The sequence below is a fragment of the Oncorhynchus mykiss genome, chromosome 16, assembly GCF_057628025.1.
Source record: "Oncorhynchus mykiss isolate SJ-2025 chromosome 16, ASM5762802v1, whole genome shotgun sequence".
NCBI lineage: Eukaryota > Metazoa > Chordata > Actinopteri > Salmoniformes > Salmonidae > Oncorhynchus > Oncorhynchus mykiss.
In genome coordinates, this window is record NC_143037.1 from 41,789,399 (window position 1) to 41,913,924 (window position 124,526).

The following is a 124,526-nucleotide window of genomic DNA, read 5'->3' on the forward strand; positions in this document are numbered from 1 at the left end:
GTCTGGGCAGAGCAGAGTAAGGCAGTATAACTGGGCCTCCCGCTCCGAGCCTCCAACCCTACCTAGACTCCAATCCTGTTATCGTGGGGATTTGTTCTGCTGGCCCTATAATAGATTACTCCTCAAGGAAAAAGAATGTACTTGATTAGCTAGACAGCAATTTAATGGGATTGTCAGAGCAGGCAGCGATAAATCAGCTTTTGTGATTAAATGGGATCTCCAGTAAAAGATGTATGTCTGTCTCCAAATCAATAAATATTGAATGTTCTCCATTTGTTCCTATGTAGTGGAGGAGAGTGAGAAAAAACCCAGAGAGAAACAAAACCAACAGTTCCGACAAGGTAATGATCTCTGCCAGGCGCCGGTGGCGAGAAGAGGCTATTCTTGTTCTGGAGGGAGAGGGAGAGGGAGAGGGAGAGAGGGAGAGAGAGAGAGAGAGAGAGCATTTGTGTTTGCGATAAGGAGCGCAGCATTGAGGGAGAATTGGATTAGTAAAGCAAAGCCAAAGTTAGAATTTTGAAAAATTTAGTCCAGGACAATTTTTTATTTCTTTGAAGTGGAAAATCTCCCTTTCAGCTTAGATATTTTTTTCTTGGTACTGTGCAGTTGTAAATCAAACAAACATGGGTAAACACCAAAAGTTGTTTCAATTTCAATTTATTCTAGGAGAAATAGTGAATTGTGCAAGGGTGCCAATATATTGGACTGCATCTGTTATTGGTCTGATATAATTTCCTGGTACCTCTACTGCAGCTACAGCCATAGCTCTGATACTGTGAGTGAATGCATGTGGGTGTTTCTTAGACTGAGTTGAGCAGCAGAGAAATACACCATTAGATTGTTACGAGGTGTCTCTCTCACTGTGATTTAACACTAGTGGGAAGCAGCGTTTGCTTGGTCTATTAGAGGGAAATGAAACTGGACTGTGGACTGGAGGCTAGAGGCCAAATACTGCCGGCTAGCCTACAGCCCATGACCCCATGCAGTGATGGAGTGCTGCCTTGTTCAATTAACCAGCGCTGCTCTCTGATTGGCTCATACAGAGACTGAGAGATCAACGCCCAGGCAGTGGGCTGAACACACATTCTTACAATGTATTGGTTCTTCTCACTAAATAGATATAGACTTTTCGTTTTGCAGAGGTCATCCCAAGGTTATGGCAGAAAGAACAATGGACTATAATAATCAGATGCCATATCAATACATACTGTGGCTACATGCAGTAAACCATGTAAGTCAACAGAAATAGTACAGGTTAGTCTATTCAGTGTCACACACAATCTTTCAGAGCCTATTGAAACCATAGACTTTCAGTGAAAGTGGAATGACTGTATGTATCATTTGAAGGTCAGCAGGCTGTACACTGTGTAGGTGTGGTAAACATCTGCATGGATACAGTCTGCTCTGTGTCTCACTACTCTACAGATCAGAGAAAGAGAACGAGAGAGAAAGAGAGAGAGGGGAGAGAGAGCAGGGCTATAATGAAGACTGGTCGGAGGGGGGCTGAGGGGAGATGGGAGCAGCAGGCTCAGAGGTTCCAGGTCCCACTGGTCTCCTGCTCTACATTCCTGCTGCTTTGATACTGGGGGGTTCCCCCATGTCTGTCCATCATCATCCTAGCCACCCCACACGCGCGCATTAACGCACACATGCATACACACACAATCCCCCCCGTCCAACCCACCCACACACACACACACACACACACACACACACACACACACACACACACACACACACACACACACACACACACACACACACACACACACACACACACACACTACCCTCTGCCTTTCCTCCCCCAGCTCAGAGGAATTCAGTATCTCTGGACAGTGTTCCATTTCTCACAGGCCACATCCTTGATAGCTTAATGGCCCCTGGCTGAGGAGAACATGGAGCTGGGAGAGACAGGGTTGTAATCCCAAATGGCACCTTAATCAATGTATAGTGCACTACATAGGAAATAGGGTGTAATTTGGGATGCAGTTACAGAGGGAGTACCAGGTAGCCAAACATAAAAGTCCTCTTCTATATTCAACTCATTTAAAACCCAGGGAATATTGAGCTTAGCTATGGAGTTATTATCAGATGTTACAAAAAGGCCATGGTGGGTCTGTTGAAGGGGACAGTGGCTTTCATTCAACACTATCCATGAGTGCATAGCACATTCAGAGAGGGATTTAGAAGCAAATTAAAACAGATAAAACACTTCAAATACACAGATAGTCCCAAAATGTGGGCACTTTTTTATCTCAATGAAGTTTAAAGCCAAGGAATGTTGGATTATGGTGTTATTGTCAGAGAATGTTACACAAAGACCATTGTGTCGGTGTGTTGGAGCTTAGAGGCCAGAGGACACTGAGTTCTGATGGATAGAAGGTCTGTGCTGTTCGTCCTCTTCTGTTTACCTGGCAATACAACCCTTTCTCTCTGCGAGGTACAAGAGGTCACACCGAGTGGGTCTTTCAGATGCAATAGTTCTCTCTGTTAGGTACAAGAGCACGATATTGGCTACAGAGGAGCATAGCCTTTCATAGGCTGCAGTGATGCATCACAAGGCCAACAGACAGACAAGGGTCCAGTGCTTCGAACTTTAGAGAAAACAAAAACACTGAGCGTCATTGCAATGCATGCATGCTGCAAACAATGTGTCAATGCATGCTGTTACTCTGAAATGGAGACAAGAGCGGACCCAGAGCCAATTCAATCTCTCTCTTTCTATTCAGCCCTGTTCCATGTTGCCTGTACATAAAGGGGCTGGAGATGGAGAGATGAAGAGTGACGGAGAGGGATGGAGAGTACGAGGGATGGCGTTTGTGCCACTCATCCTACCATCTGTATCACAAGGGGACAAAGAACACAGCTACATTTAAGGCCACTCCGTATAAAAACAAACATAGACACACACACAAAGGTTCCTAGGTCCATTCAGCCATAATTTAGGCCACTGAGTTCAGGCAGCTCTGCTCTGCTCTTTGTCAGCGCTATTTGCAAGGCCTTTTATTTTGACATGAAGAGGACTGTGCCGTCTGCACCTCCAAGGTCTGTTCATTTTCTGTGGTGAAGGCAGAGCAATGATGGTCAGCCATGTTAACATTGATCTCTACCTCTTTACGGTAGGGAAGGCTTTTGTTCAGAGATGGAGACCAGTCTTAGAAAGATGTAGTTTTTCAGGACACAAAACAAATTTGTGAAAGAAATACAATAACATTTATCTGAGATGGAAGGAGTGGAAGACCACATAGTTGATAAATGGTTGGATAGAGGTTTGAAAAGGTTTGTACATTAATTAATTTGTTTGGTTACCATCTCCTCTCCACATACCATTACATCCACACACTTTTAGACAGTCCACTCCGCTCACCCGGCTGGCTACCTCTTGTCCTTGGTCTCACCTTTAGTCTATTGCAGTAATAAACGTGCACTGTGTACGCTCATAACTGCCAACAAGGGTCAAGGAAAGCAAAAGGCAAAGCACTATGACAAACATGGAATATATGTAAATAAATAAACTCATACTGAGTGTCTATGTAGACTACAGGGTGGAAGACCACAAAAAAAAACAGTGTCACCTACTCATAACACAGTGGTTTTTCAGGGTCTGTGCTCACAACAATAGTTCTACGTAACTTTAGATTTATTTATTTTTGTCAAGTAAGGGGATAAGAAAGTAATAAAATATGAAATTGTTTTTAGCAAGGCTGAGAGAGAGCAAGAGAGAGAGATAGAGAGAGAGAGATAGAGAGAGAGAGAGAGAGAGAGAGAGAAAGGCAGAGAGACCTGCACTACCCTGCGCTAGCTGACCTTCAGGGCGCTATAAGAGGACCATGAGAAGATTTTACAGCATGTTCTACTGCTGCTACTCTCTGTCATTTTTGTGTTCAGTGTGTGTGTGTGTGCGTGTGCGTGTGTGCGTGTGCGCAAGGTTGGGTGTGTAATGGCATGAGTCATGGCTATATGGCTGTGCTCAGCTGTGGGTCTCTTTATGGCACTCCTACCTATGATTGGGAACCAGAAGAACGTCACTGTGGACTATTGTTACCCCAGTGTAGGCTGACCTCGAACCAGCGTCATTGGTTCTGCTGAGTGCCGTGGACATGGGGGCCGGGAGAGGGAAGAGAGAGAGATAGAGAGAGAAAGAGGAGAGAGAAAGAGGAGAGAGAGGTGAGAGAAAGATAGAATACAGATTATTGTAGGAGTGGTGGGATCCTAGGTTAATTTCAGGTGTTGTGGAACAGTTTTTAATATATGTGTATATGTGCTCCTGTGTGTGTGTGTGTGTGTGTGTGTGTGTGTGTGTGTGTGTGTGTGTGTGTGTGTTTAATACAGATCCTGCAGCAGTGTGGTGGACAGAGGAGGGGTGTGTGTTATAGGGGATAATTGGTTTTGGGGTTGCCACAGATGGGTCCGGATGATCTGGTAATGAAGGCGAGGACAGAGGAAGGGACCATCAAGGACAAACCAGTTTTAATGCTCAGCTCTCCCTATCTATTCTTCACCACCACACCACCATGGCTCTATCAGTGTTGCTGGGATGGAGATTCAATGGTACTGTGTTGTGGTTGTTGCCAGCTTATTTGGTCCATATTTTCAGGTGCAGAGCTGTCTTGATCCACAGCTGGATTTTCTGCAGCATGTCCTACACTGAAACATATGCTGCAGTGTATTTAGGGCATCTGAGCTTGCTCCCATCACCACAAACATTCAGAGTGAGTGTTTACCCTATAAGAACTCACCACCAGGCGGGATGTCTGTCTGTGGAGTGAGCTGTCATAACAGCACGCCTGGAGGGCCACTGGATCCAGAGATGGCACCACAGGTTCAAAAGGGGTGTGGCATAATTCGTACATGTCTTTTCTGGGGCCTGGAGTTTTTCCTAATTTCATGACCTGGTCAGGTAAAACTTTGGGTCCTATTTGTAGGCTATGACAAAATAGTATTATTATACACTGAAGAAAAATATAAACGCAACATGCAACAACTTCAAGATTTTACTGAGTTAAAGTTCATGGAAATCAGTCAATTCAAATAAATGCATTAGGACATAATCTATGGATTTCACATGTTTTTTCTTTATTTTACTATTTTCTACATTGTATAATAATAGTGATGACATCTAAACTATGAAATAACACATGTGGAATCATGTAATAACCAAAAAAAAGTGTTAAACAAATCAAAATATATTTTATATTTGAGATTCTTCAAATAGCAACCCTTTGCCTTGATGACAGCTTTGCACACTCTTGGCATTCTTTCAACCAGCTTCATGAGGTCGTCGCCTGGAATGCATTTCAATTAACAGATTGCCTTGTTAAAAGATCATTTGTGGAATTTCTTTCCTTCTTAATGCGTTTGAGACAATCAGTTGTGTTCTGACAAGGTAGGGTTGGTATACAGAAGATAGTCCTATTTTGGTAAAAGACCAAGTCGATATTATGGCAAAAACAGCTCAAATAAGCAAAGAGAAGCGACAATCCATCATTACTTTAAAGGAAAATGTCAAGTGCTATGATGAAATTGGCTCTCATGAGGACCTCCACAGGAAAGGAAGACCCAGAGTTATCGCTTCTGCAGAGGATAAACTCATTAGAGTTAACTGCACTTCAGATTGCAGCCCAAATAAATTATTCAGCGTTCATGTAACAGACACATCAACATCAACTGTTTAGAGGAGATTGCATGAATCAGGCCTTCATTGTCTAATTGCTGCAAAGAAACTACTACTAAAGGACATCAATAATAAGAATAGACTTGCTTGGGCCAAGAAACACGAGCAATGGCCATTAGACTGGTGGAAATCTGTCTTTTGGTCTGATGAGTCCAAATGTGAGATTATTGGTTCCAACTGCCCTTTCTTTGTGAGACGCAGAGTAGGTGTACGGATTATCTCCGCATGTGTGGTTCCCACCGCAAAGCATGGAGGAGGTGTGATGATGTGGGTGGCTTTGCTGTTGACACTGTTGGTGAGGCACACCTAACCAGCATGGCTACAAGGGCATTCTGTAGCGATATGCCATCCCATCTGGTTTGCGCTTAGTGGGACCATCATTTGTTTTCAACAGGACAATGTAAGGGCTATTTGACCAAGAAGGAGAGTGATGGTGCTGCATCAGATGACCTGGCCTCCACAATCACACGACCTCAACTCAAATGAGATGGTTTGGGGTGAGATGGACCGCAGAGTGAAGGAAAATCAGCCAACAAGTTCTCAGCATATGTGGGAACTTCTTCAAGACTGTTAGAAAAACATTCCTCATAGAGCTGGTTGAGAGAATGCCAAGAGTGTGCAAAACTGTCATCAAGGCAAATGGTGGCTACTTTGAAGAATGTAAAATAAACAATATTTTGATTTGTTTAACACTTTTTTGGTTACTACATGATTCCATATGTGTTATTTCATAGTTTTGATGTCTTCACTATTATTCTACAAGGTAGAAAATAGTTGTTTTATTTAAATCCTTGAATTAGTAGGTGTGTCCAAATGTTGGACTGGTACTGTACATATGTTGGTCACTAATGCCTTAAAAAAAAGGTAGGGGTGTGGATCAGAAAACCAGTCAGTATCTGGTGTGACCACCATTTACCTCATGCTGATGCTCATGCTGAGTTGATCAGGCTGTTGTGGCCTGTGGAATGTTGTCAAACTCCTCTTCAATGGCTGTGCAAAGTTGCTGGATATTGGCAGGAACTGGAACATGCTGTCGTACACATCGATCCAAAGCATCCCAAACGTGCTCAATGGGTGGAATGTCTGGTGAGTATGCAGGCCATTGATGAACTGGGACCTTTTTTTTAATTTGTATTTTTTATTTAACTGGGCAAGTCAGTTAAGAACAAATTCTTATTTACAATGACGCTGGGCCAAATGTGCTCCGCCCTATGGGACTCCCAATCACGGCCGGTTGTGATACAGCCTGGAATCGGTAGTGAGATGCAGTGGCTTAGAGCGCTGCGCCACTAGGGAGCCCCCGCCACAATGGTGCACTCTGTTCACAATGTTAACATCAGCTGCCACCTGCCCAGTACAGTTGAAACCGGGATTAACCTTTGAAGAGCATGCTTCTCCAGCTTGCCAGTGGCCGGTGAACGTTTCCCCACTGAAGTTCACGACGACCAACTGCAGTCAGGTCAAAACCCTGGTGTGGACGACAAGCATGCAGACGAGCTTCCTTGAAGCAGTTTCTGACCGTTTGTGCAGAACCTCCTTGGTTGTGCAAACCCAGTTTCACCAGCTGTCCGGATGGCTGGTCTCAGACGATACCGCAGGTGAAGAAGCCAGTTGTGGAGATCCTGGGCTGGTGTGGTTGCATGTGGTCTACAGTTGTGAAGCCTGTTGGATGTGGTGCCAAATTCTCTAAAATTACATTGGAGGCAGCTTATGGTAGAGAAGTGAATATTAAATTGACTGGCAACAGCGACGGTGGACATTCCTGCAGTCAGCATACCAAATACACGCTCCCTCAAAATGTAAGTATTCTATGGCAACGTTTGTGTGACAAAACTGCACATTTTAGAGTGGCCTTTTTTTGCGCCCAGCACAATGTGCACCTGTGTAATGATCATGCTGTTTAATCAGCTTCTTGATATGCCACACCTGCCAGGTGGATTAATTATTTGGGCAAAGGAGATATGCTCACTTACAGGGATGTAAACAAACGTGTTCACAAAATTTGAGAGAAAGAAGCTTTTTGTGCGTATGGAACATTTATGGGATCTTTAATTTCAGCTCATGAAACCAACACTTTCCATGTTGCATTCATAGTTTTGTTCAGTATGGATAGATTCCCTTTTCATCTGTGCTATGACTATAGGGCCAGGTTTTTTATAGTCACGTCATGTGAATTCGAAACACTCCTGGCCTAAGGTGGATTAAACCCTTTCAAACTACAACAAACCTTGCTATTATTTATTCTGAATTTGATATAAAAAGACCCAAATACATCAACTTCAAAAGACCACATACTCTGTAATTTAGTGAACTACTATGCAAATAATGTTTACAATATTACTTTCACTCTATACACAATGTTGAGCAGTTTGAAACTTTGACTTTGAAAAATAAAAAAGGCAGACAGATTTCACTGTAGAAAATTATAAAAATGTTATGGCATAAAACCTATTATTTGTTCATCTGGTTACAGTGCTCTTCTGCTATTACTCATTCTGTAAGCTTTATGTAAGGCAGGGTTATATTTAACACTATACACAGTAGACTTTGTAACAATGTCTTTTATGTGTAAGTCATAAAACTACCAACCTTGTGCTTTTGCGCATTGTAGTCACTGATTGCCTGTAAAAGCATATATTCAAATACTTTCAACATTTTCATTGAAAATAATATCCCTTTTTCACACAGTAGATTGTATTATGCTGTATGCTGTTTAAAAGCTGCACTTGATATGGCACAAAATAAAAGTTTTCAAACATTATTCTAGTACATGTGGTACTATTCAGAGTTACGTCAGCTGTAGTGTCACAGTAACCTTGTGTTGTTGTCCTGGGCTTAGTCTGCCCACTAGAGGTTGGTTCCCTGGTGCTCACTGTAAGAACTGATTGCCCGTAAAATCCATATTTTCAAATCATTAAATCAACTACTTTCAACATTTAATTGAAAATAATATCCCTCTATTCATGAAGTAGATTTTATTGAATGTCACTCATTCTATTGCACTCTGTTTAACCAAACCTGTATTACCAATCAGTAAACTACATGACCAAAAGTACATAGACACCTGCTCGTCGAACATCTCATTCCAAAATCATTGGCATTAATATGGAGTCGGTCCCCCCTTTGGTACTATCATAACCGCCATCGATAACAGACAGTAATGTTGTTACAGGAATTAAATTCCACTATGTTTTAATACCCAATTAAAATTAAACACTCTGTCCATTCATAATACTTTGTAAGACTCTTATTTGTATAAAATGGACAGAGACCCGTCTTTAAAATCAACCAGCAGCATTTATTCTCGAGAGTACTGCCCATGATACATTTTTATCACAGGTTATAAACTGAAAATGACGTCAGCGTTTTCTAACAGTTCCGTCTCTTCTTGACACTGGTACAAAGGCTATATAGTTCTCAAGCCTTCCCACATCGTCTAGAGCCAAGGTCAGCCTGTGTAGATAAGCATTCTAGCCAGTCTGGCGATATAGTTCATTAATTTCCACCAAGGAACAGACAGTCATTGTTCTAATTCTTGATTATATTTACACACATTATATTCAGTACTAGGATTAAAAAGAAAATTCATACATATACAGTAACATAATAGTATTCTGACTAGTCAGTCCTGATTGAAATGTATACATAATTAGTCATCATTGATAAAAAAAATTCCCTTAACAACTGTGCAGCCGTCTTCATCGACCTTGCCAAGGCTTTTGATTCTGTCAATCACCATATTCTTATCGGCAGACTCAGTAGCCTCGGTTTTTCTAATGACTGCCTTGCCTGGTTCACCAACTACTTTGCAAACAGAGTTCAGTGTGTCAAATCGGAGGACATGTTGTCCGGTCCTCTGGCAGTCTCTATGGGGGTGCCACAGGGTTCAATTCTCGGGCCGACTCTTTTCTCTGTATATATCAATGATGTTGCTCTTTCTGCGGGCGATTCCCTGATCCACCTCTACGCAGACAACACCATTCTGTATACTTCTGGCCCTTCCTTGGACACTGTGCTATCTAACCTCCAAACGAGCTTCAATGCCATACAACACTCCTTCCGTGGCCTCCAACTGCTCTTAAACTAGTAAGTAAGCTAGTAAAACCAAATGCATGCTTTTCAACCGTTCGCTGCCTGCACCCGCACGCCCGACTAGCATCACCACCCTGGATGGTTCCGACCTTGAATATGTGGACATCTATAAGTACCTAGGTGTCTGGCTAGACTGTAAACTCTCCTTCCAGACTCATATCAAACATCTCCAATCCAAAATCAAATCTAGAATCGGCTTTCTATTTCGCATCAAAGCCTCCTTCACTCACGCCGCCAAACTTACCCTAGTAAAACTGACTATCCTACCGATCCTCGACTTCGGCGATGTCATCTACAAAATGGCTTCCAATACTCTACTCAGCAAACTGGATGCAGTTTATCACAGTGCCATCCGCTTTGTTACTAAAGCACCTTATACCACCCACCACTGCGACCTGTATGCTCTAGTCGGCTGGCCCTCGCTGCATATTCGTCGCCAGACCCACTGGCTCCAGGTCATCTACAAGTCCATGCTAGGTAAAGCTCCGCCTTATCTCAATTCACTGGGCACGATGGCAACACCCACCCGTAGCATGCGCCCCAGCAGGTGTATCTCACTGATTATCCCTAAAGCCAACACCTCATTTGGCCGCCTTTCCTTCCAGTTCTCTGCTGCCTGTGACTGGAACGAATTGCAAAAATCGTTTAAGTTGGAGACTTTTATCTCCCTCACCAACTTTAAACATCTGCTATCTGGGCAGCTAACCGATCGCTGCAGCTGTACATAGTCCATCGGTAAATAGCCCACCCATTTTACCTACCTCATCCCCATATTGTTTTTATTTATTTACTTTTCTGCTCTTTTGCACACCAGTATCTCTACCTGCACATGACCATCTGATCATTTATCACTCCAGTGTTAATCTGCTAAATTGTAATTATTCGCCTACCTCCTCATGCCTTTTGCACACAATGTATATAGACTCTTTTTTAAATGTAAATTCTACTGTGTTATTGACTTGTTTATTGTTTACTCCATGCGTAACTCTGTGTTGCTGTCTGTTCACATTGCTATGCTTTATCTTGGCCAGGTCGCAGTTGTAAATGATAACTTGTTCTCAACCTGCCTACCTGGTTAAATAAAAGTGAAATGAAATAAAAAATAAAAACTATAACATCCTCCACTCTTCTGGGAATGCTTTCTACTGCTGCCGGGACTTGCAATGATGTTGAGCGATTAGGCTCGCTGTCGGCGTTCCAATTCATCCCAAAGGGGTTAGATGGGGTTGAGGTCAGGGCTCTGCAGGCCAGCCAAGTTCTTCCACGACGATCTCGACAAACCATTTCTGTATGGACCTTGCTTTGTGCACGGGGGCATTGTTATGCTGAAACAGGAAAAGGGCCTTCCGCAAACTGTTGCCACAAAGTTGGAAGCACAGAATTGTCTAGAATGTCATTGTATCCTGTAGCATTAAGATTTCCCTTCACTGGAACTAAGGGGCCTAGCCTGAACCATAAAAACCACCCCCAGACCATTATTCCTCCTAAACCAAACATTACAGTTCGCACTACACATTGGGGCAGGTAACGTTCTCCTGGCATCCGCCAAACCCAGATTCAGCTGTCGGATTGCCAGATGGTGAAGCGTGAATACATTTCAACTGCTCCGGAGCCCAATGGCGGCGAACTTTACACCCATCCAGCCGACGCTTGGCATTGCGCATGGTGATCTTAGGCTTGTGTGTGGCTGCTCGGCCATGTAAACCCATTTCATGAAGCTCCCAATTAACAGTTATTGTGCTGACGTTGCTTCCAGAGGCAGTTTGGAACTCGGTAGTGAGTGTTGCAACATATGATTTTTACACACTACGCGCTTCAGCACTTGGCGGTCTCGTTCTGTGAGCTTGGTGGCCTTCCACTTTGCAGCTGAGCCATTGCCGCTCAAGCTGGGTCGAAATTTGACGAACTGACTTGATGGAAAGGTGGCATCCTATGACGGTGCCACGTTGAAAGTCACTGAGTTCTTCACTCTAGTGCACATGTTTGTCTATGGAGATTGCATGGCTGTGTGCTCGATTTTATACACCTGTCAGCAACGGGTGTGGCTGAAATAGTTGAATCCACTAATTTGAAGGGGTGACCACATCATTTTGTATATAGGAGTGGAACTCACCGAGCCTCCCAGACCTGCAGTCGAGAGGAGACTACCAGGGCACAGGCCGTATGTGAAGTGGCCTGGCGCCAGTGACAAGAAGTTGTGGGAAACAGTGAATACTGACCTTACCTTGACCCTCGAGAAACTTCGAGGCACAGTGGAGAAGAAGTTGGAGAGGATGGGGGACATTATCTATGAGTACGGGACAGAAAGATTTGGAGTGGAAGAGGCAAAAGGCGGGAGAAAGGTTCCAACCCCACCAGTTTCCAGGAGGCAACAAGAAATCAAGCGCCTCGTTCAAGAAAGGCGACAGCTTAAGAAACAGTGGAAGAAGGCCTCGGAAGTGGAAAAGGAGGGCATAGAGGCACTTCAGGCTGATATCAAAACCCGGTTGGCATCCCTCCGCAGAGCAGAGAACCTACGGAAACGCAGAAGGAAGAAAGAACAAACTAGAACTCGATTCTATAAAGATCCCTTCAAGTTCCTTAAAAGTCTCTTCACGAAGGAAAAAAGTGGAGCTCTAAAAACAACAAAGAAAGACCTAGAGGAGCACCTGAGAACAACAAACTTTGACTCAAAGCGACATGAACATCTGGCCATCCCATCAGATATCCCACCCATTGAACCCCCGGAACATCATATTGAGACCAGCCCTCCGACATGGAAAGAGGTGGAAAACACAGTTCGACGGGCAAGAACAGCATCAGCCCCGGGGCCAAATGGAGTCCCGTACAAAGTGTATAAGAACGCACCAGACGTCCTGAGGTTCCTCTGGAGGCTTATGAGAACAGCTTGGAAAAATAAAATAATACCCAAAGTGTGGCGTAGGGCAGGCGGGGGGTCCTGATCCCTAAGGAGAAGGATGCAGTGAACATCAGCCAATTCCGCCCAATCTCCTTACTGAAGTACCTGCAAAGGAATGCGTACGTCGATAGATCTGTACAGAAGGCAGGAATATCAGGGTTCTCTGGCTGCTTGGAACATTCCAGCATGATCTGGCACCAGATCCAAATGGCCAAGGTGGAAAAAAGGGACCTCCATGTAGTCTTTCTTGACCTCGCCAATGCATTTGGCTCTGTGCCCCATGAACTCCTGTGGTCTGCCTTCAGATTTTTCCACATACCGGACACCATCACAACCCTGGTGAAGTCGTACTTCCAGGATCTGCAGTTCTGCTTTACCACCTCAGAGTTCACCACCTCATGGCAGTGCCTGAATGTAGGTATAATGGCGGGATGTACCATTTCTCCATTGGCATTCATAATGGCAATGGAGGTTATCATCAGATCCTCAAAATGGGTTGCTGGTGGACAGCGGGTCGACTCTGGTTTCCGCCTCCCTCCACTCAGAGCCTACATGGACGACATTACAACATTGACCACCACTGTCCCATGCACCAGGAGACTGCTCAGAAAACTTGAGGAGAACATCAGCTGGGCCCGTATGAAGATTAAACCATCCAAGTCACGCAGCATCTCGATTGTGAAGGGAGTACTCTCTGACCTGAAATTCTTCATCGGAGATGACCAAATCCCAACAGTGTCTGAGCAGCCGGTAAAAAGCCTTGGAAGGTGGTATGATGCAAGCCTGAAGGACAAAGACCAGGTGCAACAGCTGCGCAAAGACATCAGTAGTAGCCTACAGTCCATCGACAACACCCAGCTACCTGGAAAGTTAAAGGCCTGGTGTCTGCAGTTTGGTCTCCTACCCCGGGTGTTGTGGCCCTTAGCAGTGTATGAGGTTCCAATCTCAACAGTGGAGAAGATGGAAAGAGGAGTCACAGGCTACTTAAAGAAGTGGCTCGGAGTTCCACGATGCCTTACCACCATAAGCCTCTATGGAGATGGTGTCCTCAAGCTGCCCCTCACCAGTCTAACAGAGGAATTCAAGTGTTCAAAAACCAGGCTCCAGATGACACTGAATGAATCTCGAGACCCAGTGGTGAGCAACAACGCGCCGACCTTGGCAACTGGGCGCAAATGGAGGCCAGGAAAAGCAGTCCAGGAGGCAACAGCAGCCCTCAGACATGCTGACATTGTGGGTCATGTTCAGCAAGGGAGAGGAGGCCTTGGGCTAACTAGCCGTGCTGCTTGGAGTAAGGACACTGCACCAGAGCGGCGGAAGATGGTAGTGCAGGAAGTACGCCATCAGGAGGAGGCTGCAAGGTGGGCCAAGGCAGTCTCTCTTTCCAAACAGGGACAGTGGACTCGATGGGACAGTGTGGAGAAGAGGAAGATAAGGATCTGTGGGCCATGGAAGCGAGGCGGTTGAGCTTCTCCATCAGAGCAACATATGACGTCCTTCCAACACCAGTTAATCTTCACCAATGGTATGGTGAAGATCCGGACTGTGCCCTCTGTTCCATGCCAGCCAACCTCAGGCACATTTTCACAGGGTGTAAAACAAGCCTCACTCAAGGACGCTACACTTGGCGTCACAACCAAGTCCTTAAAAACCTTGCGTCCGCCCTGGAGGACAAGCGAGCTGCCACCAACTCCCTACCACCCCCAGCAGCATCACACCCCTTACGGACAAACTTTGTCCGCGAAGGGGCTAAACCACCGAAGCGCGGCTCGACACCATTAGAGCGAGACCAGCTGCGCTTGGCCCGCGACTGGAAAATGCTAGCTGACATTGGCCGGCAACTTGTGTTTCCTCCGGAGATCGCGACCACCACCCTAAGACCTGACATGGTGCTCTGGTCCCGTTCACTCAAGAAGGTCTTCATCATTGAGCTCACAGTACCCTGGGAGGACTCAGTAGATGAGGCTTATGAGCGAAAGCATCTGCGCTATGCCGATCTAGCTGCCGAAGCACGGCATCATGGCTGGAACACAGAAGTCCGACCAGTGGAGGTGGGCTGCAGAGGTTTTGTGGCAACATCTACAACCAGACTGCTTAGAGACCTTGGAATTAAGGGCCAGAGCCAGCGTTCGGCAATCAAAGCTGTATCGGAGGCGGCAGAAGGCAGCAGTCAGTGGCTCTGGATGAAGAGGAAAGACCCCAGCTGGGCCCCGAAGTGAGAGGGCCAGGAGGTATGCGGTCAACAATGCTTGACTCAGGGAGGAGGATGCCCCTGCCATGCATAGTCCCATGGGATGTTGGCTATCATCAACAAGGCAACTCCTATGACTAATTGGGAATGGGACGCAAGCGTAGGATTGATCACCCTGTCGCTGGCCGCCTTTGGGGAGGGTGTATAGTGTGAAAGGCCGAAACACCCTAGGAACCAAAGGTACACTACTGATGATGCGCTCCCCAAATTTCACCAGGCTCACTGTTCATTAACTCTTGGAAGTGCTTGCACAAAGGATAGTAACATCTCATCCTGTGTTCTTGGAATCTTTACTCAGGTTTAACATGTTACAGGTCACGACATCCTAATCAGACACTCATAATGCACCTATGCACTTATATATCCTAGATAGGTGCCCCACTAGCGCCCTCTCTGGGTTGTCATTATGCCCATTATTTTATTAACAAAGACCATGAAACTGGTCCACGAAATTCTTGATATGTTTAGCAAGCTAAGACTCCATGTCATCAAATAAGACCTTGTATGCCTCTGCTATCATAGCTCTTTCGCACAGGTACATGTTCATTATCTTTTTTGTACATTTTTCCTCTTCAGTATCATTCAGTCTATTTTTTTTTTTAAATCTGTTGCTGCTCTTCGAATTGACTTCTTCCCTTCTGTCACTTCCTTTGACTGCTCTCTCAAGAACCTCAAGCGGAGCTAGACCCCTGATTGTTTTATGTTTGTACACATGGGGCATGATGTCTGCTATGTAACAATAAAAATGCACTATTTTGAGTCCATATGCATGACCCCTAGACTTTTTCCACATTTTGTTACGTTACAGTCTCATTCTAAAATGGATTAAATAAAACTATTTCCTCATCAATCTACACACAACTGAGTAATCGGGGAGAAGGGCCTTGGTGGTCACCCGATGGTCACTGACAGAGCTCCTCTGTGGAGATGGGAGAACATTCAAGAAGGACAACCATCTCTACAGCACTCCACCAATCATGCCTTCATGGTAGAGTGGCCAGACAAAGGCCACTCCTCAGTAAAAGGCACATGACAGCCCACTTGGAGTTTGCCATAAGGCACCTAAAGACTCTCAGACTATGAGAAACAAGATTCTCTGATTTGATGAAACCAAGATTGAACACTTTGGCCTGAATGCCAAGCGTCACGTCTGGAGGAAACCTGGCACCATCCCTACGGTGAAGCACGGTGGTGGCATCATCATGCTGTGGGGATGTTTTTCAGCAGCAGGGACTGGGAGACTAGTCAGGATCGAGGGAAAGATGAATGGAGCAAAGTACAGAGAGATGCTTGATTAAAATCTGCTCAGGTTGGGGGCGAAGTTTCACCTTACAACAGAACAACGACCCTAAGCACACAGCCAAGACATCGACAGAGTGGCTTCGGGGCAAGTCTCTAAATGTCCTTGAGTGTTCCAGCCAGAGCCCGGACTTGAACCCCATCGAACATCTCTGGAGAGACCTGAAAACAGCTGTGCAGCGATGCTCCACATCCCCATCAGACAGAGCTTGAGAGGTACTGCAGAGAAGAATGGGAGAAACTCCGAAAAATACAGGTGTGCCAAGGTGGTAGTGTCATACCCAAGAAGACTTAAGGCTGTAATCTCTGCCAAAGGTGCTTCAACAAAGTTCTGAGTAAAGGGTCTGAATAATTATGTAAATCAGTTTTTTTGTTATTATGGGGTATTGTGTTTAGATTGATTAATATACAGTGCCTTGCGAAAGTATTCGGCCCCCTTGAACTTTGCGACCTTTTGCCACATTTCAGGCTTCAAACATAAAGATATAAAACTGTATTTTTTTGTGAAGAATCAACAACAAGTGGGACACAATCATGAAGTGGAACGACATTTATTGGATATTTAAAACTTTTTTAACAAATCAAAAACTGAAAAATTGGGCGTCTCTCCACGAAGACAAGGCACACTTCTGTATCTCCACACACACACACACACGAGTGCACATGCACGCACACACACAGCTTGCCCAGTGGACTTGAACCAATGAAAATAGTCCCAAAAGTGCAGGTCCAAACAATTTGGTAATCTAGGCATGCTCAAGCCTCAATCTAACATTTTAAGTATTTGAAAGAAAACAAATAAAAATTTGAAGCCATGTCTAGCTCACTCACTCTCTCCTCCTCTCTATCTTGTAGTTCAAACCTGATTGGGGTGAAAGTTATGTGCAGCCATAAAATATCTAGTATTTACTAAGCAGGTAAGATAAGACAGTTTGAATGTACCATATCATTCTCACTATAATTATTATTATCGGTATCTTTTGAACTGTTCTAAGAATGATGAAAAGTGCCCATTGATGGAGATGGAATTTGAAGATCACATTTTTACCTGTGGTACTAAAAACGTACATGCTTTACCTTGCATGTCATAGCCAGCCAGCAGGTAGCAAAACTTCCCAAAATAGAAAAGAAGTGGTAGCACAACACCACAAATAAGAGTCCTGTACAAGGGGTGAACTTATCCATCAAGCTGCCTCGCTGCAGAAACAGGAGGTCGGCTCCTGCCCTTTGGGCACTGGCTTAGTTACTTACCCTACAGCAAATACAAAGATAACATTCACATTCTTATCTCAAGTATGAAAACAAGTTAAATATGAATAAGAGCATCTGCCAAATTACTAAAATGTCAAATGTAAAAATCTCTCTCTCCCTCTTCACCGCTTTCTCTCTCTCCACTTGGACACACACAGATGGGCCAGTGTTGTTACAGTATGCTGGGCCAGCCAACAGAATGTGTGTGTGTGTGCGTGTCCGTGTGTGTGCGTGTGTGTAAGGCAGTATCGTACACAGATGCCAGCTCTCCTCTGATCCACGTCCTATTAAAACAGCACCAATAGGACCAATCAACCGATCACTTTTTCAAACAGCCCTTTGTTCCCCTGAACCAACAACAGCTGGGAACTATTATCTGTCAGGACAGGACATAGGACACAGTGGCAGAAAGTATTGCCTCAGTTGCTAGTTAGTCCATTACATTGTATGGTGTCTGGCTAAAACCGTAGCGCTGTAAATGATATCTGTCCTACGGACGATGTACCCCTTCACTCCCTTGTTGTGTCGTTGCATCTGCCACAGTGCATCCTCAATAGGGTTGCAAAGGCAGGGAACATTATGGGAAATCACCAATAAACTACCATAATTCCGGTACCTTAAGGAATACATGGAATTTTATCAGATGACATCTGATAGCCTTTTTGGGTACTTCAGATGATGTGCCTTATCACATGTAAAATATATTTTAAAACTCTAATAGGATGATTTTCAAATATAAAATTGAATGACAAAGCTGCATCCTAACTACACTGAACAAAAAATATAAAACGAGTAACAATTTTACTGAGTTACAGTTCATCAGTCAATTGAAATAAATTCATTAAACTCTAATCTATGGATTTCACATGACTGGGACCACAGCTATGCATATGTTGGGCACAGATACCTTAAAAAAAAGGTAGGGGCGTGGATTAGAAAACCAGTCAGTATCTGGTGTGACCGCCGTTTGTCTCATGCAGCACGACACATCTCCTGCTTGAGCAGGCTGTTGATTGTGCCCAGGCTGTTGATTGTCCCACTTCTCTTCAATGGCTGTGTGAAGTTGCTGGATATTTGCGGGAACTGGAACATGCTGTTGTATACATCAATCCAGAGCATCCCAAACATGCTTAACGGGTGACATGTCTAGTGAGTATGTAGGCCATGAAAGAACTGAGAACTTTTACAGCATCCAGGAATTGTGTACAGATCCTTGCGACATGGGGCTTTGCATTATCATGCTGAAACATGAGGTGATGGCGGTGGATGAATTGCATGACAATGGGCCTCGGGATCTTGTCACGGTATCTTTGTGAATGCAAACGGCCATCGTTAAAATGCAATTGTGTTCGTTGTCCATAGTTTATGCCTGCCCATACTATAACCCCACCGACACCACGGGGCACTCTGTTCACAACGTTAACATCAGCAAACCGCTCACCCACATGACACCATGCACACTGTCTGCCATCGGCCCGGTACAGTTGAAACTACGATTCATCTGTGAAGAGTACACTTTTCCAGCGTGCCAGTGAGGTGCTGGAGTAGTTGCCCACTGAAGTCGGTTACGACGCCGAATTACAGTCTCGTTTAGACCCTGGTGAGGACGACGAGCAAGCAGATGAGCTTCCCTGAGACAGTTAGTGCAGAAATTCTTCAGTTGTGTAAACCCACAGTTTCATCAGCTGTCTGGGTGGCTGGTCTCAAACGATCATGCAGGTGAAGAAGATGGCTGTGGAGGTCCTGGGCTGGCGTGGTTACACGTGGTCTGCGGTTGTGAGGCCGGTTGGACTTTCTGCCAAATTCTCTAAAATGACTTTGGAGGCGGCTTAAGGTCTGGAAATGAACATTAAATGATCTGGTAACAGCTCTGGTGGATATTCCTGCAATCAGCATGCCAATTGCACACTCCCTCAAAATTTGAGACTTCCGTGGCATTGTGTTGTGTGACAAAACTGCACATTTGAGAGTGGCCTTTAATTGTCCTCAGCACAAGGTGCACCTGTGTAATGATCATGCTGTTTAATTAGCTTCCTGATATGCCACACCTGTCAGTTGGATAGATTATCTTGGCAAAGAAGAAATGCTCACTAACAGGGATGTACAACAAATTTGTGCGAAATACATTTTTGTGCATATTGAACATTTCTGGGATCTTTTATTTCACATGTTGCATTTATATATATATATATTTCAGTTTACAGTATAAACCATTAACTTAGTGAATACCATTGGTGTTTAATATGAGGGTTTCCGCATGAAATATCTTTTATATATTTAGACACACTTGTTTTATTTAAATTTCACCTTTATTTAACCAGATAGGCCAGTTGAGAACAAGTTCTCATTTACAACTGCGACCTGGAGAAGATAAAGCAAAGCAGTGCGACAAAAACACCAGAGTTACGTGAAATACTACAGGAAATACGTGTAACTTCCACAGCAGATGTGGAAGGCCAACATCGGCGGTTGTGGTGGATTGAGACACAGCCCGTGCAAAAAACGGCAGATATCTCTAGATTAAACAGACAGATTTAGGGGGATTTTATGTATTTATTATGCCTCAAGCGGAGATGATTTTTTAAATTTGCATTTTATTTTTTTAAGCTCAGCTCATGAGGCCCCTTGATAATGTGAGGCCTAAGACAATTTCCTCTTCTTGCCTAATGGTAAATCCATCAGTGTGTTCAACTGTCTCAAGTTGGCAAACCAACATCATCCGGATGAGTTTACCCAACGGATGTAGAAGTTTCCCTTTGAAAAGTCTTGTTGCTGACACCAATAACAAATTGCAATCTGACTCCAATCAATCGTGGACTGGATTGAACCCCTTAATTCTTTAAGGGAGGCAGGGGAAAATAATCAATTTACAATTGACATCAGCCTCTATCCAATGTGTTTAAAATGGTAAGAAAGAAGACAGTGCCAAGGACTGCATCGTAATTACATCCTAACACACACACACACAAACGCACACCCACACACACACACATATGCACGCACATGCATGCAAAAACACACGTACAGTCACACGCACCCAACAGTTGTGGGTGTGATAATCAATGGTTCGGGACCACAGCTCCAGGTATCCACAGGCCTGCCATTATTATACACTGGCTGGTCAATACATTGATACACAAACAGACACTACAGACACACACTGACAGGTCTCAACCAGGGGGGAACGGATTTGTGTCGCACCAACGGGCAGTGTGTGCTGTGTAGCTGCATCTTAAGTAAGATTGACTTCCTGGAATCTGGGGATGGGCTGACACACAATGGAGGCAATGGGAAGAGGACACCATTGAGATAACTGGAACAGATTGAGGGAAGGGAGGGGAAGAGGAGAGGTGGTTTCCTAGTGACAGAGGCTATAACCATGTTGTGCTGCAAGGGGCAAGATGTGATGGGAAATAAGAGACGTGTGAAAGTGCTAAGCAAGGCAAGCGCTGGAGTGTGAGGCTTAGTTTGTCTCAGTTTATTCCTATAGTCCAGGACCACACCATGCAGGAATCTTCTCTATACACGCACACATTACAACAACACAGCAGCTGCACATCTAGAGACAAAGCAGCAGAGAATCAGAGAGCAGGAGGTGGCCAATAGTCAAATAGGTTTTGTTTTCCAGTGAAGACAGAAAGATACATAGAGAGCGAGAGAGGGAGGGCAGAAAATGAGCAGGCTTGAAGGGCTAAAGCGTTGGCAAAGTGTGGAGGGAGGGAAGGAGGGAGGGGGACAAAAGGGCCATTGTAAAGGGGAAGAAGTGTCCCCAGAAAGGTGGGAGGGAGAAAAGAAAGAAAGCCACCACTTGCTGGTCCCTTGGCCCTATTGTGAGTGGAGCTGCGGAGGGAAATGCAGCCACGCATGACAGATGTCCCTGGCTATTGTTCTAACCATCAGCTAGATCTCTCTCCCAGGCTCCTACCATCAGCCTCCTCTTTCTCTCTGCCTCCTGGTCAGCCTGGGTCTGGACAGGATTCCATGAGACAGCCTCCCCTCCTCTGGGACTGGGAGAGCTGGGAAAGACATCCCACTCTTTCTCAACTCACGGTCTCGCCACTCTCCATTCTGCAGCCCTGTGGAGTCGGAAGTCTGGGACGGGCGCTGTGTGTGTGCACGCACTACACACACACACACACTTTCCCCCCATTAGTATTTAGGCCTACTTCAATTCATTATAAAAAACAACACTCGCACATGATTTGAGCCAAAAGGTTTGTACACACAGACAAAACAACACACATTCCAGAACAATAATGCAAAGTGCTGTTTCATGCTTTTGTTATTGTTGACTTGAGAATGAGAGGGTGTAGCTAGACGCTGTATATTGAGTCAGAGCAGCAGTGATGCCATGCATTCCTCATTCAGTCTACTCACCATGTGGCCAACCTACAGAGCCAGCACGTTAGCCTGTCACTCAAAGCAACACTGTGCCAGTGGGGATGTGAAAATAACAATGGGCCAGTCTGGTTAATGGCTGAGAGAAACTAGCACACAATCAGTCATTTCTCACACTGTCTGCTCTCTCCTCTGTTCTTTCAGACAAAGATACACACACACACAAACACACTCAATCACTCTACAATCAGTTACCCTAGAACCCCCCCCCCCCCCCCCCCCCCATGCAGGTTAACGTTAATTTCAAAACATAGACACGCACAAGCACAAAATCACATTCCAATTTGTAACGCCTTCACAAGCTGTATTGTATTAAGGGGGAAATGTGAGAGACACAGAGACAGACAGATGATCCAATCAGAGTGAAAAATGCTTTTTTTTGTATGGAATTAATGTTTACCACAAGAATCAATGGCCACCTGTTTAATCATTCAGTGAATTTAAGCAGTACAGGGACACAGAAGCTCTACAGTAACACAGGAGGGGTTTCACCTTCAGCACAACAATAGTTTCTGTCTATCTCCTCTCTTTCCTTCCCCTGTCTTTCTTTATCAAACTTAAGATGGCCAAATTCACCTATATTTCTCCTTAACGGCGGTCAGTAAGTCAGTCGATCAGCTCTCAATAACGCCAACAGAGGAGCAAAATCAGCATGCAACTCTTACACAACATTGTCATTAGTCAGTTAACGACCCACCCAGTCTGAGCGTGTACTTGACTTCACTGTCGAAACGCAGACTCGTCACACAAAAACATTGATATCTGGATTTCTTATTTTCTGCTTTGAAATAGCCCAAAGCTATTTCTTGCACTGCAGGAAATGCAGAAGAGCCTTGTGACTTAAAACACATTCACTGAAAACACACACTAACACACTAATGCAGTGCCTTCGGAAAGTATTTAGCCCCCTGGACTTTTCCCACATTTTGTTACGTTACAGCCTTATTCTAAAATTGATTGAATAGTTTTTTCCCCCCCTCATCAATCTACACACCATACCCCATACTTCTTGGGTATGACGCTACAGTACAAGCGTGGCACACCTGTATTTGGGGAGTTTCTCCCATTCTTCTTTGCAGATCATCACAAGCTCTGTCAGGTTGGATGGGGAGCATTTGCTGCACAGCTATTTTCAGGTCTCTCCAGAGATATTCAATAGAGATCAAGTCCGGGCAATGGCTGGAACACTCAAAGACATTCAGAGACTTGTCCCAAAGTCACTCCTGCATTGTCTTGGCTGTGTGCTTAGGGTCGTTGTCCTGCTGGAGGGTGAAGCGTTGCCCCCAGTCTTGAGGTCCTAAGTGCTCTGGAGCAGGTTTTCATCAATGATCTCTCTGTACTTTACTCAGTTCATCTTTGCCTCAATCCTGACTAGTCTCCCAGTCCCTGCCGCTGAAAAACTTCCTCACAGCATGATGCTTCACCATAGGGGTGGTGCTAGTTTTCCTCCAGATGTGACACTTGGCATTCAGGCCGAATAGTTCAATCTTGGTTTCATCAGAACAGAGAATCTTGTTTTTCATGGTCTGAGAATCTTTAGGTGCCTTTTGGCAAACTCCAAGCGGGCTGTCCTGAGAAGTGGTTTCTGTCTGGCTACTCTACCAAAAAGGCCTGATTGGTAGAGTGAATTCACCACAGGTGGAGTCCAATGCACCTGAGCTACATTTTAAGTCTCTCTGAATACTTACAGTTTAAATCGGAAGTGTACATACACTTAGGTTGGAGTCATTAAAACTTGTTTTTTAACCACTCCACAAATTTCTTGTTTAACAAACTATAGTTTTGGCAAGTTGTATCACAATTACAGACGGTCAGAAGTTTACATACACAAAGTTGACTATATATAAACAGCATGGAAAATTCCAGAAAATGATGTCATGGCTTTAGAAGCTTCTGATAGGCTAATTCCAATCAAATCAAATTGATTTATATAGCCCTTATTACATCAGCTGATATCTCAAAGTGCTGTACAGAAACCCAGCCTAAAACCCCAAACAGCAAGCAATGCAGGTGTAGAAGCACGGTGGCTAGGAAAAACTCCATTGAAAGGCCAAAACCTAGGAAGAAACCTAGAGCGAAACCAGGCTATGAGGGGTGGCCAGTCCTCTTCTGGCTGTGCTGGGTGGAGATTATAACAGAACATGGCCAAGATGTTCAAATGTTCATAAATTACCAGCATGGTCAAATAATAATAATCACAGATGTTGTCGAGGGTGCAACAAGTCAGCACCTCAGGAGTAAATGTCAGTTGGTTTTTCATAGCCGATCATTAAGAGTATCTCTACCGCTCCTGCTGTCTCTAGAGAGTTGAAAACAGCAGGTCTGGGACAGGTAGCACGTCCGGTGAACAGGTCAGGGTTCCATAGCCGCAGGCAGAACAGTTGAAACTGGAGTAGCAGCACGGCCAGGTGGACTGGGGACAGCAAGGAGTCATCATGCCAGGTAGTCCTGAGGCATGGTCCTAGGGCTCAGGTCCTCCGAGAGAGAGAAAGAAAAAAAGAGGGAATTAGAGAGAGCATACTTAAATTCACACAGGCTACCGGATAAGACAGGAGAAGTACTCCAGATATAACAAACTGACCCTAGCCCCCCGACACAAACTACTGCAGCATAAATATTGGAGTCTGAGACAGGCAGGAGACACTGTGGCCCCATCCGATGATACCCCCGGATAGGGCCAAACAGGCAGTATATAATCCAACCTACTTTGCCAAAGCACAGCCCCCACACCACTAGAGGGGTATCGTCAACCACCAACATATCATTCTGAGACAAGGCCGAGTATAACCAACAACGATCTCCGCCCCGGCACAAACCAAGGGGGGGCGCCAACCCAGACAGGTAGATCACGTCAGTGACTCAACCCACTCAAGTGACGCACCCCTCTTAGGGACGGCATGGAAGAGCACCAGTAAGCCAGTGACTAAGCCCCTGTCATAGGGTTAGAGGCAGATAATCCCAGTGGAGAGAGGGGAACTGGCCAGGCAGAGACAACAAGGGTGGTTCGTTGCTCCAGAGCCTTTCCGTTCACCTTCACACTCCTGGGCCAAACTACACTCAATCATATGAACTACTGAAGAGATGAGTCTTCAGTAAAGACTTAAAGGTTGAGACCGAGTCTGCATCTCTCACATGGGTAGGCAGACCATTCCATAAAAATGGAGCTCTTTAGGAGAAAGCCCTGCCTCCAGCTGTTTGCTTAGAAATTCTAGGGACAATTAGGGGGCCTGCGTCTTGTGACCATAGCGTACGTGTAGGTATGTACGGCAGGACCAAATCGGAAAGATAGGTAGGAGCAAGCCCATGTAATGCTTTGTAGGTTAGCAGTAAAACCTTGAAATCAGCCCTTGCCTTAACAGGAAGCCAGTGTAGGGAGGCTAGCACTGGAGTAATATGATCAAATTCTTTGGTTCTAGTCAGGATTCTAGCAGCCGTATTTAGCACTAACTGAAGTTTATTTAGTGCTTTATCCGGGTAGACGGAAAGTAAAGCATTGCAGTAGTAGAACCTAACCTTCTGCATCATTTTTGGACAGAAAGTTTCTGATTTTTGCAATGTTACATAGATGGAAAAAAGCTGTCCTTGAAACAGTCTTGACATGTTCGTCAAAAGAGAGATCAGGGTCCAGAGTAATGCCGAGGTCCTTCACAGTTTTATTTGAGACGACTGTACAACCATTTTTTATTTATTTTTATTTCACCTTTATTTAGCCAGGTAGGCAAGACAAGTTCTCATTTACAATTGCGACCTGGCCAAGAAAAAGCAAAGCAGTTCGACACATAAAACAACACAGAGTTACACATGGAGTAAAACAAGCATACAGTCAATAATACAGTAGAACAATAAGTCTATATACAATGTGAGCAAGTGAGGTGAGATAAGGGAGGTAAAGGCAATGGTTGCGAAGTAAATACAATACAGCAAATAAAACACTGAAATGGTTGATTTGCAGTGGAAGAATGTGCAAAGTAGAGAGAAATAATGGGGTGCAAAGGAGCAAAATAAATAAATACAGTAGGGAAAGTCGTAGTTGTTTGGGCTAAATTATAGATGGCCTATGTACAGGTGCAGTAATCTGTGAGCTGCTCTGACAGCTGGTGCTTAAAGCTAGTGAGGGAAATAAGTGTTTCCAGTTTCAGAGATTTTTGTAGTTCACTCCAGTCATTGGCAGCAGAGAACTGGAAGGAGAAGCGGCCAAAGAAAGAATTGGTTTTGGGGGTGACCTGCCGGAGCGCGTGCTACAGGTGGGTTCTGCTATGGTGACCAGTGAACTGAGATAAGGGGGGACTTTACCTAGCAGGGTCTTGTAGATGACCTGGAGCCAGTGGGTTTGGCGATGAATATGAAGTGAGGGCCAGCCAATGAGAGCGTACAGGTCGCAGTGGTGGGTAGTATATGTGGCTTTGGTGACAAAACGGATGGCACTGTGATAGACTGCATCCAATTAATTGAGTAGGGTATTGGAGGTTATTTTGTAAATGACATCGCCGAAGTCGAGGATTGGTAGGATGGTCATCAAGATTAATTGTCAGATTCAACAGAAGATCTCTTTGTTTCTTGGGACCTAGAACAAGCATCTCTAATTTGTTAGAGTTTTAAAGTTCAAAGTTTGCAGCCATCCATTTCCTTATGCCTGAATCACAGGCTTCAACTGAGAGCAATTTTGGGGCTTCACCATGTTTCATTGAAATGTACAGCTGTGTGTCATCCGCATAGCAGTGAAAGTTAACATTATGTTTTCAAATGACATCCAAGAGGTAAAATATATAGTGAAAACAATAGTGGTCCTAAAACGGAACCTTGAGGAACACCGAAATGTACAGTTGATTTGTCAGAGGACAAACCATTTACAGAGACAAACTGATATCTTTCCGACAGATAAGATCTAAACCAGGCCAGAACTTGTCCGTGTAGACCAATTTGGGTTTCCAATCTATCCAAAATAATGTGGTGATCGATGGTATCAAAAGCAACACTAAGGTCTAGGAGCACGAGGACAGATGCAGAGCCTAGGTCTGACGCCATTAAAGGGTCATTTACCACCTTCACAAGTGCAGTCTCAGTGCTATGATGGGGTCTAAAACCAGACTGAAGCACTTCGTGCACATTGCTTGTCTTCAGGAAGGCAGTGAGTTGAAGCTTTTTCCCCAAAAATTGAGAGGAATGGAAGATCTTTGCTTGACATCATGGGAAAATCAAAAGAAATCAGCCAAGACCTCAGAAGAAAAATTGTAGACCTCCACAAGTCTGGTTCATCCTTGGGAGCAATTTCCAAACACCTGAAGGTACCACGTTCATTTGTACATACAATAGTACGCAAGTATAAACACCATGGGACCATGGTACCGCTCAGAAAGGAGATTCATTCTGTCTACTAGAGATTAAGTACTTTGGTGCGAAAAGTGCAAATCAATCCCAAAACAGCAAAGGACCTTGTGAAGATGCTGGTGGAAACAGGTACAAAAGTATCTAGATCCACAGTAGAATGAGTCCTATATTGACATAACCTGAAAGGCCGCTCAGCAAGGAAGAAGCCACTGCTCCAAAACCGCCATTAAAAAAAGCCAGACTACAGTTTGCAACTGCACATTGGGACAAAGATCATACTTTTTGAAGAAATCTCCTCTGGTCTGATGAAACACAAATTGAACTGTTTGGCCATAATGATCATTGTTATGTTTGGAGGAAAAAGGGGGAGGCTTGCAAGGGGAAGAACACCATCCCAACTGTGAAGCACGAGGGTGGCAGCATCATGTTGTGGGGGTGCTTTGCTGCAGGAGGGACTGGTGCACTTCACAAAATAAATGGCATCACTAGGAAATAAAATTATGTGGATATATTGAAGCAACATCTCAAGACTTCAGTCAGGAAGTAAAAAGCTTGGTCGCAAATGGGTCTTCCAAACGGACAATGACCCCAAGCATACTTTCAAAGTTGTGACAAAATGGCTTAAGGACAACAAATTCAAGCTATTGGAGTGGCCATCACAAAGCCCTGACCTCGATCCTATAGAACATTTGTGGGCAGAACTGAAAAAGTGTGTGCGAGCAAGGAGTCCTACAAACCTGACTCAGTTACACCAGCTCTGTCAGGAGGAATGGGCCAAAATTCACCCAATTTATTACAGGAAGCTTGTGGAAGGCTACCCAAATCGTTTGACCCAAGTTTACCTCTCTAGGGTACGGTAGTGTCCCACGTATTTTACACAATTTTAAAGATACACTTGTTGTAAATCCAGCCAGTCTCCAATTTCAAAAAGGCTTAATGACGAAAGCAAACCAAACGATTATGTTAGGTCAGAGCCAAGTCACAGAAAAACACAGCCGTTTTTCCAGCCAAAGAGAGGAGTCACAAAAAGCAGAAATATAGATAAAATGAATCACTAACCTTTGATGATCTTCATCAGATGACACTCATAGGACTTCATGTTACACAATACATGTATGTTTTGTTCGGTTAAGTTCATATTTATATCCAAAACTCTGAGTTTACATTGACGCGTTATGTTCAGTAGTTCCAAAACATCTGGTGATTTTGCAGAGAGCCACATAAATTTACATAAATACTCATAATAAACATTGATAAACGATACAAGTGTTATTCACAGAATTAAAAATATATACTTCTCCTTAATGCAATCACTGTGTTAGATTTCAAAAAAACTTTACGGAAAAAGCAAACCATGCAATAATCTGAGTACGGCGCTCAGACGACAAATCAAACCAAATTGATATCTGCCATGTTGGAGTCAACAGAAGTCAGAAATAACTTTATAAATATTCACTTACCTTTGATGATATTCATCAGAATGCACTCCCAGGAATCCCAGTTCCACAATACATTTTTGTTTTGTTCGATAATGTCCATCATTTATGTCCATATTCCTCGTTGTTAGCGCATTCAGCCCAGTAATCCTTCATGGCGCACAAGCACATGAAAAGTCCAAAAGTTCCGTTACAGTCCGTAGAAACATCTCAAACAATGTATAGAATCAATCTTTAGGATGTTTTTAATATAAATGTTCAATAATGTTCTAACAGGAGAATTCCTTTGTCTTCAGAAATGCAATGGAACGCAGGTCGCTCTCACGTGAACGTGCGAGACTGAGCTCGTGACTGCTGGCAGACCCCTGACTCATTCCCCTCTCATACGGCTCCACTTCAGAGTAGAAGCATCAAACAACGTTCTAAAGACTGTTGACATATAGTGGAAGCCTTAAGAAGTTCAACATGACCCCATAGACACTGTGTATTCGATAGGGCAAGAGTCGAAAAACTACAAACCTCAGATTTCCCACTTCCTGGTTGGATTTTGTCTCAGGTTTTTGCCTGCCATATGAGTTCTGTTATACTCACAGACATCATTCAAACAGTTTTAGAAACTTCTAAATATTATATGCATATTCTAGCTTTTATGGCTGAGTAGCAAGCAGTTTAATTTGGGCACGCTTTTCATCCAGAATTCCCAATGCTGCCCTTACCCTAGAGAAGTTAAACAATTTAAAGGCAATGTTACCAAATACTAATTGAGTGTATGTAAACTTCTGACCCACTGGGAATGTGATGAAAGAATTAAAAGCTGAAATAAATAATTATCTCTACTATTATTCTGACATTTCACATGCTTAAAATAAAGTGGTGATCCTAACTGACCTAAAACAGGGAAATTTTACTCAGATTAAAATGTCAGGAATTGTGAAAAACTGAGTTTAAATGTATTTGGCTAAGGTGTATGTAAACTTCCAACTTCAACTCTATGTAAATAAGGTATTTCTGTTGTTTCTTTTCAATAGATTTGCAAACATTACAATTTTTTTTTTCGCTTTCTCATTATGGGGTATTGTGTGTAGATTGCTGAGTTTTTTTTAAATGTAATCCATTTTAGAATAAGGCTGTAACATAACAAAATGTGGAAAAAGTCAAGGGTCCTGAATACTTTCTGAAGTGATTCTTCAAGAAAACACAGACAAAAGAAGACCATGATTTTGGGGAATTTCACGAAAAGCAATCCCTAGAATAGTCCTTTGGAGGAAGTATTTTTGACATGTGTCTAAAAGCATAACTGAGAAATTACTGATAAAAGTTAGTATATTTATGACATTTTGGCCTTACCCAGCCCAGGCCTCCTTTAAGACTCATAGTGTGTAATCTGTAAGTGCTACAAAGCAAACATTGGTCGCATATGAAGCTTTAATATGAGTAGTATTTTGATTTCAATAACTTCTTAAAACATTAATTTATGAATATTGGAGAAAAAAAAGTTTACTTTCAATATATTGTTGAACATAACATACCATACATGGATACAAAGTTCCAGAGTGGGATGTCTGCTACTTTTAGAGTTATGATCCAATTTGCAATCATTACCAACAGAGTGAATGTGAAAATGGATTCAAAATGGACACCCTCTGCTGGTGATTTGCAGGATGTGCAATGATGGTCTATTATGCCAATTTATCTGTATAAGATGCTTTGTACAAATGGTTGCTTTGTAGCATCTACAGCTGAAACATTATGGAGTCTTGAAGGAGGCCTGGGTATGCCCCACATATCATAAATATGCCAACTTTGATTAACTACTTCTCAATTATGATTTTAGATACAAATGTAAAATATATGTCAACAATCCTTCCTCCATGTAGCCTACTTTTGACCAGCTAATAGACTAATCACAGATCAAGCAACATCATGGACTAACAGTTCAAATCCTGTTGTGGCAAGATTATTTAGCTGTGACAATACAAGTCCAATTAAGATCCTATATCTGTAAGGCCTCGCGTCTGTACCTCAGCCTAGGCCACCAGTCAAATTAAGTCAAATGAATGCATGTAAACATTTAGTCCCCTGTGTGCACCCTCACGCACACACATACACACAGCAATACCCTGGTCCCCTGGTTCCTACAAGTTTAGGTGACCCCAGTCAACATCAATCAGATAGGACACAACAGGGAGAGGCGACACTGGGGAAATGCCCTGGTCCACAATGGTTTTAATAAGCACATGCTGGATCGGATGGTATTGTTGGATAGAAGGATGCAGAGCAGATCGGTTCCTTTTCTCCTGGCCCAGCGTAGGCTATAAGCCAAGCATTGTCCTGTCCAGACCTGGGTTTAAATACTATTTACAATCTTTAAAACGAATTGATCTATGCTTGATTGAGATAGCCTGGCTTAATGGACCAATATAATAGTCCCAAAACTGCTAACTCTGCCCAATTGTTACTCCTGGCAGGCTAAAGTAAACGCTCAAAAGTATTTGAAAGACATCAACCATTATTTGAACCCAGGTCTTGTCCAGCCTTCACCACAAATCAACAGCAATTATGCTGAGGCCCTGGATGCATGAGCTATACAGATGAGTGGATCATCTATTTGGGAGGATTTAAGACTAATCTGCCATTTCTGTTCCACAAATCAAATCACAATGGGAATAGAATACATATCAGATAACGATAATGCACTGAAACATTGGTTAAAAAGCACATGGAAGCAGGACCGGGATTCTGAGAATAGACAGGAAGAATAATATTTGTAAGGAGTCGGGGAATGGGACAAGATATAGAAAAGAGACAACAAAACCGAAGCTCTAAGTTTCAAGAGGCCAAAATGACCCCCTGCTAGTTTAAAGCTCATGCATGGACACACTGTGCTATGTTGTGCTGTGGGCCTACATGGGAATCTGTATGTGTCTTTTCAGAGGCAGATTGAGCTCTGTAATATCTTTGAGACATAAAAGTTATTTTGACTGTGGGGAACACCATTGTACCATAATCCGATGTCTTAACCTTGTGTTAGAGATAAAAGTTATCAGCAGAGTATGAAGTACCAAAGCTTGCCACGCCTTTAATCCTGAAATGTGTGTACCGCAATAATGGTGTCATGGCCAGGGAGAAAGGGGAAGGGTTGTTCTGGTCTTGCAGGTTGTCTCTGTCAGTTAGCCCCCTCCCTTCCTTCCTCGGTTCCTCTCTCCCTCTGATTGCTCTGGATGCTCATTTCATTACCCTTCATTCCCAGACACTTACAATCCTATTACCTAGCTCCAGCCTTGGCTTTCAGCCACAGCTCCAGTATGTGTGCGTGTGTGCATGCGTACGCTCATGTGAGTGTCTGTGGATGATCCATCCTCGGCCTCCACTCTGCCGTACCACACATCACAACGCAGCAGACACAAGACATTGATCTGGGTTGTAAAGGCACTGGGCAGCTACAGCATGGATGCATCAAAGACATGACAACTCAGAGGTTCACAGCATCAGCAGGATCAATAGAGAGGAGACAGGCGCGAGGCTTCAAAGAACATGCAGGGGAAGAGTTAACACTGTCGGATAATGTCATCAATGGACTGCTAGGCTATAAAGGAACTCTGTAGATGAACAGCCAGATCAAATGGTTAGATCACACTGTTTCACAAGCATTTATTTGTGTCTCTTTTTTTATAAAAAAATGTTTTATTGCTTTTCCATTGAACTCAAATCGAGCATATTTCAACCTCATACAACATCAAGGCAGTGAGCTCCAAAAGTATTGGGACTGTGACACATTTTTTGTTTTTTTGCTCTGTACTCCAGCACTTTAGATTTGAAATGATACAGAGTGCATACTGTAAGCTTTAATTTGAGTGTATTTTCATCCATATCGGGTGAACCGGTTAGAAATTACAGCACTTTTTGTACATAGTCCCCACATTTTAGGGGACTAAAAGTATTGGGACAAATTCACTTATATGTGTATTAAAGTAGTCAGAATGTTTGTATTTGGTCCCCAATTCCAAGCATGCAATAATTACATCAAGCTTGTGACTCCACAAACTTGTTGGATGCATTTGCTGTTTGTTTGGTGGTGTTTCAGATCATTTTGTGCCCATTAGAAATGAATGGTGAATAATGTATTATGTCACTTTTATTGTAAATAAGAATAGATGTCACGACTTCCGCCGAAGTCGGCTCCTCTCCTTGTTCGGGCGGCTTTCGGCGGTCGACGTCACCGGCTTTCTAGCCATCGCTGCTCCATTTTTCATTTATCCATTTGTTTTGTCTTGTTCCCTGCACAACTAGTTTTCATTCCCCAATCACACTACATGTATTTATTCCTCTGTTCCCCATCATGTCTTTGTGTGAAATTGTTTTGTGTTACGTGTCAATTTTGAGCGCTAGACTGGTGTTCGTTCATTCTGTGTTTTGTCACGAGGTATGTTTATTTGTTTGAACATAATTATTGTGACTGTTTGCGCGTTTTGCATTTTTGCCTATTGGCTGTTGGTTGACGCAGTGGCGTCCGTCTGTTGGTTTCTCCTGCCTCAATAAAGTGTGCGCCTGTTCACAACTCGCTGCTCTCCAGTAGAATATGTTTCTAAAACACTTGTACATTAATGTGGATGCTACCATCAAATTAAATACAATTTTAATGGTCACATACACATATTTAGCAGATGTTATTGCGGGTGTAGCGAAATGCTTGTATTCCTAGCTCCGACATTGCAGTAGTATTTAAAAACGATTCACAACAACACACACAAATCTAAAAGTTAAAGAATGGAATTAAGAAATATATAAATATTAGATTGAGCAATGTCGGAGTGGCATTGACTAAAATACAGTAGAATAGAATACAGTATATACATATGAGATGAGTAAAGCAGTATGTAAACATTAAAGTGACTAGAGTTGCATTATTTAAAGATGCCAGTGATTCCAAGGAAGTTTACATACACCTTAGCCAAATACATGTAAAAAAAAATGTTTATTTTTATTTTTTAAAATTTTTATTACAATTCCTGACATTTAATCCAAGAAAAAAAGTCCCTGTTTTAGGTCAGTAACACGGAACCCAAACCGGCTGCACGCGTGCGCCATAGTGCGCTATCATGCATAAATTAATTTTGTCCCCCTACACCAAACGCGATCACGACACGCAGGTTAAAATATCAAAACAAACTCTGAACCAATTACATTAATTTAGGGACAGGTCGAAAAGCATTAAACATGTATGGCAATTTAGCTAGTTAGCTTGCACTTACTAACTAATTTGTCCTATTTAGCTAGCTTGCTGTTGCTAGCTAATTTGTCCTGGGATATAAACATTTAGTTGTTATTTTACCTGAAATGCACAAACTCCTCTACTCTGCCAATTAATCCACACATAAAACAGCCAACCGAATCATTTCTAGTCATCTCTCCTCCTTCCAGGCTTTTTCATCTTTTAATTTATATGGTGTTTGGCATCTAAACTTTCATAGTATTGCCACAACTACCAACAAAACAGTTTGTCTTTCAATCACCCACGTGGGTATAACCAATGAGAAGATGGCACGTGGATACCTGCTTCTATAAACCAATGAGGAGATGGGAGAGGCAGGACTTTCAGCGCGATCTGCGTCAGAAATAGGAAAGACTTCTATTTTAGCCCTTGGCATCGCAGACGCTCGTTGGCGCGCGCGAGCAGTGTGGGTGCAATAATCTAATAAAATGGATTTCTACATTTATTTTGCAACGCTCACGCACGCGATGTGTCCGGTCTGGTCAGCATGTTAGGATCACCACTTTATTTTAAGAATGTGAAATGTAAGAATAATAGTAGAGAGAATTATTTATTTCAGCTTTTATTTCTTTCATCACATTCCCAGTGGGTCAGAAGTTTACATATACTCAATTAGTATTTGGTAGCATTGCCTTTAAATTGTTTAGCTTGGGTCAATCGTTTTGGGTAGCCTTCCACAAGCTTCCCACAATAAGTTGGGTGAATTTTGGCCCATTCCTCCTGACAGAGCTGGTGTAACTGAGTCAGGTTTGTAGGCCTCCTTGCTCACACACGCTTTTTCAGTTCTGCCCACAAATAATCTATAGGATTGAGGTGAGGGCTTTGTGATGGCCATTCCAATACCTTGACTTTGTTGTCCTTAAGCCATTTTGCTACAACTCTGGAAGTATGCTTGGGGTCATTGTCCATTTGGAAGACCCATTTGCGACCAAGCTTAACTTCTTGACTGTCTTGAGATGTTGCTTCAATATATCCACATAACTTTCTTTCCTAATGATGCCATCTATTTTGTGAAGTGCACCAGTCCCTCCTGCAGAAAAGCACCCCCACAACATGATGCTGCCACCGCCGTGCTTCACGGTTGGGATGGTGTTCTTCAGCTTGCAAGCCTCCCCTTTTTTCCTACAAACATAACGATGGTCATTATGGCCAAACAGTTCAATTTGTGTTTCATCAGACCAGAGGACATTTCTCCAAAAAGTATTATATTTGTCCCAGACTGCAGCTGCAAACCGTAGTCTGGCTTTTTTATGGCGGTTTTGGAGCAGTGGCTTCTTCCTTGCTGAGCGGCCTTTCAGGTTATGTCAATATAGGACTCGTTTTACTGTGGATATAGATAATTTTGTACCTGTTTCCTCCAGCATCTTCACAAGGTCCTTTGCTGTTGTTCGCACCAAAGTGTGTTCACCTCTAGGAGACAGAACGCGTCTCCTTTCTGAGCGGTATGACGGCTGCGTGATCCTATGGTGTTTATACTTGCGTACTATTGTTTGTACAGATGAACGTGGTACCTTCAGGAGTTTGGAAATTTCTCCCAAGGATGAGCCAGACTTGTGGAGGTCTACAATTTTTTTTCTGTGGTCTTGACCGATTTCTTTTGATTTTCCCATGATGTCAAGCAAAGAGGCACTGAGTTTGAAGGTAGGCCTTGAAATACATCCACAGGTACACCGCCAATTGACTCAAATAATGTCAATTGGCCTATCAGAAGCTTCTAAAGCCATGACATCATTTTCTGGAATTTTCCAAGCTGTTCAAAGGCACAGTCAACTTAGTGTATGTAAGCTTCTGACCCACTGGAATGGTGATACAGTGAATTATAAGTGAAATAATCTGTCTGTAAACATTTGTTAGAAAAATTACTTGTCATGCACAAAGTAGATGTCCTAACTGACTTGCCAAAACTATAGTTTCTTAACAAGAAATTTGTAGTGGTTGAAAAACAAGTTTTCATGACGCCAACCTAAGTGTATGTCAACTTCCGACAGCAGCCAATAAGGTGCAGGGTTGCGTTACCGGGTGGAATCTGGCTAGTGATGGCTATTAAACAGTTTGATGGCCTTAAGATAGAAGCTGTTTTTCAGTCTCTTGGTCCCAGCTTTGATGCACCAACTTCAAACATCTGCTATCTGAGCAGCTAACCGATCGCTGCAGCTGTACATAGTCTATCGGTAAATAGCCCACCTAATTTTACCTACCTCATCCCCATACTGTTTATATTTATTTACTTTTCTGCTCTTTTGCACACCAATATCTCTACCTGTACATGACCATCTGATAATTTATCACTCCAGTGTTAATCTGCAAAATTGTAATTATTCGCCTACCTCCTCATGCCTTTAGCACACAATGTATTTGGACTCTTTTTTTTTCTAATGTGTTATTGACTTGTTAATTGTTTACTCCATGTGTAACTCTGTGTTGTCTGTTCACACTGATATGCTTTATCTTGGCCAGGTCGCAGTTGCAAATGAGAACTTGTTCTCAACTAGCCTACCTGGTTAAATAAAGGTGAAATTATTATTATTATTATTTTAAACCTAGCGGGGTGAACAGGCCGTGGCTCGGGGAGTTGATGTCCTTGATGATCTTTTTGTCCTTCCTGTGACATCGGGTGCTGTGGGTGTCCTGGAGGGCAGGCAGTGTGTCCCCGGTGATGCGTTGGGCAGACTGTACCACCCTCTGGAGAGCTCTGCGGATGCGGGTGGTGCAGTTGCCGTACCAGGCGGTGATACAGCCCGACAGGATCCTCTCAATTGTGCATCTGTCAAAGTTAGTGAGGGTTTTAGAGGCCAAGCCAAATTTCTTTAGCCTCCTGAGGTTGAAGAAGCACTGTTGCCACCTTCTCCACTGCGGTCACATCAATGTGTATAGGGGCGTGCTCCCTCTGCTGTTTCCTGAAGTTCACTATCAGCTCCTTTGTTTTGTTGACATTGAGTGAAAGGTTATTTTCCTGGCACCACTCTCTCAGGGCCCTCACCTCCTCCCTGTAGGTTGTCTCGTCATTGTTGGTAATCAGGCCCAGGTCTGCAAACTTGATGATTGAGTTGGAGGCATGCAAGGCTACGCAGTCATGGGTGTACAGGAAGTACAGGAGGGGGCTGAGCACGCACCCTTGTAGGGCCCCTGATTTGAGGATCAGCGAAGTGAAGGTGTTGTTTCCTTCCTTCACCACCTGGGGGCGGCCTGTCAGGAAGTCCAGGACCAAGTTGCACAGGGTGGGGTTCCGACCCAGGGCCCCAAGCTTAATGATGAGCTTGGAGGTTACTATGGTGTTGAATGCTGAGCTATAGTCATTGAACAGCATTCTTACATCGGTATTCCTATTGTACAAATAGGGCAGTGTGCAGTGAGATGGCGATTGCATAGTCTGTGGATTTATTGGGGCAGTAAGCAAATTGAAGAAGGTGTCAGGTAAGGTAGAGGTGATATGATCCTTAACTAGCCTCTCAAAGCACTTCATAATGACAGAAGTGAGTGCTACGGGGCGATAGTCATTTAGTTCAGTTACCTTTGCTTTCTTGGGTACAGGAACAATGGTGGACATCTTGAAGCAAGCGGGGACAGCAGACTGCGATATGGAGAGATTGAATATGTCCGTAAACACTCCAGCCACCTAGTCTGCACATGCTTTCAGGACACGGCTAGGGATGGAGTCTGGGCCGTCAGCCTTGTGAAGGTTAACATGCTTAAAATGTCTTACTCACATCGGCCACAGAGAAGGAGAGCCCACAGTCCTTGGCCGCGTCGGTGGCACTGTGTTGTCCTCAAAGCGGGCGAAGGTGTTTAGCTTGTCCAGAAGCAAGACGTTGGTGTCCGCGATGTGGCTGGTTTTCCCTTTGTAGTCTGTGATTGTCTGTAGACCCTGCCACATACGTCTGGTGTCTGAGCCGTTGAATTGTGACTCCACTTTGTCTCTGTACTGAGGTTTTGCCTGTTTGATTGACTTACGGAGGAAATAACTACACTGTTTGTATTCTGCCAAATTCCCAGTCACCTTGCCATGGTTATGTGGTCATTCGCGCTTCCAGTTTACCGCAAATGCTGCCCTCTATCCACGGTTTCTGGTTTGGGTAGGTTTTAATAGTCACAGTGGGCCTCCTATACACTTCCTGATGAACTCAGTCACCGTATATTCGTAGATGTTATTCTCAGAGGCTACCCGGAAAATATCCTAGTACCCGTACTTCCTTATTACAGGTAGTCCTAAAGTTTTGTTGATGACTTGTCTAGAGTTGCATCCCGCTCACAATTAAAATACCCCTCTCTCCATATAATATTCCACTTACATTGAGAACGTTTTAGTATAAAATCATTAATGAACATTGGGTCCTCTTCATCTGGGCAATAACAATTCAGTAGAGTGACTTTTTATGTGCTAGGTTTCCCTTATAAAAACGTCCATTTGGGTTTGTAGTAAATTCTGTAGACTTAAATGGGACTTTTTTTTTTGAATCAATGAAAATGTTTACTCCTCTGGATATTAAGTAGTAGGTGGAGGAGAATGACAACACATCCCAAGCTTACCTAAACCCGATGACGGTGTTATTATTATTTTTTTATTCTAAGAATATACCTTCATTCTTTTGACTGCCTGCACAATTCCATTGACATTCCATGGCACACATGTTCATGTATTCAATAACACATTATATTGAAATGGGTCTTTACTAGGGTTGTGGCCGTCATGAAATGTCGGCCGATTATTGTCATGCAAAAGACTGCCGGTCTCACAGTAATTGACGTTAATTAATATAAACAATATAAAAAGTCTAATAAATCAATTTAATATACACCATCACAATAAATCCAATATTTATATTCGGCAGGTCGCAAGAAACAATATGATACGAAGAAAATGTATTTCAGAAGAACAGAATATGAGTTGGCCTACTGTATGGGCCATGCCATAGGCTGTAGGCTTGTCCATTTAGTAGATAAGATAGTCTTATAAATCATGTGCCATTATTTTATATTATATGGTTTTATAGTAGGAAGAATATAATGACAACTTTGTTGAATAAAATATAAAGGATATTTTTTCCATTTCGAAGCTAGTGCGCATATGAAGTGACTATGTTGAGCGTAAAAGTCATCATTTGAAACAGGTCCTATGCTCTAGATTTAGAGTTATTTGTCTTAGAAATCAAAACATAGATGGGCTGCATGATGTGACTATAGGCTATTGATGGTTTGAGAAAGAGCTCGGTTCCTTGCCTCAGGCTGCACACACTGTTCTCTCATCAAGTCATCATATTTTCACCCATCATACTATTCTCAATTGAATCTGTAAAAGCAGTTAAGATTTAGAATGGCCACTTCTCAAATGGGCAGGGGGAAAGAAGATGTCATCCATATGCACTCATTTGAGTGCTATTTATCAAATGGAGGCCGCTTTCCGCTTGTTTGGATAGGCTACTCCAGTTATTTCACTCCACTCATCAACCACTGTTCAAGGAGCATGCAGCCTCTCTCTGTCAGACAGGTGAGATTTCGCTCAAACTCTGTATGCTCAAACTCAGGCTCTCCAATCCTGTCCCTGTAGCTACCCAATGCTTAATTTGGGAAACCAATTGAAATCTGTTTGGGAACATCAATAGTAACATGTTTTCACAGCGAAACATTTCATTAAACTATTGACAGCCCCTCTCTATGCTCGCTCAAGAAAGGAATGAAGGAGAGATGGAAACGCACAGTGGTGAGATATTCTGTAGCTAAAAAGGTGATGTGTAAGTCTATTAATTATGAAAATATTTAAAAAGTTCCCTATTTCTAGGCTATTCAAAATCAAATTCAAATTCATTAGAATTGTAGGCTAACTCTGCACAATCAATGAACCAACAGCATTGCCTAGGCCTATATTTTCTCTCCCAGACTCATGGATATGAAGTTTGGAGTTTAGCATAAGGTAACCAGTCCATCCAGGATGCATAATAATGCAGTCCACAGTCAAATGTGATTACTAGAATTTGTTTAATATTGGAGCATAGGCTACTCCAACTATGTTCAGCGTTTTAAAATGTTTTTTTTCTGCTGTGCGTAATATGTAGTAGGCTATGTATTGTATAATGTCTCAATCATTATTATTTTTTTCAATAAATGGGGTGGTGCATGGGCTCATATATAGGCCTATGCATTATAGGCCTATGCAGAAGATTGAATATGCATATAGTGTTTTGAATGAATCATCACATTAGAGAGCACTGTCCATTTTGTTGTGTTAGGCTTTCAAACAACTTCCACAACGACCATGTTTTCAGCTCAGCTCACAGTGAGGTGGGTTTTAAAAGCACATACTGTTTTGATGATGTGTTTGATGTGATTTTTGATTGCATTTGCATTGATGTCAGAGTGGTTAGAGGGACAATAAAGCCCTGAGTACCAGGCCATTAGCCAGGTCGTTAGCTAGTTGGGTACTACCAACACATGTCCAGAGAGCATAAAAGGAGATTACCATGACTCAATGGTCACGTGGAATTTACTGTGGTCACTGCAATAGCCTTAGTCTTTACATATTTTTGGTCTCATATTGACTCCATACATTATGTACGTTGTTGATTCACGACATAAACAGCTACAATTAAAATAGTATTGCTCAAACCTCAAGCTTCTTAGTGGGCATATATTAACAAAACATACAAAAACTGAACAGAACAATAAATCCCTCAGGTTCCTTTTTCACCTCTTCCCCTTTGATGCTTCCCATATAAACCTGTCCTGTTCTGTTGCACAGATGAGAGAGCGACCTTATTGGTGCCTCTGTAGTGGTCTTTCCCCTTAATGCAGGTTATTGGTCAGTGACTATGTCTCTGTACGATACAAAATAAAAATATATACATTATAAAGTCTTGACCAGACTTAGTGGAACTCACAGCATTTTAGCAATAAGAAATCTGATTAAAATCTGCTCATATACATCCCCAGGAAGAATATGATGCTTTTTTTTTCTTTCTGACATTGGAGCACGTCTGTTTACAGTACCAACAGCGCAACTTTAGATCATTAGAAAGCATTCGCCAAACGCCCCAATACACCTGAATGGATTTCTGCAAATATGTAAATACCACGGGAGTACTCTTACATTTGGGAACTATTCATCAACAACAAAAAGATCAACAAACAAATGTTGGCCAGAGCGAGATGAGCTAAAATCTAACAAGGGAACAGTAGATAAACCCTCTCAAACTTTTTCAGCTTGTAGTTGGTTGACAGAAATTGCACTGATAAATAATGGGGAATAGTGCGGATAAAAGCTGTTCAAGTTCAGCATAGCTAGCTAGCAAAATGAATCACTGAACAAAAATATAAATGCAACATGTGAAGAGTTGGTCCCATTTCATGAGCTGAAATAAAAGATCGCAGAAATTGTCCATACGCACTAAAAGCTTATTTCTCACATTTTTAACATAATGTCGCAAGGATCTGTACACAATTCCTGGAAGGTGAAAATGAGCATGTTCTTCCATGGCCTTAATACTCAACAGACATGCTACCCATTGAGCATGTTTGGGATGCTTTGGATCGACGTGTACGACAACGTGTTCCAGTTACCGCTGATATCCAGCAACATCGCACAGCCATTAAAGAGGAATGGGACAACATTCCACAGGCCACCATCAACAGCCTGATCAACTCTATTCGAAGGAGATGTGTTGCACTGCATGAGGCAAATGGTGGTCACACCAGATACTGACTGGTTTTCTGATCCATGCCCCAATATTTTTTTAAGGTATCTGTGACCAATTGAGGCATATCTGTATTCCCAGTTATGTGGAATCCATAGATTAGGGCCTAAATAATTGATTTCAATTGACTGTTCCTTATATGAACTGTACCTCAGTAACATCTTTGAAATTGTTGCATGTTGCATTTATATTTTTCTTCAGTGTACCTAACTAAATGACACCTGAATCAAAAACGATATGAGTGGAAAAAGTTGGCCACTCACCCACTCGTCCAATGACAAAATTCTCCCAGCAGCTAGCTAACTTCATGCTCTGTGTTTTTAGCTTGCTAAATAAATAGCTACATAAATAGATAAGCTAGCCTATTAGCCACATTATGATTGACTTGCTAGTTCGATTGTAATTGACATTCCCAGCCTTATTTACATTCATCAGTTCTTGTCCAAAATATTGAGTCATTGAAACCGAAACAGTTTATCCCGAATGGCTGGAGGAAGCAAACAATGTACAAGGCCAGCTGTGATTTCCAACTTGCTAGAAGATACCAATGGACTTCAGTCATTGTGATAATACTAGTTAGCAATTGCGCTAGTCTTAGACTTAAACTTCCTTCAAAATGCACACATCTGTCTCTAGGGAAGTAGATCAAGGGCCTCATTCCCAAAATCCAGAAGTATCCCTTTAAGCAAGGTGCGTTATGAAGGAGAATTTAAAAAAAAAATACATACAGTATATATACACACTTATGATTCCATTGCCCAACTAGAACTAAATGAGATACTTCTTTCATTATTATTATTTTTTATTTAAAAAATGAAAAAGACATTGTGTAATCTCTGACAGTAAAGGGGGTCTGGGTCGCTGCATGTTCAACTCCCATACGTATTCCCAACCACTGCGGAGTGAGTGTCAGCACTATGTGTCTATGCTATGTGCAGTCAACTAGCATAATCAGTGTTTGTGAAGTATGTAAATATAGTGATAATTATTAAGGAGTCCTGTCTAGGACTCTGCCTTCTGAGATAGATTAGACACTTCTAAAGTATACATTGATCCTTTATCCTGGCCAGCATGATAGGCATGATAGGCATGATAGGCATGATAGGCATGATAGGCATGATAGGCATGATAGGCATGATAGGCATACCTCTTGTTTGTTTTTTAAGGAAAGGAATAGGCTATCCCTCTTAGGGTCAATAAGAGAAAAACACTCCATATAATTATCCATTTAAATGTATGCAAACTGATGCAGGCCTATAACCACTGGAGTAGCCGTTGTACTGCACGGAACCACATGTAGGGAGCATTCGCATTTGACCCGTTGGGGGACAAAGCGGGCAGATCATTAAGAGCGGGGTGGTATAATGACTTGTAACATCAATGCAACATCTGTCTGCTCTGGGCACCGGTAGAGCCTAAGCAAGTGCGTCCATTCATTCACTTGACTTTTCTGAGTTTATCGGCGATATGTTCAGTGGGCCTAGCTACATTTCTTGTACATTCCACCTTGGGATTCAGTTAATGAATGAATGTGGATATAATTGTTCAATAAAGAGCTAGAGATAATAATTGATAAGTGCTATAACCTCGAGAGGCTGTAGAGCCATCAGGGGTGTTCACTATTCAGGCGCTCATGCCTCCAGTTGTCTGAAACTTCCTTCAAACCGTGGCCTGCGTCGTCCAGCAGTTACAGCCACTGACCCCGGCACACATGTATGCCAGAGTCGACATGGGTTTGAATCTGGCCCACTCACTGCCCTTTGACTCACCCTCCCCCATCTTTACTATCGCTTCAATAAAAAGCTCAAAGAACTACGAAAGGAGTGGGCCTGCACTTCAACTCTGAATAGAACCTGAAAATAGAACCAACACCTCATCTGATCTCTATAACTACCACCTCATCCCCTACTTGACCGTCACCATAGAGAGAGTGGCAGGTAGCCTCGTGGTTAGAGTGTTGGACTAGTAACCAAAAGGATGCAAGATTGAATCCCCGAGCTGACAAGATACAAATCTGTCGTTCTGCCCCTGAACAAGGCAGTTAACCCAGTGTTCCTAGGCCGTCATTGAAAATAATAATTTGATCTTAACGGACATGCCTAGTAAAATAAATAGAGAGAGCAGTCAGAGCCAGTCAGCCCACCCACCAGGTCCCCTGTGGAGAGGAGGGCCTTGGAAGGTATTATCCATGATCCCCAGCGTTTTTAGATTTTATTATCTCATTACAAGACAAGACCGGCAACCATTTTTATGTAGCTAGCCTCCCCACCAGCCCCAGTCCCAGCACTGGACCACCAAGCCTCTTCCTCCCATCCCAAACCCCAATAAATCTGCCTCCCTAACCCCAGCCACTTGGCCCTCTCCATTTCATTTATACTACCAGACCTGTCCCCACTGTTTCCCCTAAAACAGAGAGAGAGGACGGGAAGAAGAAATAAATTGGGGAGAGGACAGAACATGAAATTAGATCGTATACAGCAGGAAAGGTGAGACTCTGAAAAGAGCCTCAAAGCTAGTGGCCGTGTTTGGTGATAAACTCTGTGGTCTCCCAATATCCCCAACCCCCTATCCTACTCCATCCCCCCTGACTCTCCATTTCCCTGCCTGCCTGGCCCTACCCCTGCACCTCATTTTCCCCTGCCTACTCCTACCTTGGTAGGCCTGCAGTGCAGTGCCCCATGCCCTGAGTGCGCTCACTGGAGCGCAGGCCCCCGTAAGAAAGGATCCCATTCACACAGCCTGACTCCAGATGCTGGCTACAACACTCCTCCAGGCTATGGCAGGGAGAGAGAGAGCAAGGGAGCGAGTGAGCAGGAAAGAGAGATAGGAATCTGATGGCCATCATTAACAGGCTAAATACATTTTAAAGATGACGTGCTGAACTGTTGACCCCTGGTGGTGATGTTAATAGGCCCGACCATTATTGTTTTGTCTCAAACCATATTTCAAACTGTAATTTTAGTTCCCATTTCAAAGGTTTATTTGCTGTGAGGGACAAATTCTGTTATGTGTTACATCCACTATAATGACTGATTTACTATTGGGCAATTTAGAAACAGGGAAGCTAAGGGGCTGTGTAAAGAAAGAAAGAAAGAAAGAAAGAAAGAAAGAAAGAAAGAAAGAAAGAAAGAAAGAAAGAAAGAAAGAAAGAAATAAAGAAATAATTCCTTCTCACTTTCAAGCAAGATAGCCTCAAATCAATACTCTGGCTCTATTCTCCACCCTTCTGTGGCGCTGTTCAAAACCTGTAGAAAAAGAAAACCTTGGTTAAGACATAAGAAAACAATCAAGAACAATATTGTGTGTGTTTGCTAGTGTTTCAGTCATGACAACCTTCAGCTGAGCTGTGTCTTTCTGGTATGTGGACCATCTCAAACAGTGTTTCAATGGTGCAGTCCTTCAACCATGCAGAAAATGAAATATAGCAACGAAGAGGACACGGCAAAATACTACAAAACACACACACAGGAAACCCTAACTGCGGTACTTCTGTTCTGAGAGAGAAAGAGAGAGTTGAGCGAGAGAGGTCTGCCAGGGAATGGTGTGTGTGTTTGTGTCAGTAAACACCAGGAGCTGATCGTGGACTACAGGAAACTGGGGGGGTGAGCATGCCCTCATCCACATCGATGGGGCTGCAGTGGAGTGGGTTGAGAGCTTTAAGTTCCTTGGTGTCCAAATCACTAAGGATTTAAAATGGTCCACTCACACGCGTAGAGTCGTGAAGAAGGTGTGACAGCACCTCTTCCCCCTCGGGAAGTTTAAAAGGTTTGGCATGGTCCCTGAAATCCTCAAAAAGTTCTATAGCTGCACCATTGAGAGCATCTTGACTGGCTGCATCACTGCTTGGTATGGCAACAGCACCACCCTCGATTGCAAGGCACTACAGAAGGTAGTGTGGACAGCCCAGTACATCATTGGGGCCACACACTCTGCCATCCAGGCCCGGAAAATTGGCCTTGGGTGACTCCAGCCACCCAAGCCATAGACTGTTCTCTCTGTACAGCAACTCTCTGTACAGCAAGCGGTACCGGTGCATGAAGTCTGACACCAACACGCACCTGAACAGCTTCTATCCCCAAGCCATAAGACTGCTAAATGGCTACACAGACTATTTGAGTTGACCCTTGTATTTTATTGTTGTTGTTGCACTGTCTCTATGCACACTCACAGGACTCTACACACTCACACACACTGACACATCAACACACACATAACATGCACACACATTTATACTGACTCTACACACACACACACACACACACTCTTCATTTACCCTGCTGATACGCTGTTAATCATAACATGTCCTGATGCCTAGTCACTTTACCCTTACACATATCTACCTCTATCACTCCAGTATCCCTGCACATTGTAGATATGGTATTGGAACTGACCCTGTAAATAGTATGCTTACTTTCTCATGTTCTTATTTCTTACTGTGTGTTTTTATTCTACCTTATGTTATTTTAAGTGCATAATTGATATTGATTACAGCATTGTACAGACACATTAAGCTTCATCCCTGCAAACGTTACTAGTACACCATGATGCACACACACACACACACACACACACACACACAGACGCACAACCAATCTCTACACACACACACACACAGGAAGCGTTTACATACAAAAACACAGACAAGAACACAAAGAGAAACACATACAAACATACTCAGTGAAACACACAATTTAACTGTTTTAGGGGTCCCCTATAACCAACCCGATCACTGATCTAAAAAAATCTGCATTCCCTGTCCCAATGCTAACCCAAGCAGGAAGAAGCAAACACTTGACAGGCCCTAATCGATCTACAACCAGGCTTATATCATGGTGGTTCTACGTCCGACACATTCACTGACCATGTTGAGGTCATTGCATACATCCCAACTGTTCTATCCATCAGAGAACATCCCTCCACCGCATGTCGTGCCCTGGCCTCCTCGCTGCCTCTGCTGAGGTCAGTGAATGAAGAGGAATCAAATGTAGGCGGTCTAACAACTCCCTCTTGTGGCATCTCTATGTTCTCACATCTAAAGTCAAACACATTGCATCCGCAAAAAAAAATTGCAATGGAAAGTTACAGCAAAGATACTGATACTGACTTCCCCTTTCATCTGTGGTTACAGTACCATACCCTAAATGTTTAGATAACACGCTCATGGTTAGGCCGTTGAACGATATTTAAATGAAGTTAATGATGATGTATTATCATGTTCAATCGAATTTGCTCTAGTGCCCACCAGCGTTCATGTGGGCATGGTGGCCTGTCAGAGCTGGAGGGTGAGTCGCACGCAACTAGAAGGCAGCAGACATCTATCATGATTACATGACATGTAGGCGGTGGCTAAAGTAGCCTAACTGGCAAATGGTCTTGTCCTAATATGATTGTAGCCATACACTTAATGACGGATATGGAAATGTACCCATCTTACCTTGTCTGCTCGTGGGATTCGAACTTGGGACCTTTCGGTTACTGGCCCAACGTTCAAGTGTGCCAAAAAAGGTGAAATGACGCGTAAGGATACAAGTGTCTGGTCATTATTACACATGAACTAAAGTAAATATGTACATGTCTGTGGTTTGTATATGTCAGTACTTTTTAAACCAATATGCTATGACTATGTCCCCCAAACATGATGCACCAATTATGTCTCGTCTATTCACCTCATGAACGTGTGCCATCAGTACTGCGTGGGCGTGCATGCCGGAGTCCTGAGAACCCTACAACAAACACCTGTTTACTGGAAGTTACCGTAAATTACTGTGTGTAGTGTGCGGCAATACTTACGTCCGCCTAACGGGTACCATTCAATGGACCTTTCCTATGTCTGTTACTATAATATCATGCCCATTGGCTAGCACTGTATGCTTGGTTAGTTTCGTTTTCAGAGTGCCAGCAGCTTAAAGTCGTTTACGCAGTCATTTTACACGGATATGCAACAGCAAAGTAAACTCAACAACGTCCTATGGACGGTATCTATATTACAGGGATCTAAACCAGAGCTATGATATGCATGATATGATATGCATACGCCGAATGTATTTAATGTTTCCACAATAGCAGATAGGCCAGTATGTAAATTCTATAATCGTTTCAAATGGTCTCTATTTTACAGATAAGCCACTGACTATACCATTTTTGTAGGACCCTTAATTTGAATATATGTAGAAGTGGATTGGTATTATTTAAATATTATAGGCCATATATCCGTATAATATAATACATAAGAACTCCATATATCTTTTATAAGAAGGGAAACCTTGCACAATTTAGAGCAAACCGAAACATAAACAACTCACTAATTTGTGGTAAATTTGTTTAAAAAAACATCATGTGTGAATACAAACCAAATGTTATTGATACCATGAAAATGTTGTTCCATAAGCAGGCTACCCTGCTATGTATTTTTTGTATTCCCCCTCCCCCTTATAAACGTGATCCACGATCACTTCCGTAGACTACATTATTAAATGCGTTTATTGCGTTATGCCTAACAGGGAAGTCCTCTCCTCCTCGTTCTTTCGTTCACCCCATTGCCCCAAAACATTATTCGGCCGATACATTTTTATTTTCCTTTGTTAAACTTTTAAGAAATAGCCTAATAGTCAACAGGCTATGCTGTTGTAGATGGATTGACGTTACAACTGTACGATATACATATTCAGCTGTCTTCACATGAGTAAGGGAAGACGGAGAGAAGAAACGGAACGGAATTATATCTAAACTCTTTTGAAATGTTTATAGCTGACTTTTATTGAGTTTGTGAACGGTAAGTTATTGATATCCTAAATATGTCTCATATTGGTGTTAAATTATGCGTTAACTACACAGAAGATCGATTTTTAGCAAACATTCAAGTTTTAATCGTTTTGGCAGCCTGTTGTTGGTGCGTTCACTGCGCAATCGAAAGTGCTTCCTGCAGTTGAAGTTCGTCAACAATGTATAAGATAACATATTTTTAGAATACAACAACTACCAACCCTGTCATATAATTATAATTTATATCAACATGCATAAGCAGACCCATGATTATTCAGGCAACCATAATAAACTGCGAGATGCGTAAAGGTTAGTTGTCAAGGGTCGGCCTTCCTCACTCTGTTTATGTCTTGAGTTGTCTCTATGTTCTGCTATTCTAGGCCGAAATGAAGTTCTCAAACTAGTGAGTTTCAGTAGTCTAACTTATTTAAAATCATCATGGTTATGATCACTGTGGCTTATTAACCCATTATTATATGGTTGTTAACCCTAAGTAGTTTAACTGTAAGAAGTACAGAATAAGAATAAGTAAGTACCAAAGGCTAGCTAGACTGTACTTACTGGAATAATTCAACATTAGCCTAGGCCACTGTAATGTAAAGTGTCACCAGGGGTTGCTGTTGTTGTTGTCTGAGTTGCATGTGTATCAGGCCTACAATCATTATTGATTGTGTGGTTTTCGAAACCCCCCATTTTATTGAATGAACTTATGCATGTAAAAATAATTTCTCTTACCATCCAGTGGTGTTTGGTCTCGAGACCATACATTGAAAGTCTCTGTCTTGTATCAATGTCGGATACATTTTTACTTGGTCTTGACTCAGTCTTGGACAGTGAGGATTCGTAATTTCTTCCCGGGACCAGCGGAGTAAAAAACAAATAATTACACTGTATATACAAAAGTACAGTTGAAGTCGGAAGTTTAGAGTTGGAGTCATTAAAACTTGTTATTCACCCACAAATTTCTTGTTAACAAACTATAGTTTTGGCAAGTCGGTTAGGACATCGACTTTGTGCATGACACAAGTAATTTTTCGAACAATTGTTTACAGACAGATTATTTCACTTATAATTCACCGTATCACAATTCCAGTTGGTCAGAAGTTTACATATACTAAGTTGACTGTGCCTTGAAACAACTTGGAAAATCCCAGAAAATGATGTCATGGCTTTAAAAGTTTCTGATAGGCTGATAGACATCATTTGAGTCAATTGGAGGTGTATCTGTGGATGTATTTCAAGGCCTACCTTCAATCTCAGTGCCTCTTTGCTTGACATCATGAGAAATCAAAATAAATCAGCCAAGACCTCAGAAGAAAATGGTAGACCTCCACAAGTCTGGTTCATCCTTGGGAGCAATTTCCAAACGCCTGAAAGCTCCACGTTCATCTGTACAAACAATAGTATGCATGTATACACCATGGGACCATGCAGCCGTCATACCACTCAGGAAGGAGACGCATTCTGTCCCCTAGAGATGAACGTACTTTGGTGCGAAAAGTGCAAATCAATCCCAGAACAACAGCAAAGGACCTTGTGAAGATACTGGAGGAAACAGGTACAAAAGTATCTATATCCACAGTAAAACGAGTCCTATATCGACATAACTTGAAAGGTCGCTCAGCAAGGAAGAAGCCACTGCTCGAGAACTGCCCCAAAAAAGTCAGACTACGGTTTGCAACTGCACATGGGGACAAAGATCGTACTTTTTGAAGAAATGTCCTCTGGTCTGATGAAACGAAAATTGAACTGTTTGGCCATAATGACCATCGTTAGGTTTGGAGGAAAAAGGGGGAGGCTTGCAAACCGAAGAACACCATCCCAACTGTGAAGCACGGGGGTGGCAGCATCATGTTATGGAGGTGCTTTGCTGCAGGAGGGGCTGGTGCACTTCACAAAATAGATGGCATCATGAGGAAATAAAATTAAGTGGATATATTGAAGCAACATCTCAAGACATCAGTCAGGAAGTAAAAAGCTTGGTCACAAATGGGTCTTCCAAATGGACAGTGACCCCTAGCATACTTCCAAAGTTGTGGCAAAATGGCTTAAGGACAAAAAAGTCAAGGTATTGGAGTGGCCATCACAAAACCCTGACCTCAATCCTATAGAAGATTTGTGGGCAGAACTGAAAAAGCGTGTGCGAGCAAGGAGGCCTACAAGCCTGACTCAGTTACACCAGCTCTGTCAGGAGGAATGGGCCAAAATTCACCCAAATTACTGTGGGAAGCTTGTGGCAGGCTACCCGAAACGTTTGACCCAAGTTAAACAATTTAAAGGCAATGCTACCAAATACTAATTGAGCGTATGTAAACTTCTGACCCACTGGGAATGTGATGAAAGAAATAAAAGCTGAAATAAATCATTCTCTCTACTATTATTCTGACATTTCACATTTTTAAAATAAAGTGGTGATCCTAACTGACCTAAGACAGGGAATTTTTACTAAGATGAAATGTCAGGAATTGTGAAAAACTGAGTTTAAATGTATTTGGCTAAGGTGTATGTAAACCTCCGACTTCAACTGTATGTGGACAACCCTTCAAAATTGTGGATTTGGCTATTTCAGCCACACCCACTGCTGACATGTGTCTAAAATCGAGCACACAGCCATGCAGTCTCCATGAAAAAACATTGGCAGTAGAATGTTCTTACTGAAGAGCTCAGTGACTTTCAACGTGGCACCGTCATAGGATGCTACCTATGGACGAATCTGAGTTTGACGGATGCCAGGAGAACGCTACCTGCCCCAATGCATAGTGCCAACTGTAAAGTTTGGTGAAGGAGGAATAATGGTCTGGCACGGTTTTTCATGGTTCAGGTAGGGACCTTAGTTTCAGTGAAGAGAAATCTTAACACTACAGCATACAATGACATTCTAGATGATTCTGTGTGTCCAACTTTGTGGCAACAGTTTGGGGAATGCCCTTTCCTGTTTCGGCATGACAATGCCCCCATACACAAAGCGAGGTCCACACAGAAAGGGTTTGTCTAGATCAGCTTGGAAGAACTTGACTTGCCTGCACAGAGCCCTGTCCTCAACCCCATTGAACACGTTTGGGATGAATTGGAACGCCGACTGCGAGCCAGGCCTAATCGCCCAACATCAGTGCCCAACCTCACTAATGCTCTTGTGGCTGAATGGAAGAAAGTCCCCGTAGCAATGTTCCAACATCTAGTGGATAGCCTTCCCAGAAGAGTGAAGGCTGCTATAGCGGCAAAGAGTGTACCAACTCCATATTAATGCCCATGATTTGGAATGAGATGTTCGATGAGCAGGTGTCCACATACTTTTGGTGATGTAGTGTATCGGCTTCATTCATTCATTCGCCAGGCAAAATATGTACACCCTTTTCTTGAAGCAATATTATCTTATCGCCTATTGAAACCTACTTTAATAGTAACATTACTGTCCTTTAATTTTTTTTAAAGGGAAGAGTGGAGGAAATTGTTTGACATTTGCAATCTCACTATTAGTAAGGGTTGACAGAAGGTAATATTAACAGGCTTTATTTTATTCCCTATTATAGACATGTTTGCACAGTAGCAAACCTATAGGACATAGGCCTTCAGTGTCTGACAGGCTCCTGATGCTGAAAGGACAGCAACCGTAATACCAGCGCACTCATGTAGGAGAGGGCAGTTTTTGTAAATCACAAAAGGCCAGTGGTGTAGTAGAGGCTATACGCATATAGCCTCTACGGTATATAAGCCGTATACCCACTTTGTTTTTCAGTGGGCATTGCCTATACTCACTTCTTAATCCCTTCTATTACGTATCAAAGTAGTTTAGTGGAGGTATACGACTTATTAATTATGTAGTACAATAGAGAAATCATGCACGAAGTAACCTACCCAATTGAAAAGCATGTGATATATATTCACATCCGTGCAGCACACATAGCCTAGTTTCAGCAGAATATAATCTGCAGGCAGCAAGAGCATGCAACATTCAACTGGTTGCCACATGGAGCAGCTCACAGAATAATGACATCGGTAGCTGGTAGGCAGGAATGAATTAAAGGGCAACTACACACTCCAAAAATATATTTTTCACATTTTCCAAGACCTCAAAAATGGTCTCATGGTGTGGTTTAAGCGTTGTTGTGGACTTAGAACATCACATTTCTGTCATTTTTTGTATTTTATTTTAAAAAGTGTGATTACGACAGTGAAAATCTGAAAAATCTATAGGAAAATCTAGGATTTTTCACACAGGACCCACTTCTCCAGGCACCGCTACACTACTGCATAGGGCCGATGGAAAGACAGCAGTCCTATCAGTCTGAGATAATAAGCCAGTAGGTCCCAATCATAAGAATACAAAAACACAACCATTAGGCTAAGAATTTCCCAATCTAAATTTACAACTATTACTTCCCATTGCAAAAAACATTTCATGTTTTGCACCAAAGGTGGTGTTAAGTTTAAATGCAACAATGTTTCACACACAACAGCATTGTTGCAATAATTAACACAGTTCCACTCAGCACATGATGATAATTTGAAACTTCTTGTTGAAAGTAATTATTGAAAAGGGAGAAGCTAACAAATTAGCAACAATTTCTTCTTCAATAACACCTGGTGTAGCTGCTGCAAACTAGCCTACAACAACAGCTAGCTAGCTAGACTGTGGGAAAACTACTGTTAGCTATTGCACAGTGACCCGTTGGCCTTCGAGAAGGCAGAAGTTTCCATGTTTTCGTAAAAACGGTACCACCCATTAAAAGTCAATGTAATTGGTTGATTCCACTGTCACTCCAAAATGTGGGACTAATACAGTTGAATGGAAGATGCCTTCAATCAAGCTTCTGATGGCCTAGCCAATGACAGACTTAGCTAGCTGAGACCACCAAAGAAAAATCCTGATTGGATCTTTTTGCTAACCCTTTCCTTTCTAACAAAAACTGAAAAGATTGAATCAGAACATAATTGAAAAGAATAATATTATTATTATTATTTTATAAATCCTTAGCCTTTCTCTGAAAGCATAGATGGCCCTCATTGTTCCACACTGTCTTTGGGTTAGTACAAATTTGAAGAGTGGCTCTATTTGCACTCGACATGCATTTTCTTCGCCATTCTGAATGTGTAAAGAATACATGTCCAGTATGTACAGTATGTTCTTCTGAAATATGAACACAGAAATATTGGACATTTTGAACTTTTATTATGTTGATGATTTGACAAAATTACAGTCATGGTCTTGCATTGGACTCACATTTTTTCTGGTCTCTGTCTTGACTGTCTCGGACCTCTCGCCCCCCTCCCGGTATTGGTCTTGAGTCGGTCTCACCCCCCTCCGGTCTTGGTCTTGACTCGTACTCGATTCGCCCAGGTCTTGATCTTGAATCATTCTCGCTTTAAGTGGTCTCGAACACAACACTGCTATCCTAACTGAAGTAAACTAACAGACAAATAATACTTCCACTGCTACTTACAGCTATTTCGCTTCACATCTACTTGTAGTTAAATAATTATACATTTATTCCTAATTTCCTCTTTCCACAAGTGCTGGATTGTCACCCACAGTGGCCAATCCACCATTCATTCTGGGTTTGATACCATTCTGGTATGAACGCATGACTGTAAATTGCTTTGGAGAAAAGCATCTGCTGAATGGCTTATATTAATACATTAATAAGAACCTATGCATATCCCAATGTTGGGATAGTTACCACTCGGATACAGTACATAAATAACAATGTCAATAATTTTATAATAAAATATTAAAAGTGCAAGCTTAACATTTGCGGTAGACAACTTAACATGATGAACAGGAAGGACATTTTTAGACTGAAGGAACCATTTGTTAGAATGTAGGTTTACACCTACTACCTATATGGGTTGCTGTCTGGAATGAGGGGGGATGTCACATATTAGCCATTTTCAGTTTGACAAAGTGATATGTTTTCGACCAAAGTTTCCAACATGAGACCAATTTGAGCGATAGTACCCCAACTGGTATGTACAGTATTTTTGTAAACCTTGTGTGTTGCATGCATACTTCAATGCCAGACCCGATTTATACACCATTGACAGTTGGGCTACCTCAGGGATACACCAAAAATGGTTGATAAGGAGAAACAAACTTGTTGTATCATCGTTAGGCCTAGGTCGAGATTTAGACGTTTCTGGGAACTTAAATTTGCTTTTGAGTCATCGTCCTATCACAGATCCTTTCCTTAGAAATCCAAGAACTCGAGCACATTGCACACATACTCATTGAGCAACAATGCTTGGTGCAGGTTCAGACATAGCTAACTATGTTTTGTCCTGCAGTGGGAGGTCACATGCCAGTGTTCTAAATTTACTTTGGCACATTTATCAGGTTCTGGATTTGCCGTAGCCTAATTCCAGTGTTGGGGATTGGGGAGTAGTGAACTGCATGCAGTTCAACTAGTCATTTATATAACTTTTAATTTTGCAGTAGCTTGGTGGTAGTTCCAACTATAAACACTACTGTTTAAAAGTTTGGGGTCACTTAGAAATGTCCTTGTTTTTGAAAGAAAAGCACATTTATTGTCCATTAAAATAACATCAAATTGATCAGAAATACAGTGTAGACATTGTTAATGTTGTAAATTACTATTGTAGCTGGAAACGGCAGATTTTTTATGGAACATCTGCATAGGCGTACAGAGGCCCATTATCAGCAACCATCACTCCAGTGTTCCAATTGCACTTTGAGTTAGCTAATCTTATTTTAAAAGGCTAATTGATCATTAGAAAACCATTTTGCAATTATGTTAGCACAACTGAAAACTGTTGAGCTGATTAAAGAAGCAATAAAACTGTCCTTCTTTAGAATAGTTGAGTATCTGGAGCATCAGCATTTCTAGGTTCGATTACAGGCTCAAAATGGCCAGAAACAAGGAACTTTCTTTTGAAACTCGTCAGTCTATTTTTGTTCTGAGAAATGCAGGCTATTCCATGTGAGAAATTGCCAAGAAACTGAAGATCTCGTACAACGCTGTGTACTACTCCCTTCACAGAACAGCGCAAACTGTCTCTAACCAGAATAGAAAGAGGATTGGGAGGCCCTGATGCACAACTGAGCAAGTGGACAAGTACATTAGAGTGACTAGTTTGAGAAACAGCAAGTCCTCAACTGGCAGCTTCATTAAATAGATGCCGCAAACACCAGTCTCAACGTCATCAGTGAAGAGGCGCCTCCAGGATGCTGGCCTTCTTTTGCCCATCTTAATCTTTTTATTGGCCAGTCTGAGATATGGCTTTTTCTTTGCAACTCTGCCTAAGTGACCTCAAACTTTTGAACATTCAAATCTTGGTAGTGTTTTATGTAGTTAATAACTTTTTTTTGCCATGTAGTGGTGTAGCTAACTAGTGGAACTACACACTACTTTTTTTTCAAAAATAAAATTACATATGGGTAAAGGAGGCAAGAATTTCCTTATTTTCTGGCATCAGACCTGCCTAATTCTGACAAGAAACACTTTTTGTGTGCCGAATCTCACTTTTTTTCTTTAATAGGCTAAATCACACATTCTGTTACCAGTTGCCTACAGAGTGATCTGTTCTTGCAATTTGTAGCCTATGACATTTCAGATTTAGATATAATATTTTTGTTTGGAAGTATCGAACTGGAACTTTAGTTAAGTAAACTATATTTTTCTTAAAGGTTGAAAAGTAATTTCATGTTATTTTTTTCTGGAGGGGAGTGACATGCAGCTATTTAGGCAAGCTATATGTAGCCTACACAGCATATCAAACAAGCAAGACACAGACAGTCAGTCAATAGCAATTTACTGTTATTTTTTCATCATCATTGCGAACATTGGCTAAACAGGAGGCAGACTGCTGGCTACACACTGCATTCAGAAAGCATTCAGACCTATTGACATGTACATAAGTATTCAGATTTAGGTATAGGTGTCATGGGGTGGTTGCCCAGGGAGCCATACAAGTTAGAACCGCCACTGATTACAGCCTTGAGTTTTTTGGGGGTATAACGCTACAAGCTTAGCACAGCTGTATTTGGGGAGTCTCTCCCAGTCTTCGCTGCATATCCTCTAAAGCTCAGTCAGGTTGGATGGGGACCGTTGCTGCACAGGTCTCACCAGAGATGTTCGATCGGGTTCAAGTCCGAGCTCTGGCTGGGCCACTCAAGGACATTCAGAGACTTGTCCCGAAGCCACTCCTGTGTTGTCTTGGCTGTGTGCTTAAGATCAATGTCCTGTTGGAAGGTGAACCTTTGCCCCAGTCTAAAGTCCTGAGCGCTCTGTAGCAGGTTTTCATCAAGGATCTCTTTGTACTTTGCTCCGTTCGTCTTTCCCTCGATCCTGACTAGTCTCCCAGTCTCCCTGCCACTGACAAACATCCCCACAGCATGATGCTGCCACCACCATGCTTCACCGTAGGGATGGTGCCAGGTTTCCGCCAGATATGACTGTCATGGTTCCACCTGTCAACAGTGGGCGGCAGAGACCGTCCTAGAGACATTACACACTCAGGTGTGTCCAATTTACTCATTATGGTTTCTCTGTTAAAAGAGGTATGTTTTCTGTTGTCCTTTGCAGAAGCTTGAAATGTTTACCGTGTGTGTTTGTTTCCTGAGTGAGGTTTTGGAGACTTAGTGGGGTTTTTTCTCAAGCGTACTGTGATCCTGTGGCTACTGTTTCTCAGTAAAGTAATATGTTTATCCTTAACCACTGATTCCTCGTCTGGTCTCTTCTCTGCACCTGGGTCCGACCTTACCACGTCACACTGACGCTTGGCATTCAGGCCAAAGAGTTCAATCTTGGTTTCATCAGACCAGAGAAGCTTGAGTCCTGTAGGTGCCTTTTGGCAAACTCCAAGCGGGCTGTCGTGCCTTTTATTGAGGAGTGGCTTCTGTCTGGCCACTCTACCATAAATGCCCGATTGCTCAGTTTAGCCGGTCGGCCAGCTCTAGGAAGAGTCTTGGTGGTTCCAAACTTCATCCATTTAAGAATGATGGAGGCTGCTGTGTTCTTGGGGACCTTCAATGCTGAAAAAATGTTTTGGTACCCTTCCCCAGATCTGTTCCTCGACACAATCCTGTCTCGGAGTTCTACGGACAATTCCTTTGACTTCATGGCTTGGTTTTTGCTCTGACCTGCACTGTCAACTGTGGGACCTTATATAGACAGGTGTGAGCCTTTCCAAATCATGTCCAATCAATTGAATTTATCACAGGTGTACTGCAATCAAGTTGTGAAACATCTCAAGGATGATCAATGGAAACAGGATGCACCTGAGCTCAATTTCGATTCTAATAGTAAAAGGTCTGAATACTTATGTAAATAGGGTATTTCTGTTATTTATTTTTAATACATTTCTAAAAAACAGTTTTTGCTTTCTCATTATGGGGTATTGTGTGTAGATTGATAAAATAATTAAATCCGTTTTAGAACAAGGCTGTAATGTAAAAATGTTTTGAAAAAGTCAAGTGGTCTGAATACTTTGCATTTGCTCTGTATATATTTTTGGAACCTTCGTTCAAATCGCAGCTGTTCTGAAATTTGAGGCAGGCTACATCATCCTATCGACCAAATTGGTTGAGGGTTCAGAAGAGGATGAGGAAAGAGAGAAACGTGACAAACGTGTGTGTTTATAACACATGCACAGAATGTGATTTGGATCCTTTGATTTGAGAAAGACATTTCCAGAGGGGTGGGATAGGGGCCTGCATTTTAAACGGTTTCAACTCTAAACTGATAACACTTATGTACACTACCGTTCAAAAGTTTGGGGTCACTTAGAAATGTCCTTGTTTTTGAAAGAGAACATACATTTTTGGTCTGTTAAAATAACATCAAATTGATCAGAAATACAGTGTAGACATTGTTCATGTTGTAAATGACTATTGTAGCTGGAAACAGCAGATTTTTTATGGAATATCTACATAGGCTTACGGAGGCCCATTAACAGCAACCATCACTCCTGTGTTCCAATGGCATGTTGTGTTAGCTAATCCAAGTTTATCATTTTAAAAGGCTAATTGATAATTAGAAAACACTTTTTTAATTATGATAGCACAGCTGAAAACTGTTGTGCTGATTAAAGAGCAATAAAACTGGCCTTATTTAGACCAGTTGAGTATCTGGAGCATCAGCATTTGTGGGTTCAATTTACAGGCTCAAAATGGCCAGAAACGAAGACCTTTCTTTTGAAACGCGTCCGTCTGTTCTTGTTCTGAGAAATGAAGGCTATTCCATGCAAGAAATTGCCAAGAAACTGAAGATCTCGCACAACGCTGTGTACTACTCCCTTCACAGAACAGCGCAAACTGGCTCTAACCAGAATAGAAAGAGGATTGGGTGGCCCATGTGCACAACTGAGCAAGAGGAGAGGTACATTAGCGTGTCTAGTTTGAGAAACAGACGCTTCACAAGTCCTCAACTGGCAGCTTCATTAAATAGTACCCACAAAACACCAGTCAACAGTGAAGAGGCGACTCTGGGATGCTGGCCTTCTAGGCAGAGTTCCTCTGTTCGGTGTCTGTGTTATTTTGCCCATCTTAATCTTTTATTTTTATTGGCCAGTCTGAGATATGGCTTTTTCTTTGCAACTCTGCATAGAAGGCCAGCATCCCAGAGTTGATGTTATTTTAATGGACAAAAAAATGTGCTTTTCTTTCAAAAACAAGGACATTTCTAAGTGACCCCAAACTTTTAAATGGTAGTGTATATAGTTTGTATTTGTTTGTTGTCTTCAGTCAATTGCAAATGTGCTTAGTGTTTTGAAACATGAGCCATTTCGATGATCTGTTTAGATTTTTGTGAATGGAGTTGTAGCACATACTTGTGAAAATGACACCAAAGTGATAAAGAAAACCTGTATTAAAGCTCTATCTCCCATCACAACACAACAATAATCCAGCAGTGAATGTGTGTGTATGTGTATGCGTGTGTATGTGCTCATGCATGCATTGTGTGTGTGTGCACTTGCTCACGTGTGCGGTGGCGTGTGTGTGTGTGTGTGTCTATTTAAGCTGTTTGTGGTTTGAGAAGTTAACGTTTCGTCATCTCAATCCTTACATCAATTTCAACCTGTATCAAGTTCCGGTCAAATTGACATGAAATGATTTAATAGTTTCTAATTCACATATCTTATCAGGCTTTTATTGTTTGCCTGTTAACTGAGAAGTAACTGTTTATTCCATAGGATACCAATGGTGTATAGGTAATCTAATGTATGATAGGTAATACCAGTGACATGATGTACTATGATTGCATACTATGGTTGCCTACAGTGTCCACAATGTGGTTTTTAAATCTGTATTGTGTACTGTAATATTTTGGAGTGACACCTACATAACATGTTCTAACTCTAGGAGTGAAGAGCAGGAGGTTCCCACTAACACTGGACAGGATGAGAGTGTCCTCATAGAGCTGCCTTTGTGCTGCTGCCTTTTCCTAAAGTCTTCAGAAGAGTCCTTGTCTTAACACTGGTCAGTGAGTCAGAAAGCGCAGTAAAAAGGTATGTTTGGATTAGTCTGATGTTTTTTAATAATTTATGTATGGTGATGTAGTGTACCCCTCTGGTGTTTTGGTGTTTATATGATGCATGGACCCTACATTGACCTCGTGTCAATCTCTAAAAAAAATGACCTCTTTGTGATGGATTTATATTCACAGATTTATCTCAACTATTCCCTATTCCCTTTGGTTTAAGATGGAATTCAATCAAAGCTACATTAGCTGCCACATTAACTGTTAATAACACAGCAATGTGGCTTTGAATGAATTGAGCCAAAGGGTTTGGTAAAACATTGTGCACTATATAGGGAATAGGGTGCTATTTGTGATGCAGCCTGTATGTTTATGGATATATTACATCATTCAGTGGCCTTTATTCCTGTCTCTTTCAGCTCTGCTTCACTATGGCACAGTGGACGCAGATGAAACAGCTGATCCCCTATCTGGCCACACAGATCCTCAACGAGCTCTACTCCCCCTCCTTCCCCATGGACGTCAGGTGCTACCTGGCCAACTGGATCGAGGAGCAGAGATGGTATGACGCACACATAAAGCATACATAGAGTCTGAATTTTGACAAATAAAAGTGGGTCAGTGGATACACAAACACACCCTAAACACACCTCTCTCTCGCTTTCTTTCTTTCCTCCCCAGGGAGGACTTTGAACCAGAGAAGGTAGACCAGGAGCCCCAGGCTCTGACCCTGCTCGATCAGATCATATCCTGCCTACAGAATTTAGCCGGGCAGAACCCCAATGTGGTGGAGAGGATGAGGCTGCAGCGTATCTCCAGGAACATGGTACAGTAGATACACACACTATCCTCTCCACCAAACACACACATACACACACACACTTGTAAAAATGGATTCGCATTCAAAATCCTATTTTCCTTAACCCCAACATTTTTTACTGTGTGTTTTATTTTTATTGCCCAGGAAATTAAAATGTGTGGACAGATTCTCTTTCTGTCCAACAATAAGAATCTCAGTCTTATCTTGATTTAGCTGGAGGAAGTTGTGAGCCATCCAAGTATTTACAGTCACTTTTAATGAAACTGGGTTCCACTTGATCTCCATCATAACATAATGAGCACAACAGTATTCTTTTTCGCAAAACTGTAAGTCATTTCTCATTGCTTTCACACACAATGCAAATGCTAAGCACATTGTTGCTAAACAGTAAACACAACTCTACAAAAGACGCAAAACTCAGTTGTGTAAATCATTTAAAAAAACATTTGGTCACAGCTGATACAAATTACTCGAATGAATGGGAACCTCTTTTGCACTTGTGCGAAACTTCTTCGCACAATTGTTTGATCAACAATCAGTCCTTAATTCAGGCATAAAAGAGTTCACCTCTTGAGTTGCTGTTTGCAAGAATGGGCCAAGTAAGAGGCTGAGAGCAAGGACAAAGGAGAGATAGAGGGGCCCTCAGATGAAATGGAAAAAGGTCAAATAAAGCATTTTGTTTATGGATGTTCATGCCCTTGAGTGACATTCTTTCTGCATTGGTCATCTTTGGTAAAAAAAAAAACATTTTTGGGAAACACTAATACAGACCATGATGTGATAATATGTTTACTTACCTTTTATGGTCATACTATAATTATAGTACCAACAAATGGCACAGACATAAAAGATGGCTGACCATGTTGGGTTATATTGATAGTTGTAGTTAGTATTTATTGGGCCATTATGTAACGATTGATTGAAATGAGTTTTCATTAGATAACAAGTTGTATGTTTTGATGGAGGTAATTGATTTTGTGTAAGTTTGTTAATTGTTTTGAACAAGTCCATTCTGTTTGGACAAAGAAAAAGAAAAACTGTAAATCAATACAGTCTTAAAATATATCCCTGGAGCTAAAATAAATGACACATAAATGTAAAGCGGAGTATTTTCTGTATAGCAGTGAAAATCAATGCTTTACTTTCTGGTAACGCTGCCAAGGTGTAACATTTATAAACTGAACAGTAACGGACCCAAAAACGAACCTTGTGGAACGCCACGTGATATCTATTTTCTCTGAGTTATGTTCACCAAGGGTAACAAACTCTTGACCAGTTAAATACTTTAGGCCCTGAACAAAATTTAGAGCTGGATTGGAGAGACCAACCCACCTCTCCATTCAGTCCAGAAGGACATCATGGTCAACAGTGTCGAATGCAGCCCTTAAATCCAAGAGTACAAGAGAGCTGTTTGGCATCTGTGTTGGTTCTAAGATAATTAACCACTTTAACTAAGGCTGTCTGTGCTGTGGTGGGCACAAAAAACAGATAGGACTTTTTCAAAAATACAGCTAGCGCTTAAAAAATAATTTAGCTGTTTAAAAATCTATTTCTCCAGAAATGTACTTAAGAATAGAAGGTTGGAGAGTGGCCGAAAATGTTTAACAGCTGAAGAATCTAGATTACTTTTCTTCAGACACATAGGCGTTTTTACTGCAGTGGGGAAAGTGACTGTGAACAGGGAGTGATTAGCAATAGCGTGCACTTCTTCAGATATTCAATTCTAAACTGTTTGGAAGAAGTTGGTGGGGATAAACCTAACCCTAACCTAGAGGGACCCCCCCTGAGGAAGTTGATGACACTATATCTAAGCAATTTCCTGTCCTAGAGAGGAAATGCATGTTTAGGTTACACCAGCGGACGAAGGCTATTTATACATATTCACAAATTTGTTTGGGAATCTCTACATGGAGCTGATAAACATCAACAAATAGGGCACTGACAGCTGTCAGTGTTGCTAGCTAGCATGCTAACCTTATGTAGCTAACTATCTTGCTAACCTAATCTAGCTCATGGTTTTGTATAAAGTGGGCATTTTGGATTTGTCACTTCAAGCCCTAATACACTGAGTGTACAAAACATTAGGAACACCTTCCTAATATTTGCCCTCAGAACAGCCTCAATTCTTCAGGGCATGGACTCTGCAAGGTGTCGAAAGCGTTCCACAGGGATGCTGGCCCATGTTGACGCCTATGCGTCCCACAGTTGTGTCAAGTTATCTCGATGTCCTTTGGGTGGTGGTCCATTTTTGACCCGCATGGGAAACTCTGTGTCTCCAGGCTTAAAAATCATTCTTTAACCTGTCTTCTCCCCTTCATCTACATTTATTAAAGTGGATTTAACAAGTGACATCAATAAGGGATCATAGCTTTCGCCTGGATTCACCTGGTCAGTCTATGTCATGGAAAGAGCAGGTGTTCCTAATGTTTTGTACACAGTGTATATCACACTTGAACTAAAACGATACCTAGTTGACTTAAATTGTTGGCAACATCATGTAATCTTCGGCCATCGTCTTTCAGCTCTAAATAGTGGATTTCTACTGGTGTGGGCATTTGACCCTAAACCTTAAACCTAAAGAGCATATTTACTTTTCAGTATTGTTCTTGTTTTCCTATCTTGTCAGGACATTCTGGTCAAGTACACACACACACACACACACACACACACACACACACACACACACACACACACACACACACACACACACACACACACACACACACACACACACACACACACACACACACACACACACACACACACACACACACACACACACACACACAGTGGTAGAGAGAGAAACTGTAGAAAGAGAGAAACTGAAAATACAGGTTTGAAAACATACAGTTCAGTAGCCTAGGTGCCAGTCTGTTTCTACTCTCAAGCCAAGTCCTTATGGAATTGTCACACATGGAGTTAGCAAGATAGCACAAACAGATCTAGGACCAGTCTAACAGTTCTCAGTACTCAGAGGGAACATGTTGTCCTCAGTGATAATGTCATCTTATATTGAATCAACTGACCTGACTATGTGGATGTGGTCTGGTGTTTGATGGGAACTCTGCCTGTCTTCCAGAATATGTTCCGTTCCCAACCTTTCCAGCTGGTACTCACAGTCAGGGATGTCCTGAGGAAGGAGAGAGAGCTGCTCAGTCAGGCGGTAAGTGTAACAGAGCCTTTAGCTCAGCGTGCCAACACAGTCTTGTGGCACATAGGAGGGCCACAGAAACCACAAAAGTTCACTTCCAACACAAAATATGTTTTGGATTGTTAACATGATAAGAAAGCTGCGTGTAAAAATGTTTACTTTTTTACATTTGACTTTTAAAACATTTGAATGTTTAATATGTGGGCATAATAGGTAATACACCCCCTCCTCCATAGTTTACCCAAATCCCCTCACTCCACTTCCCCCTGGCCCCAACCCAGCCCAGGACCCCATGGTCCCTGCCCCCACCACCAGACACACCTCTAATACTTTGTCTCCCCCATCCACAGTCTACCCAGTTCCCGGCCCTAGCCCGCTTCTCTCAACCCCCAGCCCAGGATTCCATGGCTGCAGCGCCCCCTACCAGAGACGTGGACCTGCTTGTGCTCAAGGTGCTTGAGATCCAGGACTGCAGACAGCAGATCCACCAGCTGCAGGAGGAGCTCAACTGGGAGAGGCAGAACTATGAGTCCATGCAAGGTGAGAATTACCAAAGACACATATTACTGAATCGCATTTGCTGGAACTCAAATTGCTAGTGGGCTGGTCCGTGTGGGAGGAAATGTAGGGAAAATGGTGCCGCACAGCTTCCAGTAAACAGTCGCTTTTAAACGAGGGATTTTGTGGCTAATTGAGGTAAAACAGTAATTCTGCGCATAGATTATGCATGTATGAACTAAACATTGACACATTCAGCTCAAGTTTAAACAATTGTTGTCACTAAATTTCCAGAGCATGTCTTTAAGTAATATTTCCCCCTTAGTCATGCATGGACTTTTATGGGATGTGACATAAAATGAGACTTGGACTTGAGACTTGGACTTGGACTTGTCCCTTTATGGATTCGTCCCATAATGCCACTTAGCAGACATTTTTATCCAAAAAGACTGTATATTGAGTCCATAATTTTTTGTCAACTTACCAGTTGAGCCAGTTGGAACCTATACAAATCTGGAAGGAAGCTACAGAATTTAACTTCTTTGATCTGGGTTAAATGTTCTGACAAATTGGCCCCCATATGGCACCCTATTCCTTATATAATGCACTACTGTTGACCAGGGCCCATGGTCTCCGTAAAATTCTATGCGTTACAGCTGGATGAGTCAACAGACGTGGTGGGCCTGGAACAGCTCCTGGTATATGTCCGTTGCGTTTATGGGGGGGGGATTAAGGAAGATATCCTCTTCTGCAAACCACTGGAAACCATGACAACAGGAGAGGATATTTTTAAAGTACTGGACAGCTTTGTGACATCAAATGGACTTTGGTGGTCAAGATGTGTTGGTATCTGTACTGATGGCGAAAAACCCATGACAGGGAGACAGCAGTTCCTCCTGACGCCACTTGGGTACACTGCAGCATCCACCGAGAGGCTCTTGCTGCCAAGGGAATGCCTGACAGCTTGAAAGACGTTTTGGACACTACAGTGTAAATGGTTAACTTAGTTAAAGCAAGGACCCTGAACTCTCTGTATTTTCTGCATTATCCAATGATATGGGCAGCAACCATGCAACGCTATTAGAACAATACAGAAATCCGCTGCTTATCAAGGGGAAAAATATTGACACGTTTCTTTTTATTGGGAGATGAGCTTATAGTTTTCTTTACCGACCATAATTTTCACTTGTCTGACCGCTTGCATGATGATGAGTTTTTCACATGTCTGGCCTGTGATGTATGTGCTTTTTGTCACTTCCCACGAGCCGGGTTGTGGCAAAAACCTCACACTCATTCTTATGTTTAATAAATGTATTGTTTAGTGTGTGTGTGGCAGGCTTACAATGATGGCAAAAAACAACATTTGAGAGTGAGCTGACCCTGGTGCTAGAGGGGGTATGCAGCTGGAGGTTGAATGTTTGAAAGGGTACAGGACTATAAAAAGTTTGGGAACCATTGCTCTAGAGGAACCAGGCTCTGAGGGGTGGCCAGTCAGTCCCCTTCTGGCTGTGCCAGTGGAAATTATAAGAGTACATGGCCATTAAGGCCAGATCATTCTTCAAGATGTTCAAACATTCATAGATGACCAGCAGGGTCAAATAATAATCATAGTGGTTATAGTGGGTGCAACAGGTCAGCACCTCAGGAGTAAATGTCAGTTGGCTTTTCATAGCCGAGCATTAAAAGGTCAAGACATCAGGTGCTGTAGAGAGAGGGAAAGACAGAGCTTTTGAATATGTCCCAGGATACATAGAGTTCATTGTTGCCTGCTGACTTTAGCAGACATAAAATATAGGAAGAAACTCCCTGTTGCTGAGAGACTGGGAACAGAGAGCTGGGCCAGTATGCATTAAGTGTCTCAGAGTAGGGGTGCTGATCTTAAGCAACTCAATTATCCTTATAACTTCTTCTATGCACAATTTAAAAATAATCCGCTCAAGGACATACAGTGCCTTGCGAAAGTATTCGGCCCCCTTGAACTTTGCGACCTTTTGCCACATTTCAGGCTTCAAACATAAAGATATAAAACTGTATTTTTTTGTGAAGAATCAACAACAAGTGGGACACAATCATGAAGTGGAACGACATTTATTGGATATTTCAAACTTTTTTAACAAATCAAAAACTGAAAAATTGGGCGTGCAAAATTATTCAGCCCCCTTAAGTTAATACTTTGTAGCGCCACCTTTTGCTGCGATTACAGCTGTAAGTCGCTTGGGGTATGTCTCTATCAGTTTTGCACATCGAGAGACTGAAATATTTTCCCATTCCTCCTTGCAAAACAGCTCGAGCTCAGTGAGGTTGGATGGAGAGCATTTGTGAACAGCAGTTTTCAGTTCTTTCCACAGATTCTCGATTGGATTCAGGTCTGGACTTTGACTTGGCCATTCTAACACCTGGATATGTTTATTTTTGAACCATTCCATTGTAGATTTTGCTTTATGTTTTGGATCATTGTCTTGTTGGAAGACAAATCTCCGTCCCAGTCTCAGGTCTTTTGCAGACTCCATCAGGTTTTCTTCCAGAATGGTCCTGTATTTGGCTCCATCCATCTTCCCATCAATTTTAACCATCTTCCCTGTCCCTGCTGAAGAAAAGCAGGCCCAAACCATGATGCTGCCACCACCATGTTTGACAGTGGGGATGGTGTGTTCAGGGTGATGAGCTGTGTTGCTTTTACGCCAAACATAACATTTTGCATTGTTGCCAAAAAGTTCAATTTTTTTCATCTGACCAGAGCACCTTCTTCCACATGTTTGGTGTGTCTCCCAGGTGGCTTGTGGCAAACTTTAAACTACACTTTTTATGGATATCTTTAAGAAATGGCTTTCTTCTTGCCACTCTTCCATAAAGGCCAGATTTGTGCAATATACGACTGATTATTGTCCTATGGACAGAGTCTCCCACCTCAGCTGTAGATCTCTGCAGTTCATCCAGAGTGATCATGGGCCTCTTGGCTGCATCTCTGATCAGTCTTCTCCTTGTATGAGCTGAAAGTTTAGAGGGACGGCCAGGTCTTGGTAGATTTGCAGTGGTCTGATACTCCTTCCATTTCAATATTATCGCTTGCACAGTGCTCCTTGGGATGTTTAAAGCTTGGGAAATCTTTTTGTATCCAAATCCGGCTTTAAACTTCTTCACAACAGTATCTCGGACCTGCCTGGTGTGTTCCTTGTTCTTCATGATGCTCTCTGCGCTTTTAACGGACCTCTGAGACTATCACAGTGCAGGTGCATTTATACGGAGACTTGATTACACACAGGTGGATTGTATTTATCATCATTAGTCATTTAGGTCAACATTGGATCATTCAGAGATCCTCACTGAACTTCTGGAGAGAGTTTGCTGCACTGAAAGTAAAGGGGCTGAATAATTTTGCACGCCCAATTTTTCAGTTTTTGATTTGTTAAAAAAGTTTGAAATATCCAATAAATGTTGTTCCACTTCATGATTGTGTCCCACTTGTTGTTGATTCTTCACAAAAAAATACAGTTTTATATCTTTATGTTTGAAGCCTGAAATGTGGCAAAAGGTCGCAAAGTTCAAGGGGGCCGAATACTTTCGCAAGGCACTGTACATCTGGTGTGTTAGAAGCAATTATTGGTACCATGATTGTCTTAAATTGTTATTTATTTTTTACACTAAGATTAACCACGAAGATAGTAATTTTTCCATTCACTATAATGGGGGGATCCTGTTTTCTGCTAACAATGCCTGCAGTACCGCGGTCGTCCTTGAACTTCCTTGGCTTCAGTGAGAGGGGGCAGTCGTTCTCCCCTGACTTGTACAGCTGCCTCACGCTATAGAAACAGGAGATAGGCTCCCGGCTTATGGGCCATTCTGGCTCGGACAGGGCTACTTTGACTGCGTTTACACAGCATGGCAAATTCTGATATTTTTTTCACTAATTGGTCTATTGACCAATCAGATCAGCTCTGGAAAAGAGCTAACGTGAAAGTATCTGATGTGGTTGGTCAAAAGACCAATTAGTGGAAAAAATATCCACATTTGGCTGTATAAAATAAATAAATGTTTAATTTAATTGGGTGACAGGCACTCTCCAGCAGACGCAGACCAATGGGATGGACACCAGCATGTCAGAAGTCACCAAACTCCAGACTAACATCAAACAGCATGAGTACAATGGCCAAGTCATAGCCAAGGTAAGCTATTACGTAACACGCACACATACAATTGTTGTTCTCACGTGTGAGCCTGCTATTGTTATGTCTGTCATGAGAGACTATACCTGAAGTTGTCTAAAACATTTTGCGATGGTGTGCCCTTCTGAACATGACCCTGCTACACCTATACTCTAAGTGGATCTCTATGGCCGGAGGGCCGTCTAAACTAGTTTTGCTTGTCTCTTCCTGTATGAACTGTTTGTCTCCCTGAGGTCAGAGTTTCCCAGTACTGTAAACTGTGTTTTCCTTTCTCTGCATAACTCTCTCTCTGTAAGCTAAACTGTGTGCGTACGTGTGTTTGTGTGTGTGCCTGTTTGCAGAAGCGTGTCCAGCTGCTCCAGGAGGCAGTGTCTAGTCTGGAGAAGTGTCAGTCTCGTCTGATCAACAGTATCAAAGCCTGGAGGTGGGAACAGCATCAAGCTACTATTGGACACCCCTTCGATGACAACCTCAGCCCTCTGCAGACGTGGTGAGGCCTGCGCGCGTGTATGTGTGTGCAGTGGTGGAAAACATATGAATTTGTCATACTTGAGTAAAAGCAAATGCTATACATAAAATTCCTTATATTAAGCAAACCAGACGACACTTTTCCTTTTTTTTTTTTTAACACACTGACAGACTCGGAACACTCAGACATAATTTTTTAAAATTTAACTAGGCAAGTCAGTTAAGAACATTCTTATTTACAATGACGGCCTACCAGAAGGCAAAAAGCCTCCTACAGGGATGGGGGCTGGGATTAAAAATGAAAAATATAGGACAAAACACACCTAACGACCAGAGATACAACACTACATAAAGAGAGACCTAAGACGACAACATAGCATGGCAGCAACACATGAAAACACAGCATGGTATCAACACAAAATGACAACAACATGGTAGCAACACAACATGGCAGCAGCACAACATGGTAGCAGCACAAAACATGGTACAAACATTATTGGGCACAGACAACAGCACAGGGCAAGAAGGTAGAGACAACAATACATCCCGCAAAGCAGCCACAACTGTCAGTAAGAGTGTCCATGATTGAGTCTTTGAATGAAGAGATGGAGATAAAACTGTCCAGTTTGAGTGTTTTTTGCAGCCTGTTCCAGTCGCTAGCTGCAGAAAACCGAAAAGAGGAGCGACCCAGGGATGTGTGTGCTTTTAGGACCTTTAACAGAATGTGACTGGCAGAACGGGTGTTGTATGTGGAGGATGAGGGCTGCAATAGGTATCTCAGATAGGTGAGGCCTAAGAGGGTTTTATAAATAAGCAACAACCAGTGGGTCTTGCAACGGGTATACAGAGATGACCAGTTTACAGAGGAGTATAGAGTGCAGTGATGTGTCCTATTAGGAGCATTGGTGGCAAATCTGATGGCCGAATGGTAAAGAACATCTAGCTGCTTAAGAGAACCCTTACCTGACAATCTATAAATTAAGTCTCCGTAATCTAGCGTGGTAGGAATATTCACCTGAATCAGGGTTAGTTTGGCAGCTGTGATGAAAGAGGAGCAATTACGATAGAGGAAACCAAGTCTAGATTTAACCTTAGCCTGCAGCTTTGATATGTGCTGAGAGAAGGACGGTGTACCATCTAGCCATACTCCCAAGTACTTGTAAGAGGTGACTACCTCAAGCTCTAAACTCGCAGAGGTAGTAATCACGCCGGTGGGGAAAGGGGCATTCTTCTTACCAAACCGCATCACCTTTGTTTTGGAGGTGTTCAAGACAAGGTTAAGGGCAGAGCTTGTTGGACACTAAGAACACTTTGTTGTAGAGCGTTTAACACAAAATCTGGAGAGGGGCCAGCTGAGTATAAGACTGTATCATCTGCATATGGATGAGAGAGCTTCCTACTGCTTGAGCTATGTTTTCGATGTAAATTGAGAAGAGCGTGGGGCCTACGATTCAGCCTTGGGGTACTCCCTTGGTGAGAGGCAGTGGCTGAGACAGCAGATTGTCTGACTTTATACACTGCACTCTTTGAGGTAGTTTGCAAACCAGGACAAAGACCCAGAGACACCAATACTCCTTAGCCGGCCCACAAGAATGAAAATGGTCTACTGTATCAAAAGCTTTGGCCAAGTCAATAAAAATAGCAGCACAACATTGCTTAGAATCAAGGACATCATTTAGGACCTTTAAGGTTGCAGAGACACATACATAACCTGAGCGGAAACCAGATTGCATACCCGAGAGAATATTATAGACATCAAGAAAGCCAGTTAACTTGTCAATAATCAACTTTTCCAACACTTTTGATAAACAGGGCAAAATAGAAGTTGGCCTAAAACAGTTAGGATCAGCTTGAGTTCCCCCTTTAAATAAAGGATGCACTGTGGCTACCTTCCAAGCAATGGGAACCTCCCCAGAGAGGAGAGACAGGTTAAAAAGGTCAAAGATAGGCGTGGCGATGATAGGGGTAGCAACCTTAAAGAACAAAGGGTCTAAACCATCTGAACCAAATGTTTTTTTGGGGTGAAGTTTAAGGAGCTCCTTTAGCACCTCGGACTCAGTGATCGCCTGCAGGGAGAAACTTTGTAGCGGGGCAGGGGAAAAAATAGGGAGGAGCATCAGGGATAGTCACATTAGAAGGGGTGGGAGATGAGGAAATGTTGGATGGGCAAGGAGGCATGGCAGAGTCAAATAGGAATCCTGACATAATGAACTGTTGATTAGAGCTCAGCCATGTGCTCCTTGTCAGTGACAACCATATCATCAACATTAAGGGACATGGGAAGCTGTGATGAGGAGGGTTGGGTATATTCTCCAGGTCTTTAACCATTTTCCAGAACTTCTTGGGTTAAACCCACAGAGAGAGAACTGCTCCTTAACTTCTTATGGTATAGGGGACGCTTGCGACCACTTGGGCAAAAGCCAGGGAAAATGCAGCACGGCAAATAAAATAAAAATGATATAAAAACGAAAATTTCATTAAATCACACATGTAAGATACTCAATTAAAGCCACACTCGTTGTGAATCAAGCCAACATATCAGATTTTAAAAAGGCTTTTTGGCGAAAGCATAAAAATATATTATCTGATGATAGCACAACAGTAAACAAAGAGGGTAGCATATTTCAACCCTGCAGGCGCTACACAAAACGTAGAAATAAAATAGAAACATGCCTTACCTTTGACAAGCTTCTTTTGTTGGCACTCCAATATGTCCCATAAACATCACAATTGTTCCTTTTGTTCGATTAATTCCGTCCAGATATATCCAAAATGTCAATTTACTTTTGCCCGTTTGATCCAAAAAGAAACAGCTTCCAAAATGCGCAACGTCACTACAAAACATTTCAAAAGTTGCCTATAAACTTTGCCAAAATACTTCAAACTACTTTTGTAATGCAACTTTTGGTATTTTTAAACGTTAATAATCGATCAAATTGAAGATGGGTCTATCTGTTTTCAATAGAGGACGAGAGGAAACTAACTCTACTTTTCAAGTCTAACGCAACTCTCAACAGTGTTGCCCATTTCCTAGATGGCCGGACTTCTTCATTGCACAAAGGAATAACCTCAACCAAATTCCAAAGACTGGTGACATCCAGTGAAAGCGGTAGGAACTGAAAACATGTTCCTAAGAAATATCATTTGCCAATGAGAACTCAATGAACAAAAGATCTGAACGGTTTTGCCAGCTACATATGTTCTGTTATACCCACAGGCATGATTCAAACAGTTTTTAGAAACTTCAGAGTGTTTTCTATCCAAATCTACTAATAATATGCATATCTTATATTCTTGGCATGAGTAGCAGGAAGTTGAAATTGGGCATGCTATTTATCCAAAAGTTAAAATGCTGCCCCCCTATACCTTAAGAAGTTAAAGTAACTAACTTTGCATTGGCTTCTTCTGTGGTGTCCTCCCATGAACAACATTCTTGTTTAGGGTTTTATGTATCGCAGACTCGTCAACAGAGATGTTAGCATGTTCCAAAGATTTCTTTAAGTCTTTAGCTGACACTCCAGAATCCTTCTTAACCTCATTGAGCATTCTGTGCTGTGCTCTTGCAGTCATCTTTGCAGGTCGGCCACTTCTAGTGAGAGTAGCAACAGTGCTGAACATTCTCCATTTATAGACAATTTGTCTTACCGTGGAGTGATGAACATCAAGGCTTTCAGAGATACTTTTGTAACCCTTTCCAGCTTTATGCAAGTCAACAATTGTTAATATTAGGTCTTCTGAGATCTCTATTGTTCGAGGTATGGTTCACATCAGGCTCTGCTTCTTGTGAATAGCTAACTCAAATGTTGTGAGTGTTTTTTATAGGGCAGGGTAACTTTAACCAACATCTCCAATCTCGTCTCATTGATTGGACTCCAGGTTAGCTGACTCCTGACTCCAATTAGCTTTTGGAGAAGTCATCAGCCTAGGGGTTCACATACTTTTTCCAACCTACACTGTGAATGTTTAAATTATGTATTCAATATAGACAAGAAAAATACAATCATTTGTGTGTTATTAGTTTAAGCACGCTGTGTTTGCCTATTGTTAGATGAAGATCAGATCACATTTTATGACCAATTTATGCAGAAATCCAGGTAATTCCAAAGGGTCCACATACTTGTTCTTGCCACTGTATGCATAACAACAGCATTCCTTCATATACATAGAGCTCGACTCACATAGGCTACCTGTAAACAGTCAACCATACCACAAAGATGTTCAGATACCTGAGGAGCCATGTTACCCTGTCCATACGCACGGACAAGCAGACACATGCCCAGCCGCCGAGACACATGTCCCTGCCCCCCCCCCCCCCACCTCCATGCCCACACGTACCCAACTGCATTCATCCATATAAAACAACTTCTCTAGGCAAATGACAAATTAAACAGCTAAAGCCTATGGGTAAACACATATACAAATGAAGACGCTCAAGTTTCAGAGTGTCGTGTTTGAATATTAGAGCCTTTTTATGCAAACTGTCTGCAAAGGTTAATCCTCTGTGAATGATTGGTTTGTCTAATCAGTTAGGACACACATTAACATTTGTATATGTTTGCAGATGCACGATTCGAAGTGTAACATTGCTTTGTGACCAACTGCCATTTCTCCCCCCCTCTCTCCCACCTCCATTCCCCCCCTCTTTCATTCTCCCCCCCCCCCCCCCCCCCCTCTCAGTTCAACTCAAAGGCTTTAATGGCATGGGAAACATATGCTAACATTGTCAAAGCAAAGTAGACAATGAATAGAAGTGAATTTAACAATAAAAATGATGAGTAAACATTACACTCACAGAAGTTCCATAAGAATAAAGACATTTCAAATGTCATATTATGTCTATATCCAATGTTGTAACGATGTGCAAATAATTCAAGTACAAACGGGAAAATGAATAAACATAAATATGGGTTATATTTACAATGGTGTTTCACCATTCACTTTTTTCCCTTTTCTTGTGGCATCAGGTCACAAATATTGCTGCTGTTATGGCACACTGTGGAATTTCAACCAGTAGAATGAGAGTTTATCAAAATTGGGTTTGTTTTTGAATTATTTGAGAATCTGTGTAATCTGAGGGATATATGTGTCTCTAATATGGTCATACATTTGGCAGGAGGTTAGGAAGTGCAGCTCAGTTTTCACCTCATTTTGTGGGTCTTCTCTTGAGAGCCAGGTCTGCCTACGGCGGCCTTTCAATGCTCACTGAGTCTGTACATAGTCAAAGCTCTACTTATGTTTGGGTCAGTTACAGTGGTCAAATATTCTGCCACTGTGTACTCTCTGTTTAGGGCCAAATAGCATTCTAGTTTGCTCAATGTTTTGTTAATTCTTTCCAATGTGTCAAGTAATTATCTTTTTGTTTTCTCATGATTTGGTTGGGTCTAATTGTGTTGCTGTCCTGGGGCTCTGTGGGGTCTGTTTGTGTTTGTGAACAGAGCCCCAGGACCAGCTTGCTTAGGGGACTCTTCTCCAGGTTAATCTCTCTGGCTCTTTGATGGCTTTGTTATGGAATATTTGTGAATTGCTTCCTTTTAGGTGGTTATAGAATTTAACGGCTCTTCTGGATTTTGATAATTAGTGGGTATCGGCCTAATTCTGCTCTGCATGCATTATTTGGTGTCTCTTTCTCTCCCCCTTCCCCGTATCGCTCTCCCTCCCCCTTCTCTCTGATGAATTTAACACTCTATCTCTTCCTCTTCGAGGTGTGAACAACTCCTGGGGGTGAACGGGAAGTTGAGACAGGAAGTGATGCTGGCCGGGGAGCCAATCCCAGAGCTGCAAGAGAGACTGGGACGTTTGCTGCAAACTCTAATCCAGAGGTCGGTTGTGCTACCTATAATAGTGCGCTACTTATGACCAGGGCCAATAAGACTGGTTTAAATACTAGTGCACTCTATAGGGAATGCTGTTAGTTCTATGTTCACTTGCATAGTCCCCTAGTAAATCCCCTGTCCTCTATGCGTTGTATGTTGTATTGTCCTGTTATGTTGGTTAACCCAGAACTAAAATTGTGTACTATTTGGTACCATTTATGTTTACGTGGGCTGTCCATGAGAACGTATATGTCCTGTATGGAGTTTTAAAGACGCAAATCAAATTTATGTGGAAACAGACAGTAAAAGCTTATCTTAGTCCCTCATCCCTCATTGACTGTGCTTTCAACCCACACTGTAGGATTATTAAAACACAGTTTTGTGTTTTCTTGATATGTTTGATTAGTTATCTAGTTCGTTAATGTCGTGGTATTATGTATTAGAAAACTAATTTGCCTTCACTGAAATGTCTTCAGTTTGAAAACCAAACAAAACATTTTTTTGTAGGCCCTTCTGGAACCCACTTGACTTAACGTTTATGACTCCCTTTATGACCTGTCAGCCAGCCAGCCCACTGGACACAGATGTCAGTTCAACATCTAGTTTTGATTTACATTTGATTGAGTTGTCAACTAACGTGAATTCTACGTGCAATCAACAAATATATAAAAGTTGGATAAAAAAACATGTGAAACACTAAATTCCTTTACATTGATGACTTTTTGTAAATTCACTCAGTTTTCCATTTTTATTCAATGTCGTCACATATTTTTTTATTGTTGAAATGACATGAAAACAACGTTGATTCAACCAGTTTGGGCAGTGGGAGGGCCTTTCTAACACCTAGTGTTATGCCTGAGTCATATTGTTGCTGCGTGTCATATCATTTTTGGGTGTTATTTTCCCTTTTTCAGGAAATGCTCAGAATCGACAATGTTTCCCCAGACAAGTACCCCTGTTGCAGCTCTCTGGTGGGGGGACATTATGGCTACCAGTCCACACATCACAGACCCATTGATCATTCTACTAACTCTATTTCTATGGTTGCAGCTCCCTGATGGTGGACAAGCAGCCTCCCCAGGTGATTAAGACCCAGTCTAAGTTCTCCACCACGGTGCGCTACCTGCTGGGGGAGAAGGTGGCACCCGGGAAACCAGTCCTCTTCAAGGCCCAGATCATCACTGAGGCCCAGGCTAGGAACCTCGGACAGCTGGGCAGCTTACCCAGGTCAGTGATGTAGTGGAGTACTTCTCAACATTTCTTGTACCGGAGACAGGCAAGCTACAGTCTTTTTTGTGTTGAGACCAGTATGTTATGGTCCTTCTTCCTGTGACTGCTTCTATCAGCGAACCGAATGTTGAAAAACACTGTGGTGGATGGTTAAGTTTGCATCACTACTGTCTTGCTGAACTACAGTGGGTATCATATATATTCACCCCATGGATTTCTTCACATTTTATTTTGTTACAAAGTGGGATTAAAATGGATTTAATTGTCTTTTTTAAATTGGAGTCATTTAGCAGACACTTATCCAAAGCAACTTACAGGAGCAATTAGGGTTAAGTGCTTTGCTCAAGGGCACATTTTCACCTAGTCAGCTCGGGGATTCGAACCAACAAACTTCCGGTTACTGGCCCAACGCTTTTAACCGTTAGGCTACCTTTTTTGTCCATGATTTACAGAACATAATCAAAGTGGAGGAAAAATAAAACACTTATTTACCTTGATTAAATAAGTATTCACCCCCTAAGTCAATACAGGTTAGAAACACCTTTGGCAACAATTAGAGCTGGGAGACTTGGGTTTGTCTCTAAGAGCTTTGCACATTTGAATTGTGCAATATTTGCTTATGAATCTTTTCAACATTTTTCAAGCTCTGTCAAGGTGTTGGGGTCTTGCCATACATTTTCAAGCAGGTTTAAATCATAACTGTAACTTGACCACTCAGGAACATTCAATGTCTTCTTGGTAAGCAAGTCCAATGTAGAGTTGGCCTTGTGTTATAGTTTATTGTCCTGCTGAAAGGTGAATTCCTCTCCCAGTGTCTGGCTTAAAGCAGATTGAAGCAGGTTTTCCTCTAGTATTGTGCCTGTGCTAAGCTCCATCCCATTTATTTTTATCCTGAAAAACTCCCCAGTCTTTGCCGATGTCAAGCATACCCATACCATGATGCAGCCATCACTCTGCTTGAAAATAAGGAGGTAGTTACTCAGTGATGTGTTATGTTGGATTTGCCCCAAACTTAAGGTTTTACATTTAGGCCAAAAAGTGTATTCCTCTGTTGTGTTTTTTTTGTTGTTGCACAGATGTATTTACTCACTTGCCAAAGTATTTTTATTTAAATGGAAAATATGGCATTGTTTTCTCTTTGTTTATGTGAAATGATAGGAGGAATGTTGTGAAGACTTCTTGTTTGTTTGTCATCTGCTTTTGCATTGTGTTGACATGCATGGATTGATATTTTACAAATTAATTTGATATAATTTATTATTAATATTATTTTAGTGGCTTGTTGCAGTATGTATGTTTCGGAATATTTGTATACTGTATATTTGTATTCTTCTTTTCTGAGGGACCTTATGTATGTTGTATGTATGGGGACAGTGAAAGAGTTAGTCATTCAAAATTAATGTCAACACCTATTATTTCACACAGAGTTAGTCTATGCAACTTCTGTGATTTGTTAAGCCACATTTTACTCCTGTGTGCATTATAGGCTTGCATAAAGAAAGGGGGTGAATACTTATGCAACGACTATATTTTTGTTATTTAATTTGTAAGAAAAAAAATTGAATTCACTTTTTACTTTGACATTATGGAGTATTTAGTGTAGATCAATGACAAAAATAAACAAAATTAATATATTTCCATCCACTTTGTAACACAACAAAATGTGAAAAAAAAATCATAGGGGGATGAATACTTATAAAACCCACTATATGAGACATGAAGCATTATTGTCCTGGACCCAGGAATGCCATGACATGGTTTGTGATCAGAAGGTAGAGAACAGCTATAGAGTTGAATTGGTCTGTTAAAGCTCCTGCCAAATGTTGTTTTGTAGTATACATCATTTTTCACCAGTGGGAGATTTTGGATTGAGGAAGTTAAATGAACTTCCTGAAACTAATTTAATATTGCCTATTTCTTTGTTCACATATTTGTCTACTAGCATTTGGCTTCCTCTATTACTTGTTTACACTTAGCCCACTCAGTCAATTAGACAGAATGCATACAAACTAAAATAGATTGTAAACCCATGACAAGATAGCCAAAAAGAGTCTAATCTCAATCTGATTAGAGAGTTAACGTTACTTATAATAAGGGTTACGTGGAGAAAATCTGACACCTCTGGATTGAAAATGGATGGCCCTCCCTTCAGCAAAATATATATTTTACTTAAACCCCCCCGGAACGCTTAAAAGAAAAACAAGTGACCGTCCCCTATACCCAAAATAATAATTAAGTGTGGATAGCAGAGAACATGTCTACCATTTACTCTCACTTCTTGGACAGACCAGAGCCTTAGATATGTCGTTTTAGAAACTGTTCTAAATAGCATAATCAATTGATAGTGACAGAATTAGTTTACTTCCCAAGCAAAGTCAATTTCTTGTCTCCTTAGCTATAAAAGGTTGTAGATCAGCCTCTGAATGTCAAAGAAACTAAACAATGATATCCCCATATACCACGGAGTCACATCTTTCCTTGGTTCTAGCATAACGCATCATGGACCAAAGGGCTGTTGTAGATCACTTTATTCAATCGGATCCATTTAGTTTTCTTCAAAATCTTAAGCTAACAATGGGTAGGCCTGTGCTATTAGCCAGTTTCTTTAATAAAAGGTAGGCTTATGGCATACCTTCTCATACCCCCTCAATTCAAGTCCTGGTTTTAATTTGACAGCCCTTCACTGACACGGAGCTAGACTATTTAAAGAGTGCATGGTGGGTGGAGAAATTGTCAGACAAATCTACTCTCTGTTAATCATATATGTAGTGAATGTATAGTCACTTTAACTATACATTCATGTACATATTACCTCAATTAGCCCGATTAACCAGTACCACCGCACATTGGCTACCTGGACTATCTGCATTGTGTCCCGCCACCCACCACCCGCAAACCCCTCTTTCCCACTACTGCTACTCTCTGTCATCATATATGCATAGTCACTTTAACCATATCTACATGTACATACTACCTCAATCAGCCCGACTAACCGGTGCCTGTATATAGCCTCGCTACTGTTTTAGCCTCGCTCCTGTATATACAGAGGGGCAAAAAAGTATTTAGTCAGCCACCAATTGTGCAAGTTCTCCCACTTAAAAAGATGAGAAAGGCCTGTAATTTTCATCATAGGTACACTTCAACTACAGTGCCTTGCGAAAGTATTCGGCCCCCTTGAACTTTGCGACCTTTTGCCACATTTCAGGCTTCAAACATAAAGATATAAAACTGTATTTTTTTGTGAAGAATCAACAACAAGTGGGACACAATCATGAAGTGGAACGACATTTATTGGATATTTAAAACTTTTTTAACAAATCAAAAACTGAAAAATTGGGCGTGCAAAATTATTCAGCCCCCTTAAGTTAATACTTTGTAGCGCCACCTTTTGCTGCGATTACAGCTGTAAGTCGCTTGGGGTATGTCTCTATCAGTTTTGCACATCGAGAGACTGAAATATTTTCCCATTCCTCCTTGCAAAACAGCTCGAGCTCAGTGAGGTTGGATGGAGAGCATTTGTGAACAGCAGTTTTCAGTTCTTTCCACAGATTCTCGATTGGATTCAGGTCTGGACTTTGACTTGGCCATTCTAACACCTGGATATGTTTATTTTTTTATTTTTGAACCATTCCATTGTAGATTTTGCTTTATGTTTTGGATCATTGTCTTGTTGGAAGACAAATCTCCGTCCCAGTCTCAGGTCTTTTCCAGAATGGTCCTGTATTTGGCTCCATCCATCTTTCCATCAATTTTAACCATCTTCCCTGTCCCTGCTGAAGAAAAGCAGGCCCAAACCATGATGCTGCCACCACCATGTTTGACAGTGGGGATGGTGTGTTCAGCTGTGTTGCTTTTACGCCAAACATAACGTTTTGCATTGTTGCCAAAAAGTTCCATTTTGGTTTCATCTGACCAGAGCACCTTCTTCCACATGTTTGGTGTGTCTCCCAGGTGGCTTGTGGCAAACTTTAAACAACACTTTTTATGGATATCTTTAAGAAATGGCTTTCTTCTTGCCACTCTTCCATAAAGGCCAGATTTGTGCAATATACGACTGATTGTTGTCCTATGGACAGAATCCCCAACCTCAGCTGTAGATCTCTGCAGTTCATCCAGAGTGATCATGGGCCTCTTGGCTGCATCTCTGATCAGTCTTCTCCTTGTATGAGCTGAAAGTTTAGAGGGACGGCCAGGTCTTGGTAGATTTGCAGTGGTCTGATACTCCTTCCATTTCAATATTATCGCTTGCACAGTGCTCCTTGGGATGTTTAAAGCTTGGGAAATATTTTTGTATCCAAATCCGGCTTTAAACTTCTTCACAACAGTATCTCGGACCTGCCTGGTGTGTTCCTTGTTCTTCATGATGTTCTCTGCGCTTTTAACGGACCTCTGAGACTATCACAGTGCAGATGCATTTATACGGATACTTGATTACACACAGGTGGATTATATTTATCATCATTAGTCATTTAGGTCAACATTGGATCATTCAGAGATCCTCACTGAACTTCTGGAGAGAGTTTGCTGCACTGAAAGTAAAGGGGCTGAATAATTTTGCACGCCCAATTTTTCAGTTTTTGATTTGTTAAAAAAGTTTGAAATATCCAATAAATGTCGTTCCACTTCATGATTGTGTCCCACTTGTTGTTGATTCTTCACAAAAAAATACAGTTTTATATCTTTATGTTTGAAGCCTGAAATGTGGCAAAAGGTCGCAAAGTTCAAGGGGGCCGAATATTTTTGCAAGGCACTGTATGACAGACAAAATTAGAAAAAAATCCAGAAAATCACATTGTAGGATTTTTAATGAATTTATTTGCAAATTATGGTGGAAAATAAGTATTTGGTCACCTACAAACAAGCAAGATTTCTGGCTCTCACAGACCTGTAACTTCTTCTTTAAGAGGCTCCTCTGTCCTCCACTCGTTAGCTGTATTAATGGCACCTGTTTGAACTTGTTATCAGTATAAAAGACACCTGTCCACAACCTCAAACAGTCACACTCCATCTATCTATTGTTCACCTCATACTAAAAATTGCACCAAAAACTGGTTAGGGCCTGTAAGTAAGCATTTCACTGTTGTATTCGGCACACATGACAAATAAACTTTGATTTGATATAGCAGCCTAAATAATCTAATCTTCCAAACAGGTAGACCTACCTCTTATTTCTTCATGTCAAATAAATAGGGTCAACACAAAGCCCTCTTGTTGTAAGTAAAGTCTAATTAAAATGAAGATGGCTGAAATGAATTATGCCTACTTGAATTTGCCTACTTTCAACACCATGGGCTGTCCATTTCCGATTGATTGTGCCCCGGCTGCTGCTTCAATTTTCAGCACAAAAATGTAAGTAACTTGAATCTGGCTTATTGTGAGGTCAATAACTCTGATAAATACATCATGGGCAAGAAACATATTGTGTTTATTAAAATCAATTATAATAGTAGCAAGCTATCAAAGTTGACCTCCGGTCCTCCTCATCTTCGCGCTCTCCTTCTCAAACTGAACAGAACATAGACTAGTCTGTGTTCTGGACTAGGCCTCATCAAAAATACATTTCATAAGAATTCTTTGACTCTCCTCTTGAACTGCTTACTGTACACAGCACAGCATTGGTAAGGCAGCACAAAATACGTTTTCATCAGCAAGAGCAGAGCAGGCCGGGGCTGGGCCGGAATATCCATTGCAGTGTGTAACGCAGCCTAGTTTTATTTACACCATCCCATCAGACTCGGGAAGGAAGAACATTTTCTTAGAAATATAACTTTGCATGCACTTTGTAGCCTACAGTGTATAGGCTATGGATCATTTGTTTGAGCATACTGAATAGCCTATAGGCACATTTGATATTGCACGCCCAGCAGAGAATCAGAGATGAGGGGCGGCATCGGGCACACATTGATATGCAGTACACTCAGAAAGTATTCAGACCCCTTCCCCTTTTCCACATTTTATTACGTTACAACCTAATTCTAAAATTGATTAAATAAAAATGTTCCTCATCAATCTACACACAATACTCTGATAAGTACATAATGGGCAAGAAACAAATTGCTTTTACACACAATATCCCATAACGACAAAGCGAAAACAGGTTTTTTTATTTTTTAGCAAATGTATTATAAATGAAAACAGAAATACCTTATTTACATAAGTATTCAGACCCTTTGCTATGAGACTCGAAATTGAGCTCAGGTGTATCCTGTTTCCATTGATCATCCTTGTTTCTACAACTTGATTGGAGTCCATCTGTGGTCAATTTAATTGATTGGACGTGATTTGGAAAGGGGCACACCTGTCTATATAACGTCCCACAGTTGACAGTGCATGTCAGACCAAGAACCAAGCCATGAGGTCGAAGGAATTGTCCATGGATTGTGTCGATGCACAGATCTGGGGAAGGGTACCAAAACATTTCTGCAGCATTTAAGGTCCCCAAGACCACAGTGGCCTCTATCATTCTCAAATGGAAGAAGTTTGCAACCACAAACTCTTCTTAGAGCTGGCCACCCGGCGCAATCGGGGGAGAAGGGCCTTAGCCAGGGAGGTGACCAAGAACCCGATGGTCACTCTGACAGAGTTCCTCTGTGAAGATGGGGGACCCTTTCAGAAGGACAACCATCTCTGCACACTCCACCAATCAGGCCTTTATGGTAGAGTGGACAGACGGAAGCCATTCCTCATTAAAAGGCACATGACAGCCCGCTTGGAGTTTGCCAAAAGGCACCTAAAGACTCTGACTATGAGAAACAAGATTCTCTGGTTTGATGAAACCAAGATTGAACTATTTGGCCTGAATGCCAAGTGTCAAGTCTGCATGAAACCTGGCACAATCCCTACGGTGAAGCATGGTGGTGGCAGCATCATGCTGCAGGGATGTGTTCCAGCGGCAGGGACTGGGAGACTAGTCAGGATCGAGGGAAAAGTGAACAGAGCAAAGTATTGAGAGATCCTTGATGAAAACATTGCTCCAGAGCGCTCAGGGTCTCAGACTGGGGCGAAAGTTCACCTTCCAACAGGACAATGACGCTAAGCACAAAGCCAAGACAACATAGGAGTGGCTCCAGGACAAATCTCTGAATGTCCTTGAGTGGCCCAGACAGAGCCTGGACTTGAACATCTCTGGAGAGACCTGGAAATAGCTATACAGCGACGCTCCCCATCCAACCTGACAGAACTTGAGAGCATCTACAGAGAAGAATTGGATAAACTCCCCAAATACAGGTGTGCCAAGCTTGAAGCGTCATACCCAAGAAGTCTTGAGGCTGAGTTTGCCAAGCACATTTTTTGTCCATTAAAATAACATCAAATTGATCAGAAATACAGTGTAGACATTGTTAATGTTGTAAATGACTATTGTAGCAGGAAACTGATTATTATTTTATGGATTGTCTACATAGGAGTACAGAGGCCCATTATCAGCAACCATCACCCCTGTGTTCCAATGGCACGTTGTGTTAGCTAATCCAAGTTTATCATTTGAAAAGGATAATTGATCATTAAAAAAAAACTTTTGCAATTATGTTAGCACAGCTGAAAACTGTTGCCCTGATTAAAGAAGCAATAAAACTGGCCTTGTTTAGACTAGTTGAATATCTGGAGCATCAGCATTTGTGGGTTCGATTACAGGCTCAAAATGGCCAGAAACAAAGAACTTTCTTCTGAAACCCGTCAGTCTATTCTTGTTCTGAGAAATGTAGGCTATTCCATGCGAGAAAATGCCAAGAAACTGAAGATCTCATACAATGTTGCTTTAATATATCCACATATTTTTACCTCCTCATGATGCCATCTATTTTGTGAAGTGCACCAGTCCCTCCTGCAGAAAAGCACCCCACAACATGATGCTGCCACCGCCGTGCTTCACGGTTGGGATGTTGTTCTTCGGCTTGCAAGCCTCCCTCTTTTTCCTCCAAACAAAACAATGGTTATTATGGCCAAACAATTCTATTTTGTTTCAGCAGACCAGAGGACATTTCTCCAAAAAGTATGATCTTTGTCCCCATGTGCAGTTCCAAACCATAGTCTGGCTTTTTTATGGCGGTTTTGGAGCAGTGGCTTCTTCCATGCTGAGCGGCCTTTCAGGTTATGTCGATATAGGACTCGTTTTACTATGGATATAGATACTTTTGTACCCGTTTCCTCCAGCATCTTCGCAAGGTCCTTTGCTGTTGTTCTGGGATTGATTTGCACTTTTCGCACCAAAGTACGTTCATCTCTAGGAGACAGAGCGCGTCTCCTTCCTCAGCGGTTTATACTTGCATGCTATTGTTTGTACAGATGAACGTGGTACCTTCAGGCATTTGGAAATTTCTCCCAAGGATGAACCAGACTTGTGGAGGTCTACAATTATTTTCTGAGATCTTGGCTGATTTCTTTAGATTTTCCCATGATGTCAGACAAAGAGGCACTGAGTTTGAAGGTAGACCTTGAAATACATCCACAGGTACACCTCCAATTGACTCAAATTATGTCAATTAGCCTATCAGAAGCTTCTACAGCCATGACATAATTTTCTGGAATTTTCCAAGCAGTTTAAAGGCACAGTCTACATAGTGTATGTAAACTTCTGACCCACTGGAATTGTGATGCAGCAAACTATAAGTGAAATAATCTGTATGTGAACAATTGCTGGAAAAATGACTTGTGTCATGCACAAAGTAGATGTCCTAACCGACTTGCCGTAACTATAGTTTGTTAAAACCTCTTGATACTAGCCATCCCGGATCCGGGATCGTGAATACAGCCTCAAGCTCATTACCATAACGCAACGTTAACTATTCATGAAAATCGCAAATTAAATGAAATAAATATGCTAGCTCTCAAGCTTAGCCTTTTGTTAACAACACTGTCATCTCAGATTTTCAAAATATGCTTTTCAACCATAGCAAAACAAGCATTTGTGTAACAGTATTGATAGCTAGCGTAGCATTTAGCGTAGCATTCAGCAGGCAACATTTTCACAAAAACAAGAAAAGCATTCAAATAAAATAATTTACCTTTGAAGAACTTCGGATGTTTTCAAGGCTCTAACGTAACAAAATGTGGAAAAAGTAAAGGGGTCTGAATACTTTCCGAATGCACTGTATAGCCTAATAAGCCACTAATTCCAAAACACTGAAAAATATTGAACTTTCATCAATTACAAATTTACATGTCCCTCCCCTGAACTAATTAAAATGTATACTAAACCCTTACCTTGACTGAAATGTGAAAAGCATGACCCTTCCCCATTTTTCTCCAGGTACCACTCTGTACATTTCAATCCATCCCTTAACACATTTCTGTGAGCAACAACCTTGGTGGCTGTCAATAGTTGTGCAGAGCGCATAGTAGGCCAATTAGTCATAATCTACAATAGACACTGATATCACCTCACCATATTTCTGTAGGCCTTTAAGAAGTTATATTCAAGTCTAAATAAGTGTTTTTGCTCTGTTTATTCCAGTGAGAATGTTGGAGAGTTGATCAATAACACAGCCATTTTGGAACACAACACTTCCGGCAAGAGTACATGTGCCACCTTCAGGAATATGGTATGTACTGCAGCCTTGCTTTTACCATGCAACTTCAAACTTCTTGTGTAGCTTCCTGTAATGTCATATTTGCTTGATTTTTTAGTCAACCAGATTTGAAGTTTTTTTTTTTATTCTGTATGTCTTAAGGATATGTAAGAGAAAGTGAAATTCTTATAAATATGTCAAAATTAAAAATTAGTTTGTCTTCATAAAGTGATATCTTATTCTGTCATTTCCTCCAGTCTATAAAGAAGATCAAGCGAGCAGACAGAAAGGGGTCAGAGTCTGTTACAGAGGAGAAGTTTGCTCTCTTCTTCACCACAGAGATCAGCATCACTGGCTGTGACATTCCCTACAGAATACAGGTCAGGTGTCCTTCTCCCCTCCTTTTCTGCTCTAAACCCTTTCTCCCTTTGACCTCTGTAATGTTGATATTCTATTCAATTCAAGATTCAATAACACTTGTATAGCCAGATCAAACATAGAGGTGTCGAAGCTCGAATGACACCAATGTGTGGTATGGTAGCAAAGTATTGGTCTCTTTCTACACTCTTTTTCTGGTCTCGCCCTTTGGCCTGTGTAATGTCAATTGAGGTTTGACATGTACGATTAGACATCATTGTTGGGTGACTTGGCAATACATCTTTTATCTCTTAACGTCTTGGAAATAGCAGTATTATAGCACAGCAGGCCTAAGACATGCAGACAGATTGTGCCACATCTCTAAATTCTCTTAGGGTGACTTGTGTTATTAACCTGGTCCCAGATCAGTTTATGCTCATGCCAACTCCATTGCTGTCATTGGCATGACAATTCCATAAGCAGTTGACAAGAGAGCAGAAATAGACTGGCACCCAGGCTGAAATGTTATTAATTTGAACTGCAAAATATACAGTATCTCATGACACACTGTACAAACATAGTTTAGATCCTCAATGGAAAGGATTTGTCTTGATGATCAGTTATTAGTATGGCTGTACTGACATGGTGTTGCTCTCCTGTGTGCTTGTAGATGATCTCTGTGCCGGTGGTGGTGATCGTTCACGGTAGTCAGGATAACAATGCCCTAGCAACCATCATCTGGGACTGTGCCTTTTCTGAACCAGTGAGTGCCTGCTGCCTTTGGCCATCTCTCGCTCTCATTCTCTTGCTCTCTCAACTCTCGCTCTCTCAACTCTCTTCCCTCTCATATCACACCCACTATCAACACAGACTTAACAGTATGTCTGCTCACTTCACTCACAACATCAACCTTTGACCTCTAATCAGGAAAGGATTCCGTTTTTGGTTCCGGAACGCGTTCCCTGGAAGCAGATGTGCAGGACCCTCAACAGTAAGTTCATGTCGGAGGTCGGGACGCAGCGTTGCCTAGACAACTACAACCAACATTTCCTGGCCCAAAAGATCTTCGACAAGCCAGACATCGCTGGAGACTACAGCAACATGCTGGTATCCTGGGCACAGTTCAACAAGGTACACACACGAACACACACACACACACACACACACACACACACACACACACACTCACACACACACACATGAACACACACATGAACACACACACACACCAGTCTTTACCCACTGGGTACAAACTGGTTGAATCAATGTTGTTTCAATGTATTTTGTCAGCGTATTGTGATGTGGAATCTACATGGACAAAACATTGGATTTAAATACATATATATTATACATAAACAGTTGTTTTGATGGTGAAATTTCAACCACATTTTATGTCATCATGGTAACCAATTTTCAACATAGACAAACTTTGTATAAAATATGTTGAATTTGTAACTTTGAAACAACATCAGATATTCAATCTTATATCCACTATCAGAAAAAAAAACAATAGACTGGGTGGCACCTCCTACTGGAGAGTTGGATCTATCTACAGCGATCCATTTGGTCTCCCATCCAGTGTTTTAACCAAGCCCAGCTTTGATTTTTGTCACTGACTATTAGCAACGTGCTTTAGTGAGAATGACTCATGAGCGATATCTTAATAACTAAATAGATTCACTGTTGCTATTGAAGTAATTCCAAAGGGTAGATTTAACAGAGCAAATTAAATGTAACCATACTTTATAAGTCATATATCATCAATGAGACTATTTCGGCCTATATAGCATTTGAAACAGCTAGTGTTTCAATTCAACCCAGGGTTCAACTAAAAATAGACAATATATATAGTTAATAATTAATATTTTGGATTCACATCTCAACCAAACATCTAACTTAGAATAGGACTAAATCAAACTTTATTTAAAAGTGTATTTAAAGTTTGATTTGATTTAGTCCTATTTAACTTTGATTTTTGGTTAGGATGGAGACCTGATTCCAACATATAAATTACTAATTTGTAGACAAACTGGATCTTGAATTGTGTTTTGGTTGTCAATGCAACCAAATATCAACTTTTGAACGAGATGTATCTTCTGCTAGGCTAGTTCTATCTGGGCCACTGACTTGGTTTTGGGCCACTGACTCTGGTTTTAATTCCAGTTAGTCTACAAATTAATAATTCATATGTTGGATTCATGACCAAAAACCAAAGGGAAAGAATAGGATTAAGCCAGTGGTTCAGATTAAACTATCCAAGCCTTAGATACAGTACATATCCTTTAAATGTTTATATTTGGTTGCGTTGTCAACCAAACACAATTCAATATGACTTTCCTAATACAGTAAATAGCCTAACGTTAAGGCTGTCATACAAACGAATGTAACAGTATTTATTCAACCTTAAAATGAGTAACACATCCATGGCCACATTTTGAGGTTTCTGTTAATAAATGTCTTCTTATGTAATCATAGCAAGCGTGCATGTTCAAGATAGCACGCAAAGGTTGCAGGTCTATAGCGATCTTCACAATTGCTATCATAATCTGTACAGAATCTTGAACAACATTGATCATGTACTTCTAATGTAATCTCAACTACAATCCAGGGCCCGGTTTCCCAATAGCAATGGAATTTAGGGTCATGAGTATTTTAAGGATGCTTCTTTCCTGCAACGGCCGAAGATGTACCATACATTTCCCAAAACACCATGCAGAGAAAACGCTCACTAAATGCGTCGTTGAGGCATGTTTCGATACTGATAGGATCAAAAGAAAAGGCAGTGCTCTCCTTCGATCGGCTTTCTCCATTCAAATCTTACCTTAACATTAGAGTTATTCCACAATACTGACGACAGATCAGGTCCTAGAGAGATATTATCACATATGGCAGCAAATATTGGGGCGTCTTATTCTAATGCTTCCCCTAAAATAATGCACTCAATCAAGATTTGGCACATCATCGAGCACATTAGGCTACCCACATCATGAAATATATTGAGGCAAAAATGACAGACTACCCAAATAGCTAAATAAAATTCAATTGAATGAACATGAAATTGATTTTAATATCTTTGAAATGTAAACACCTATCTGGCCTACTGTACACTGAGTGTACAAATTATTAAGTACAACTGCTCTTTCCATGACATCGACTGACCAGGTGGAAGCTATGATCCCTTATTGATGTCACTTGTTAAATCCACTTTAATCAGTGTAGATGAAGGGGAGGAGACAGGTTAAAGAATGGTTTTTTAAGCCTTGAGACAATTGAGACATGGATTGTGTATGAGTGCCATTCAGAGGGTGAATGGGCAAGACAAAATATTTAAGTGCCTTTGAACGGGGTATGGTAGTAGGTGCCAGGCGCAACAGTTTCCCGTGTATATCAAGAATGGTCCACCACCCAAAGGACATCCAGCCAACTTGACACAACTGTAGGAAGCACTGGAGTCAGTTATCTGTTAATGCAATCATCTCAGTTTTCATTTGAATCCTTTGCTTGTTTGTAACAATTGCACAGACATTGGCAACTTTGTATTTGTAGTCAACTTTGTGGTGAAGTTATCAGCGGTCACGGAGAGACAGATAAACATATTGAATGTATGTTTAGAAGCGATCGTCTATGAGTAAAAAGATGCATCTGCCGACGAACATAGTTGTTCTATGTGGTCTGAGGCCGTCGCCAAAGTGCATTTTCAAGTGCAACTTTAGTAACGATGGTTTTTGGAAACAGCTCAGAGATTTAACAATGCTCCTACGAAGGTTCTAACGGTGAACTTAGCCTTAAGATGCTTTTGGGAAACCAGGCCCTGGTCATTTGGTTGTGCTATTAGATGAAGCACAGTGATAAGACATTAAGTTTTATAAATACAACATATCTGTAGTATCCCCATTTGAACTTTGTTCTGATTTTAAATGGTTGAAAGTGCAGTAATAACACATTTAGACGTGAAGTTTAAACCAAAAGTCAGGCATAGTTTTTCCATTGGAACGTTGTTGTCACGTGTGCTCCCTCTCTGGCCTCAAGGTCACCAGGCAGCTTGTTATGGCGCGCACCTGCGTGTCATCAGACTCACCTAGACTCCATCACTTCCCTATATATGTCACTCCCTTTGGTTCCTTCCCCAGGCATCATTGTTTCTGTTCCTGTGTCAGTTCTGTGCGTTGTTCGTGTTTCTTATTTTTGTATTATGTTGTGTTTATTTATTAAAACACTCACTCTCTGAACTTGCTTCCCGACTCTCAGCGCACATCGTTACAATTGTGCTTTTAGATGGGTTGAAGCATAGGGATAACACATTGGGAATTCAACAAACTCCTGGCTGAGTGGGTGAATAAAGGTTGAAATCTCATTGATCAACATCTCAACCAAATATTACCCGCATTTCTACGTTGAAATTACGTGGTGTGCCCAGTGGGTCGGCACAAGGTCCTGTGCACCTACCACCTCTAGGATAACTCCATGTGCCACATGATTGCTAGTAATATTGTGGACAGAACAGAGTGAAATGTAACAAGCAGAGGGATTAAACAGTGTAATTTCGTTGGTCAGGAGGTGCTCCCTGGACGACCTTTCACCTTCTGGCAGTGGTTTGATGGTGTGATAGAGCTTACCAAGAAGCACCTGAAGAGCTACTGGAGTGATGGGTGAGTCATGTCTGCCAGTCAGAGACAGAGCTAGGCTTGTTCATTAAGCACCAAACGGAAGAAAACAGACTGAAACAGGAAAGGACTACCTGAACTTATCCAATAAGAAACGCTTGTTTTAATTTGTCTTTGAAAATGTTTTTGCTACAGTGTGTCCTAATAAATAAGACTGTCTAGCAGTGAGAGACACAGAGAAGACCTGGTTTCAAATAGTGTTTTGAGTGTCAGATGGACAGGGTTTTCACCTTTGGGACTATTCCATTGGTTCAATCGAGCACAGTTAAAGTATTTGAAAGAAAATGAATATGACTCACACACACATAGATAACTGTGTGTCCTGGTGTTTTCCTTCCTCTAGGTTGATATTTGGTTTCATCGGTAAGCAGCACCTCCACCTGATTCTGAAGGACCGGCCCAACGGGACCTTCTTACTGCGCTTCAGCGACTCTGAGATAGGAGGCATCACCATTGCATACGTGGCTCCATCAGAGAGTAAGGGTTTAGTCTGTCCGTCTGTCTGTCCACTGTACGACTTGGTTTACAGTCTCTATTGGAGTTTCTCATGCTCTGTTTTTCCATTCTGACTGCTTACCTCTGGAATAGAACACTGGAATCCAGACATTCTGAGATACATTCCTATTAAACTGGCCTTTCTTTCTTTCTCTCTCCTTTCCAACCTCCATCCCTCTTTCCAGACGGGGGCCAGAAGATCCAGAATATTCAACCGTCCACCAAGAGAGACTTGGAGATCCGTTCCCTTGGTGACCGTATTCAAGACATCGACTTCATCACACACGTTTATCCAGATCTGCCGAAGAATGACGTGTTCAGAAAATACTACACAGGCAAGTCCTATTTATGAGGGGGGTGGGGGGGGGGGGGCAGATAGACAGACAGCGAGAACGAGAGAGACAGAGACACACAGAGAGCGATAGAATATTATTTGTGAGAAGAAGCTTTGAATTAGATTAATATTATGACAACGATATTGTTTATATCAGTTTTAATGTGAATTCCAATCTTCTTCCCTGCCTCATTTGACCAGATAACCCGTTACCTCGGGATACCACCTCGGGATACCTCGTAGTCTCCATCCAGACCAAAGTAGGAGTGTAAGTTACACAGAAGCTATGTAACTAGCCAAGGTTCTGTCCCAAATGGAACCCTATCCCCTATATAGTGCATTATTTTGACCAGGGAATGTGGTGGCATTTGGGACACACCGTTAGCTAACATGATGTTGTTGAACGCAAACTATGTGTTGTGACTTATTGGTGTGTGTGTGTGTGTGTTTGCAGGGAAGCCCACTGTGACTCTCCTCAGCGCAGTGAGACCCCACAGGACAACAATTCCTCTTTCTATTCCATGTGAGTCTGAATCACTCACTCACATGTGCGCGCGCGCACACACACACACACACACACACACACACACACACACACACACACAAACAGACTTCACAAGGTCTTCATCATTCTCTCTTAGGGACCAGGGGAATGGAGCCAGTGCATCACCATTCTACTCTCTCTCTCCGTAAGTACCTTGTTAGTCAATGTGATAAACTCTACCGTGCCGGGAAGACACATTTACTAGACACTCTTGTCCAGAGCGACTTACAGTTAGTGCATTCATCTTAAGGTAGCTACAGTGCCGTGAAAAACTATTTGCACCCTTTCTGATTTTCTCTATTGTTGCATATTTTTGATACTGAATGTTATCGGATCTTCAATCAACACCTAATATTAGATAAAGGGAATCTGAGTTTACAAATAGCAAAAAAAAGTCTACTTGTTTTATTTATTTATTTATTTAGCAAAGTTATGAAACACACAATTCCCCTGTGTGAAAAAAAGTAAATGCCCCTTTACACTCAATAACTGATTGTGCCACCTTCAGCTGCAATGACTGCAACCAAATACTTCCTGTAGTTGTTGATCAGTCGCTGTGGAGGAATTGTGGCCCACTCTTGCATGCAGAACTGCTTTAACTCAGTGACATTTGTGGGTTTTCAAGCGAGAACTGCTCATTTCATGTTCTGACAGAACATTTCAATTGGGATTAGGTTTGGACTTTGAGTAGGCCATTCCAAAACTTCAAATGTGCTGCTTTTTAGTCATTTTCATGTAGACTTGATTATGTGTTTTGGATCATTGTCTTGCTGCATGACCCAGCTGCGCTTCAGCTCACAGATGGGTGACATTCTCCTGTAGAATTCTTTAAAAAAGAGCAGAATTCATGGTTCCTTCTATTAAGGCAAGTCATCCAGGTCCTGAGGCAGCAAAGCATCACCATCACCATCATACTACCACCACCATGCTTGACTGTTGGTTAAATGTTCTTACTGTGGAATGCAGTGTTTGGTTTTCGGCAGACATAATGGGACCCATGTCGTCCAAAAGGTTGACAGAAGTTTGCCAAATATCACCTGAAAGCAATTGGATGATCATCAAGACTCGTGGAAGAATGTTCTATGGACAGAGGATTCAAAAGTTTCGACGACATGGGTCCCATTATGCCTGGCAAAAACCAAACACTGCATTCCACAGTAAGAACCTCATACCATGGTTTGTGGATGCTTTGCTGCCTCAGGACCTGGACAACTTGCCTAGTCAAAGTCCAGACCTAATCCCAAATTAGATGTTGTGGCAGGACTTGAAACAAGCAGTTCATGCTTGAAAACCCACAAATGTTGCTTAGTCACAGCAGTTCTCCATTTCCTCTAACAGCAACATGAGAGACTGATCAAGAACTACAGGAAGTCTTTGGATGGCACAACCAGCTACTGAGGGGCAATTACTTTTTCACACATGGGCATTGGGTGTTGCATACGTTTGTTTATGCGATAAATGAAATAATGATGTAATTGTTGTGTTATTTGTTCACTCAGGTTCCCTTTATCTAATATTAGGTTTTGATTGAAGAAGCTACTGTGTGTTGACCAGTGACAGGACTCTAGCCTGAGTGCCAGTCTGTTTGCTGCTATCATGCGAACTCGTTGTCACTGGAGTTGGCAAGATCAAAAACAGGCTAACTTGACTCTCATCTGGTTAAATAACAGTTACATAATTGAATATAGCTACAAATAAAAATCTAAGTCTTTTGTATGTTCTCATCAGGAACAACCAGTTCCAAACCCCCTTCCAGCTGGCCCCAGTACCCCTACAGGGGGGGATGTATCCTGACCCCCTCTCCAATCCCAATGGACTCTTTCCTGGCTCGGACATGTGAGTGACACCACACTCGAAGAGGGGATATAGAGTGCTTTCAAAAACGATTCACACCCGTTGACTTTTTCCACATTCTGTTGTGTTACATCCTGAATTTAAAATTAATTAAATTGAGATGTGTCACTGATCTACTACACACAATATCCCATAATGTCAAAGTGGAATTATGTTTTTAGAAATTAATAAAAAATGAAAAGCCGAAATGTCTTGAGTCAATAAGTATTCAACACTTTTGTTATGGCAAGTCTAAATAGGTTCAGGAGTAAAATGTGCTTAACAAGTCACATAATAACTTGCATGGACTCACTCTGTGTGCAATAATAGTGTTGAACATGATTTTTAAATCACTACCCCATCTCTGTACCCCACACATACAATTATCTGTAAGGTCACTCAGTCGAGCAGTGAATTTCAAGCACAGATTCAACCACAAGGACCAGGGAGGTTTTTCAATGGTTTGCAAAGAAGGGCTCCTATTGGTAGATGGGGGGAAAAAAACAGACATTGAATATCCCTTTGAGGATGATGCAGTTATTAATTACACTTTAGATGGTGTATCAATACATCCAGTTACTACAAAGATATAGGCGCCCTTCCTAACTCAGTTGCCGGAGAGGAAGGAAACCGCTCAGGAATTTCACCATGAGGACAATGGTGATTTTCAAACAGTTAGAGTTTAATGGCTGTGATAGGAGATAACTGAGGATGGATCAACAACATTGTATTTACTCCAGAATACTAGAATAAATGACAGAGTGAAAAGAAGGAAGTCTGGACAGAATAAAAAAAATATGGCAAAGCAATTAATTTTTTTGTCCTTAATACAAAATGTTATATTTGTGGCAAATCCAACAAAACACATCACTGAGTGCCACTTCATATTTTCAAGTATGATGGTAGCTACATCATGGTATGGGTATGCTTGTCATCGGCCAGGACTAGGGAGTTTTTCAGGATATAAAGAAATAGAATAGGCTAAATCCTAGAGGAAAACCTGTCTCAGTCTGCTTTCCAACAGACACTGGGAGACAAATTCCCCTTTCAGCAGGACAATAACATAAAACAGAAGGCCAAATATACACTGGAGTTGCTTACCAAGATGATATTGAATGTTCATGAGTGGCCTAGTTGCAGTTTTGACTTAAATTGACTTGAAAATCTATGGTAAGACTCGTGTAGGTAGCAATGATCAATAACCAATTTGACAGAGCTTGAATAACATTTAAAAATGTGCAAAAATTGTACAATCCAGGTGTGCAAAGCTCTTAACGACTTACCCAGAAAGACTGGCAGCTGGAATCACTGCCAAAGGTGATTCTAACATGTATTGACTCAGGGGTGTGAATACTTATCTAAATGAGATATTTCTGTATTTCATTTACAATAAAATTGCACACATTTTTTTTTTTTTATCTAAAAAAAAATCACTTTGTCATTAAGGGGTATTTATTGTGTGTAGATGGGTGAAAAAAGGAATTTAATGGATTTTGAATTCTAGCTGTAACAACAAATTGTATAATAAATTAAGGGGTATGTATTTGAGGGGTATGTTTTTGAGGGGTATGTTAATGCACTGTATTTGACCCCTCACTGGGACAGCACTTCAGACCCCTCCATATACTGTGTGTTTGTGTTTTCAGGTCCCAGGGCCCGACTTCTGAGATGGAGCTAGAGGAGATTCTGAACACTCTCTCGGAGTAGGAAGAAGTGGAGGAAGAGGACGAGGGGGGAATGTAAGAGGAGGAGGAGCCCAGTGGAGACAGTTTCTCATCACTCTGATCTAGCAAGTGGATATTCGTCAAATCAGTCTTGATTTATGTATTGTAACAGGCCCATAATGTGCTTACTTAAGTCCGTTTTGGATGTATTTGGCTGTTCTCTTACAAAAAAAGATTGCAGTTTTGAAACTGCCGTAAAAGTGCATGAACTGCAGTCGACTGTGGTATTTTAGAAGCATAATTGTAGAATAACTGCAATTATACTGCACTCGAACTGCAGTTACACTGCAAAATTACAGCAGTAAAAAAAAAACGGTGTTTTTTGCATACTGCAGTTATACTGCACTCTGACAGCAAGGATTTTCGCTGCATAACATGTAGAAGTTGTCCCTTTTCAGGTTTAGAAGTGACTGCTAAATGCTAACTCCCGTTTGTAGAAGATGGTTAGCATAGCTAGCATACAGAAATCGGTGGTAGTAATTTTTTAACTGTAATTCAGTTGATTGGTAATGATGACATGAACATGTGATGCGGTTGACATCTACACAAGCATTATACTCCGATTTTTACCTCAACATAGCGTGAAATACGCTTATAAACATTAGCCTAAATGTAAGCTAATTTTGCTGGGGGGCAATGAGGAGAATCGGGATCTTTCCCCCAAGTGTTTTCATAGCAATTCCATTGTTTTAGTCGAGTTTGATTGACCTATTTACTTCATCTATACTCCCAGTCGGTATTAGAACGTTGTGGCCCCCTGCCCGCCTGTGGGGAAAACGACCTGGGGTTACCTAGGTTACCCCGTTGGTTCACAGCAACACCTCAACCTTTTTCAAACACAATTTTCTTGTTGTCTACTTGTTTTAGTCAATTACAAAACTACATTTAAGACAAGTAAAACATGTTTAAAGATTACTTTTCAACATTGCCTGCTCCCGAGCGTTCTCAATACTTAGAAAAACATAATATTGTAGAGCTTCTCTCATGCCCCTTTTCATGACGGTGCTAGCAGCCACGTGAGGGAGTGAGTGATAGCTAGCTACCGACTGGAACATTAAGCTTCAAGTAGTGAATAGAATTACAAACAGATTATACTAAATAAGTTCAATGTCTTACCTGTGATGTAATGTTTTCCATACACATAGCTAGCTATGTGTAGCCTACTTGGACACCGGGTGCCCACATTTCCCACTCTCCCATGCCAAAAATCCTGATGCCACAGGGCTCTTCTCGCAGGCTCTTATTTCCCTACGTGGGAGCATTGCAAACCATAGGTTAGGATGTTTTTTTTACCTGGTTACATGTACATTGAACAACACAGCAGCTTTTCGGCATGTTTTGTTATTTATGTTTAACAAAAAATGTACAACGAAGTTAGGTTGCTATTATGATAGTATATTGACCCCAATTTATAATGAAGGGGAATGGGAAACAATGTTTGTATTCTATTCTTCTTATGACGTGAATATCGACTCAAGAGTGTTGAGAGAGATGAGATGTTCTGAGAGACATAGACATTCTACCTATCACTCCTTTCTCCTAGTTAAGTGGTTCCCATTCTCAACTTCTTCCTTTGCTGAGGACCACCAGATCTGGGAACGACTGCCCTAGTTTATAATATAGAAGTGTGTTAAAAGCCATTGGATCATCTATTTCGTAAAACTCTTGCAAAGGCTGTGGCCTGGCATTTTGGCACCCAGAACCATATCTCGCATGTGCATTGGTCTGTTTCGTCTGTCACGATTCTGTCTACTTTGGGATAAAGGATATGAGACTGATGGAACTACACTAAGGGAAGACTACCACATTATGCAGACAACATAAATAGTATAGTATAGCCAAGACAACGACCAAATGAGTTAGCAATATACCAGCACAAACATATATGGAACCAGGCTACTTACAGTATGAGACTGAGAACAAACTTCTAGGCTTTCTAACAAGGGAATAAACCAGATCACAGCCATATTAAGTACATGTTGGGTGTTCATACAGTACTTACATACATATTTTCTATACAGTAAATGTAGTTTCCATTTAAAGGACTATTTCAGAAACACACCATTTGCACATATGTAGACACTTATGGGGCTGGATATAATGAATATGAGGTTAGAAATAGGTGAAGTGTTTCTTTAATACACCGGCATCATTATTAGCTGTCAATATGATAGTTCACTATGTAGTAGTTTGATGATTTATCATTGTTTGCTTGTATGTACAAATTATACATTCCTCATACCCTAGTAGATTACAAGGGGACTTCCACACTTTCAGACCCCCCCCCCCCCCCACAAAAAATAATTGTTATTCTGTTTGGATCTCTAATGCTTAAAATGAAAATATCTTTCCATTTTTGAGTTTTCTTTTTTATTGTAAATAACTTAGTTGTACCTCGTTTTAATGTCTGTAACACAGAGAGATGGTTGATTTTACATGGCATCTTATACAGTATTCCATGACATAACCTACATAGTCACATAGTAGAGTGATATTAAATCATTGATTGTTGGGTGACGAGATTAAATATAGTTTGTTTCAGATGAGTAGACACCAATATAGGTTGCTATTATGATAGTATATGTATTATACAAAACAACATTTGTCTATTCAATGTTTTGTTATTTCTCTGTCATTTTTACTACGTTACCTTTAAATTACCAGTAGCGCTTTTGTTATCTCCAAGGGAATGCCATACTTCATTATATATTCTGTCTTATTCTCAACTATGAAAAGGTATCTTGATATTTTGCTCAAACACCTATTCGGAAGCATTCTCTCTTCTTTTTTAAATTTGTTGTGAGCAAATGAAGCGGGTGTGCACTATAATCAGAATGCTTCACATAATTATTCATAGTTCCACAATAAATGTATTTCCTGTAAATCCCATGGCTATATAAACCAACCCACCTTCACTCAGATGTATTTTCCTTTGAACTATTAAAAGAGTTGTCATAAACTGTCACAACTGTTTACGACATATGTCATGGCTATGACAGTCTTATTTAGTCCTTATGTGCAGCTGTAGGATCTTAATTTGAGCCAGTTTGTTACAGCAGGATAATAATCCTAAAGCAACAGGAATTGTGAATTATTATGTGCATTATAAATAATGGAAATTTTTTGTAGGGGTTGATACATTTTTCATATTTTAAAGTGGAAATTTAGAAGCCTTTTTAAACCTTGAATACACTACAAGTTTGCATTTCCTGCTATGCAGGAAAATTCTCAGCAACAAAAGAGTGACTAAATTAAGATCCTACATCTGTAAGTAGGGTTCAAGTACAATGTAACAGAGTCTGAAGCAAAACTGAAACATAACTGCAGGCTTTTCTCAACAGCAGCTTTTATCAACTCTGTCAGAGACCTCTGAACTCATCCGATGGAAGAAAGGATGTGAGGAATCAAGGAAATGCATTTGAGGTTTTCTCAAGAACTACTCAGCTATCCTTAATATTTTCCATGGAATTGAGTGAGACACTTGTTAATAGTTGGTTTTGTGTATCATCATCATAGATGCCCTTATTGCCCAGCTGATTCAATTTAACTACCCCTGCCTCAATGACTTCATCATGATCATCAAAAATAGGCAACAATCCTTTTGCATGTAACAGTATTTGTATGTCTTCTAAACAATATAATCGTTCGACTCTTTCTCGAATTTTGGATTGATTTCCTTTTTTTCAGACAAAGAAACACACAAAACGGGCCTCCTGGGTGGCGCAGTGGTTAAGGGCGCTGTACTGCAGCGCCATCAGAGTCCCTGGGTTCGCGCCCAGGCTCTGTCGTAACCGGCCGCGACCGGGAGGTCCGTGGGGCGACGCACAATTGGCCTAGCGTCGTCCGGGTTAGGGAGGGCTTGGTCGGTAGGGATGTCCTTGTCTCATCGCGCACCAGCGACTCCTGTGGCGGGCCGGGCGCAGTGCGCGCTAACCAAGGTTGTCAGGTGCACGGTGTAGCCGTGCTGGCTTCCGGGTTGGATGCGCGCTGTGTTAAGAAGCAGTGCGGCTGGTTGGGTTGTGTATCGGAGGACGCATGACATTCAACCTTCGTCTCTCCCGAGCCCGTATGGGAGTTGTAGCGATGAGACAAGCTACTACAACAATTGGATACCACGAAATTGGGGAGAAAAAGGGGTAAAAATAAATATATATATATTTTTTTTAAAGAAACACACAAAACAGATATAAGATCAACACCAAGAGGATTAAGACAGGGATTAAAACAACTCTACAACTTGACCAACTTGACCACAGTTCAATGATAAGCATACTTCTATTCACCTCCCTCTCAGCTTTGGGCCCATATTCAAAAAAACATTCCAGGGTGGGACTGCTGATCTAGAATTCATATACTAGATCAGCACTCCCACCAGAGTCACACTGCCTCTTGAAGGAGAATGGCCACAGATTGTTGTTCACAGGCAGATTAACATCTTGCTCTAAAGCGCACTAGACAAGTGGTCCTCTGTAGCTCAGTTGGTAGAGCGTGGTGCTTGCAACGCCAGGATAGTGGTTTCAATTCCTGGGTCCACATGTATTTAAAATATATGCACGCATGACTGTAAGTTGCTTTGGCATGTACACTGAGTATACCAAACACTAGGAACATCCTCCTAATATTGAGTTGCATTCCCCCCCCCCCCCCTGCTTTTTCCCTGAGAACAGCCTCAATTCGTCAGGGCATGGACTCCACAATGTGTTGAAAGCATTCCACAGGGATGCTGGCCCATGTTGACTCCAATGCTTCCCACAGTTTTGTAGTTTTTTTTAAGGAGTGGATCAGCTTAATATTGTGGAAAGATTGTTGCTTCCATCAATGTAATTGTCTGCATCATTTCCAATCCCCCATATCTTTTTTTTGGTAAATATATATATACATACACATGCATACATATATAAATACACACACCTACAGTTGATGTCAGAAGTTTACATACACTTATGTTGGAGTCATTAAAACTAGGTTTTCAACCACTCCACAAATTTCTTGTTAACAAACTATAGTTACGGCATGTAAGTTAGGACATCTACTTTGTGCATGACACAAGTAATTTTTCAAAAAATTGTTTACAGACAGATTATTTCACTTATAATTCACTGAATCACAATTCCAGTGGGCCAGAAGTTTACATACACTAAGTTGACTGTGCCTTCAAACAGCATGGAAAATTCCAGAAAATGATGTCATGGCTTTAGAAGCTTCTGATAGGCTAATTTACATAATTTGAGTCAATTGGAGGTGTACCTGTGGATGTATTTCAAGGCCTACCTTCAAGCTCAGTGCCTCTTTGCTTGACATCATGGGAAAATCAAAAGAAATCAGCCAAGACCCCAGAAAAAAATTGTAGACCTCCACAAGTCTGGTTCATCCTTGGGAGCGATTTCCAAATGCCTGAAGGTACCATGTTCATCTGTACAAACAATAGTACGCAAGTATAAACACCATGGGACCACGCAGCCTTCATACCGCTCAGGAAGGAGACGCGTTCTGTCTCCTAGAGATGAACATACTTTGGTGTGAAAAGTGCAAATCAATCCCAGAACAACAGCAAAGGACCTTGTGAAGATGCTGGAGGGAACAGGTACAAAAGTATCTATATCCACAGTAAAACGAGTCCTATATCGACATAACCTGAAAGGCCGCTCAGCATGGAAGAAGCTACTGCTCCAAAACCGCCATAAAAAAAGCCAGACTACGGTTTGCAACTGCACATGGGGACAAAGATCGTACTTTTTGGAGAAATGTCCTCTGGTCTGATGAAACAAAAATTGAACTGTTTGGCCATAATGACCATCGTTATGTTTGGAGGAAAAATGGGGATGCTTGCAAGCTGAAGAACACCATCCCAACCATGAAGCAGAGGGTTGGCAGCATCATGTTGTGGAGGTGACTTGCTGCAGGAGGGACTGGTGCACTTCACAAAATAGATGGCATCATGAGGAAGTCAACTTATGTGGATATATTGAAGCAACATCTCAAGACATCAGTCAGGAAGTTAAAGCTTGGTCGCAAATGGGTCTTCCAAATGGACAGTGACCCCAAGCATACTTCCAAATTTGTGGCAAAATGGCTTAAGGACAAGAAAGTCTAGGTATTATTGTGGCCATCACAAAGCCCTGACCTCAATCCTATAGAAAATTTGTGGGTAGAACTGAAAAAGAGTGTGTGAGCAAGGAGGCCTATAAACCTGACTCAGTTGCACCAGCTCTGTCAGGAGGAATGGTACAACATTCACCCAACTTATTGTGGGAAGCTTGTTGAAGGCTACCCGAAACGTTTGACCCAAGTTAAACAATTTAAATGCAATTCTACCAAATACTAATTGAGTGTATGTAAATTTCTGACCCACTGGGAATGTGATGAAAGAAATAAAAGCTGAAATAAATAATTATCTCTAGTATTATTCTGACATTTCACATTCTTAAAATGAAGTGATGATCCTAACTGACCTAAGACAAGGAATTTCTACTAGAATTACATGTCAGGAATTGTCAAAAACTGAGTTTAAATGTATTTGGCTAAGGTGTATGTAAACTTCCGACATCAACTGTATATAGATATACATACTTTTTTTTAGAATATACCTAAATATATAGAATATATATTCCCCGCAAACCCTACCACCCTTCTCCTAATTGGAGTAAACTAATAAACAATAACACTTAGGCTTCTCAGTTTATACATCTTATACACATTTTACAGACACAATCTATTTTACAATAGATATTTTGTTTGTTTTTAGTCCTTCCTCTATTTCTATTTGTAACTGCTATTTCACCAAATTTCTGAACCTATATACATTTTAAAGACCTCGTATGTTTTACATTGGTTATCTTGTTATTAGTCCCACCCTTCAGCTCCATTCAACCCCTCCCATCTTTAACCTGGTCAGTCTATGTCACGGAAAGAGCAGGTGTCCTTAGTGTTTTGTACACAGTGCATTATATTCTTATATTACTAGTCTACGGCCATGTATGTTCTACTCAGTTCTCCAGGTGTCTGTCTGTGCTGTAGTGAGAGTTGTAATAAGTATTTCTACCACAATGTAGTGCCTGTGAGGCAGCCCAGGCCTGCTATTGAGGAGAGCAGGAGATTGTCCTGGCTTCTGTGTGCTGTAGCGTGCGTTTCTACCACATAGTGTTGGAGCTGATGTTGGAGAGTAGGAGATAGATGGTAGCGAGCTATGGGTTGGATGGTAGAGAGAGGGGCTGTGGATTGGTTAGTTGTGTTGGTGTCAGCAGTCTGAAGCAGAGAGGTGATAGAAGATAAATTCCCCACTCTTGCAGGTTTTAACTCCGTCCTCTGTAAAACAGGCTTACACCCACAATAGAATGCTTACCAATGCAGAACTGGCCGGGAGGGAGGCAGAATGCATAGACCACAAAAGAGATACAGCAACCCACCACCCAACAAGTTCATTCTGAGCCTGGTATGTCTTTGCCTTACCAATATCTACAGGCCAGGCAGAAAATAGCTTTTAATATTGAGGATAGATTGTAGCTTCCATCAATGTAATTTTCTGCATCATTTCCAATCCCCCATATATTTTTGGCTAAATATATATATTCGATTAAAAAAAAAATATATATATTTTCATTTCCCCTAACCCTACCACCCCTCCCCTAATTGGAGTAAACGAATGGACAACAACACTTACTGTAGGCTTCTACTTACAGCTTATGCACATTATACGGGCACAATGTATTTTACAATAGTTAACTTTTGTTTGTTTTCAATCCCCTCCTTCAGCTCCCCTCAACCCCTCCCATCTATCTTCTATTTGACATATATTTTTAACTGTGCTGTTTCAATAAAGTTCTGAACCTATATAAATTTTCCGGACACAGTATATTTCACATGAGTTATCTTGTTGTTTTTAGCCCCACCCTTCAGCTCCACTCAACTCCTCCCATCTATCTCTGAACACCGTCCAGTTTTGATTTCTATTTGCCATATATTTTTCACAAAGGTTCTGAACCTTTCTGTTCTCATTGTTTCTACAGATTGTAAACTAAAGATGAACATTTTAGCTAAACGTATTACTATATTATTGATCGATTTGACTATGACTTTTCAAACCACCCAGCAGTGCTATCTGCAGAGTTATCTCCAGGTAAATGTTGCAATTCTTCAGCCATTCCTGCCACCAAAAACAAGCTACATAGGGACAGTACCAAAACAAATGATCTAATGACTCTCTCTGCTTGGTTTTAACAAATGTGATCGTCTCAGACTTGGAGATAATACAGAATTGAGTGTTCTTCGTTTACTTCAGTTGTTTGCCAACTCACGAAAATATTGTGATAGCGTCCAACGTGCTCAACTGAATTTCCTTCATTTCTCCAGAGGTGACTTGGAAATGACATGTGTGTGCAGCTGACTGGCATGAGAGAATAGCTTAGAGTTACATTGATCTTACCATAAAAATAAAGCATCCCTTTCCCTTTGAATATACATGGTCATTTATATCATACATGGCTCACCCAAAATCAATGTATTGTTAGTTCCATGGGGCTGTATTATAAGCACTCCTGTAAAGGGTAGGCTACATAGTGCATATAGGGATGGGATGGAAAGAGTAGGCTAAATGGCCAGCTATTGCTCCACCATGGATAAGGGAAGCTCTTATACATTCGACAGCAGGCGCAGCAAGACAAAAACAGATCGTGGAAAGCGACAGAATCTGTTACTGCCAGCGTTTTGTATCTCCAGCGTATGAAAGGACGGGAGGGGAAAAGCCCCTGACCACAGCACTATGCTTTCACGGCTCAGTTCCATCCGCCCCCTCTCTGGCGGGCTAGCCTGGTCAGCGTGATGCTGGATGCTCCAGTGCAGAAGCTCAATGCCAAACCTTCTGCTGCCCCCCCCCCCCCCTCCAAACACGGGTTTATCTGAAGCTTTATCTGTCCTGGGCCCGAGCCTCTCCTCGCAGTCACCATATACAATGTAAAAGTCTGCCTAATCAATTCTGGGGCTGCGTAGAACCAACTTGCATTGCACTGCACACATCCTGAATACTATGGAGAGCACTACATACGGAGAATAAAGTAATGCATGTATTGCAATGACTGTAATGATCATTCACTAGGAGTTTTAATTGAAGTGTTTAATAGAGTGGATGTGTGAGAATGAGAATAGTTGAGTATGTGGGACAAAAGGACACAATCAAAAGAGTATTGAGAAAGGCCGATTGATAGTGAGGGATTCCTCTGGGTGCAGTGTGCTACTCGGCATGCTGCCAATTGAGGGGGTTAAACAGAACATGACACATGATTAAAGGTTGAAGTCCTGTCACTAGTTCAAGCCAGTGTTAGAGATCTACTTTGGAAAATGCTGACAGTTGAGAACAACATTGTAGAGGCAAATCTGTTTTTTTTTTATATGAGTATAGTTTATATCACTGATTTGCATTGACATAAAGCAACACATTATAAATCCTCAGTAATCAAAGAATATTGTCAGAGTTACATTGATATTGTCATAACAGACAGTAACTCGGCCCATCTTTCACGTCATAATGAGATAAGAGTACTGCTCCTCTCTGTGTCCATAGGAGTTGCATGCATAACAACACATATGACTTCAGTCTTTCTATTGGCAGCAGTAGTGAGTTCAGGCTGGTTTCCGTTATGGGGCCTCACTTGCTCTATGGTGTTATGAAAACTGGGATTGTTCTCTGGCGTCTGTCAGCACTTGAAGAATGTTGAGAAAGGAAGACCAGACCTTTTTTTTTACCCCACTGGAGAGATGAGATGGGCCAAATGGGACTCTGGAAAGGCTCACCAGGCGCCGCCAGACCCATATGTTTAGCCCAGGTCTTATATTTGTCTGAAGCAATCCACTACTGGTTGTAACAGAAGGTCAATAAACCATTTATCTGGCCTTCCTGTCCTCAACCAACATCTAACATTAACAACATCATCAGTTATGAATCCCACTAAAAATAATGATTCCTGTTCAATATGAATTTCCTGAGTTGACACATGATCAAAAGTAATATGTCTATGAAAACCTAATGTATTTGAATGTATCTTTTCTAAAATATCCCCCTTAAACCTTTCAGCTGTGTCCTTCTCTACATGGCCCCTGGGCAATATGAAGCTCATAGTTAGGGTTAAGGGTTAGGATGATGAACACTGGCATGGGCACTGGGCAGAGAGAGGTCAGGGTGTTAGAAGGGTTAAGTATTTTTGTTTTGATTTGTTGTATTGTGTGGTGGCCCCTCCCAGCCCCCTCCCCTGAGGTCCGTGGCCCTGGGGCCGTTATAAATAGTCCCGTGGGCTCCCCCTGCTCTGACAGTGAGGCTAAATGTCTGCAGGACATGCTCAACCTTTGTCTATCAATGTTCCTCTACTAACCACCAGCAGGGTTGGCATATCGAGACCAACGCTCCGCTCCACACAGACAGGACACAGGTCTCTATGACTAGACTAGACAGAAAGCGACGTTGTAGGTCATTGGAAGTCAGTAAAGTTAGTGACTCCTAGAGAGTTGCATGTGGAACTGTTGTTTAAGTGCGGAAGCATCTTTAGGTTTAGAGAGGCACTTTATGCTTTTAAGTTTGCTGTCTTGTTTTTTGTTTATACTACCTTGAAGGCATCACTGAGATAGTCATTATTGATACGGTAAACAGAGCTTGGTGACTCAGAAGGAGAATACACATTTTCTCCTGTTTTCGCTCCTCTTTTCATCCCTCCATTGCTTTGGGGTAGCCTCTTGACTTTTTGGCCACAATGTGGGAGTTCCGGTCCATGTCGTTCTGGCGGGCAGTGTTTGCCGAGTTCTATGGCACCATGTTCTTTGTGTTCTTTGGTCTGGGGGCGGCTTTGCGCTGGACCACCGGGCCCCACAACGTTCTCCATGTGGCCTTTTGCTTCGGCCTGGCCGCTGCCACCCTCATCCAGTCCATCGGTCACATCAGCGGGGGACACATCAACCCGGCCGTCACCTTCGCCTACCTGATTGGCTCCCAGATGTCCCTGTTCCGCGCCTTTTTCTACATTGTGGCCCAGTGTCTGGGGGCGCTGGCCGGGGCCGCCGTGCTCTATGGGGTCACCCCCAACAACATGAGGGGAAACCTGGCACTCAACACGGTAAGACTACCTGACCAATGACAGGTGATGTAGGAATGAACCAGGGTTGGGGTCAATTCCATTTCAATTAGGTCAATTCAGCTGAATTTAAATGGAATTGATCACAACCCTGATAAGAAAGTCTGTGGAGACAATCACACATTTCAGAGTTCCATTGTCATCTGCCATGAATAAATGAAATTAACTTGACAGGTGATAAAGAACATCTGTGTGTGTAACCACAACTTCTTTCTTTTTACTCTGTTCTACATTGTAGAATAATAGTGAAGACATCAAAACTATGAAATAACAGATATGGAATCATGTAGTAACCAAAAAAGTGTTCAACGAATCAAAATATGTTTTATATTTGAGATTCTTCTAAGTAGCCTTGATGACAGCTTTGAACACTCTTGACATTCTCTCATGGGGAATGCTTTTCCAACAGTCTTGAAGGAGTTCCCAAATATGCTGAGCACTTGTCATCAAGGCAAAGGATGGTTACTACATGATTCCATATGTGTTACTTCATAGTTTTGATGTATTCACTATTATTCTACAATGTAGAAAATAGTAAAAAATAAAGAAAAGCCCTGGATAGAGTAGGTGAGTTCAAACTTTTGACTGGTACCGTAAATATATATATTTGAACAACGTTAGATGTTATGAATAGTTAATAGTCATAAAATATCTGTAATTAAATGTGTACAAAAACACCACTCCACTTTAGAATGCATGCGCAATGTAAGATGTGCCAATTATACTTTTTTAGTGAGCTATTTTTATGCCTTCAAGGTTTAACCTATTGATTGATTGACTGACTGTTAGAGTTTTTCATACCGGCCAATGGAGTAGAAATAACTTCAAAAAGTGAACAGTAATCATTCATTCAACTGTCTGTTCTATCTCGTCCCCCTTCTCCAGCTGCAGCCAGGTATCAGCCTGGGCATGGCCACCACCATGGAGGTGTTCCTCACCCTGCAGCTGGTTGTCTGCATCTTTGCTGTGACAGATGAGAGGCGTAATGGACGCCTGGGCTCTGCCGCCCTAGCCATCGGCTTCTCTGTCCTCATAGGACACCTGCTGGGGGTAAATATATAAAATATATGTTTATAGACCATAGAATACAGGGAATTGTATTGGGTGAAAATGGGCTTAGACACAGGGTTGGGTTGGTTGAAGCTTCGAGATTTTTAGCACTTTAAAAATGTTGTATTTACTTAACTTTTTTGACAACTGTTTTTAATAACTTGTAATAATGATGAAAGAGCAATAAACTAAACTAAGAGACATAGGCTTGGAGTGGGGTGGTAAGAGACCATTATGACTCATTATGATATGATCGGGGCTAGGTTTCCCAAATGCGGTGTAGCACTAAGATCATCTTAATTCCATTGAAATTGAGTGGACGAAACATGATTTTAGTGCTACAATACGATGCTTTTGGGAAACCTGGCCCTGAACAATATAGAACACCAGTCAAAGTGGGATATTTAGGGATAGGTCAATTCCAATAATGTATATGAGTAGATGATGTCAGAAGCAGGAATGCCTGATTAAATATGGGAATCCCCATCTCTGTGACTACAAAAGAGAAGGGGTGTGTAATCCATTGTTTTGATGGGGTTGGTCAGGACTCTAGATAGACCAATATGAGGGCGTTAAAAAGTACTATTGTATGATGTAGGTAGGTTTCTCACCGCGGCACTCTACATACTGTTACCAAAATATAACCCTGGTCTATTCTCTTTGATATAGATGTACTACACTGGTACTGGAATGAACCCTGCCAGGTCCTTCGCCCCTGCTGTCCTGGTCAGAAACTTTGTCAACCACTGGGTAAGACACTTTGTTCACACCTTACAAAGCCACAACGTACAGCAATTTAAAGATTTTACAATAATTTAGAGCAATTTGCAGCAACTTACAATATGTTGTTTGGAGTTTAGAACTGTGAAATAGCTAGATGAACTCACCAACACATTCCCCTTTCTATCTCTCTCTTTGTGTCTCTGTCTCCCTCTCCGGTCTGGTCTGGTCCTGTGCCAGGTGTACTGGGTGGGTCCGATGATTGGTGGTGCTATGGGAGCTATTATCTATGATTTCATGCTGTTTCCTCGCATGCGCGGTCTCTCTGAGAGGATGGCCATACTGAAGGGCACCAGGCCCCCAGAGGCTGAGAGCCAGCAGGACACCCGAGGAGAGGCCATTGAGCTCAAGACTCAGGCCCTATAAGCCTGGTGGAAGAAGGTTGGCTTTTTGAACCCCCTATCCCCCTATTCTGTACCCAAACCCCCTCCGAACCCTCAACCCCACCCAACACACACACATACCTCTTCCCCCCCCTTCCCATTTAACCCACCCACACACATAGTACATATGGACCATAGACACAAACCCTCCTCACCCTCACAACAATTCCACCTTCCTCACCATCCTCATTCTCACTCTGCTGATCCAGAAACAGCCCTAACCACCCTCCAACACTCCACCACTGACCCTCACCCATACCTCCCCCCTTGGACTGCAGGATAAAGACGTAGGGTAAGAAGAGGACTTAGTTGCCACTGAAGAAAGCACCCTGCTGTGGCCTGTGGTGTAGGGAATGGGTCACTCCTGGCTGACCAGGTGGCTATAACTGCTCAGGACAGGGGCATCTCTCTCTCTCTCTTTCTCTCTCGCTCGTTTGTAGTCTGCTAGGAGTGAAGCTACAGTAGAGCAGTGGACTTCTGCATGCTTTTTCAATTTTTTCCTCCAGTTTGAATCTCTCCCTTGTGTTTTTTTTGTTTTTGTTTCATGAAACTTCGGGAACCTGACATGTATGTTATATTATCCCTTTAAAGCATTTATGAGGATTTTATTCGACTCAAATTCCATTTTCAAGTCTTGCGTGTGTTGTGTGTGCGTGTTGTGTGCCTGTTTTAGCAAACCATTTTTATTCTGGCCTTTTTTCAATACCACAATTCCTTTGTTCGTTATCATGCTTTGTTGTCTTTATTCATCACGCTGTAGCCTATTCTAAGGGAAAGAAGCATCCTTTGCCCCCCTCCTCCTTCATTGATTTTGCTACAGTAAAGTTCTGATTCACTAGTAGTTTTACAGACAACATGTTTAGAGTGCTCCCCTTCAATTTTTCAAAGCCCTTCAATTTTTGCGTTGAAGTTCAATTGTTCTGTGTCTGTATCTCTTCAAGGGGAGCACAAACACAGTCAGATTTATATCAGAATAAACACACAACACACAAAATTGAACAGGTCTTTTGTTAACTCAATCTCCATCTCTATTTAAACACATCTTGAAAGGGGGATACCTAGTCAGTTGTACAACTGAATGCATTCGACTGAAATGTGTCTTCCGCATTTAACCCAACCCCTTTGTCATCGGCGCCCGGGGAACAGTGGGTTAACTGCCTTGCTCAAGGGCAGAATGACAGATTTTTACCTTGTCAGCTCGAGGATTCGATCCAGAAACCTTTCGGTTACTGGCGCAAGTCTCCTACTGCAAAGCTACCAAATTGTACATTATTATACATTTTTTACTACAAAATTCCACTTCTTTGACCTGTTGGCTCTCCTTGACTTCGATACAGCCATGTTAAGTGCCTAAGAAGATAAAAGGGTTTTTACTGTATGCAGTTCAGTACCAGTATTGTCTGTACCAGACTGTTACGTTTTACTCCGTTTCTGGAATGCTTTTTTTTTCCATTAAAGCTTGTGCCCTCGGATTTATGTACAGACGTGTGACAGCTGGATTGGCTTTCATTTCGTGTCATTTTATGTAATAACAACAACAACAAAAAACCTGACTGGCTTTGTTATGTGGATCAAGCTCGTTTTCTTAGTTGATTGTAGTTCTTTCTTATACATAACCTTTTAAAGAAAAAAAAATCACCCAAATGTGGCTGAAAACCAAAATGAGTGCATGATGATGCAGTGGCTTCTTGCTGGTGTTAGCAGACACCTGGTGCGTTTTCTCTTCTCTCTAAGGGGAGAGGTTCTCTTTTCTCTCTAGGGGAAGCGGGATCGATTTAAGATCAGGGAGTTATTTTCAGTGTACCGGTAAGTCCATCCACCTCTCTGATATCTAGTCTGTTTTACCCTCCAAACTCAGGTTCTTATAACCTGGTCCTAGTTCTGTTTGTGCTATGTTGCCACCAAGTTAGTAAGACAGCACAAACAGATCTGAAACCAGGCTATGGTTCTTAAACCTGGGGGGTAAAAACAGAGAAGAATCGAGAAGATAATCACCTAAACTGAGGCGATTTAATTCTTTAGCTTTGTGTTACTAGGTGTTGACGTGAGGTAAACTAAATGTGCACCTGTATGATCTCTTCATAACATCTGCATCAGAGGGACATTAAACTTGGAGGTCAAACCCCCCTTTTTTGACCCCTAAGTCCTACTCTTCCCTCCATTCCTCCTTTCTGCTTTCACACCCTACCTCCTCCCGCTGTTTACAAGGCGGCCATTTTGTGTTCCGATCTAAAGGTGACAGGACAGTTGATGCTGCAGGGACTCTTGTGATGCGATGGAGGTGTACTGCGGTGTTGAACCAGCTCATAGTGTTATTACAAACCACTTCCATTTTCACTACTTGATAGAGCAGTAAACTGAACAAGACATGAAGCTGATTGTCCTTTTACATTCACTTTCATTTCGCTTGATTCCTCCAGCGGTAGATAGAATAGATTTCCTTCCTTATTTTAGTTTATGACTTATGTTGAACATTTTGAAATTAAAAGAATTATGTTTGTATTCCATTGAAAAGCTTTGTGATGTACAGTGTAAAATGTTATTTTTTAATTGACCATGATTGTTGAAACTGGATGGATAGACAATATAATTTCAAATCTATACAATGTCTCCTCTTTGGCCATTTGGTTATGAAAGGTATGGGAAAAGACGTGATACAGTATAACAATATGCTTGGATCCTATCAAGAACATATTATAAACATACTTTCATAATCAGAGAACCCTGGATTTATTATTTTATATGTAAAAAAAAAAAACTTCCTAAAATTCAGATTCTTCTGTCGGTCTGTTTTTTTCTAGATTGAACTGTAGGAAAAAAACGTTTTGATGTTCATTATTACCAGGGAGATAGATGACAGGTGTGTTATATCTTTATTTTCACAAAACTCTCAATTTTACACAAATATCTTTTGGTAAATGATGGGCACTGTCTCTACTGTTCATTTAGGGTACTAAATTCAATAATATAAACTCAATTGGCTCCAATCCCCTTGAACCGAATATACATTATTTCTAACCAAATTGTAAAATCTAACCGCAATATAAATTTGATATTTATTAACTCCAACAGGGATTGAATTTATGTACGTAAAAATGGACCTGGAATTAATGGTTTGTGCATACATCTTTGATAAGGAGAATATTACCAACATTAAGACCTCAATTAGTGTGTGTTAGTGTTTCCTAAAGTCTCATATTAGTCTCTCAATGGCACACAGTTGTGACATTTAGCATGCTCCTAGACCTACTCAACAGCAAGTCATTTTATTGAGGAAAATGAAAACTTCAAGTGGGACTGTCCAAAAGGTAAGGTATCCTAGACTGGCAGCACATAATATTGATATGATGGTTCCTAATTTGAATAGATTCTCTCAAAAGCCTGTATCTGGGTTTGTAGCCATGGTAGACCATCAGCACTACCTGGTGGCCAGAGGATGTATAAGCATGTAAGTGACAATGCTGAAATAACAAATGATCTTTGTTCATACCTTCTATAGGAGACATGTTATTCTCCCTTTAAGTAGCAAGAGACACTGTATTAAACCGGGCAACCTCCAAACATCAACTTAGTCTCAGACAGTTTATTAGAAATACGGAAACAAAAATTCCCCTGCATTTAACAAACTGAAATGTATTGAACCTGATCTGCAAAAAAAAAGAAAAAAAAAAGTTGCCGAAACATAGTAGTGCATTTGCTTTAACACTTGCAAATTAAATTAGGTAATTTATTGACAAGTTATATTTTTGTTATGTTTCTGCACCCCTTTGAAAATAGAATAAATAATATTTTTGACATCTGCTCCTACACTTTTGTTTGATACAAAAATGTCCAAAATGTTGAAATAAACTACCGGTATATCCTTTGAAAATGTTCGGTATTTACATTAATATATACTAAAGAAAAAACATCCTCGCAAAATGCGATTGCACGGAAAGGTTGTATCATTATAACTTACAACTTAAGTTATACTGTAAAATAAGGTTAACATGCATATTCATTTAAATACCTCAATATTTAAAATCAATGAATGAACTATTACCTGTAATATTTGCATGTTAATGTACACTGGGAAAATATTTGCTTGGAGTTAAAACTATAGATACATAACAAAAATTTAACTGAAACAAAATGAACAATAAAATGGGACATTTTTAATTTAAAAAAGAAACTATTTTATTGAAAATAGACGGTTGTTTAGAAACCTGCTTTTTCCCCCTAATTTACAATTCACAAATATGTCTAAATTCAATACGTAACCTCACAGACATTATTAAATAAAAAAGGGAGAGGTGGGGTGTAACTAAGATATTATCCCATGAGAGCAGGGCCACATTCAGCAGGCAAACATTGTCAAACGTTGCAGATAGAAATAGCATGAATAGAACCGACATGATTCCTTAACTCTACATGTCAGAGGCGTGTGTGATCTACATTACGTATTTCAATCTGAATGTTCCACAACGTGGCCCCTGGTTAAGTTAAAGGATGATATAACTAAACCCCACAACAACACATCATGGAAACAACCAAATTTTCCATGCAGAATTAGAACAGCACCACACTAGGACAGTGGCTAAAGAATGCTCTGGTGTCATGTTACGACAGACAGTCTTTCGTCAGCAAGTTTCCTGTGATGTTTGGAAAACTGGTGACGTTTCCTCCTTTCAAATACGGCTACCAATAACTCATCTCTAACTTCTCTCTTCAACCGACCTTTGGAGACTTTACTTCCTTATTGTCATCGGTTACAAAACTTCCTTTAATGCTCCCATTACTCCAAGTCTGGCATCTCTGAAAAGTTAGAAGACTTAAGGTAAAAAGTTAATCTACCAATTCCACAACATCACTCATGTGTGGATGGTATGAGGATTTTCAAGAAACGTAAAATTAAATGTACTGTGAAAATGCTCAAGAATGTCTGCTTGCTACATTCTTTGGTCGTGTGCTAAAATGTTATCAAAACTTACTTTCATCATCACTGTCGTGCTGTAAATAAAAGAAATTGACGATTAGTGTCAAATTTACTCGAAACTGCAAAACATAAAAGCAAGTAGATATCCTTTTCCTTACATCATCATATACAGTAACGTTACATGTTTGCAATTCCTTTGATATTTGCTGTAAAGTTAATTTGGAGATAACAAAAAAAAGAAGAGAGAAACACAAACCTCTTTTAGACCTTCTATACCACCCATGCCCAGATCTGGCATACCGTCTTCTCCTCCCATCGTGTTCATCATCTGAAAATAAGAGAAAACAATCACTGTTTGGACATAAAAAATAAAAAACTACAATAATTGAACACATTTAAAAACATTGCACACTTTGTGCAACATGACATGCTTGCTTTTGCTTGCCTCTGAGAATTTGTCGAAACTGGACAGATCCTCATCAGAATCATCTTCCCAGTCTTTCCAGTTGTTGAAGTCGACACCCAGCCATTGAAACTGTGGAAAACAAAACAGACATCCCAAATCAACATTTTAACCAACATTTAAGACAAAATGCCCCTCTTATGTGATCTTAGTCTCAGAGTAGGAGTGCTGATCAGTTTGACCTTTTTGATGAATAAGATACATGAACATGAGGGATGTAATCCTAGATCAGCACTCTTACTCCGAGACACTTTCTGAAGAAGAGCCCAGAAATACAAAACAGAAGAGGGAATGTAGAATATTGTACCAAAACATTTCTGACCTTTGCCTTGTCCTTCGTTAACCGTGGCCATGCAATACCCGCCTTTGCTTTCTTTAGACAACACAACACAGACCTGTCTGTACGTTTGTGCTTGGACTCCTACAAGGAGAAGAAGAGAGATGCTCATAATATATTACAAGTCATTTTGTATGAGGGATCATCTTTTCATCCTATTTAACATCCAGGTCATTGCAGTTGGTGATTCAGCAGCTAAATGAAAAAAAGAATACTTACATTGGGGTCAATTGAGTCGAAAAGGTCCAATTCATTTTGGTGTTTGAGGTTTTCAATCCCTCCAACACAACTGAAAAGACAGAACAGAGTAAAATACAGTGACTTCAGAAAGTATTCATACCCCTTGACTTACTTCACATTTTGTTGTGTTAGTCTGAATTAAAAATGGATTAAATATATATATTTGTTCATCCATCTACACACAATACCCCATAATGAAAGTGAAAACAAATGTATTGATAATTAAATACAGAAATCTCATTTACAGAAGTATTCACACCCCTGAGTCAATACTTTGTAGAAGTACCTTTGGTAGCGATTACAGCCATGTCTTTCTGGGTAAATATCTAAGAGCTTTCCACACCTGGATTGTGAAACATTTTCCCATTATTCTTTAAAAAAAATGTAGTTCTGTGAAATTGGTTGTTGATCATTGCTAAACAGCCATTTTCAGGTCTTGCCAGATTTTAAAGTAGATTTAAGTCAAAACTGTAACTCAGTCAGGAACACTTGCTGCCTTCTTGGTAAGCAACTCCAGTGTATATTTAGCCTTGTGATTTAGGTTATTGTCCAGTGTCTGGTAGAAAGCAGACTGAACCAGGTTTTCCACTAGGATTTCGCTCCATTCAGTTTCATTTATATCCTGAAAAACTCCCAAATCCTTAACGATTACAAGCATACCCATAACATGCTGCAGCCACCACTATGATTGAAAATATGGAGTGTGGTACTCAGTAATGTGTTGTATTTACCCCAAACATAACACTTTGTATTCAGGTCAAAAGGTGATTTGATTTGCCACATTTTTGTAGTATTACTTTTGGTGCCTTGTTGCAAACAATGTATGTTTTGGAAAATGTGTATTCTGTACAGGCTTCCTTATTTGCCCTCTGTCAATTAGGTTAGTATTGTGGAGTAACTACAATGTTGTTGATCCTTCCTCAGTTCTCTCTTATCACAACCATTAAAGTCTGACTGTTTTAAAGTCACCATTGGCTTCATGGGTTAGGGCGGTTTCCTTCCTCTCCAGCAACTGAGATAGGCAGGACGCCTGTATCTTTGCAGTGACTGGGTGCATTGATACACCATCAAAGTGTAATTAATAACTTCACCATGCTCAAAGGGATAGTCAAGTCAAGGGGTGTGAATACTTTCTGAAGGCACTGTAGATGAACGGTTTGCTCATTCAGACAGTAAGGGCCGATAAATGTCATCTTATTCCTGGACTAAAAGGAAAATAAATATTATTTTTAGTCCAGGAAGGATTAGGTTTAATCTGTGTCCGGGAAACTGCTTCTGCAAGTGCAATAGGCGTAATTTATGGACAGCTCACAATTGACCCTAACATCAGTGTCAATTAAACTGCAGTGTGTCCCGGGTAATGGTGAAGCAGCTTACCGAAAATCAAGTTTTGATTTTTCAAACTTTACTTTAAGATCTTTGCTGTCTTCTACCAGGAACTCAATGAACACTGAGTCCCTTCTGTCAAACCACTTTGCTGTTGCTGGCTGCCTATTGGACAATAGAGAAGAGAGAAGACTTATTAGTCCAATACAAAGCAACGGCCAATGTCTTCTAGGTTCTGTTCATAAAATCCAAACATAAAGATTTGGGAAATTGCAAACCCATCATTAGGAAATTGGGATGGAAAACAATGAAGGGATACTTTCATTTTGGATGCAAAGCTGAATAATTTGCTGTTTAGAAAGCAGTCTCCGGGTCTGTTGCATGCGTCATCAGGAGAAACAGAAAAAGCATGCACGTTTATACTTGATCAGGTGGCTCATTGTCACTGGTCTCTGCCCTTATTTCAGTGGTTTTAATGGCAATTCCTAATGGTTATTCTTGGCTAACCAGATCCAACACCCTTCCATATGTTAATTAATGAGCTAGCTAGACAGGTCACATGGAATGTCACTCCAACTTGCAAGCCAGTAACGTTTGCTAGGCTAGTCTATTTGCAAGGAAATAGCTAGCCCACGTGAATAAAGGACTATCTGCTCATGTAACCGTTGTGGAGAACTAAAGCCCAGCATTACTGATAATATCTCATTACGGCTCAAATGAGACTTTTCCGGGCGTGTAAAGCTGACAATTCGACTAGAGTGAACTGACAAGCGCTCCATTCATTCCCACTAATCGTAACCCCATGTGCATGGAGGCAGCATGTAGGCCTAACGTTAGCTAGCTACGGTTAGCTAAAGCTATAGCGTTGCAGTTTATGTCCCGTGGACAAAATGTACTTTTATTGCAGAGTTGCTATACATACATGTCGGAGCATTCCAGACAAGTAACGTTGGCTAGCTAACATAGCTAAGCTCTGAGTAGCAAAACTTGAAGCTAGCTATGGCTAAATTGCTAGCACGCTACCCTGCATTCGCAAGGGTGGCCATTGCTTTGAACGCTAGCTCTCTCATTCGACCCTCCATCCCACACTTACATCTCTTGCTATCTAGTTCTTTCCGCTCCAAAAAGGCAGTATTCGTCACAATGTGCTGTTGGATAATCGAGTTCAATCCGTAGCTAAATATGACAGGGCAAAATGTTTCCTCGTTCTCCTGCGCAATGACGTATCTCTCGAAATCGCTGGTTTCACTATCACCGTCTGGAGACCTTTCTGGATCATTCTCTCGTGCCGGGGGAAGTTTCTTGCGCGCGCTTTACCTGAAGCCTAGGTTGAACGCCGTTACCGTGGCAACACGCACACACATGATCTGTAACATTTCAACGATTTCACCTGTACAACGCAGGTGTGTACGAACAGGTGTTACGTGTGTAATTATTTTTTTTAAATACATATATATACATGTGATTTTTGTATTTAATTACCAATAAATGGGAAACATAAATACACTAAACAGAAACAAAATCTTCCATCTCCTTTATTTTACCAGGTAAATTGACTGAGAACACGTTCCCATTTGCAGCAACGACCTGGGGAATAGTTACAGGGGAGAGGAATGAGCCAGTTGTAAACTGGGGATTATTAGGTGACCATGATGGTATGAGGGCCAGATTGGGAAATTTAGCCAGGACACCGGGGTTAACACCCCTACTCTTAATATAAGTGCCATGGGATCTTTAATGACCTCAGAGAGTCAGGACACTCGTTTAACGTCCCATCCGAAAGACAGCACCCTACACAGGGCAGTGTCCCCAATCACTGCCCTGTGGCATTGGGATATGTTTTTAGACCAGAGGAAAGAGTGCCTCCTACTGGCCCTCCAACACCACTTCCAGCAGCATCTGGTCTCCCATCCAGGAACTGACCAGGACCAACCCTGTTTAGCTTCAGAAGCAAGCCAACAGTGGTATGCAGGTTGGTATGCTGCTGGTTCCTTATTCAACAACTTTATTTCTAGCCTTGATATAAATTCAGACAACGTCTATTAAAAGGTTGGACTGGACCTGGTTCTCATGGTTGTTAGGTGTTTACATGGTCAGCTCCTGCAAAGAAGAATTCAAAAGGTTTTTGCATTTTAGGAGATTCCAACATTGAATAGAACAGAATATAATCTAGAACTGTAATGTCCAGATGTGCCTGTAATCACCTTACAACATAGAAATCAAAGAAAAACGTAAATTACACATGATATTACATTTACAACAGATTGACAACCAATTAAATATTCTTACCATGATGGCATTGACGATGTCATTGTTGCTTTTGAGCGCTCATATAGCCTTCAGTCGAGACACATTGGCTTGTGACATCACCAGTTCAATGTCCTTCACGGCTGTCTCATCAACCTGCAAAGCATGATGGAACACATTGGTAGTGAATAAGGAACTGCTTATACTGTTAGAGCATAATGAGGAAGTAAAAACTGCTGACGTCATAAACAATGTTTTATGATAGTTAAGTAAACGCCAGAGGATGTAGGTTGGAACAAGCCTGGTTCAAGATCTGACAGAACAGCACAAACAGATATGGGGCCACACTAACTTCAACCCTTCACCTCTTCCTCTCTGCTCTCCTCTTGTATACTGTGGGCTTCTGTGTGTTCTCCTGGATGCTGGACGTTCTGTCTTCTCCCTGGACCTTGAACTTCTCTGCTGCTGCCAGCTGAGCTTGTTGGGACAACTCCTCAATCTGGAAGAAAAGGAAATCCACTCTCAGAAAACAGAATTGCAAGAATATCTCTAATTCATAAAGAACTTAACATAAATACTTTAATAAATAAATTGCTTATGGCATTTATAGCAATTTTATAAGGTATTTGTAAACTATTTGAAAGTAATCACGTCCGATCTGAAATGAGAAGACACACTTTTTCAGATCCAACCAAGATGCAATGGATAAATTATTCTCCTCGCGTTTCTGATTACTACTTAACCCTTGTGTGGTTACATTTTCAATGTTTACTAAAATATTTATTATACAATTCATATATTTTTTAATTAACCTGAGACTCATTGGCCTTGGCTAATTTTCTGTGACGAACATGTAAAAGATTAAATTTTCATTGAGTGCACACCCCCCTACACATTTATATTACATATGTGGTTATCCAAGTGTAATAAAAGTGTGGAAAGGTGGGTGTGTAGGTACAAACACATCAAAATTAAACAAAAATGTTTGCTGTGGGACTTCACTCTTGTCTTCCTCCTCCCTGGGCCTGCTGTTTCAACATAGTGCCAAGAACCTGTCTGTCTGTCTCCCTGCCCGTCTGCCTGTCTCCAACTTTTCTCGCACTCTTTACCCTTTGTAGTGCGTGAAACTACACAAATCAAATCAAATGTATTTATAAAGCCCTTCTTACATCAGCTGATATCTCAAAGTGCTGTACAGAAACCCAGCCTAAAACCCCAAACAGCAAGCAATGCAGGTGTAGAAGCACAATGTCTTTACAATACATTATTTCGATACATTGTGAAAAATTCTGTATTTTCCCACACTCTACCCCAGCCGGTACAAATTGGGACACAACAAATAAATAGCTTTGCATGTGTGGCTCCATACCACAATCAATCAGTATGGCAAAAATAATCTCTTAGAAATCATTTTTGCAGAGAGAGAAGCTAGTGTTTTCCAAATATGAAGATCATGTCTCTGTCAATTCGGAGTCTGACAGTGAGTTGGAAGAAGAGGAGAAGATTGACCCTCAGCCAGCCCCAGGACCAGCCCATCAGCAGCCAGCCCCAGGACCAGCCCATCAGCAGCCAGCCCCAGGACCAGCCCATCAGCAGCCAGCCCCAGGACCAGCCCATCAGCAGCCAGCCCCAGGACCAGCTCATCAGCAGCCAGCCCCAGGACCAGCCCATCAGCAGCCAGCCCCAGGACCAGCCCATCAGCAGCCAGCCCCAGGACCAGCCCATCAGCAGCCAGCCCCAGGACCAGCCCATCAGCAGCCAGCCCCAGGACCAGCCCATCAGCAGCCAGCCCCAGGACCAGCCCAACAGCAGCCAGCCCCAGGACCAGCCCATCAGCAGCCAGCCCCAGGACCAGCCCTTCAACAACCAGTTCATCAGCAGCCTGCAGGAGGAGAAATAAGCATGTTAAAAAAAATGGTGTAAATGAATGGTCTTCTTGTCCAAGGAATGAGCCACCCCGCATGGCTGTCAATTTGATAAAACTAGGGATAAAACTAGGGCCGACGCAGATGTTACGCATGTGCAGGACATAAAGTCTTATTTTGAACTGTTCATCCCAGACACCATCCAGAAAATCATTCTGGGCCGCACTAATTCGGAGGGAAGGCACATTTTTGTAGAGAGATGGAAGGAAATTGACCAAACTCATTTACGTGGATACTTTGGGGTTCGTATCCTTGCTGGTGTTTTCAGATCCAATGTGGAATCCACAGACTCCCTATGGGATGCAGAAACTGGCAGATAACTTTTCGATGCTACAATGTCTCTGGAAAACTTCCACATTATTTTCAGGATTATCCGGTAAGATAACTGAGACACCAGACCAGCTCGGCGGTAGAGAGACAAGCTAGCTGCAATCAGGTCAGTGTGGGACAAGTGGGTGGACAGCCTTCCCCTGTTTTACAACCCAGGGCCCAACGTTGATGAGCAGCTTATGCCATTTAGGGGCCACTGCCTCTTCAGGCAGTACATACTGTCTAAACCCTCAAAATATGAAATCAAGATCTGGGCTGCCTGTGATGCTGCTTCATCATATGTGTGGAACTTGCAAGTGTATATGGCGAAGCCAGATGGAGGAGCCCCTGAGAATAATCAAGGGATGCAGGTTGTCCTGGACGTGACACAGGGACTCCGTGGCCACAACATCACATGCAATAAAAAATGTACTTCGCACAAGCTGGGACAGGAGCTCCTCAAGAGGAAGTTGACTGGCCACTTGTGATATTCTTCAAATCTTGGACATCATCTGAATGGCATTGAACCAAGATTGGAACAGAAGGAAGCTCCAGAAGAGACGGCTCTTTCTTGAGGAGCTGGGAAAGGCATTGGTAAGACCTCAAATCCAGAGTAGGCAACATATCCCAAGGACCACAGCTTCTGCAGCCATCGTGAGGAGGATTCTGGAGGAGGATGCTGGTGCCCCATCTGCCCGACCCACAGAACCAACAACTCCAATACCGGAAGTAAGTGTGAGTGATGTTGTTGCATGTGTGTGTGTCTGACTCTCCTGCCTTGGCCTGCTGTAACTATATATGTGAGTGAGTGAGATGTTAGTACAATTCCTGAACTGAAGTGTTTTCATCATTCTAGATTGCAGCCGGTAGCATCAAGAAGGACAGTAGACACAGATTAAGTGCAAAAAATAAATTTGCAACACACAGTAAAACTGTGTGTGTAGTCCGGCCTTAATTTGTGTTCAATGGGGCACATTTATAATTTCCATAAAATACTGTATGTAAAATTTTTCCTTCCAATTTGTTTAGTTCAAAGCAATAAACATCAATAGTGATGAAAACCGATTTGTTTACAAAAATCACATTTTATCAACAACAAAAAACGAATTGTGCTTTTATTTATAAATGTGATCTAGCAGAGAAAACATCTAAGTATTAAGTATTTTTGCGTAAATTGTTATGGCTGTTTTGTTTTAAAAACCCAATAACATTGGGTGAACATTGGGTGAATAACAGAAACATAAACACCACACAATGGTTCAAATAGTGTCACTTGCCTCAGCTTCCCCGAAGAAAATGTATGCGTCGGAGGCGGAGCTGTTGTAGACGTCTGGCTTGGGGATGACAAACAGGATGTTCTTGGACTTCCTGATGTTAACCCTGGTTATGCCCATCACCTGGCCTGGTGTTGATAGAGAAGATCATTGCTTTATTCTCCATAGAAAACTTGTTGTCCATAGGAAACGTATTGCCTATAGTGTGCAAGAAACACATTGTCCGTAGGAAACTGATCTGAAAGTCATTACAACCATTAAAAAGGGCCCCACCAGAGGGCAAGGCCGACCCCTATTTCAACATAATTCCTGTCCTAGAGTGGAAATGCTTGTTTTGGTTCCACCTCTGAAGAATTACATAGCAGTGATTTCCAGGTTGAGTGGAGAAACAACAAAAAGGGGCATTGACAACAGTAGGTGTAGCTAGCTAGCATGCTAACCTTATCTTGCTATTTTATACTATCTGTTGTTGCTGTTTTTTATTTTTTACTACACCGTATACAAAAGATTAGCCAGCTGTCTAGGCTATGGCTGGTTCTGGAGCTGGATTTGTCATAAGCATTTAGGGGAAAACTTAGCCATAGTTGGATAGCGGAAACCACTATATTTGACTTCCCCATTGATTGTTATGTCCAATGTTTTGGCATTTTCCATAAATTGCGGACTCAAATCCGCCATAGAAATAGAAAGAACAAGATGACGCTCTGATAATATGGGTAATTATTGAACGGTTTGGGCTAGAGACTAGTTCTTCTACACTGTAATGGACACTGTGCAAGCTTTGGTAGGCTGTCAGGCTATTCGGCTGCGGTACAATAAAGCCAAGTCCTGTGCTCATAGTTTTTTTATTTTTTTTATTTTTTTATTTCACCTTTATTTAACCAGGTAGGCTAGTTGAGAACAAGTTCTCATTTGCAACTGCGACCTGGCCAAGATAAAGCTTAGCAGTGTGAACAGACAACACAGAGTTACACATGGAGTAAACAATTAACAAGTCAATAATACAGTAGAAAAAAGGAGAGTCTATATACATTGTGTGCAAAAGGCATGAGGAGGTAGGCGAATAATTACAATTTTGCAGATTAACACTGGAGTGATAAATGATCAGATGGTCATGTACAGGTAGAGATATTGGTGTGCAAAAGAGCATAAAATAAAATAAATAAAAACAGTATGGGGATGAGGTAGGTAAAAATGGGTGGGCTATTTACCGATAGACTATGTACAGCTGCAGCGATCGGTTAGCTGCTCAGATAGCAGATGTTTGAAGTTGGTGAGGGAGATAAAAGTCTCCAACTTCAGCGATTTTTGCAATTCGTTCCAGTCACAGGCAGCAGAGAACTGGAACGAAAGGCGGCCAAATGAGGTGTTGGCTTTAGGGCTGATCAGTGAGATACACCTGCTGGAGCGCGTGTTATGGGTGGGTGTTGCCATCGTGACCAGTGAACTGAGATAAGGCGGAGCTTTACCTAGCATGGACTTGTAGATGACCTGGAGCCAGTGGGTCTGGCGACGAATATGTAGCGAGGGCCAGCCGACTAGAGCATACAGGTCGCAGTGGTGGGTGGTATAAGGTGCTTTAGTGACAAAACGGATGGCACTGTGATAAACTGCATCCAGTTTGCTGAGTAGAGTGTTGGAAGCAATTTTGTAGATGACATCGCCGAAGTCGAGGATCGGTAGGATAGTCAGTTTTACTAGGGTACGTTTGGCGGCGTGAGTGAAGGAGGCTTTGTTGCGGAATAGAAAGCTGACTCTAGATTTGATTTTCGATTGGAGATGTTTGATATGAGTCTGGAAGGAGAGTTTACAGTCTAGCCAGACACCTAGGTACTTATAGATGTCCACATATTCAAGGTCGGAACCATCCAGGGTGGTGATGCTAGTCAGGCGTGTATATATATATATATATAAAATATGTTTTACGTGCTCCTAACCAACTGTGCTATTCTGTTAGTTTTTTGCGTTGTTTGTAACTTTTTTTTAAACTTATTTTGTACATAATGTTGCTGCTACCGTTTCTTATGACCGAGAAGAACCGCTGGATTACTGACCTCGAACAGGAAGAAGATTTTTCCTTTAACGGGTCCGATGAGTCGTCCCGAAGAACATATTGCTTTTTCGGGAACAGGCCCAAATCTCTGTCATTTGTGTGAAGAAAAATTTGTAGGCGAGCGAGTAAACTCCCACTGCCAGCCAAGACCGGACTCAACCAGCTGTATAAGGCCAGGCATAAGCAAACAAGAAAATGCTCATCCAGAAGGGCGCTCCTAGTGGCCCTGGGACTTTAATGCAGGCAAACGTCAAATTCCTTTTACATAATTTCTACCAGCATGTCACATGTCCAACCAGAGGGAAATAAAACTCTAGACCACCTTTACTCCACTCACAGAGATGCATACAAAGCACTCCCCTGCCCTCCATTTGACCAAATCTGATCATAATTCTATCCTCCTGATTTCTGCTTACAAGTAAAAACTAAAGTAGGAAGTATCAACCAATGGGGCTGGGGCATATGTTTTATTATACCACTGTACTCAGAAATTATCTATGAAATTATGAGTGTATACATGTCCGAGATCACAGGACTAATATATGCAAATAGCAGCGTTGGGGTGTCTAGTGAATAGCTGGATATAGGTTACTGTTGGTGATTTGGGGAATGCAGGCCTAAGGAAAGTGGGTAACAGGGCTGGGATAGGCAAGTAACAGATATGAGATGTATTGGCGAAGGAACTGGGTCTATGAGTAACAAATAGGGCATTTAGGGCTAAGACATGG

The 124,526-nt window shown here is 41.6% G+C and overlaps 3 protein-coding genes and 1 long non-coding RNA gene across 7 annotated transcripts; 2 read left to right on the forward strand and 2 right to left on the reverse strand.

The window, feature by feature from the left end:
• Nucleotides 1-22,141: 22,141 nt before the first annotated feature.
• Nucleotides 22,142-47,521, reverse strand: LOC118939532 (uncharacterized). 3 transcript variants are annotated; one of them, XR_016487260.1, is made up of 4 exons: nucleotides 47,252-47,347; nucleotides 47,020-47,060; nucleotides 44,761-44,830; nucleotides 22,273-24,339 (listed from the first exon to the last, which is right to left on the reverse strand). It is a non-coding gene; the product is annotated as an uncharacterized LOC118939532 (long non-coding RNA). The 3 variants fall into 3 exon arrangements; XR_016487261.1 differs by lacking the exon at nucleotides 47,020-47,060 and having other exon boundaries at nucleotides 22,142-24,339; nucleotides 47,252-47,465; XR_016487262.1 differs by lacking the exons at nucleotides 47,020-47,060; nucleotides 47,252-47,347 and adding an exon at nucleotides 47,376-47,521.
• Nucleotides 47,522-48,024: 503 nt separating this feature from the next.
• stat6 (signal transducer and activator of transcription 6, interleukin-4 induced) lies at nucleotides 48,025-98,347 on the forward strand. 2 transcript variants are annotated; one of them, XM_090202680.1, is made up of 23 exons: nucleotides 48,051-48,357; nucleotides 56,659-56,821; nucleotides 59,665-59,810; nucleotides 60,202-60,344; nucleotides 60,464-60,608; nucleotides 63,682-63,765; nucleotides 64,104-64,293; nucleotides 68,305-68,414; nucleotides 68,756-68,904; nucleotides 74,585-74,701; nucleotides 75,746-75,922; nucleotides 85,377-85,464; nucleotides 85,689-85,811; nucleotides 86,459-86,551; nucleotides 86,716-86,919; nucleotides 90,343-90,437; nucleotides 90,796-90,929; nucleotides 91,133-91,282; nucleotides 91,483-91,549; nucleotides 91,736-91,804; nucleotides 91,923-91,970; nucleotides 93,554-93,661; nucleotides 95,305-98,347. In XM_090202680.1, exons 4-23 carry the CDS (start codon nucleotides 60,214-60,216, stop codon nucleotides 95,363-95,365), a joined length of 2,343 nt encoding a protein of 780 aa, XP_090058806.1. In that variant the 5' UTR covers nucleotides 48,051-48,357; nucleotides 56,659-56,821; nucleotides 59,665-59,810; nucleotides 60,202-60,213; the 3' UTR covers nucleotides 95,366-98,347. The 2 variants fall into 2 exon arrangements, with proteins under 2 accessions (XP_090058805.1, XP_090058806.1); XM_090202679.1 differs by lacking the exon at nucleotides 56,659-56,821 and having other exon boundaries at nucleotides 48,025-48,357.
• Nucleotides 98,348-105,231: 6,884 nt separating this feature from the next.
• On the forward strand, nucleotides 105,232-110,189 carry LOC110491930 (lens fiber major intrinsic protein-like). Its single transcript, XM_021565806.3, has 4 exons — nucleotides 105,232-106,478; nucleotides 107,382-107,546; nucleotides 108,216-108,296; nucleotides 108,507-110,189. Exons 1-4 carry the CDS (start codon nucleotides 106,119-106,121, stop codon nucleotides 108,690-108,692), a joined length of 792 nt encoding a protein of 263 aa, XP_021421481.1. The 5' UTR covers nucleotides 105,232-106,118; the 3' UTR covers nucleotides 108,693-110,189.
• Nucleotides 110,190-112,277: 2,088 nt separating this feature from the next.
• LOC110491931 (prostaglandin E synthase 3) lies at nucleotides 112,278-117,331 on the reverse strand. The gene is made up of 8 exons (XM_021565807.3): nucleotides 117,084-117,331; nucleotides 116,042-116,155; nucleotides 114,644-114,713; nucleotides 114,410-114,508; nucleotides 114,070-114,159; nucleotides 113,881-113,952; nucleotides 113,680-113,698; nucleotides 112,278-113,503 (listed from the first exon to the last, which is right to left on the reverse strand). Coding segments are annotated over exons 1-8 (486 nt in total). The 5' UTR covers nucleotides 117,086-117,331; the 3' UTR covers nucleotides 112,278-113,483.
• Between the last annotated feature and the right edge of the window lie 7,195 nt (nucleotides 117,332-124,526).

Coding starts and splice junctions, on each gene's coding strand:
- stat6 (XM_090202679.1), top strand. CDS start 60,214: ATGGCACAGTGGACGCAGATGAAACAGCTGATCCCCTATCTGGCCACA. Junction 91,550..91,735: donor ATCCAGACCAAAGTAGGAGT/GTAAGTTACACA, acceptor GTGTGTTTGCAG/GGAAGCCCACTGTGACTCTC. Junction 93,662..95,304: donor CTCTTTCCTGGCTCGGACAT/GTGAGTGACACC, acceptor TTGTGTTTTCAG/GTCCCAGGGCCCGACTTCTG.
- LOC110491930 (XM_021565806.3), top strand. CDS start 106,119: ATGTGGGAGTTCCGGTCCATGTCGTTCTGGCGGGCAGTGTTTGCCGAG. Junction 106,479..107,381: donor GAAACCTGGCACTCAACACG/GTAAGACTACCT, acceptor CCCCTTCTCCAG/CTGCAGCCAGGTATCAGCCT. Junction 108,297..108,506: donor GAAACTTTGTCAACCACTGG/GTAAGACACTTT, acceptor GTCCTGTGCCAG/GTGTACTGGGTGGGTCCGAT.
- LOC110491931 (XM_021565807.3), bottom strand. Junction 114,509..114,643: donor TCGACTCAATTGACCCCAAT/GTAAGTATTCTT, acceptor TTCTCCTTGTAG/GAGTCCAAGCACAAACGTAC. Junction 113,953..114,069: donor GTTTCGACAAATTCTCAGAG/GCAAGCAAAAGC, acceptor TCTTATTTTCAG/ATGATGAACACGATGGGAGG.